At 32.7% G+C, this 144,179-nt stretch overlaps 4 protein-coding genes across 9 annotated transcripts; 3 read left to right on the top strand and 1 right to left on the bottom strand.

Moving 5' to 3' along the window:
* Positions 1-11,151: 11,151 nt before the first annotated feature.
* LOC143067544 (salivary alpha-glucosidase-like) lies at positions 11,152-20,853 on the top strand. The gene is made up of 10 exons (XM_076240887.1): positions 11,152-11,684; positions 12,136-12,321; positions 15,329-15,471; positions 16,028-16,153; positions 16,773-16,892; positions 17,917-18,029; positions 18,491-18,680; positions 19,141-19,323; positions 19,719-19,844; positions 20,264-20,853. Exons 1-10 carry the CDS (start codon positions 11,240-11,242, stop codon positions 20,609-20,611), a joined length of 1,980 nt encoding a protein of 659 aa, XP_076097002.1. The 5' UTR covers positions 11,152-11,239; the 3' UTR covers positions 20,612-20,853.
* A 24,472-nt stretch (positions 20,854-45,325) lies between these two features.
* Positions 45,326-69,418, bottom strand: LOC143067543 (stress-induced-phosphoprotein 1-like). The gene is made up of 13 exons (XM_076240886.1): positions 69,263-69,418; positions 66,811-67,020; positions 66,156-66,297; positions 63,797-63,947; positions 60,163-60,358; positions 58,962-59,088; positions 56,669-56,771; positions 56,147-56,267; positions 52,785-52,881; positions 50,388-50,549; positions 49,561-49,664; positions 46,711-46,874; positions 45,326-46,031 (listed from the first exon to the last, which is right to left on the bottom strand). Exons 1-13 carry the CDS (start codon positions 69,284-69,286, stop codon positions 45,959-45,961), a joined length of 1,674 nt encoding a protein of 557 aa, XP_076097001.1. The 5' UTR covers positions 69,287-69,418; the 3' UTR covers positions 45,326-45,958.
* A 15,439-nt stretch (positions 69,419-84,857) lies between these two features.
* Positions 84,858-122,205, top strand: LOC143067536 (forkhead box protein N3-like). 6 transcript variants are annotated; one of them, XM_076240874.1, is made up of 9 exons: positions 84,858-84,913; positions 86,649-86,729; positions 109,174-109,798; positions 112,571-112,719; positions 113,847-113,902; positions 114,298-114,360; positions 116,543-116,602; positions 116,801-116,876; positions 117,579-122,205. In XM_076240874.1, the coding sequence occupies exons 2-9, from the start codon at positions 86,713-86,715 to the stop codon at positions 118,000-118,002; spliced, it is 1,470 nt and encodes a 489-aa protein (XP_076096989.1). In that variant the 5' UTR covers positions 84,858-84,913; positions 86,649-86,712; the 3' UTR covers positions 118,003-122,205. The 6 variants fall into 6 exon arrangements, with proteins under 6 accessions (XP_076096989.1, XP_076096991.1, XP_076096990.1 ...); XM_076240876.1 differs by lacking the exons at positions 84,858-84,913; positions 86,649-86,729 and adding an exon at positions 104,393-104,576; XM_076240875.1 differs by lacking the exons at positions 84,858-84,913; positions 86,649-86,729 and adding an exon at positions 105,094-105,231.
* Positions 122,206-134,415: 12,210 nt separating this feature from the next.
* Positions 134,416-139,795, top strand: LOC143067535 (NF-kappa-B inhibitor cactus-like). The gene is made up of 5 exons (XM_076240870.1): positions 134,416-134,926; positions 136,021-136,373; positions 138,483-138,571; positions 138,806-139,045; positions 139,511-139,795. The coding sequence occupies exons 1-5, from the start codon at positions 134,550-134,552 to the stop codon at positions 139,517-139,519; spliced, it is 1,068 nt and encodes a 355-aa protein (XP_076096985.1). The 5' UTR covers positions 134,416-134,549; the 3' UTR covers positions 139,520-139,795.
* Positions 139,796-144,179: the final 4,384 nt, after the last annotated feature.

Here is a 144,179-nt window from a genome sequence, read left to right as displayed (position 1 = left end):
TGAATGTGGCCCACATTCTCTTTAAGTAACAGATGATCATATAGATATAGTTGTCCCAGATTCTCTTCAACCAATAAAATGATCATAGATGTATTTTTTTCCAGATTCTGTAGAACCAATAGAGGACCATAGAATTTCACGTTGCTTAGATCATGACTTATTTCTTTCCGAAATTAAAGTCCATGAATTCTAAAAGTAGTACATAAGTATGCCACATATATATATCATACAGTGCAAATAAAACAATAGACGATAAGCACCGATGTAATAGTATATCCACGGTTACTGAAAATAATTTAGCGCGAAGCGAGTAACAGCTAGCTAACAAGGAATTGTATTATTTTAAATACACAATTCCTTGTAGCTAATAAATACAGATCATGTACTCTCAAACTAAAGTATGAATCAGTGATTCTAATATATGACGTGCTTTTTTCGCTTTGGGAACCTGCGTATATTGACTTCTTCAGAATAATAAATAAATTTTGTGTTGTTACTGTCTTCTGATTGGTTAAAATTATTAGTTTTATTTTCAATGTTGTCAATTTTGATGGCGATACGCCCACTTTGACGTTGTTTATTCATACGCCAACATGTGTGTACTTTGTTATTGTTAATATAAATAATATAAAAAGTTCTTTGAGCCTTAGTTTTGATAGAAATTTATTTATAATGAATGGCAATAATTTATTTTGATTTTATTGAACCATAAAACTAATTTTTGACTCTTCACATTTTACATAATCCGCTTCGCGGATTATTCAATGTGAAGAGTCAAAAATTAGTTTTATGGTTCAATAAATTCAAAATAGATAATAGCCATTCATTAAATGAATCTTATCAAATTATCATGCACTCTATATATTTCCTAAACTTTAAGTTTAAAATACTTTCAAACTCTTAAATTGTGCACTTGATGTTACTAACTCATTCAGTGTGACTGTAATGTTTTGCATTCCGAAATTGACATATTTGACCTAGATACGACAACCGTTCATGCTGGCTGTTCAAACTCCTCCCTCTGAAAAATCACAGTGCCAGTCGTTTATTTTTTTACAAACAAAAAAGGGAGGTGGTATATTGGTATCACGTTGTCGTCGTCGTCAGCGTCGTCCGAAGACAGATGGTTTCCTGATAATAACTTTAGTATCAGTAAAAAGAAATCGATAAAATTTAATCACACACAAACAGGGGCCAAAAACAAGCATTTTTCTAGTTTCAGGACAATAACTTGTGTGTTACTGTATGGATCTCTTAAACATTGTACCACAAGGTTCCATAAAACAATGGGAAGGCTTGGATTGAGTTTGGAATTAATTTCACTGAACATGTAGGAATAAAGGGTCAAAAAGAAGCATTTGTCTTGTTTACATACAATAACTTGTGTTGCAGTGTATGGATCTCTCTGAAATTATACTTAAAGGTTTTTTTACTACAAAGGAAAGGCTAGAATTGGCTAGAATTGAGTTTTTGGGTTCTTGCTCCAAAGGGGGGGGGGGGGGGGCGGCAATAACTTGGTGGCCAAAAAAAAAAGGGCCCAAATAAGCATTTTTGTAGCTTGTGTTAAAGTGTATAAATATCTCTGATATTATACCACAAGTTCCATTATACAAAGGGATGGTTATGGGGGTTATGGCTCAAATCAAATAGGGACAAAAAAAGGGGGAAAACAAGGCTTTTTTGGTCGAGTCTGCAACTTTTGTTGTGGAAAGCTCGACATAAGGAAATTTGATCCGGCGGCGGCGTCAGCTAACTTCTTAAAATCTTTAAATTTAAGAAGGTGGAAGACCTGGATGTTTCATACTTTGTATATGGATGCCTCATGTTTCTGTCAGTCACATGTCCAATGCCGTTGATCTAATTTTCATGGTTCAGTGACTACTTGAAAAAAAAGGTAAGTTTTTTTGTAATGTTAAATTCTCTCTCTTATAATAAGTAATAAGATAACTATATTTGGTATGTGCGTACCTTGCAAGGTCCTTATGCCTGTCAGACAGTTTTCACTTGACCTCGACCTCATTTCATGGATCAGTGAACAAGGTTAAGTTTTGGTGATCATGTCCATATCTCAGATACTATAAGCAATAGGTCTAGTATATTCGGTGTATGGAAGGGCTGTAAGGTGTACATGTCCAACTGGCAGGTGTCATCTGACCTTGACCTCATTTTTATAGTTCAGTGGTTATAGTCAAGTTTTTGTGTTTTGGTCTGGTTTTTTTTGTCGAGCCTGCAACTTTTGTTGCAGAAAGCTCGACATAGGGATAGTGATCCGGCGGCGGCGGCGGCTACGGCGGCGGCGTTAGCTAACTTCTTAAAAGGTTTATATTTTAGAAGGTGAAAGACCTGGATGCTTCATACTTTGTATATAGATGCCTCATGTTACGAAGTTTCCGTCAGTCACATGTCCAATGTCCTTGACCTCATTTTCATGGTTCAGTGACCACTTGAAAAAAAAGTTCAGAATTTTTGTAATGTTGAATTCTGTCTTATTATAAGTAATAGGATAACTATATTTGGTATGTGCGTACCTTGCAAGGTCCTCATGCCCGTCAGACAGTTTTCACTTGACCTCGACCTCATTTCATGGATCAGTGAACAAGGTTAAGTTTTGGTGGTCAAGTCCATATCTCAGATACTATAAGCAATAGGGCTAGTATATTTGGTGTATGGAAGGACTGGAAGGTGTACATGTCCAACTGGCAGGTGTCATCTGACCTTGACCTCATTTTCATGGTTCAGTGGTTATAGTTAAGTTTTTGTGTTTTGGTCTGTTTTTCTCATACTTTATGCAATAGGTCTACTATATTTGTTGTATGGAATGATTGTAAGGTGTGCATGTCTAGTGGGCAGATGTCATGTGACCTTGACCTCATTTTCATGGTTCAGTGGTCAAAGTTAAGTTTTTAAGTTTTGGTCTTTTTATCTAATATTATATGCCAAAGGTCAGCTATATTTGGTGTATGGAAATATATTATGATCTATATGTCAGTCCCGCAGGTTTATTTGACCATGACCTCAATTGCACGGTTCATTGCACAGTGTTAAGTTTTTGTGTTTTGGTCTATTTTTCTTAAACTATAAGTAATAGGTCAACTATATTTGTTGTATGGAAGCTTTGTTAGCTGTACATGTCTGTCTGGCATGGTTCATCTGACCTTGACCTCATTTTCATGGTTCATTGGTCTTTGTTTAGCTATCTTGGTTAATGTTAAGTTTATGTGACAGTTGTAATAAAGCTTTATACTTAGGACTTTCAACATAATATCAATGATTAGTAAAGAAGGCGAGACATTTCAGTGTGTGCACTCTTGTTATACTGTATGCAATAGGTCTACTATATTTGGTGTATGGAATGATTGAAAGGTGTACATGTCTAGCTGGCAGGTGTCATCTGACCTTGACTTCATTTTCATGGTTCAGTGGTCAAAGTTAAGTTTTTGAGTTTTGGTCTTTTTTTCTAATACTAATTGCAATAGGTAAACTATATTTGGTATATGGAAATATTTTATGATCTATGTGTCAGTCGCACAGGTTTTATTTGACCTTGACCTCATTTTCACTGTTCATTGCTTAGTGTTAAGTGTTTGTGTTTTGGTCGGTTTTTCTTAAACTATAAGCAATAGATCAACTAAATGTGTTGTACGGAAGAATTGTTAGCTGTACATGCCTGCCTGACATGGTTCATCTGACCTTGACCTCATTTTCATGGTTCATTGTTTTCTTGTTTAAGTTTATGTGACAGTTGTAATAAAGCTTTATATTTAGAATTATCAACATAATATCAATGATTAGTAAAGAAGGCGAGCCATTTCAGCGTGTGCACTCTTGCCTGGTTACAGAACAATTTAGGCAATTTAAAAGCACTGTAAGGGAGGTAATCCAATTCAATTTAAAAAATACTGTTAAATATAATGTTTGATTACCTCCCTTACACTGCTTGAAAATTATGTATTAAGAAATGATGATTGTCTTGAGATGATTAGCTGTAAAAAAAAATTAGAAATTACTATTGATTAATGTTAATTTTAACCATGACTGTATTACATTTTATATTTTAATATTATATAAGGTATTTAAAAAAGGAATTAGGGCCCAAAAGGGGTCCAAAACAAGCATTTTTCTACTTTCAGGATATTAATTTGTGTATAAGTATTTCAATTGCTCTGAAATTGTACCACAATGTTTAATACCACAAGTAGAAAGTTGGGATTCATTTTGGGGGTTATAGTGCCAACTGCTTAGAAATTAAAGGCCAAAAGGGGGCCAAAAACAAGCATTTTTGTAGTTTATGTACAATAACTTATATGTGAGTCTGTGGATCTCTCTGATATTGTACCACAAAGTTCCATATCACAAAAAGGTTATGATTGGGTTTGGGGGTTATTGTACCATTCATGCAGGAATAAGGGGCCATTAATTAAAAGGACTAAAAACAAACATTTTTCTAGTTTCCAGACAATAACTTGTTGTAGTTTGCAGTCAATGACTTGTGCTTAAGTGTATAAATCTCTCTGAAATTATACTAAAAGCTTCCATACAACAAAGGAATGGTTTTGAGGTGTTATGGCTTAAATCATTTAGCAATTATGGGCAAAAAAGGTGGAGACAAGTTTCTCTGGTTAAAGGAAAATTTAGACCATTTAAAACCATTGTAAGGGAGGTAATCCAATTTATATTTAAAGAATACTGTTATTAATATATGTTTGATTACCTCCTTTACCCTTTACACTGCTTGAAAATTATGTATTAAGAAATAATGATTGTCTAAATTTTTTTCTAGAAGTTACTATTCATTAATATTAATTTTAAACATGACTGTATGTCATTTTATATTTTAATATTACATGATGTATTTAAATGAGATGTTAAAAACTACATTAGAAATTTGAATTGAGATTTTTTTTGGAATAAGGGAAAGGTGGAGGTAAAAAAAAAAAAGGGGGGGGGTAATAAGAATTTGTTGGGGGTACAATTTTCTCATTTCAGATTTCAGAAATCAAAATAAAGATTTCTTCAAATATTCTTTTTTAGGGGATTAATATTCAACAGCAGTATATTGCTTAAAAGCAAATATTCTTTTTAAGTTCATTAGACCACATTCATTCTGTGTCAGAAACCTATGCTGTGCCAACTATTTAATCACCATCCAAATTCAGAGCTGTATCAAGCTTGTATGTTGTGTCCATACTTGCCCCAACTGTGCAGGGTTCAACATCTGCGGCCGTATTAAGGAGCATCTGGGTGGAACATGGGAAAGCGGGAGGTGAAAAAAATGGGGGGGGGGGGGGGGTAATCAGAATTTGTGGGGGTGCAAATTTTCTAATTTCAAATTTCTTCAAATTTTTTTTTTTTAGGGGAACAATATTCAACAGCATAGTTAATTGCTCAAAAGCAAAAACAAATTTTTAAGTTCATTAGACCACATTCATTCTGTGTCAGAAACCTATGCTGTGCCAACTATTTAATCACAATCCAAATTCAGAGTTGCGGTGTCCATACTTGCCCCAACTGTTCATGGTTCTACCTCTGCAGTCGTATAAAGCTGCGCCCTGCGGAGCATCTGGTTAGCTAAGCGGTGATTTATTTTTGTTTTAAGATTAATAAGTTCTTCATAAATGACCAACGTCTCCATTTCGAAAATCCATCGTCAAGATTAAAGATCCGAATAAGTGCCTCCTTCAAGCGAACGATTTGTTAAAGCAGTGGCACAGTACTTAGTACATAGTGTTTTTCTATGATTTATAATTAAGAAATGTTGCTTGAAGTCCATTGATTTATTAATGAGTTTGGGTATTATTTTGTCGTGGGTGTATTAACTTATATATGGATAAAAGGCGTACTGTCCGAGATCATCCTCTCAAAATGAAATCTTGGAATTTTGAGTTATATATTACCGGTCTCGGAATGGGGCACTTGCTATGTACTGATTGGTTAAGTAGGGATGAGTGACAGTGGCCAGGCTTGGATAACAACAGAAACTAAACAAATGATAAGAAAGAAACAGAGACTTTACAACACAGCCAAAAAATCAAAAACGGGAAAGATTTTAAACTTTATAGAAAAAAAAGTAAAAGAGCAACTTCTTAACAACCATGACCAATATGTCAAAGACATTCTGACCCCAGAAGAACCAACAAAAGCTCATACAGACAGTTGCAGAGAACAAATATATGCTACAACCATGAAATTTTGATCGTATATAAAAGGTAGGAAGAAGGATAGTAGTAACATCAGCATGCATAATAAGAATGGTAAGGACACAAGGGTATTGACAAGTACACAGTAAATCGGATAGATAACTGGCTTCAAAATAGAAAACAGACTACTCCTGGATGGCTGTAAATCACAACCTGCAACCGTACGATCCGGAGTTCCACAAGACACCGTATACTTGGTCCGCTTCTATTTCTCCTATACATCAATGACATTGGGGATAATTTAACAACTGGTACCAGCATAAAAGACTCTTTGCAGATGATTGCTTATTATATAGAGTAATGATACAGAAATATTACAGAAAGACTTAACTGAATAAGAAAAGTGGTCTATTGATTGGAAAATGACATTTAATCCAAAGAAATGCTACGTTCTACAGACAACACATAAAATCCGTAATAGAATTATAAGACCATACTTCTTACATTCTACAAAGCTGGAACTAAAAGAAGATAACCCATACCTAGTGGTGGAGCTGGACAGCAAGCTCAATTGGAACCATCACATTACCTCAAAAATTAACAAAGCTTCACAACAAATGAACTTTGTCAGAAGAAATTTATATAGATGCCCTCAAGATGTTAAACAACATGCTTATATTGCTCTGGTAAGACCACATCTGGAATACGGTAGCTCAGTATGGCACCCACATTGGAAGAAGGATATCAAACGGATAGAAATGGTACAACACAGGGCGGCAAGATATGTAACCAAGAACTACAACCACCAACCCGGCTCTATGACCGCAATTATACGATCTTTGAATTGACCGACTCTTGAAACGAGAAGAACAGCAAATTGCTTGATATTATTTCAGAAAATACTGTACCATGAAGTAGCCACAGAAATTCCGATTTACTACCCAGAGGCGGATTTAGAGGGGGACCAGGGGGCCTGCCTCCCCCCTTTTCTGGGAAAAATTTTGTTGCAAATATAGGGAATCACTGAAGCATGACCAGAGTGGCCCCCTCTTAGGCAATCAATGGGCCCCCACTTATGAAAATTTCTGGATCCGCCAGTGCTACCTCGTCAACAATCGGAAAACACGTCATAGCCACAGAGTCCGCATCATGCAACCACAATGCAACACATCCGAGTACGAGCTTCTACCCGAGAACAATCCGAGACTGGAATCACATTGCAACTGACACTGACTCGGACCGTTGGTTTTCCCGTTTGAATGGTTTTACACTAGTATTTTTGGGGCCCTTTATAGCTTGCTGTTCGGTGTGAACCAAGGCTCCGTGTTGAAGGCCATGCCTTGACCTATTGGTTTATTTAAATTTTTACTTTGATGGAGAGTCGTCTTCCTATTTTTCAGTATAGACAATATGTAATTACCATGTCAAATATAATTCATTACATTAACCAATGAATTGTATCCAATGAATTGTATACTTACTCACTTACTTACTTACTTACTTACTTACTTACTTACTTACTTACTTACTTACTTACTTACTTACTTACTTACTTACTTACTTACTTACTTACTTACTTACTTACTTACTTACTTACTTACTTACTTACTTACTTACTTACTTACTTACTTACTTACTTACTTACTTACTTACTTACTTACTTACTTACTTACTTACTTACTTACTTACTTACTTACTTACTTACTACTTACTTACTTACTTACTTATAGTTGATTTCCAGTACAGGATCCCTCAAGGTTCCTCTTCACAAGACTCATAATTTAATGTTTTTCTTATACTGTTTTGTCCGTGACTTCCGGGTATTTCTGCTCTGTAGTCATTATAGTATATCTCTTCGTGTGACCAATATTTGTCTAGTCGGTTTTTGAAGGAGTTTATGGATGGTGACTTTGTTATTTTATCTGGTAGTTTGATCAAGGTTTCATAGCTATTCTAACAGAGAAAGAGTGTTTACGGATATTGGATTGGAATATTTGATGAACGACTTTATTACTGTTGGTCCTGCTACTATATCTTTGTTGAGAATCATCTGCCTTTCTTAAAAATGAGCTCACTTCTTTGTCGTAGTATCCGTTCATTGTTTGGAAGGTATCAATCATGTCTCCTTTTATTCTCCTATAGGATAATGTTGGTAGGCCTAGTTTTTTAAGTCTTTCTGGGTAGCTCATGTCTTTGAGACCTGGTAATTGTTTTGTAACCCTTCTTTGGACACTTTCTATTTTGTCGATATCTTTCTTTTTGTATGGGGACCAGACTGAGCTGACATAGTCTAGGTGGGTTCTAACCATGGTTTTATATGTAATGGCATGAATGTCTCTATTCCAAAGTATTTAAATGTTCTTCTAAGAACTGCGAATATGGAGTTTGCTTTGTTCACTTTTTCACTAATGTGGTTTTCGAAGGTGAGTTCTGAATCGATAAGGACTCCAATATCTTTTTCCTCTTTAACTTGTGCTATAGGAGGATTTAGTAGGTTATAGATTGGTGGATGGTCAGTGCTATTAGATTTCTTACTTATTTTCATATATTTACATTTTTCAGGGTGAAATTTTAGTAGCCATTTGTCACTCCAGGATTCCATCTTTTTAAGATCTTCTTGTAAAATTTGTCTGTCATTCTGGGTTTTAATTATTCTGAAGATCTTAGTACATCTGAAAATAGGTATGCATCAGAATCTACTTGGTCTGTGAGATCGTTTATATATAGAAGAAATAGTAGTGGTTCAAGTACTGATTCTTGGGGTATCCCAGATGTAACGTTAGCCTAGTCTGATTCTTCACCATTCACTATGACCTTTTGTTTCCTATCTTCTAAGAAGCTCGTTATCCACCCTACTATATCTTCATGGACACCTAGATTTTGGATTTTGGCTATTAATCTTTTATGCGGTACCTTATCAAAGGCCTTCATAAAGTCGGTATATATGCAGTCTATGTCTAATCCTTGATCTAGTGCCTCTGTCCATTTATCAATCACGTCTAATAGTTGGAGACCAGTTGACCTTCCTGCAATAAATCCGTATTGCTTTTTAGAGAATAGGTTGTTCTTTTTCATATGGTCTATAATAAATTCACGCAATATTTTCTCCATTATTTTACATACTACTGATGTCAAACTGACTGGTCTATAGTTTTTGGCTAGTGACTTATTACCCTTTTTAAATATTGCACTGATCATAGCATTTTTCCAATCGTTAGGTACGGTCTTACTTTCAAGTGATTGATTATATACTATACAATCACTATGATAAAGGTTTTGTCAATGATTCAGCGATCTCTTTTAACAATCTGGGGTGTAGTTTGTCCATCCCTGGAGATTTATCTATTTTTAATGCATTTAAGTGTTTCAGCCGACTACTTCCTCCTTAATTTTTTGATTTGGCATTTCATTAGTTACTAATACCGGTGTTGGAGATGGCACCTCTCCATCAGGTTCCTTGGTGAATACACTGGAAAGTATTCTACTAGTAATTTGGCTTTTTTGCTGTTATCTTCCGTTTTATCTGATTTTGTGTCTTCTGGATCCCGAGATGTAAGTCCCCAAATTCCTTCTTTGGTTTTCGTTTTTTACTTGATATAACTCCAGATAGCTTTAGGGTTTTCTTTAGCTTTTTCAGATAGATTATTTCTCATATTCCCTCTCAGTCAAGTTACAACTTATTTACTCTACTTTTTACTTGATTCCTTATCTTATTGTATTCCTATCTCACCTCTGGGTCGTTATTATGGGTTATCTTTTTTGACAGGATGTTTTTCCTTTTAATTTTATCTATGGTGTTTTTATCCATTGGAAAGTTATTTTTCCCTCTACCGATTTGTTTGCTTTCGTTTGTTGGTATATATATACTTTTTGTCCATATCTTGAATTATACTTAAAACTGATCTCCAGTTTTCGTTTATGTCATTTTCTTTCTGTAGCAATTCTGACCATTTAATTTTATCTTAATTCTTCTTTTATGTTTATGTAGTTTCCTCTACTGAATAATTTAGTGTATTATTCTTTGCATTTACTAGCTAAGAGAATTAGGAAAGTTATGCCGGTCACATCTTAGAAAGTTTAAAGTTTATAGGACTAGGACATTACTGTGTCATAGTATTCCCAGTTTCTTGTACATTTCACAACTAGATCTGTAAACTTATAGTGTTGTGATCTTAAAAGGTGGTCGCTGAACACGGGGGGTCTCTTCCTATATAAAGGTATATACATATGTGCCGCTGGAATGGGTCCCTTTTTTGATCCGTCAAATATATCAATGGGGTGCAATTTTACCGAGGAAATATATCAATAGGTAGTAATTGACCGATTGTGATATATCAATGGGTCATAAATATATGAATGGGTTATGATTTCGCTGTGAAATATATGTATAGGTAGGGATTTCACAATTATTCAATATATGAATGGGGGGTGTTTTTAAAATCCCAGCTGCACACCTGTACCCAAAATCCCATGTTGAGACCCCCCCGTGTCGCTGAATAAGGTCGCCCATATCAGAGACAATAATGAGTGGGTCAATAATCATAATGTCTTTGCCCATATATTATCATGTAAAAAAATGAATATAAAGAAAAACTTGACAGTTTTAAATAGTCACTTGGTTTTCTTTTACAGTTGAATGCTACAATACAACAGGATATTAGAGACTTTATATAGGTGTCTTATCTTATCTAGTAAAATTGTTTTTGTAAACCTTCATACTTCCCGGTATTTTTACTTTGTTCTAGTTTATAACAGGTGCTATGGTATTTCTTCCGTATTTGTTCTCGGGGGCGATCGGGTTTCTTCTTTTATTTCTTGGGGTAGTTTCAAGCGAATATTGTTTTTCCAATGTATTCGTGTTTGGAATGATAATAGATTAACTATAACATTCTGTATGACAATCATTTGTGTGAACTATTTTGAGAGATAAAACAAACATTCGATTTTTATTACAATCCCCCCTTTTGAAATGGACTCGGCGTAACCGGAGTAAACCAGTATAGACTTAACGTTGCATCATCCTTGAAGGTCAAATAAGGAGAATTTTAACAAGGAGTGTTGCAAAGAAACAGACGTGATTACAAACTAACAAAGCACAAGTTATGGCGGATGAAAGTACAGTAGACGAAAAAGCCCAGTTAAAAGCTGAATTAGCTGAACCAGCAGTCGACGATGATCCCAAATTTAACGACAACGTAGAAAATGCCAAATTTTTAACAAATGGAGGAGACGTAAAGGTAGAAGTCGAGACTTCAAGCTCAGGTGGGGCATCGTTCACTGGATTGGGAAAAGAAGAGCTTCTTCAGTACGCTAATGATCCATTCTGGAAGAAAGTACGGGTGATTTTGTTCATCCTTTTCTGGGTAGGATGGATTGCCATGCTGGCAGCTGCTATTGTCATCATTGTGCTAGCTCCACGTTGTCCACACAGACCAGATCTCAAGTGGTATGACAAACAAGCTTCATACCAAGTTTACCCAAAATCCTTCAAAGACACCAATAAACCAGGAAAAGCTGAACAGGGAGAAGGAGTAGGAGATTTACAAGGTAAAGACTAAAGTTAAAATATGTATCACTAAATGATGCAATTCCATTTTTTTTAAAGTATTTATATATTCTAATCTACACAATGTAAAATGTACCTATTAACATCTGTATACTCTTGTAGTCTTTTTGTGTTCTAATAATATCATCAGATGTGATATGATTGCCAAAGAGACACTATCAACCAAACATTCAAATGAAGTGGATGTAAGTATTTTATGCAACAAGGCGTACAGACTTCAACAATGAGAAAACAAAACATACTGTATGGTCAGTTATAAGAGACCCCTACATTAAAAATATGAACGGATCAATTGAGAAAACTGCCAGTCTAATTTATAAGTGACATGTTGCTTATTTTTATTCCGCCACTTTTTACAGGTATTTTTATAATCAAATTAATATACTTGAACATGTAACAACATATTTTAAATATATATATATTTTAAAACAGGAATAATATCAGAACTGGAAGATGGACATTTCCAAGATCTTGGAGTGGAAACACTGTACATCAACTCCTTTTATAAGAGTGGAGGTGTTGACAATGGAATGGATGTTGTGGATTACAAAGATGTTGAACCAAGTCTGGGAACCCTAGCACACATCAGAAAACTCAGAAAAGAGACTAAAGACAAAAGTATGTAATCAAATGAATGATATATCAGTATGTCTATCAGTGGGGGTTTATTGTCCTAGTTCTTGTTCTCACATCTGGTATGAATTATATCAATTTGTCTCTCAGTGGGGGGGGGGGGTTACATGTTCTAGTTTGTGTTCTCACATCTGGTATTTAAATCATAAGTGTAGTCAAGTTATAAAGGATGATGCAATAATATATATTTATCCTGCTGAGAGGGTTATGTACTGAATATCATGATGCCACTGGTGTCAAGTGAAAGTGGTTGTAATTTCACCCATTAACTGATTGAAGAAGACTATTCAGTTTACAATATTAGTTATTTAAACTTGTGGGTCTATTTACATTTATTTTGATCTTTGAAGAGTTCGACAAAAGTTCAGTTAAATTTGTTTTAATAATTTTATTGGTGAACCTTAGTTGTGATTCTAATCTACTGTTTCATATTACAAGGATCTGACAAGTCTCAACACTATTTTGCTACTTGTAACATCAGCCAATGAAATTACAGCCGTCAGAAAAAAATTGAAGGCTTCCAGAAGAATAAAAATAAAGTGTTGTCAAATCCTTGTGTAGGAAACAGGCTCTGTATTTTATGTTCAGTAGGCACCTTTACAATAAAATTATAAACTGTTAACACATGCATGTTTCCTGGTTTCTACCTATACCAAATAGTTCTTTTAACATGTTTAAGCACATGTTTTTATTTGCCTTCATTTTTATACGACCGCAAAATTTGAAAAATTTTTCGTCGTATATTGCTATCACGTTGGCGTCTGCGTCGTCGTCGTCGTCGTCGTCGTCCGTCGTCCGAATACTTTTAGTTTTCGCACTCTAACTTTAGTAAAAGTGAATGGAAATCTATGAAATTTTAACACAAGGTTTATGACCACAAAAGGAAGGTTGGTATTGATTTTGGGAGTTTTGGTCCCAACATTTTAGGAATTAGGGGCCAAAAAGGGCCCAAATAAGCATTTTCTTGGTTTTCGCACTATAACTTTAGTTTAAGTTAATAGAAATCTATGAAATTTTGACACAAGGTTTATGACCACAAAAGAACGGTTGGGATTGATTTTGGGAGTTTAGGTTTCAACAGTTTAGGAATTAGGGGCCAAAAAAGGGCCCAAATAAGCATTATTCTTGGTTTTCGCACAATAACTTTAGTTTAAGTAAATAGAAATCAATGAAATTTAAACACAATGTTAATAACTACAAAAGGAAGGTTGGTATTGATTTTGGGAGTTAAGGTCCCAACAGTTTAGGAATTAGGGGCCAAAAAGGGACCCAAATAAGCATTTTTCTTGGTTTTCGCACCATAACGTTAGTATAAGTAAATAGAAATCTATGAAATTTAAACACAAGGTTTATGACCATAAAAGGAAGGTTGGTATTGATTTTGGGAGTTTTGGTCCCAACAGAATAAGGGGCCCAAAGGGTCCAAAATTAAACTTTGTTTGATTTCATCAAAATTGAATAATTGGGGTTCTTTGATATGCCGTATCTAACTGTCATGACTGTGTATGTAGATTCTTAACTTTTGGTCCCGTTTTCAAATTGGTCTACATTAAGGTCCAAAGGGTCCAAAATTAAACTTAGTTTGATTTTGACAAAAAATGAATCAGTTAGGTTCTTTGATATGCTGAATCTAAAAATGTACTTAGATTCTTGATTATTGGCCCAGTTTTCAAGTTGGTCCAAATCAGGGTCCAAAATTAAACTTTGTTTGATTTCATCAAAAATTTAATAAATGGGGTTCTTTGTTATACCAAATCTAACTGTGTATGTAGATTCTTCATTTTTGGTCCTGTTTTCAAATTGGTCTACACTAAAGTCCAAAGGGTCCAAAATTAAACTTAGTCTGATTTCAACAAAAATTGAAATCTTGGGGTTCTTTGATATGCTGAATCCAAAAATGTACTTAGATTTTTTTATTATGGGCCCAGTTTTCAAGTTGGTCCAAATCAGGATCTAAAATTATTATATTAAGTATTGTGCAATAGCAAGTCTTTTCAATTGCACAGTATTGCGCAATGGCAAGAAATATCTAATTGCACAATATTGTGAAATAGCAAATTTTTTTTAATTAGAGTTATCTTTCTTTGTCCAGAATAGTAAGCAAGAAATATCTTATTGCAAAATATTGTGCAATAGCAAGATTTTTTTTTAATTGGAGTTATCTTTCTTTGTCCAGAATCAACTTAAATCTTTGTTATATACAATATACAATGTATATTCACTTTTTACTACCAACTGATAAATTAAAATAATCTTTACCATTCAGTGATAACAAGCAGTTTTTTTACATCTTAATATTTTATGATGTATTTAAATGAGTAGTTATTGTTGCAAACTCCATTAGAAATTTTAATTGAGATTAGTTTTGGAATAAGGGAAAGGGGGATGTGATTAAAAAAATTGGGATCAATTTTTCTCATTTGAAATTTCATAAATAAAAAAGAAAATTTCTTCAAACATTTTTTTGAGAGGATTAATATTCAACAGCATAGTGAATTGCTCTAAGAGAAAACAAAAATTTTAAGTTCATTAGAACACATTCATTCTGTGTCAGAAACCTATGCTGTGTCAACTATTTAATCACAATCCAAATTTAGAGCTGAATCCAGCTTGAATGTTGTGTCCATACTTGCCCCAACCGTTCAGGGTTCAACCTCTGCGGTCGTATAAAGCTACGCCCTGCGGAGCATCTGGTTCTAATCTTATTTACTGCGATTTATAACCCTGACCTGGTCTTTCAAAGAAATTAAAAGTCAAGACAACTACCATTGGTGCATTCTTATCAGTGGCGGATCCAGCCATTTGAAAAAAGGGGGGGGGGGGTTCCAATTATATGTCCCCATTCAAATTGATCGCCACTGCTTATGGTTACTGTATGTGTGTATGGCTTTTTCTTATACATACATTATTGTCAGATGTACATATTAAGTTTAAATCAGGAGATGAAAGTAGTAAACATGGTTAAAGTAATGAATTGATTTTATCATTGCAGTGAGACTAGTGGTTGATTTCATTCCAAATCACACCAGTAGAAATCACACCTGGTTTGTGTCCAGTCAGAACAAACAAGATCCTTATACAGATTATTATGTTTGGAGACCATGTACAAAGGGTGGAGCAATGCCAAACAATTGGGTATGTATTGTCTGATTTTTGTTAATTAAATTATGTGGTGTTTTGAAATGATTATGTATTGATATATACTGAAGTAATGATATTCAGTTCATTATTGAACATTTATAATTAAGAACTTTTTTATTGAAAAAAACTTTGAAGTATACATATGTATATCAGCACAACAATGTTAGATTTAATAGTAGTTCCTTCACTGGTGATCCAATGGATGGATCTGTTGTAGAGTTGTTGTTTGTTTAGACATACATTTACTTTACATGTATATATACATGTATATAACTTTATATACATATAGATTTAGGAAGATGTGGTGTGAGTGCCAATGAGACAACTCCATCCAAATAACATTTTATAAAAGTAAACCATTATAGGTCTATATATATTGTCACATTATACATGTTTAAAGGCAATTCAGAAAATCAGAGAAAAGTAGATCTTTTAGGTCAACAATATTTTTTTGTCTTAGAAACAAGACAAAGATTCAATGTTGGCATTTCAGCCCTAAAAAATATCCCAAATTAATTGATCGATTAATTCATTAATGTACTTTTTTCAGTTGAGTGTTTATGGGGGAAGTGCATGGGAATATGATGACCTTCGTGGTGAGTGCTATCTTCATACATTCCTCAAAGAACAACCAGATCTCAACTTGATGAATGAAGATGTCAGAAAAGAAATGAAGGTATGTTTACAATTTTCCTTTCTGAAAAGGACATTTTTGGAAATGCTTCCATTTTAATTCTACTCTGTTTTATACATACCAGTAGTTTTCATACCATGGATGCAAAGAACAGTGTGTTCTTAACTTCCAGTCTTCCCAATAAACTTTTAGAATCTACAGTCTCGAATGAAATTTGACCAAAATTTCGATTCCATTGCCTTGTAAAGATGATGTTAGTATTGGCAGTTTTTATGAGATGATAGTACATGAATTATCAAAGAATATTATTTTTGGAAGAAATAAATATGTCGGAAGCAATAATGGGACAGAACAGACTTGGTTGGTGCGGGCTGTTTTCATGAGAATTCAAAAAAAGATATAATTGAGAATGATAATGGGAAATATGTCATAGAGACAATAACCCGACCAAAGAGCAGATAACAGCTGAAGGCCACAAATGAGTCTTCAGCGCAGCGAGAAAATCCTGCACCCGATGTGGTCCTCAGCTACATGTAGCTTTTATGCGTCTTCTTGCATCTCAGAGCTACAAGCTCTTTGATTATCAAGTATCTTTTTTTTAAGACTTGCAGCTGCAGTAGAATATTTCAGCCCACATAATTACTAAATTTAATTTATTTAGGATGTGTTGAGTTTCTGGTTGAAAGAAGGAATTGACGGTTTCCATGTAAGAAATGCAGAATATCTAGTGGAGAATATGACACTTGGTAATGAATTAGCCAGTGGAAGTGGATCTGTTATGGTAGGTACAATGTGTTAACAGAGTGTAAGATTAGTATTTGATGAAGAACATGACACTTGGTAATGAATTAGTCAGTGGAAGTGGATCTGTTATGGTAGGTACAATGTGTTAACAGAGTGTAAGATTAGTATTTGATGAAGAACATGACACTTGGTAATGAATTAGTCAGTGGAAGTGGATCTGTTATTGTAGGTACAATGTGTTAACAGAGTGTAAGATTAGTATTTAATGGAGAACATGACACTTGGTAGTGAATTAGTCAGTGGAAGTGGATCTGTTATGGTAGGTACAATGTGTTAACAGAGTGTAAGATTAGTATTTAATGGAGAACATGACACTTGGTAATGAATTAGCCAGTGGAAGTGATTCTGTTATGGTAGGTACAATGTGTTAACAGAGTGTAAGATTAGTATTTGATGAAGAACATGACACTTGGTAATGAATTAGTCAGTGGAAGTGGATCTGTTATGGTAGGTACAATGTGTTAACAGAGTGTAAGATTAGTATTTGATGGAGAACATGACACTTGGTAATGAATTAGCCAGTGGAAGTGATTCTGTTATGGTAGGTACAATGTGTTAACAGAGTTTAAGAATCTGATGGAAAACTTTACATTTAATCAACCAATGGAAGTGAATTTGTAATGGTATGTATTACCAGAGTGTCTATATTATCTGGTGGTCAGTTGTTGAGAACCTAACACTTCATGATGAACCTCTTAGTACTAATGAGTTCATAAGAATACATTCTGTCTTAGCACACAATTGCTGATGAACTGTTTGTTAGTAGATGATTGGATCATAGTTAGTAAACTAATTAGTTGTAGACCAATACAATATTGTCAATTGTAAATATGAGATCAGCAAGTTTTGTAATGTTTTTTCAAATATTTCAAGACGTTCATATTTTTATTTAGATACATATATGTCATTTATGTACTAAGAGGTTTCTCCCTACTCTAATAAACAAAATAATTTGGTAGTATGACTTTAAAGTACAAAAAACTACATGTTTATTTTTTCAGACGTATGAAAGTCTGATACATGACCATACAACACATCAGCCTGAATCATTTGAGTTACTACAGGAGTGGAGAGCTGTATTGGACACTGCTGCCAATAAACCAGGAAGAGAAAAGTACGTTAATTAACACTCCTTTTCTTTCTTTTTTGCTATAAAGCAGGATAAAGAGGCTAAGTCTGATTGCCAATTTAACTGAAATGCAATGGTGTGAATTTAGGATTTATTGTATGGAAAAGGGAAGAAGTTGCTCACTCGCAGCACTTCCATTTTTCTTTCTTCGATATTGATTAAACAATGAATTCAGTACACTTGGGAAGTTTTTTGAAAATCTTTTTTTAGTAAAAAGTGTGCATATAATGGTTAATGTAACTTACTATGTTACTTGTTAGGCATTTTTTAAAAGTTCAGTTCATCATTATTATGAAAACATCTGAAAGTGAAAATGTACAATGGAAAAGTTAAAAAAAATGACAAGTTAACAACTACTGATGCAAAATTGATAGACACCTTTGTTGATTCAATTAAAGAATGTTTAATTTTAATGATTTGAGTTAACTTATCAATAATAATTACAGGGCATTGATTGTAACTGTTGATACAGATATGAACACAACTATGAAATACTATGAAACAAATGGCAAGAGTGGTGCTACCTATGTCAGAATGTCACCAATTACAAATTACGATAAGAATGGGCTAGCCACTCATCTCAAAGACAGGATACAAGAAGTGGCCGTTGATGACGTTCACAGGAAGATCTGGATGGTTAGTTTTATTTAACATCAATTAAGGTACAATGTATAGGGGTTCTATCGAAAATTTAAAAAAAAACTAAAGCTCCACTATTACTTTGGATGACAATGTTATAAATGTTAGTTTAAACGTGCGTGGTCGTAAGTTTTGATGGGGAAAACTCCCACTCCAGATAACAGCTTTATAGGTCATTTGGATAAGAAAGTTACGAAATCAAGCTAACATTGTGTAAGTTATCACCCACAGTTCATATAACAAGCACCAAAAACAAAATGTAAATTAAAAGAAAACATTATTTTCTATTTTAACTGAGTGAATTGATATTGAAGATCTTTTGATCAGTAGTAAGGTATAATGGGTGAATGGAACTAACAAGAATGATATAAAGCTACATATAATGAATACAGCACCCAAGAGACAAGCTTTTACATAACATAACATTACAAAATTTAAGAGATCATTTCTATTGCAGTTGGACAATGAAAACTTGGACAGAATTGCCAGTCTGATTGGTGATGAGTATATGAAAGCTTTGTTAGCAGTACAGATTTTACTTCCTGGAGTCTCATCATCTTACTATGGGGATGAAATTGCTATGAAGAATGGAGTTCCAGCAACACCAAGCAAGGATCCAGTTTCTAAATTACCTGGACAGGTAGGGGAAATTCTCTTTGATAGTGTGTGAAATATTGTAGGTGAATTTTTAAGGAACATTTGACCAAATAGGACAAATTTCAATATAATGTTAAATGTAATGTATCTGTAAACAAAAATGCAGTTTTATTTTTATAATTGTTATTATAATTGTTACTGTTGTTATTTTCAAAACTCAAACTTGAAGGTATTTTGGACCTAGTATTTTGATAGGGCAAGTTTAATCAAATTTGTTTTGTACAATAAAATATGTTTAAACTAACTTATCAAATTTGTCATATGGCCTTGAAAGACATGGAATTATGTGGTTTAAATTTTGCAGTTTTATAATTTCCTTTGTTTTGAATATTTTTTCCTATTATTCTGTACTGATTTATAACTTTTGTATAATTATAGAAAAACCGAGATGCATTCCGTACACCTATGCAGTGGAGTAGTGAACAACCAAATGCTGGATTCACTGATCCAACATTCATGCCTTGGATTCCTTTGGGAACAAACTACAAAACTAACAATGTACAAGTAAGTTATCTGATAAAGTTATGTACATTGTCTCAGGCAATCTTACCACATTTTTCGTATTTATTTATACTGATATTTTTTCTGATGATGTCATTTTCAGTTAATAAATTTAACATGGTAATTATTCATTGTACTTGTGTTTTTAACTAAGAGATGTATTACTTGATATTCAGACAATGAAAACAATAAACAAATAAGCACTTGTGTTATTGGCTATCATGCCAAAATCTTATTTTTTAAACAAGTAGTCTTTGTAAAATGATATTTTGTGCTCCAGTAAATACAATTTATGAGACGTGTTAATGTCCATATTAAATCTTATATTAAATTGATACCTTGAACCTGGTGTATATGTAAACTTAAGTAGATATATCATGAAATGTTCTCAAGTTGTTGCATATTTGATTTTCATTTTTCAGCATGCCAAAGCATACCACAGCAAACACAGTATAATGAACACTTTCAAACAATTAGTTTTACTGGCCAGTAATGAATCCATACAGTTTGGCAAGACAGTTGTATCAGTCTTAAAGGACAACAACGATGTTTTCTGGATGACAAGAAAAGCTGAAGGATTCTCTGGGTACCTAGTAATCATCAACCTGGGAGATTCACCATTTGCTAGTAACTTCAAAGAGGCTAAAATTTCTAACACACTGATGCATGTCTTCCATTCAGATGGCGACCTTATAGAAGGAGATATGGACCTCAGCAAGAGGGCAGTCAGTATTGCCCCAAAACACGTTCATGTCTACAAATTTGACTAGAAACTCTTTTAATTAATACCATTTATTCCTTCAATTTGGACTTTTTATCAAAATTTTCTGAAGTAAAATGAATTTTCTTAATGAGATATTAAAATATATTAATCTTTTAAAAGTAACTTTTTGGATTTTGTTCTTGTGAAATGATAGTTTAAATCTAACAATTGTTATACAGTGAACTTTAATGGTCATGTATGATAGCTTTGTGCTTGATGAAGTGGTCAAATAATAAATAAGAAAACTTTTTTTGTAGTTGTCTTATTATATGAAGAAAAGGCTTGTGCTATATTGTTCCAATCTTCTTGTGACTATATGAAAAAAAAAAAACACTGCAAAACCTGCTTCAGGTTCTTACTATGTCCTTACTACTATAGTCCATCTGTCAAATGTCAGGTGTTATGTTTCTTATAATGCCCTTACTACTATAGTCCATCTGTCAAATGTCAGGTGTTATGTTTCTTATAATGCCCTTACTACTATAGTTCATCTGTCAAATGTCAGGTGTTATGTTTCTTATAATGTCCTTACTACTATAGTCCATCTGTCAAATGTCAGGTGTTATGTTTCTTATAATGCCCTTACTACTATAGTCCATCTGTCAAATGTCAGGTGTTATGTTTCTTGGTTCAGATAGTTTACCATGCAGTTGTTGCCTCTTAATTCCAAATTTAGTACACATCTTCCTTCATGATATGAACTTTTAAAATTATGCGGCAAATTATGGATTTGATGGTGAAACCAGTACAGTCACATGTTAACACTTTTGGTTTAGGTAGTTTACCATGAAGTTGTGGTCACATCAAATAGCAACTTAGTTACATTATGATGTGAAGATTTTAGATTACTGGTATATATAAAAATAAAAAGATGTGGTATGATTACCAGTGAGACAACTCTCCACAAGAGACCAATTGACACAGAAATTAACAGAACAAGTAAAGTTTTTACCACTTGTGCATGTTAATCAAGATGTTCTGTGAAGAACCTTTCTAAAGTACTTGCCATCATTCTATAAAACTATATGATGATCTTTAGAAATATTGCGACAAGGTTACTTACCGTTGATAGATCTGTATATAAATTTATACCTGGTGCACTTGAGTTGATTATACAATATGTTGTTGTTAGTTTGATGTGTGTGTGTGTCTCTCAACTAGAAACTAGGCATTATGTCAAGTTGTAGATTCCTAGTATTTATCTTTAACCACAGATTCTTGGTACTTAACTTTTGCCACAGATTCCCAGTATTTATCTTTTACCATAATTGCATTGTTTCCTTAACATGGAATTGTTATAGTGTGTGGTGCCCCTTCTTCTACCGGGGAATGGCAAAATGTACAGAAATTTATAAAAGTCGAACAGAAAACTAAACAGGCAAATTGATCAGCAATTCAAGATCTACAAAAGTGTCAAAATAACTAAAACCACCAATCAACATTTTACTATGCTTATAATTTGGTTTGCAAGAAGTGTTTTGTTTTCATGAGACCTGTCAGTGGCACCTGAATCAAAACACGTGGAAAGGCAAAATCAAATACAAAGTTGAAAACAAAAAAAATCTGAAAAGTTGCCAAACACGACTATTATAGGTAACCTATGCCTTGGCTTAGAAAAACCTTAGTGTTTCAAATAATGCAACATTTCATTTACAGAAAATGAATATCAAAAGTTATATTCATGTCTACACAAAAATGATGACTTTGGGTTTGCTGACACCCTTGTGGTAATAACATCCAAAAGCAGTGGTCCAATGGGTAAAAAACTCTTCAAAGATACCAAGTTTATGATTTGGTTTGCCCATGTTTATAGATAAAAGATGTGGTATGAGTGCCAATCTGAATGAGACAACTCTCTATCTAAGTCACAATTTATAAAAGTAAACCATTTTCTATTTTTATACGACTGCACAAAATTTTTCGGTCATATATTGGTATCATGTCAGTGTCGTCCAAAGACATTTGGTTTCCGAACAATAACTTAAGTATAAGCAATAACTTGTGGAATGGTGTATGGATCTCTCTGAAGTTAAACCACAATTTTCCATACCAAAAAGGGATGGTTAGGATTGCCTTTAGGGGTTATGGCTCTAACCCTTTAGGAATAAGGGTGAAAAACAACGGTTTCCTGGTCAATGGACAAATACTTAAGACAATTTAAAAGCAGTGTAAGGGAGGTAATTCAAACACAACATTGTACTGTACTTTTAAGTACAATTTTATGTTTGAATTGCCTCCTTTACACTGCTTTTCAAATGTCTAAATGTATGTATGAAGCAATGTTGAAATGTCTTGAAATGAATAGCTGTCAATTAAGAATTGAATGCTTCTTTTTGTAACTTCATTGGGGTGTAAAAGCGTTGGCCGAAGTACATTTTGTATGAAGCGCTTCATACTAAAAATGTGTGCATGGTCAACGCTTTTACAACCATATGAAGTTACAAAAAGAAGCATTCAATACTTATAATTACATTTTTTTTAGCAATGATCATGAAAACACGAATTTTAGTATTGTTTTATTTAATTCACCTGTGCACTTTATTGTGGGACCACGTGTTATCACGAATGAAAAGTTTTATTGAGCAATGCAATTGCGTACGGAATAACACGTGATGTGCAGTTAGCCAATCAGAATAAAGTATCATAATGAAACATACATCTAATGTAATTATTTTCTTTTAAAAGTAACTTTTTAATGCTGATTAAGGAAGATTAATTTTAGCCATGATTATGTATGTCATTTTCTATTTTAAGACTTTTATGATGTATTTGAATGGGTAATTATGGTTTCAAATTCCATTGAATTGAGATTATGACCATTTCTTGAGGGAAAGATTTTTTTTGGAAAAAGAAGTAGGGGCAATTTTTTATTATTTCAGATTTCAGAAATTAAAAGTAAATTTCAATACGCAGAGCATAGTGTATTGCACAAAAGCAAACGCAAAAAAATTAATATAAATTCAAATCATAACCAATTCCAAGGTCTTTGACTACAGTTATTAATTATCAGAAACCTATTATTTGTTACTAAATGTATTCACTCTGAAATAAAGTTCCTTATGGTTCGCATGTATATGCACATAATACACATATAAACTGAAAAAAAACTGGGTATATTATTGGAGCAGTTCATTCAAGAATGTATGTCATTAAGGTGTGTTGATGTGCAGGCTTTTTAAAAAAACATTTTGATTAGGTAACTGGGTATTGATCAGAGGCGGATTTAGGGGGGGGGGGGGCCGCCCCCCCCCCCTTTTTGGGAAAAAATTTGGTTGCTTATATAGGGAATCACTGAAGCGTGACTGGAGCGGGCCCCCACTTATGAAAATTTCTGGATCCGCCACTGTTGATTCAACTAGTATGATTGACAACTGTCATTATCACTAAACAATCAGAGACAAGGTGGAAGTTTAATTACAATGCCCCACTTCCTAAACTGCTAATCAAATTGACCACATCACCTATCAACCTCAGTCTTACATAATTATACAGACCACTCAATATGCATATAATTCTTAATATACAAGTATTTGACCTTATAATTGAATACACAAATGTGTATATTAGATGTTTGATATTTATAAGGATGATAGATGTATTTATTGCCAATTACTTTTGATCTGCATAACATAAAGTGATTCTGTAAATTATATCTGAAAATTAAATGATTAATGGATACACAGGATCTTAAAAAAATGAAATATGAATATAAATATGAATAAATAAAAGGTATTCAAGTAAGGCCTATTATTTACTTGATAAATTTCCAATAATCGTCTGTAATTAATCAATTAAATTAGTACACTTTTTTTTTTATCAGTCATTGGCTTGAAACAGTTTAAAAAATTTTAAACTTTCAATTATAACAAACCATTGTTTATTAGTTTATTTCCCATCAGTCATTATGTCTATTTTAGTCATTTGAATTTTTATTAAAAGTGAATATATATTTTTGCAATCAAGAAAGAATCCACATTTCAATAAGATAAGTTTTTTAATTGGTTTGCGTTGAAAAAGTACATTTTCAATGCCCTGTGTTGAAAAATACTTTAAAAATTGATCCAAAGGCACTCTAAAACTTTTAATCTTCAATGTCATATAACCTGTGTTTCAACTTACAAAATGCCCCAAAACAACATTTTTCAATTTATTTTGTTGACACTTCAAAGTTTTAAGCTGTTGGTCCAGATGTATGTCTTACAAGGATAGTTGGTAACATTTACTAAAAGAATTTTTGCATTTTTTTGTTTTTTTTTAAACATGTTCAGAACTGGCAACATAATTTCGATAAGATAAAAACTGCAGTTTAAATAAAATTGTGCAAATTAAGAGACCCACATTATTTAATTTGAGCTCATTTTATCCTCATACTGGAAAAGCAAGTTTCCTTTTAAAAACCTGCTGTACATGCAATTTTCAGCAAACGTGCTTTATAAATGTTCATTTTTCCCCACCATATCTTAATATGAAATAATTCAAACTATTCTTCTAATCTTTTAATTTTTTCTGAATTGGGACAGGCGCACAAATGTGTCGGGGTTAAACATGTTTGTTTGTATTACAACCCTACCCTTTACCTCTAGCCAATGTAGAATAAACAAACACACAGCAATACGCACTTTAAAAGAAATCCAAGTCCTATGTCAGAATAGGAAACAAAAGAAACGAATCAAAATGACAATAATAATAAAATAACAAAGGACTACTTTATATAAAGCTAGCAGTTACTGACATATGCCAGCTCCAGACCTCAGTTAAACTAATTGAAAGATTACGTTTTCATCATATGAATAACAAGCACAATCCCTCCCTGTTGTATTTATTGCTAATTTGTTCCTGAACAGTCATGAAATATTTGTCACTGGCCGGACCAAAAACCGATAATTTAGAATAGGTTGTTTACATACAAATCACAAAGAAACTTAGGATTCAACTCCCTCGGGCAAAGTAGCCCTTATAGATGGATTTTGATGTGTTTAACTTCTCTTTGGCTAAACACCTCTTCAATTGTTTCGGTTCTTATATTTACTTGAGTTTTAAATATCCAGTTTTCAGCGTTCCATAGGTGAATGCTTTACTTAAAATCCCGCGTTTTACATTGTACAGGTTTCTCGAGAGCAACATTGGTGTGTGGCCAAAAACGGAAAAAAAACATCATGCAGCTGACAGCGTGGCACTCTTTTTGCACGCCCCATTCTGACTCGACGTACCTGTGTTCTTTACAATTTAACATCAAAAATTAGGATATGGTTGTCATGTCGAAGTGGAGGGAAAAAAAAAGAATTTCGCGCTGAGCGCTAACAATTTTATTAAGTTTTTCATCGCTATTAATCAAATGATTTAATTCAAAATTTAACACTATAAGGCATGGGGAAAATCTGGATTCAGAATATTTTTTTTTGTCCTCTGCTTGCGCAGAATACTTTTTGTCTTCAAATTGGGACCAGAATATTTTTATGTACCATTATTGAAGCCCCTCGTGGAAGCATCCAAGTAAAAAAAATGTCACCTTAGTGACTTCATTTATTTATCAGATTCCCCAAAAGATTACCATTTATCGCTGATAAAAACTTTTGAAAATAATTTTCAAAATGCCGACACCTACAAATTGGTAGATGGGCGCTTAATGTACAGCGGCAACTATTACATAAGTCTTTTGTAGACGAAACGCGCGTCTGGCGCAAATACAAAATTGACATCCTGTTGTCTATCCATCTATGACTAGTTTATGTAGATACCTTATAACAGTATCCTGGCTCCAAGCTAAATATCGTTTTTAATTTATCGTTCTAAATATCGTTTTTAATCTGATAGTTTATAAATTTGATCAAACTTTGAAAATGCTAAACCTAACGTGCAATTTTGATTATTTCACTTTTTGAAAGTTTGATTTTTTAAAATTTTTGATTAAGATATCAAAAATAGAAAAGGGGCGAAAGAGGGGTACCTGTAATCTGCGAAACAAAATAAAAGCGGAACGAAACAAACAAAATAAAATGAAATGAAAACATACTGATACTTAAAAAATAATGTAAAATAAAACCACAGGCAGACAGTTGTAAGCGGTGAAAAATTGGATGACAAAATAAATATTTCTCAAAAGAAGAGAATTCATTTTAAAACAAGACGCACGGCTCTAATAATGATCATTTTACTTGCTGGTTTTCCAAGCACCAATATTTTAGGAGTAACAGTACAAACTGATCAACTGGCAGTAGGTCAAAAAGTATGGTTAGGTTGAATATTATTTTATATATTTTCTACTGAACTTTAAGCAATAAAATGGCTCAATACACGTTGTATTATATCATTTGATTTCATTTTTTTTTTTTTGTTTTGCTCTACGACTTCTTACTTTCTACAATCATGTCGGCAGATAAATATATCTTTCCATGTGTATTTTGAACGATATCATCTTTAACGTTTTTAATCAACTATTTCTGTTATTTATAAATTGTTTGCCCTAAATATTCAGCTTTGAGCGTTCGTGAAGGAGGTAGATCCAGAACAGCGCTTCGGTCGTAACTTTTAACGTTTTTTTCATTTTTTTATCGATTGCATGCCTTGTATCAATGATTTCAGTTCTAAGTATTGGTACGGTAGGAACACTGAATTCATGGTGTTGTAATGAACATTGTGCTAGTCTGGAATGTAGGAGGTTTTTATTATCTTTTTTTAGACTGAAATTAAGAGTAAGATCAAATTTTAGTAGCTTGGAGCCAGGATACTGTTATCTACACAAACTAATCGATAACAGGATGTCAATTTTATATTTGGACCAGACGCACATTTTGTATACAAACGACTCATCGGTGACGCTAGAAAAAAAAACTGTTAAAAAGGCCAAATAAAGTACGAAGTTGAAGAGCATTGAGGACCAAAAATTACTATAAGTTTTGCCAAATACAGCTAGAGTTATCTATTCCTGACGTTGAAAAAGTCTTAGTTTTTCAAAAATTCAAAGTTTTGTAAACAGTAAATTTACAATTATATATGACAATATCAATGATAATTCACGTCAACGCAGAAGTGCTGACAACTGGACTAGTGATACCCTCGGGGTACAGAACCTCCACCAACAGTGGCATCAACACAGTGGTTGGGCTTCTTTATTGAATTTTACTGTGCGAAAAGCTGTGTGTTTGTTTATTCTACATTGGCTAGATGTATATGGGGCGGGTTGAGATCCAATAAAATATGTTTAACCCCATGCATTTTGCGCCTATCCCAAGTCTTGTATGTTTTTTTTATTTTAATTTAAGTTCATTTAAATGTTTTGGAGTTTCTTTAGGGGACAGTTGAAGCCTGTTCCCAGATGCGGGATTTTCTCGCTTTGCTGAAGACCCATTGGTGGCCTTGGGCTGCTGTTTGGTCGGGTTAAGTCTCTTTGACACATTCCTCATTTCCATTCTCAATTTTATAAAGTTCCTATTAAAGAAATCAACGCTCAATCATTACAGTCTCCCAGGGACATATTCTTGGCTCATCAATGATCCTGGATGCTCCCCAGCTTCGTACTTTATTTGGCATAGTAACTTTTTTTAAGAGCGTCACTGATGACTTATGTAGACCGTCGAAAAACTTGCGTCTTGCGTACTAAGCCTAGTACATCTATGATGAATATATCTAGATCATGTTCTTTCCTTTGTTAAGGTTTCTTCGTCTACTTATGAAGTCTGTAGTCTTACATATTATAGTCAGGATGCCTTTAATTATAGACATAATTCCTCGTGCGCTGTTGCGTATGGACCCTTAAAGACCAAACAGCCTATTCATTTCTACCAGTGATTTTTCCTTAAAATTTTGTGTGAAAGTATTTCATGATTTGAGGAACAAAATATGATGAAAAAAATTGGGGGTCACCGACTTAGTTTTGTCGCTATAGCAACCTCAGTTTCGTGTTTTCCCGAATATTAACATAATATGTGCTTGTTATATAAACTCTCCAAAAAATACTTTATATCAAACCTACAAGCATAATTCTTGTTTCACGTTAAACAGTAGATTTGTATCTATCAAATACAGGTTCAAGAGTTTTAGACTCGTATTGTTTTGATCTTTAAAAATATGATTTATTTCATTCCCGCCAAAAATAAAACGTAAAAATGAAAAACGTTTCCAGTATTAAAAAATATCTACCAGTGATTTCTTCATAATAATTTTAAGAAGGAAAGTGCCATGTGTACTCTTCAAAATATATAATATATAAGCGTATGTCACCGACCTTTCAAAAAAGTTATAAGTAATTTTTATGTTTTTTTCTCGTTCATTTTGAAGAAAAGAGTTGTCTTTCTTCAGACCATTGCATCTGACGTCATAGTACAAACTTTCCTTGCAGGCGCACTATTTGAAAAAAAATCGCAAATTGGACGTTTGAAACCCACATTTAAATTTCCAAGAATGACAACTATATTCACCTACTTTATTATCCGGTAATACAAGAGATTAAATTCATGTGTCAGTATCAGATCTTACGATGTTGCCGCACAATATTAACCTTCAGAAACACCATCCGTCGAAATGGAAAATTGTTTAAAATAACTTTTCACGCCGCTTTTGTTAGGAAAGTCTGTCTTTGTCCTCTGTCCCACATAAGCAAAATGATTGAAAATAAAAAAAGAAATGAAAGATGGCACTGTTAACTTACAGAGTATTTGTCTATACCAGACTAGATGCGCTTGTTTCTTTTTCGCGTCAATTTCAGGCCTTGAAGGCATAAAACTTTGCTCAGTGCTCTGAGCACAAAAATCATGCTCGAAACATGAAATCCAGCAATTTGATTGGTTGATTTTCGAGTCTGAGTACAAAAATCATGCTCGAAAGTTTTATGACCGTAAATTTATGACTCATTCGGTACTGTTGAAAGACGGACATACAAAAGCATGGACGGAGTTCTTTATACCATTATTTTTGCCGACCTAGGACGAACGTTTAGAAATTATTGCATCGAGTTTGTGAATTCATTATTTTAGAATATTTAAGATATTAGGAAATTAAAATTATAGGTATAATATATGAATGAAAGTTTTGATTCTAAAACGTTATACATCTATCTTAAAATACAATCCTTTTATTACTACCTCATGTGTTTTCAATAAACGAGACAGTAAATATAATATACAAAAAGTTTTTGATTCAAAAATTAATTTAGAAATAATTTTCCGTTGAAAATTACAAAGTAAGATTTCTCCAACAGGATAAAATATAAGAAATCTAAAATGCTCATTTTGGAAATTAAAACAAAGAAAAGGTTGTTGCCGGCATTGAAAATCGAAACTTGTTTTCAATTTTTCCGGTCACAGTTGTAGCTAAATGAAAGGGAGCGATTTTATTTCAGATATTATTCTTGGAGCAATTGTTTTTGTCATAATTTAAACTTACAACAATTTAGTTTTAAACACCGAAAATTTTGATTTTAATTCACATTCACATTCGCTGAGTATTAGTTTTATTAATACTTTTTGCCTTACAGCTAATTTCCTAATGCATGTAGGGTGAAACTTTGGTTGGCTTCCTTAATCAATGTTTACTCAAGTTCTGTTATTAAGATTGACATCTTTATATATAGGTATGTAAACCTGTATACATGCTATTTAATTGAATTGGACGTTATCAAAATATAATTATACAAAATATACAAACAAAGCAAGCAGGCAAACCAAAGTGCTGATCTACATACATTAGAAAATTAGCTGTAAGCTTCAGTGAGATTAGACAATATGTTTGTCATTTCTCCTTTAGACAATTTGAAATGAAACAAATGACAAACAAAAATGACCCTTTGTTATCATTTTATTTTTACTATAAGATTTTGTCAAATAAGCAGTATAAATAAATTTTAACTTCATTGCAAGATCGGACATTATTTTACGAGAATCATCCAGACATCAGTTACATGCACATGTTGCCAGTATGTCAAAACTTTTAGGAATATTTGATTATGGGCCTAACCTTGTGAATACTCATTTTTTTTTTAATTTTTGAAAAATTGACACTAAAATTAGAAGGATCATTGCATAAGGAACATGTTTACTAAGTTTTAAGTTGATAGGACTTCAACTTCGTCAAAAACTACCTTGACCAAAAACTGTAGCCAAAAACTTTAACCTGAAGTGGGACAGACGGACGGACGAACGAACGGACGCACAGACCAGAAAACATAATGCCCATAAATCGGGCAAAAAAAAAACTTTCACCTTACCTGTGCACAATCGGCGCAAACGAAAGACAAAATCTACGCAAGTGAAGAAGAAAAAAAATGAAATGCAGATCGACGCAAATATAAGACAAAATCTACGCATGTGAAAGAATAAAACAAAGGAAATGCAGAACGGCGCAAATGCAAAAAGTTGAGATCAAAATTTATATTTTATTACTTTTATTAGAACGAAGGTTAAATATAGTGTAGTATCTTATGTGTCCATTTAGATTGTGTTAAATCTCCACAGGATATTAAAGTCGCGCGACGCATAATAGTTCCTCTTTTCTTGGGAGACGCAGCGTACCTACGTAGCGTACACCATGTTGGAATCCGTGGAAAACGCGAAATAGGACGTTATAATTTGACGTTTTTTCATTGCTAGAAACAACGTCATAGAGCTTTTATGTCACTACCAAGTTGCGTTAGCTGATGCGCATAAACAATAGGCTGTTTGGTCTTTAACCTGCAGTTGTGTTGCCTGACCTTCGTTTTGCCAACTCATTATCATTCGCCGACGTTATTGTCACACGGGATTTAAGGGGGGATACAAGTCATATTTCAGAACAGTATCCAGTTCATTATCATACATTGGCTGGAAAAGAGTTAAATAACAAAAATACCAAGCTCCGAGGATATTTCAAAACGGAAAGTCTAAAGTTCAAACACATCAAACAAATGGATATCAACTGTCATAATCCAAGCTTGGTACAGACATTTTTTGATGTAGAAATGGTGGAATAAACCTGGTTTTGTTGCCTAGCTCAACCTCTTACTTGTATGACAGTCGCATAAAATTCCACTATATGTTTACACCAAACAAACAGTGATTGTCATAGCCCAGCGTATTCTTTTTTCTTTGAGAAGTTTCAATGGTGTCTCGAATAGGATACTGATCTCCAGGCAGCCAACATCCCAGATAAAGTTGACTGTCCTGCTGAATGCTTATACCTAGTTTGGTGGCGACCAGCTCATCATGGTTCAAAAATCTACATACCATTGTATCAGCCACTTGAGGAACATCTGGCTGCTGTGGTGTTAACCACAACATTTTCATAATTATAAGAATCGTTGCGTTTTAAAATATTTATTTGATAGTTGTGTGAATAACGATTCATGTCTACATTTACATATCAATTCAATCATGGCAATGAGTTGATTCTGAATATTGAATATTAACTCATCCTAATTTTCCATTCTTAGACTTACTGTCTGAAAAAAATTGGTATAATACCCTGCTTTGTTCCATCCTGAACTGAACATAAACGCTGATAATATTTACCACAAATCTTTAGTCTGTTAGGTTCTTAATTTAGTTCTGAAGGGAAACAATCTGCTAAGATTTTACAGTAGTTAATTATATATAGTTTCTTCATAGTTCTTTATAAATCACAAGATATACACAGTACCATTACTTTTTGGTATTTGTGTGTGCAAAATCTATGAGGAAAATGATTAAAGTTCAAAGGCATGCACCAAGAGTTACTAAATAAAATTAACATTGAGGCGTCTTCTTTTTTCTTTATCATGTTTGTATTCGTTATTCTCTACATTAGCACCACATTATTATCTTTTCTTTATTTTTTGCTTAATTTTTCCAATCTCTATTTGTTTTGCATATTATTGTCTATTCCGTAAATACCACCAAGACACTTATTCATCAGACGATTTTGAACTGCTATAACAGCCAACAAACGTTAGAGCACATTCACAGTTTTAAAGAATAAAGATTGCATACTCAAGTACAAGCCTTGGCAAGGTATCATAAGGAAATCTGTCCAAACAATGATGATACATAACGAACTACAAAAAACACGAGACAATGTGTGTGGAGAGTAGCAGCGAAGTCCTTGTTCTGAAAGAATAATTGGGGAAGTGAAAGGAGTTCCAAAATAGTTCTAATATGTTACATTCAAAAAATGTTATGTCAGGAATATTGTGACGTCAATAATAAGAGACAATTGAAGCAATTAAAAATGTCATACATTTCAAAAGATAATTTACTACTTGTATAATATTGCTAATATAACAACATTTCTTTTGGATGTAAAATATTTAAGCTTCGTAACCTTATCATGACCTCAGTTTGGAACTCTTTCCTCCTCGTTTCAGAACAAGGACTCTACTACTAATATATACAAAATGAAATCTTCCCCTGCTCGCAAACCATATAGCTCTACTACCTACATGATGGTCTATGGTGCAATTATTGTTAGAAGAATAGTTTTAGCATATATATTCCATTGTAAAATTAAAAATCCATGATAACATCCCAGTCATAATCACAATTATTATTTTCTCCGTCATTAAAATATGCCACTTAAAAGTATTTAACTGTCCAATCATTGCTTCATTTCGTGTGCGGTAGTAGAGGCAGACTCGTTGACAACTTTCCAAGTTTTTGTTTTGAAGCAGCTCTTGTTACATTATCGTTGATGTTGGTGTGGGAGTTTCGAAAACTTGGAAAGGCTTTCCTTGAAGTTCTTGGTGTCTCCCTAGATGCGAACGATCTCCTTTCGTGCACTTGGGGTAATTTATTGGTTGTTGGTGTTATTACCTTCACTGTTTGATATTTCACAGGACGACTGCTCTGACTCGTAATAGGTCTTCCACCCGTTTCATTGTTATAGTACAAGTAGTCATCTGTTTGCAGTGAAACAGTTACACCTCTCATAGTTGTTTCTGAATCTTCAACAGAATCTGTAATTTTTGGCAAAGTGTCTCCATTGTCTTTCTTTGGTTCTGTTTCTATCATATCTTTTTTGAGATTGTTAGATTCATTTTCACCTATCTCTTCATTCTTATATGCCACACTCTCTAGGCTAACATTCAACTTTTTTTCTTTGAGGTCGGAATTCAATGGTTTGAAGAAAGTAATCGGAGTTGGGTTAGGTGCTTTTATATCCGGAAGTGTACGAGATTTTTCAACAATCCATTCACGTGGGGGCATTACATTTGGCCCAGATAAATCTTTACTGAAGTTCACTTTTTGTCCAGCGATTGAAAATTCCTCACTTTTCTGTTTCTTTCTATCATTTCTAATTAAAAAGTCTTCATAAAACGAATTACTTGTCCCAAGTCTTGATTTACATTCTACGACTTTGCCTTTTCTAAATCCATGAGCTGTTTGTGCCTTTTCAGTTAAATCATGGAAAGAAAATTCCTTGCATTTCATTGCCTGATTGTTGAAATCGTACTTAGACCATGCCTTTTGGTATCGCCCTATAGACTGACAAAGAGTCGTTTGAGATCGCATGCTGACAAATGCGAGTTGAACATTACTTGATTTACAAACCGGGGCATAATTAATTTCCACTTTCGGGACGTCAAAACACTTGGTCTTGGACGAGGATGAAGTGTCAACAGACATCATAAAAACAAAATATTTCCAAACGGCTCAAAATTTGACATCCATTTTCGAACCTTTTTCAAGTTTAACATTAACAAAAGTAATCCCTACAAGATTTCTTATGTTCTATAATCTGATTACTATATATTCATGTCATATTTAAAAATCTCTTGTTCGAGTATTATAGATTAAACTATATATGTCGTCGAACCAAATCTATATACATTGCAAACTGTTAAATTTGTTCATAAATCATAATCTTGTTTATATAATAAAGTAGAGTACATAGTTATAATTGAATATATACCATTAGTGTACCACAGGTTGGAATAAATCGCCTTCATATCTACTTTTAATTAAATATCTCTTTTAAACACCGCATGGGTATGTCCAAAAATTACAAGTTTAGTCGTACATTCTATAACCACCGACAAGGTTCCTTATTTTTTAGTACAGCTTTCTGGTGTTTTGATCCCTTAATCTTGCAACTTGCTTGAGAATAACCAAAGGGCATATAGAACCGTACAATAGAAATTTGTTGAAAAAATAAGAGGGTGGTAAAGGATTATTTTCGTGCAACGTTTTCGGCCTTTTTATTTCCCGTATTATCGTGATGTTTTATTTCTCGTTTTCTCGGGTTTGGCTCGATTTGAGTGTTCCGTGTTTCCCCTTATTTATTTTCCGTGTTTCGTGTCAGTGCTTTTAATTTATCGTGCATGTCCCGCATTTGATCAAAAAGTCAGTGTTTTATAATACCTTCTGTTTGTGTAATCTTATAGTAATTGATGTATGTTGTTACCAATCTACTTTTGCAATATGTTTGGTATCAATGAAGTCCATCACATTACTATGAATAATTTTTTTCTTCAAATAAGATGCAAGTAGCGGACGCTAAAAGTTGACTGCAAGGTCTCCATGTCCATTAATAAAGGCTGCATGATCTCCAAGAACGACTGAAAAAAAACTCAGTCTGGTACTATTTTTATTTTATTTCTCATGCTTCGTTTTTCTTGATTTTTATACATATATTTCGTGCAACGTTTTTACGATATTTATTTCACGTGTTTCGTGTTCAGTACCCCCCTCTACCACCCTCAAATAATGCTGGATTATGATACCAGAATTAGACAGGTACAAGTCAAACAATTCTCATTAGATTTATACATTGCATGTTCCATATCACCACTAGTATCAGACTGAAAATACCATATAGGATCGAGGGAACAGGTCAGGATATATGGTATAGCATTCCCCCTCTCTTGATAATTTTTTAAATAAGATCCAAAGCAGTACGGAAAAATGTTATAGAATGAGATATCATTTTTTGTTTGACATGAGTTGTTTAACTACAATAAATTTCTTCGCCGAGCGCAGCTGGATACGACCACAGAGATCCAACCCTAAACAGTTGGGGCAAAAATGGACACAATATTCGCACTTGATACAGGTCTGAATTTGGATTGTAATTAAATATGTGACATATAATAGGTTTCTGACACAGAATAACTGTAGTTAAAGAACTTGAATTGGTTATGCAGTGATTTGAATTTTATATTAATTTCTTTGCTTTTGTGCAATACAATATGCTGTTGCGAATTGATCCCTTCCCCTGATTCCCCCCCCCCCCCCAAACCCCCTCCATTTTTTAATGGCAAAAAATTTCCTTTTAATTCCCTCATGTGTCGTGGGCCTCAATCCTTTTTGTTGTCTTGGGGGACTACAAGATTGAATTCACGCTTTCGATATCTAAATTTTATTTTACAGCCATTCAACAAGCACATGTATGACAGACGACACTAACTGTACGCCACCGACAAGTATAAAAGAAAGTATAGAGTCCCGTAAAATAGCATAAACAGGTTAAATTATGTCCTACATTTCCGGTAACCAGAAATACCAAATATATAGAGGTATATAACACAAGATATGGTCAATATCTCAATTCAATTTCAAATGGAGTTTGCAACAATAATAACCCATTTAAATATTTCATAAAAGTCTTTAAATAGAAAATGACCTACACAATCAAAGCTCAAATTAAATTACCTTCATCAGCATTTTTACAATAGTAACTTCTAAATTGACAGCTTATCACCTCAAGACAATACAATATTTCTTTATACAAAATTTAAGAGCAGTGTAAGGGAGCTAATTCAAACAAATTCAAATTATTTTTGTGTTTGAATGACCTCCCTTACACTGCTTTGAAATTATGTTTTGTACTTAAGTAATTGACCATTAACCAGGACAGTCACTCCCTTGTTTCCCCCCTTTTTTGCCCCTAATTCCTAAACGGTTTGAGTCATTACCCCTAAAAGCTAATTCTTACCATCCCTTTGTGGTATGGAAACTTGTGGTCTAATTTCAGAGAGATCCATACACCTTTCCAAAAGTTATTGTCTGTAAAACTAGAAAAGGTGCTTAGGACCATTACCCCAAAAACAATCCCACCCTTTCTTTTGTGGCCACAAACTTTGTGTTGACATTTTGTAGATTTCTATTTACTTATACTAGTAATTGTCTGGAAAAAAATGTCTTTGGACTCCGACAATGACAACGCGATACCAATATACGACCGCAAATTTTTTGCAGTCATATAAAAAGTAAGTCATAGAGACAGAGATATGAGGTCCTTGGTCAAGAAAGGGGAAATTAAGGTCATTGTCAAAGGTCAAGGTCATGCCCTAATTTTGAATTATGTTTATACAACTCCTCATTAAAAGTAAAAGTTTAAGGTCATTGTCAAAGGTCAAGGTCATGCCCTAATTTTGAACTATGTTTATACAACTTCTCATTAAAAGTAAAAGTTTAAGGTCATTGTCAAAGGTCAAGGTCATGCCCTAATTTTGAACTATGTTTATACAACTTCTCATTAAAAGTAAAAGTTTAAGGTCATTGTCAAAGGTCAAGGTCATGCCCTAATTTTGAACTATGTTTATACAACTCCTCATTAAAAGTAAAAGTTATCAATACACAAACTGTATGTTGTGATATGTCTAAGTTGAAGTCCTAGTGCTTTCAAGAATAATATATAAAACTGTTTGGTAGGATAACTGCTTTACCATGCATAAATATCATGGATGAGTGATCTTTAGATGAGATCAATGACATTTGACCTTTAAATTAAGGTATAGGTCAAAGTTAAACCTAAAGCTCTAGATTTTGACGTTTCTGTTAAATTATACTGGAACATGATTAATCTATAAAGCCTTTTGACTTATGACCTCGAAGGAAGTATAAAAGTACCTAGAAACCATATATCAGAATCAGTGTGATTGACAACCTTTCATGTGAACCAGAATTTACTTTTTATAAAATAGAAGTTACTAATTATCACCCTTATTTCAAGCAAAAGAACATAGAACCCATACATTTTTTGATGCGTACAGACAGACATTCACAAGGGTATATCATAATACGTTATGTAAACGGGTGTATAAAAAAACAGACGCAAGGATAAAAACTGCCCTCCTTATCCATGTCTTTAAATGAAGATATTTCAAACATTTTTAAAAGTACCTATTGAGCTAGTATAGTTTATTATAATAATCCATACTAGCTCAAATCACATACTTACTGGTTAATTCAATTTATATCAACTAATGTTACCATTTAGTATTGCTTCTGTCCTATTTTTTATTCAGATTTTTATCTAATAACTGCCACCCTTTTCTGCATTTTTCCTGCAAAATTTGATGTAGACTGGCCTTATAGTTACAAAGAGGAAGCAGTAATTGCCTCGTGTGTCAATCCTTGTCATTTAATGAAATGAGAATTTTAAGCACATTTTGGACATTTTTTTCCTTCCTAACTTTTCTTCAGACTGGAAGTTTTTTTTAAGACAAATGTGAATTTACATAGGGTTCATTATCATTGACATGAATACCATACAGTTCATGCTGCAGTTGCATACCAAGTTGTAATATCAAACAAAAAAATAATTAATGTATGAGGCATTAACATAAGGTAAATGAATAACTCTAAAAGATATTTTATTTGTTATTTAATTCTTTACATGTACATTAATTTTCCTATTAATCAGAATTCAAATATTTCAATATTAGATAATTATGCTATCTGTAATGGTAATTTTTTCCCCTGTATGAATCTGTATTGAATACAGATTTATGAAATAAAACTACAAAATGTACTAGTAAACAAAAACGATTAATGTTGAATATTCTGACAGTGTTATAGTCCCAGGACAGGAAAACAAAATTCCTGCATTGAACTGTTCCAGTTAAAGATATACTACATGTATATTATACCATACAACCAGATGCTCTGCAGGGCACAGCTATATACGACTGCAGAGGTTGAGGTCTGAACGGTTGGGGCAAGTATTGACACATCATTCAAGCTGGATGCAGCTCTGAATTTGAATTGTGATTAAATGGTTGACACAGCATTGGTTTCTGAAACAGAATGAATGTGGTCTAATGAACTTAAATTTTTTTTTTGGCTTTTGAGCAATTTACTATGCTGTTGAATATTAATTCTCTCAAAAGAAAAAATATTTGAAAAAAAAATCTTTTTAAATTCTGAAATCTGAAATGAGAAAAAAAATTGACCCCCACCCCAATTTTTTTTCCACTTCCCCCTTTACCTTATTCAAACAAGAGTGCACACGCTGAAATGTCTCGCCTTCTTTACTAATCATTGATATTATGTTGATAGACCTAAATATAAAGCTTTATTACAACTGTCACATAAACTCAACATTAACCAAAGAAAACGAAACATTGATCAATGAACCATAAAATGAGGTCAAGGTCAGATGAACCATGCCAGGCAGACATGTACAGCTAACAATTCTTCAATACAACAAATATAGTTGACTTATTGCTTATAAATTAAGAAAAACAGACCAAAACACAAACACTTAACACTTAGCAATGGACTGTGAAAATGAGGTCAAGGTCAAATAAAACCTGCGTAACAGACATATAAATCATAAAATATTTCCATACACCAAATATAGTTGACTAATGCATAAAGTATTAGAAAAATAGACCAAAACTCAAAAACTTAACTTTGACCACTGAACCATGAAAATGAGGTCAAGGTCAGATGACATCTGTCAGCTAGACATGTACACCTTACAATCATTCCATACACCAAATATAGTAGACCTATTGCATATAGTATAAGAAAAACAGACCAAAACACAAAAACTTAACTATAACCACTGAACCATGAAAATGAGGTCAAGGTCAGATGACACCTGCCAGTTGGACATGTACACCTTACAGTCCTTCCATACACCCAATATACTAAACCTATTGCTTATAGTATCTGAGATATGGACTTGACCACTAAAACTTAACCTTGTTCACTGATCCATGAAATGAGGTCGAGGTCAAGTGAAAACTGTCTGACGGGCATGAGGACTTTGCAAGGTACGCACATACGAAATATAGTTATCCAATTACTTATAATAAGAGAGAATTTAACATTACAAAAAATCTTAACTTTTTTTCAAGTAGTCACTGAACCATGAAAATGAGGTCAAGGACATTGGACATGTGACTGACGGAAAGTTCGTAACATGAGGCATCTATATACAAAGTATGAAGCATCCAGGTCTTCTACCTTCTAAAATATAAAGCTTTTAAGAAGTTAGCTAACGCCGCCGCCGCCGTAGCCGCCGGATCACTATCCCTATGTCGAGCTTTCTGCAACAAAAGTTGCAGGCTCGACAAAAATGATCTCACTTCAAATTTCTAATGGAGTTTGCAACAATAACTACTCATTTAAATACATCATAAAATATTAAAATATAAAATGCCATACAGTCATGGTTAAACTTTGTATTAATTAATAATAACTTCTAAAAAAAAAATGGGGAATGTGTCCAAAAGGACACAGATGATGCCCCCACTAGCATTTAACATTATAAAGGGACATAACTCAAGAACTGCAAATTGAAGCTGCCAAAAATTGAATAAGCATTATATACACATTTCATTAAATTTAGTTGAGACAAACAGAAACTAACCAGATGCTCTGCAGGGCACAGCTTTATACGACCGCAGAGGTTGAACCCTGAACGGTTGGGGCAAGTATGGACACAACATTCAAGCTGGATTCAGCTCTAAATTTGAATTGTGATTAAATAGTTGACAGAGCATAGGTTTCTGACACAGAATGAATGTGGTCTAATGAACTTAAAATATTTTTTTTTGCCTTTGAGCAATTCACTATGCTGTTGAATATTAATCCTCTCAAAAAAATGTTTGAAGAAATTTTCTTCTTATTTATGAAATCTGAAATGAGAAAAATTTACCCCCCCCACCCCATTTTTTTTCACATCCCCCTTTCCCCAAAACTGATCTCAATTCAAATTTCTAATGGAGTTTGCAACAATAACTACTCATTTAAATACATCATGAAATATTAAAATGTAAAATAAAGTGCTTGTTATCACTGAATGGTAATTGTTTTAATTTATCAGTTGGTAGTAAAAGTGAATATACATTGTATATTGTACAAAACAATGATTTAAGTTGATTCAACTACTATTCTGGACAAAGAAAGATAACTCCAATTGAAAATTTCTTGCCATTGCACAATATTGTGCAATTAGATATTTCTTGCTATTGCACAATACTGTGCAATTGAAAATTTTTTCTATTGCACAATACTGTGCAATTATATATTTCTTGCTATTGCTGAATACTGTGCAATTGAAAATTTCTTGCTATTGCACAATACTTAATATAATAATTTTGGATCCTGATTTGAACCAACTTGAAAACTGGGCCCATAATCAAAAATGTAAGTACATGTTTAGATTCTGACAGCATATCAAAAAAGCCCAAGAATTAATTTTTTGTTAAAATCAAACTTAGTTTAATTTTGGACCCTTTGGACTTTAATGTAGACCAATTTGAAAACGGGACCAAAAATTAAGAATCTACATACACAGTTAGATTTGACATATCAAAGAACCCCAATTATTCAATTTTTAATGAAATCAAACAAAGTTTAATTTTGGACCCCGATTTGGACCAACTTGAAAACTGGGCCAATAATAAAAAATCTTAAGTACATTTTTAGATTCAGCATATCAAAGAACCTCAAGGATTCATTTTCTGTTAAAATCAAACTAAGTTTAATTTTGGACCCTTTGGACTTTAATGTAGACCAATTTGAAAACAGGACCAAAAATTAAGAATCTACATACACAGTTAGATTCGGCATATTAAAGAACCCCAATTATTCAATTTTTGATGAAATCAAACAAAGTTCAATTTTGGACCCTTTGGGCCGCTTATTCCTAAACTGTTGGGACCTAAACTCCCAAAATCAAACCCAACCTTCCTTTTATGGTCATAAACCTTGTGTTTAAATTTCATAGATTTCCATTTACTTGTACTAAAGTTATATTGCGAAAACCAAGAAAATGCTTATTTGGGCCCTTTTTGGCCCCTAATTCCTAAACTGTTGGGACCCCAACTCCCAAAATCAATCTCAACCTTCCTTTTGTGGTCATAAACCTTGTGTTTAAATTTCATTGATTTCTATTTACTAATACTAAAGTTATTGTGCGAAAACCAAGAATAATGCTTATTTGGGCCCTTTTTTGGCCCCTAATTCCTAAACTGTTGGGAACAAAACTCCCAAAATCAATCCCAACCTTCCTTTTGTGGTCATAAACCTTGTGTTAAAATTTCATAGATTTCTATTCACTTTTACTAAAGTTAGAGTGCAAAAACTAAAAGTATTCGGACGACGACGCAGACGACGCCAACGTGATACCAATATACGACCAAAAAATTTTCAATTTTTGCGGTCGTATAAAAAATTCTTCAATTTTTCCACTTGTAAAGGGACATAACCCTAGAATGGTAATCAAAGTGCTTGTAATCACTGAATGGTAAAGATTGCTTTAATTGATCAGTTGGTAGTAAAGTGAATATTGCATTGTATATTGTATATAGCATTGATTTAAGTTGATTCAACTTCTATTCTGGACAAAGAAAGATAACTCTAATTTTCAAAGAAGATTATATAAAAGCATTGGTTTTAGGTGATTTAACAACCATTCTGGACAAAGAAAGATAACTCCAATTTATTGACTTGAAACTACAACCAGATGCTCTGCAGGGCGCAGCTTTATACGACAGCAGAGCTTGAACACTCAACAGTTCGGGCAAGTATGGACACAACATTCAAGCTGGATTCAGCTCTAAATTTGGATTGTGATTAAATAGTTGACACAGCATAGGTTTCTGACACAGAATGAATGTGGTCTAATAAACTTAAAATTTTTTTTTTCCCTTTGATCAATTCACTATGCTGTTGAATATTAATCCTCTCAAAAAAATGTTTGAAGAAATTTTCTTTTTATTTATGAAATCTGAAATGAGAAAAATTGACCCCCCCCCCCCCCCAATTAATGGAGTTTGCAACAATAACTACTCAATTAAATACATCATATAATATTAAAATGTCAAAAAAGTTTTTAATTTATCAGTTGGTATTAAAAGTGAATATACATTGTATATTGTATAAAACAATGATTTGAGTTGATTCAATTACTATTCTGGACAAAGAAAGATAACTCCAATTGAAGTTTCTTGCTTTTGCACAATATTGTGCAATTATATATTTCTTGCTATTGTGCAATACTGTGCAACTGAAAATTTCTTGCTATTGCACAATACTGTGCAATTGAAGATTTCTTGTTATTGCTGAATGCTGTGCAATTAAAAATTTCTTGTTATTACACAATACTTAATTAATAATTTGGGATCCTGATTTGGTCCAACTTGAAAACTGGGCCCATAATAAAAAATCTAAGTACATGTTTAGATTCAGCATATCAAAGAAGCCCAAGAATTCAATTTTTGTTAAAATCAAACTTAGTTTAATTTTGGACCCTTTGGACTTTAATGTAGACCAATTTGAAAACGGGACCAAAAATTAAGAATCTACATACACGGTTAGATATGGCATATCAAAGAACCCCAATTATTCAATTTTTGATGAAATCAAACAAAGTTTAATTTTGGACTCTTTGGGCCCCTTATTCCTAAAGTGTTGGGACCAAAACTCCCAAAATCAATCCCAACCTTCCTTTTGTGGTCATAAACCTTGTGTTAAAATTTCATAGATTTCTATTCACTTATACTAAAGTTATAGTGCGAAAACCAAATGTCTTCGGACGACGCAGACGACGAAGCCAACATGATACCAATATACGACCAAAATATTTTCAATTTTTGCGGTCCTATAAAAATGCTTGTTTTGGCCCCTTTTTGGCCCTTTATTCCTAGACTGTTTGCCCTATAACCCTTAAAATATATCTCAACCTTCTACTTATGGTATTAAACATTGTGGTACAATTTCAGAACAATTGAAATACACATACACAACTTATTGTTCTGACACTAGATAAATGCTATTTTTGGGCCCTTTTTTGCCCCTAATTCCTAAACTGTTGGGACCAAAACTTCCAAAATCAATCCCAACCTTCCTTTTGTGGTCATAAACCTTGTGTTTAAATTTCATAGATTTCTATTTACTTAAACTAAAGTTATAGTGCGAAAAACAAAGAAAATGCTAATATGGGCCCTTTTTGGCCCCTAATTCCTAAACTGTTGGGACCAAAACTCCCAAAATCAATCCCAACCTTCCTTTTGTGGTCATAAACCTTGTGTTAAAATTTCATAGATTTCTATTCACTTATACTAAAGTTATAGTGCGAAAACCAATTTCTTCAGACAACGACGACGCCAACGTGATATTTGCAGTCCTATAAAAATGCTTGTTTTTGGCCCTTTATTCCTAGACTGTTTGCCCCATAACCCTTGAAATATATCTCAACCTTCTATTAATGGTATTAAACATTGTGGTACAATTTCAGAACAATTGAAATACTCATACACAACTTATTGTTGACACTAGATAAATGCTGTTTTTGGGCCCTTTGGGCCCCTAATTTCTAAACCTTAGGGACCATAACCCCCAAAATCAATCCAAAGCTTCCTTTTGTGGTTATAAACATTGTGTTAAAATTTTATTGATTTCTGTTTACTTATACAAAAGTTATTATCCGGAAACCATCCATCTTCCGACGACGCTGACGCCGCCGACGTGATACCAATATACGACCGCAAAATTCGTATAAAAAGATAGATGTACAGCTCCTATTGACAAAATATTAAACAAATAACAACTGATGTCCATAAAAATTCTGCAATTTGCATATGACAAACAAAATACCTTGTAATATAAAAATTTCATCAGAAGTTAGTAGAGGACATTTTCAAAATGCATAATATTACCTTTTGGTTATAACAATTCTAGAAGTAGCAATGTATTTGTGTAGATCTAGTTCCTAGTAATGTAAGTTTATTGTGATCATTGTAGTATAAAAATAACAAGACAAATTCATTGTAACCATTGTAATGAAAGAATTACAAAACAAGTTCATAGTAATCATTGTAATGAAAGAATTACAAGAAAAGTTCATTGTAATTTAAGAATTACAAGACAAAGTTTATTGTTATCATTTGACTGTCAATATGCATACAATGTATGGAAAGATCAATCTCATTAAAGTTGGATGTTCTGATACCCTACACTTCACTAAGTATCAAAAAGAATTGCAAGAGAAAATCAGATTTTTGAAAATTTTCTAATTAGTTTTAATGGAATTTATCTTTATGTTGAAAATGAATAATTCTTATCAAATACATTTTGTGGGAGTTTCTTGATGTACTAACTAGTAAAGTTCATTTATAGTGCTATAAACTGGATTCAGTTTGTTAGTAGATCAGTAGATACTGGATAAATTTCTGTATTATTTACTTAGCAGTAATTGTGCATGTTATAAGACCAATTGCAATCATGCTTCATCAGCCATCCATGACAATATTGATATCAGTAACAGTTGCAAAAACTTTATCATCCATAGTCTATAGAACTTTTTGTCATCAATATCAGTCAGGGTTGCAAAGGTTTTATCAAATCCCTAATCTATATTACATCAAATCATGTAAAAACATCTCCTTAAGTTATATAATAAAAAAATATTTATTCTTTACATATTAAAATTAGCTTGGTTTTTAAATTTCCCTTAATTTTGAACAGCTTTATAAATTCTTTTTTATATGCATCCAAGCAAAATAATAGTACAGATATTCAAACGACAACATAACACAAAACAGAAAAAGCATTTTTATTATAAACTCCTCATTATATTCTAGGCAATATAGTTAATTCAATCATAATATTAATCATTATTAAACATGAACTAATCATACCAAAACAATTGAATTTTACATTTACAAAAGCTGTCACATTCACTTCTTTTTTTTTTATAACTCAACCAATAACAATTCATTTGAAGATTCCTGCACACATATTAAAATTAAACATGGATGTGCTGTCTTTAAAAAAAAGTATTATATTTGGAGCAGTGGTCTGACTGAATTCACATTTCACATCTTCTAATGAAATTTTATTTTCTTAGACCAGTAAAATTATATTTTGACTCATCTCAGTCATTGTAATGAAAATAAGCAAAATCTATTCCTGAGACAATATATACATATGTATGATGACAATATAATGACAAACAACTCTTTTTAATTGCACAACAGACATACAATATATGATCAGAGAAAATTCTTGAACTTATAATTTAGAAATGATAATAGAGGATCATACAGTAACAAACAATTGAATGTAGTAAAATGATTGTTCCCGATAAGAAATACTTTATAGCACTGATGTGATTGTTTATGCAAGTGTTTATAATGGAAACATGTTTGATTTCACTGAAATAACTACATAGGTCAACGAAGAGCAATAATTCCACATTCCATTAACTTTTCTATTTTAGCTGCAACTTCTGGGTTTTGTAAATGTCTGAAATACATAATATTGCATTAAAAATAACTTTGTCAGGAAAGCATAAGGCATGAAGCATACTGAGTCACTCATTAGGCAAGCCAGTAGAATTTTATGACATTTTTTAATTTTTTTTGGATGAATTGTCTGTTTTACCAGTTTTTATTTCAATATCAGGACAGGTCGTTCCTTCAGAATACAATCCGATTTTGTTATATAATACTGTGTATTAAGTTACCATATTTTTATCACAATTTTTTCAACTTTTGACCATTTTAAAATTGTTTATATATGCAAAACATGGTACAAATGTATATCCTGAACTTTAATTTTAAATGCTACAGGAAAGATAACTCTCTTGACGTATATGACTGGTATTCAACAGGCAAAGATTTGACATACACTTTTTCAGATAATTGTTCTTAAAGTAAAAGTTATTATAAGAGTATTTTGCATTTAATTTTTTAAAAGCTTTCTTTTATACTATTTGGAAATGGAATTATATTCAAAACCTTAAAATAAAGCAGAGCTGAAATTTCAATATTGTTATAATTTATTGGAGATCTCAACTGTATTGAATACCTGACACAAAATAATTTAGGCTGTGTAAATAGTCAATCAAGTTCTTTCGTTAAACTTACAAATATATTTCCAAAAGAAAATATTAAATTAGCTTTTTTAGTCTGTTTAAACTTACTCTCTGACGGCCTTTGGATCTTTTTCCATTTGCTGAAGAATTAACTGCATGGCTGGGTCTTTAAGGATTTGTGTGACTTCTGGGTCTGCCATGGCTCTCTTACGTACAGCCTCAGGGTCATTTCCTTCTGCCATCCTAGAATCTCTGTATCCTTGATTTGCTTCCTGACAGTTAAAATGTAGTCATGAAAATATGATTTAAGCACTGGGGGCCTCTTAAGGAAAAGTTTAATTTCAGAGGAAAGTCTGTGACTGAACTTCAAGAACTTTAAGAGCATCTACAAATGTATCCAAGTGGCTGAATTGCTCATCTGATAAAATATGCCAAGAGGCTCTCAAGAGCCTGAATCGCTCACCTTAATTCTTTTGGTTAAATCTCTCATCAATGATTATTTTGGCTTTTCAATTTATTTAAATGTTTTTTGGATCGTCCTATTTTCTTCAAAAGCCAAAAAAAATAATCATTTTCTCCTATGTTCTATTCTAGCCATAGGAGCTAGGTTTCTTGACATACAAGGAAATAAAATATAAAATTTATACTAGATACTCTGAAACTCATTTAGCCTAAGTTTGGCTGAAATTGATACAGCAGTTTCAAAGGAGAAGATTTTTTAAAGTAAGTCAACATGATGAACAAATTGTGAAAAAAGTCTTTAAAGGGCAATAACTCCTTAAGGGGTCAATTGACAATTTTGGTCAAATTGACTTAATTGAAGATCTTACTTTGCTGAACATTATTGCTGTTTACAGTTTATTTCTATCTATAATTATATTCAAGATAATAAACAAAAACAGCAAAATTTCCTTAAAATTATCAATTCAGGGGCAGCAACCCAACAACAGGTTGTCTGATTCATCTAAAAATTTCAGGGCAGATAGATCTTGACCTGATAAACAATATTACCCAACGTCAGATTTGCTCTAAATGCTTTGGTTTTTGAGTTATAAGCCAAAAACTGCATTTGACCCCTATGTTCTATTTTTAGCAATGGCGACCATGTTTGTTGATAGATCATAACTTCGGATACAATTTACAAACTAGATACCCTAAGGAACATTCAGTTAAAGTTTGGAAGTATTTGGCCCAGTAGTTTAAGAGGAGAAGGTTTTTGTAAAAGATTACTAAGATTTACGAAAAATGGTTAAAAATTGACTATAAAGGGCAATAACTCCTAAAGGGGTCAACTGACCATTTCCGTCATGTTGACTTATTTGTAAATCTTACTTTGCTGAACATTATTCCTGTTAACAGTTTATCTCTATCTATAATAATATTCAAGATAATAACCAAAAACAGCAAAATTTCTTTAAAATTACCAATTCAGGGGCAGTAACCCAACAACAGGTTGTCTGATTCATCTGAAAATTTCAGGGCAGATAGATCTTGACCTGATAAACAATATTATCCCATGTCAGATTTGCTCTAAATGCTTTGGTTTTTGAGTTATAAGCCAAAAACTGCATTTGACCCCTATGTTCTATTTTTACTAATGGCGACCATGTTTGTTGATAGATCACAACTTTGGATACAATTTACAAACTAGATACCCTAAGGAACATTCATTTAAAGTTTGGAAGTATTTGGCCCAGTAGTTTCAGAGGAGAAGATTTTTGTAAAAGATTACTAAGATTTACGAAAAATGGTTAAAAATTGACTATAAAGGGCAATAACTCCTAAAGGGTTCAACTGACCATTTCCGTCATGTTGACTTATTTGTAAATCTTACTTTGCTGAACATTATTCCTGTTTACAGTTTATCTCTATCTATAATAATATTCAAGATAATAACCAAAAACAGCAAAATTTCCTTAAAATTACCAATTCAGGGGCAGCAACCCAACAACAGGTTGTCTGATTCATCCGAAAATTTCAGGGCAGATAGATCTTGACCTGATAAACAATATTACCCCATGTCAGATTTGCTCTAAATGCTTTGGTTTTTGAGTTATAAGCCAAAAACTGCATTTGACCCCTTTGTTCTATTTTTAGCAATGGCGACCATGTTTGTTGATAGATCATAACTTCGGATACAATTTACAAACTAGATACCCTAAGGAACATTCAATTAAAGTTTGGAAGTATTTGGCCCAGTAGTTTAAGAGGAGAAGATTTTTGTAAAAGATTACTAAGATTTATGAAAAATGGTTAAAAATTGACTATAAAGGGCAATAACTCCTAAAGGGGTCAACTGACCATTTCCGTCATGTTGACTTATTTGTAAATCTTACTTTGCTGAACATTATTCCTGTTTACAGTTTATCTCTATCTATAATAATATTCAAGATAATAACCAAAAACAGCAAAATTTCCTTAAAATTACCAATTCAGGGGCAGCAACCCAACAACGGGTTGTCTGATTCATCTGAAAATTTCAGGGCAGATAGATCTTTACCTGATAAACAATATTACCCCATGTCAGATTTGCTCTAAATGCTTTGGTTTTTGAGTTATAAGCCAAAAACTGCATTTGACCCCTATGTTCTATTTTTAGCAATGGCGACCATGTTTGTTGATAGATCAAAACTTCGGATACAATTTATAAATTATATACCCTAAGGAACATTCAGTTAAAGTTTGAAAGTATTTGGCCCAGTAGTTTTAGAGGAGAAGATTCTTGAAATAGTTTACGACGACAGACGACGGACAACAGACGACGGACGACGACGGACGACGACGGACGCCAAGTGATGGCATAAGCTCACTTGTCCCTTCGGGACAGGTGAGCTAAAAAAGAAGAATTTAATTTCAATGCAAATTTTTCCTATATTTTCCCCAGCTGTCAGAAAGAAGTTTTCGATCTGACATTTTGCAATTATGACCACCAGATGTTGAATAGCTAATTATATTTACCTCACAGTTTGGATCAAGGTCTAATGCTTTAAGGTATGACTGAGCAGCCTTTGAGGGTTCTTTCATGGCATAAAATATACTTCCTTTCCTCAAATAACCTTTAACTGAAATAAATAATTGGCTGATTAGATAATTGTTCATACATTTATAAGTTTTTAATCAAGCTTATTTCTAACAACTAAAAATCAAAGCAGAAGTGAAAAGACTATTGTATTAACTAATATTTGGCCATTGTTGTCTTTGAATCTTTTTTTGTTTTCAATGCCATTTGCTTCTTAGGACACCTGTTTTTTTCATCAATTAAATTTTATTTGTCATTTAATTATGCCCAACCAAAAATGTTCATAAAAAATTAAACACCAGTTAAGAGAGATGTCATCTAAAAAAACAAACATGTTGAAGAATTAAATATTATGAAAAGTTAAAGTAGTAACTGTGACTTGTTTCTTCTGACCTTACCCTACAATCAATTGGCTTTCTTCCTTTCTTTCTAAAGGATGACTGTAATTTCATTTGTTTTAGTGGGAACCAATTTTTAAAATTGAAAAAAAAGGTATTTTTTGTTGAAATATGATTTTTAAATACATATCAACTCTACATGAAAGTAAATATAAAATTTTATTTTGTGATCATTGAGGTAAGCCTCTAACAAAAAATTCATTCATACGAGTAAAAAACATAAAATCATTTTTTTTTTAAAGTTGTCTAAGTCATGATTTATCATATTTTATGACTTGCATTGTCTGCCTTGTGTTGTCCAAGTCTTGTTCAAGGTTCAATGTGTTTCTTAACATCAATTATTATTACCCACCAATATCTATACTTACTAAATTTGGGATCTAATTCTATACATTTATCTGCATCTTTGAGAGCCAGATTAAATTCCAATAATTTTGTATAGCATGCTGCTCTGTTGCTGTAGAGTTTAGCATCATCTGGGTTTCTCTTTATTGCTTCATCATAATGCTTTTTAGCATTTGGATAATCACCTGAAACATACAATTTATGTGATACATAGACAATAATAGTGCATTGACTTGACATATCAAAGATATAAGGATGAGGCTTAGAAACGGGGAAATGCGAGGCTGTGCCGAGCATTTTCCCTGTTTCGGGCCGAATCCTTATATCGTTGATATGTCAAGTCAATGCACTATTATTGTCTTTATACTGCAATCTAAAAAAAAACATTTTCAATTGTTGTTTATTGTGTTAATGTTATTTTTTTTATTTAAATATTGGGAAAAATCCCCCTTTAAAAAGGCCTCATATCACACAGACGGAGAAATATAAAACACGATGAAATGTACATCATTACCGCAATCAATGGTGAACGAATTCATTGCAGACTAAAATATCAACAATAAACATAAAACATAATGATTTATAGGTTGCAAACCAAAAAATATTAAAAAGTGAAATATTTTTTCCCGAAAATTGCAAAAGAAACAAGTTTGAGTCGTTAAACGCATCGTTGTTTACATTGAAAACAAGAACAGGTTGAAGAGGTCGTATGAATAATTAAACATAATTTCGACAATTTCTATTTAAATATTCATGAGGAAAAGTGATATCAGGTCAGTGACTGTATATGACATAGAAATATACGGTCAACGCATTTTGACTGCTCAAATAGAACGAGTGCAGTATAAAAAAGAATACTTGATCTCAATAAGGAATATTCTAACATGACGTCCTTCAAACGCTTTGAGTACACACCCGTGGTAAAATATGAATATATTGCCAGTGCTGTTCCGATTGTACTCCCACGTCATATGCTTTTTTATGAATGAGATACAATGACGTTAGAATGTAAGCATTTTACGGGAAAATACACGTTTGTGAATCCGAAAATCATCACAAGGAAACATACACAAATGATGCTAAAATGTGGCAAAAGCCCTTTATTGTACATCATATAAGACATATAAATAAATTATCATTCAAATTCATCCAAAACTGTCTAAATACATTATTTTAAATAGTTTAAACATGTCACTAATGCAGTTTGCTCCGTTCTTTTACGCCAGTTTATTAGTGCGTTTATTTATGGGAACGGCAAATATTTGCCTACACCTAGAGCGCTTCGATCCAAAAGAATTGCCGTATGTGTCCTATCAGAATCGAAATAATTCACGGGGGCTTGAATATATCTAGATTTTACCACGGGTTGTCCCTTTATGCCGATATTTTACCCCTCGCTATCGCTCAGGGGTAAAATATTTGTCATAAAGGGCCAACCCGTGGTAAAATCACGATATATTCAAGCCCCCATGAATTATTTCTTAACTAACCAATTTTATCCCATATATTTAATATTACACTAGAACACTCCCGTGATATCGCGGGTCCGTGACTGAATTAAAGTATATAACTATGCGTATGCCTTATTTTAGTATTGGTATTGTCATATGATAAAGTCATGCCGATTATAAGATGCACAGTTTTCTCTGCTTTCAAAATCATTCTGTTTGAACCCGTCGACCTGGAACCTATCAATTATTGGTAATATTAATAATTTGGAAAACAAAAGGGCCTGGAATGGAGTATTTTTTACTCAACAGTATACAGCAACATTCCAAATACACCGTTTGGTGGTGCGCATGTCAGATGCGGAACGTATACAGATAAGGTAATAGGTAACAGGTGAATATACTATTGGTATCGGTGTCGGACTCGATCCGGAACTTCTTAATTATTGGCAATATTAATTACGTGGAAAACAAAGGGGCCTGGAGTGGTGTAATTTTTAATCAACACCATTGTACTATATTAGTTATATATAAAGTTGAATTCTTTGATTCATCGTTTTTACGTGATGACGGCTGACAAATTGGACCTCGTAATTTTAGTATTATAGATAGTACCAACGTATACTTGGTTTCCCTGTTTGAATTGTTTACACTATTCATTTTTTTTGCCCTTTATAGCTTGCTGTTCTTTGTGAGTCAAGGCTTTGTGTTGAAGGCTATACTTTGATCTATAATGGTTTACTTTTACAAATAGTGACTTGGATGGATAGTTATCTCAATGGCACTCATAACACATCTTCTTATAATTAAGGATATAGGTACATAAACAGATTAATCACAGATTTTTGTGTTTGTAAGATGTGCTGTATTAATTATTTGTAATGTGTAATGGGTCAATGACGGAGTCCAAAGTATAGGATAAATATTATCAATTGTCAAATTTCATAATTATTAATTTCAATAATATCTTACCTTTCTTGAAATAGTCATTTCCTAGAGTTTTTGCTTCTAAGGATTTTTCAGGATCTATATATTTCAGTCTTTCATCTTCTTTTATCTTTTTATCCAGCTGTCAAAAAAGCAATACATTTTCATTGAAGTCCATATATATAAATGAAAAGATATGACTTTGTAGAACTTCAATGAGATATGAACTCCACAAATCTTTTACATAAAATCCAGTTTCAATCAAAGATGCAGCTTTATTAAATGTATCTGTGTTTTAATAGTTAAGAAATATTCTTATCTCTAATGTATGACAGTGTTCTCCCCAGGCCCTTAAAGGACCACGGGCCCGCGATGTATAATTTTCTACCGTGGTGGTATCGTTCTTGCCGCGATGTATAATTTTTCACCGTGGTGCTAAAATTTTCGGTAAAAAAATCATATAACGGTAAACCTTTCCGTGGGTATAAAATTTCAAATGAAAATTGACCAGTTCAAACCAGTTCAATCCAGTTCTGACAACGAAGATTGTTTACACCACGTGATCGATTTACCTTTTGAGGTTAACCTTGATGATTGGATTTAATCGATGTACATGATTCTTGTGTTTTAATTAATTAAGAGATCATAACTTAAAGATCACAGACTTATGAGACTTTTGAGGGACAAGCAGAAATTTGTTAATAAACTCTATTACTCCAGCCTTTGGTCATAAATGATTTGCGTATTTTTAAAACGTGAGTTGCTTCCCCTGATTTAGCTTATTACAAAAATGTGCTCCTAAAATATTATCAATCATTTAAAATAGAAATAAAGTACAAATTGAATGCAAAATTATATAAGGATGTTACCTCAAAGATAAAAACTTTCTTTGAATATACCAACAAAAATATATTGCAAATTATTTTTGACAATCATACTTTTATTAAAGCACAGACATATTATATTAAATAGGTAGTATATCCTTTATAACATCTACTGACTGAGCTAAGGCTATGTTTATACAAGGTTGTTGAAAACATCCATTTGATATATAGCTGAATGGTATTTATAAAACGTTTAATGATTTAAAAATTTTGCAAAATAAATATGCAATTATTGGAACTCAGCTAGACAAGACAACCTTTCAGGAGTGTCCACATAGATAATTAGGTATACTTTTCATGTCTATCATGAAATAACACAATAATGATTTTAATAATAATTTTATTAATGTCTAAAAGAATCATGTCTAAAGCTATGGAAAATAGTATTTAATTTACAAAAGGTTCTACATTAAAACTTAATCCTGTTTAAAGTTAATTGTTATGGTGTAATCTAACAAAAATGGGGAATGTGTAGTGTAACTATACAAGTATCAGGACAAAATTGGCTTGATCAAAGTATAAAAAGTGACTAGTTTAAAGACTAGAAGTGCTTTCTGTTATTTATTCTTAAAAGATATTTAAAAAGTATACAAACTGTTTGATTTACTTTTTTTTTACAAGTATTTTTTTTTACCCACAGTCTACATAACACAGTAAACAAAACAAAAGACAAAAAGGTAATGGCACAAAAACTAACAAGAAGAAAAAATAAGCAATGCAACGCGATACGACATATTGTACAAATCATTTCGACACGCGTTACCCTGGTGCTATCCCAAAATCCTGGGGAGAACACTGTGTATGAATAAAAGAAGTCATGGGATATACTTAAAGTGGTATGGGCGTCTTCCTCCATCTTGGATTGTAAATAACAGAGAACCAAAGGTCCAGATTTTCTATCAAGTTAGCAAAATTTTATGCAGGAATGCAGATATTTAATGTGAATTTTCATTTAAAAGAACCAATTGATAAGAATATAACTTAATATATATATATAAATATCAATATTAATATTTTTGCAAATGTTGATTATTTTTGGTTGTTTTAAAAAAAAATTAAATTGCCATTTTAAGGGGAGGTAACTCTAAAACAGTGTATTTTCTGAAGGATTCTACATGGAATTTTCCTATTTTGTATTTTAGCCAAAAAAAACGTACGGTGACCCTACCTTTTCTTTTGATTTTCTCAAAGCATTGTCTGAAAGCTATCTTTTCCTTAAGTATTTAACAATTCTATCATTATGTTTAGTTTCTAATTACAAAATGGTGTTTTTTCCTGTATAATCCATACAAAATTTGTCATTTTGTCACACCCTGTAGCTTGAGAAAATGCACGGTGACCTATCATTTTTATTATATTTTTCAACATATATCAATAGATACTACATTTTGGCAAAGTATGAACAAATTCTATCATTTTTATTTTAGACTCCCATACCACCTTGAAAGAATCAATGAATCAATAAAAGTGCTCGTAAGCACTGGAGGGTAAAGATTGCTTTAATTTTAAAGATTACTTTAACAATGACATCATTGGCATTTTAAGAACAGATATTAGATTCCTGCACCTTGCACAAGTGGTAATTTTCTTGATATGAATAACACCATTTTGTAACTGGAAAATCTGAGCATTCTATTTTTTTGTAACTTTGACCTTGAACTTAATGTGGTGACCTCAAATTTAATTTGGAGCATATTCACTTTTCCACCTGTCAATTTTAAAAAAAAAAACTTTTTTAAAAATTATTAAAATGATGAATGAATGCATGGACAAAGGCAAATCAGTATATTTTGTGGGATACCAATGTTCATGGTTTCATGGGAACAGATGTCAGAACCATAATATAAAAAAGAAGTGGTATGATTGCCAATGAGACAACTATCCACAAAGACCAAAATGACACAGACATTAACAACTATAGGTCATCGTATGGCCTTCAACAATGAGCAAAGCCCATACCGCATAGTCAGCTATAAAAGGGCCTGATAAGACAATGTAAAACAATTCAAACGAGAAAACTAACGGCCTTATTTATGTAAAAAAAAATGAACGAAAAACAAATATGTAACACATAAACAAACGACAACCACTGAATTACAGGCTCCTGACTTGGGACAGGCACATACATAAATAATGTGGCAGGTTAAACATGTTAGCGGGATCCCAACCCTCCCCCTAACCTGGGACAGTGGTATAACAGTACAACATAAGAACGAACTATAAAAATCAGTTGAAAAAGGCTTAACTCATCAGATGGACAAAAATACAAGTGGATTAACATTTTGAACGAAAGTACACATTTAAAGGTTTTCTATAGGCTTAAATGCAGACATTGGCAAAACAAAATCAAATATGTAAAAAAAATTGTAATAAATATATCTACAGTTCTCCCTCCTTTTAATCTGGGATATAACTATGTCTCATAAAGTGGGTCAACATCTCCCTCCTTTTAATCTTGGATATAACTATGTCTCATATAGTAGGTCAATATTTCCTCTTTTTAAATCTGATTGTTAAACTAACCTCTTGAACTATTTTTTGTATTTCTGGGTTTCGATGTTCTGATAGCGATTTGTTTAGATATCTCAAAGCACTATCATTGTCTCCTTTTTTCATAAAAGCCTTCCCTGCTCTAGCAAGTGCCCTAAAACAGAACAATACATTATTACTGAAGGTTTGCATTCATGCTAAATAAGACTAATCAATTGGTAAGACAAATCATAGAATGCATAGCACATAATCCTGATATGTTTCTTAATATGTATAAAAAAATGGTGACAACTATATAACAATGATACAATAAAACTGAACTTTTTCAATTTCGCGGTTATTTTTCTAAACTACAATTTAAACAAGTTACTTTTCACTTTTTGGAAGACATTTTAAAAAGGTTTAATTACCCTATTTAATGGTCAAAAGTTCTTATACCATTCATTTTTCATGGTTAGATAATTAAGCAGCAACTATATGCACCAAGATTCAGTTAGCATATTAAATTACAATTGTATTCTAATTGTGCCACATTGTACTAAATAAACTACTTACTTGGCAATTAATTTATAATCTGCTCGGTTTTCTCTTCCTATATTAATAGCTTCCTCTGATGTTTCAATACATTTATCATATTCCTTCATTTCAAAATATACAGCTGCAATGAAAATTACATATTTATATACAATAATATGCATAGAAACTATCATCTTAGTGGCCAATTATCACCAAATACAGAGAATTTTATACATTTTAACGGGCAGCTCACTTGGAATCTATACATTATAAGCATCATATTTACTTAATCTGTGTACAAGTTTGACAAGTTGAATACACTTATAATCTTGTCCCCACAAGCCAATTAAATATTGTCATGATTGTGAGAGAATTCCTCTCCACAAATACTTTAAGCAGATTGTTGTTTTCATTTAAATAAAGGCAACAGTAGTATACTGCTATTCGAAATTCATAAATTGATTAAGAAAAAAAAATCAGGATTACAAACTAAAACTTAGGGAAACACATCAAATATAAGAGGAGAACTACCACACAACAGAAACACAACACTAATATGTAACACACACAGAAACAAACTATAACCCATTCTCCAACTATACCATCTGTGATTGCAACAGTCATTCTTTTATAGCACTTTTGACCTACATAATTTTTAGAACTGCCCCAGCTAAACTTTGTTGACAGCTAGGAGTTCACCCTGGCAATTCATCTAATAGAAACTCTTTCAAGAAAAGATGACAGCCTTTGTGCCCTTCTTAAGAGTTATAAATCAGAAATATGTGAAAAGTAGCCAAAATCAGAGAAAATTTGAAGTTTAGATATATACTATTCTTTTTTATTCTGAATCAATTTTATGTGAATTTCTTTTTTTATAAGACGGAATCTTGTTACTGACGATTATGAAAAAAAGTTTTATATATAATAGATAAATTAAATTCCATGAGGTGAACCAACGCCTGTGTGAATCATTTCGATAGAGTCCCTGAAGTGGATACCTTGGTATGCAGGGTTGTCAAATTATGCAAATGAATGCAACAATAAAATAATACTCCAAACTGACAACACTTCAAATGGTCTGCAATTTTATTTGCTATGGTCTACATGTTTCATGAAAAGTGAAAGTAGCAATACAGAGTTATAAATAGATAAGATAAATATAGAAAATTAAAGTCTGTTTACAATGTAACTTGAGTTCATTTTACTATTATATGATACATGAAATTGTTCTTTAGGCTTGGTATCTAATTGGACGAACTTCCCATGGTTCCTACCACTTCGCAAGGCTTCTCTTCCAACCTGGCCATGGTTGGAGGTTACTACTTCCTTGCGCGTCGGCAACAATAGGAAGATTATGGTCGCCGCTATGGATAATAAAATTGTCAAAAAATGTTCCCATGTTAATTATTTGGTGACTCTATAATTTTTTGGATCGTCTGCAGTAGTTGGTCTGTTTAATGGCATGGTTGTGAATTCCTAGTTCATTTATAAAGATCGGCACCCGTGGTACGTTTCTTCTGCTATCATTTATAGATGTTAATTAAGGTGGTATCGGACATCGTGGTCATCTTGTTCAGTTGTTATTACGTCGCAAGTATGGAATATTCCTTGGTCCATGTATATGCTGGTGGCCTGTAGATCGGCGCGTGTAGCAAGGCGGTTCCTTTCGAATGCAGGGGTTCACGAATAAATAATATTAAATCAAATTCCATGAGGTGAACCTTGCATTCGATAGAGTCCCTGAAGTGGATACCTTGGTATGCAGGGTTGTCAAATTATGCAAATGAATGCAACAATAAAATAATACTACACACGCCAATCTACTGTGAATTCATTTATTTTCGTGGGTACCAATTTTCGTGGGTTAAGGAAAACTTACAAGTTCGTGGATATCTAATTTCGTGGTTTTGCTGAAATATGCATACAAACCTATAGAAAATTCGCTCTTCGTTGAACATTTAATTTCGTGGTTAACCTGTTCCCACGAAATCAAAGAAAATTGATAGCCAACGAAAAATATTTAATCCACAGTACGTCAAATTCGCACCACTTTGAGTACTTCAGGGATTAATTTCTGTATAAAAATTGTCCTGATGAAGCCTGCCGTGCAGGCGAAACATGTAGACCATAGCAAATAAAATTGCAGACCATTTGAAGTGTTGTTGTCAATTTGGAGTATTATAATAGATAAATGTTTACACTTTCATTCTTTCTCTTCCTGGGTGAAATTGATTAAAAATTTAGACCATAACCTCATACAGGTTATAAGGCTTGCATGAGATAAATACTAATGTTGGAAAATGTGGTTTTCTAATAGTTGAATACGACATACCTGCTTTGTTATTTCTAAAAGTAATATCTGTGGGATCTAATTCTATAGCTTTATCATAATGTACAATCGCTGTTTCAAAGTCTTTCTTTTTGTATGCTTCATTTCCTTTCAGTTTTTCTTCTTGAGCCTACAAAAATATTTAACTTGTTAAAAATACAACATCATAATTAAAATATCAAAATTAATTAAATTCTAGACACATGATATATTTGATTCTCTTATGGTTGGGGCCTGTTATCTAACTCCCACGTGAATAGATATTTTTCGTATCACACCGTACGGAGTGTGATATGAAAAAGTGATATCAAAATTACGTTAATTTGATTGGCTTTTCTCGTAAATTTCCAATAATTTCATTGGCCATTGATCAGGTCATTATTCACTAGAAAAAGTCATGCCGGGACTACTTTTTTTCTTGACAACTGATTGTTTACTTCCGGTTTTCGCGATTTTCGTCTGCATTATCTAATATAAATCTTATCATGGACGAAGAAATAAAGAAAGGATCCCGTGCACTCGTTATGAAACCTATAAAAATATAAAAAAAAAGATATATCTGGGAGTCAATGGAACAGTATTCTGTTCACACAAGAACATACAACACAATAAAATAAAACCATATTAGTTCAAAAAGTATACAGATCAGTACGCGTTGCAAAGAAAAACGGCCGTAGCAACACAATTCGCAACAAATAGGCCACGCACATACAACTTTTTGCCATAAGAGAAATAGGTTTAACAACTTGTGAGAATTAGATATCGCTTGATATCAACTCTCGTTATTTAATTTCAATAATAATAAACTCGCCATAGGCTCGTTTATTATTATTGAAATTAAATAACTCGAGTTGATATCAAGCGATATCTAATTCTCACTCGTTATGAAACCTATAAATAAAAGTATTGAATTTTCTTAGAATTTATAAGCAATATTTTTTTTTTAAAATACAACTCCCAACTGATTAATTAAAATAGGTTTACAGCCTTTTTCTTCAAAGCTACGCAAAAAAGGATATACACATAAAATAATAATATATTATTCTATGTTCAAATATATCTCAAACCCTCATCCTAACATTATACAGAATAAAAACAAATAACAGTTACCACAAAAGTACCATGCTAAAAACATATTTTTTTATTCATATCTGCTTTCTTTAATTTCAGTTTTATAAAATGACTTTCATGACTTTAGGTCTACCTGTGAATTAGGTTGGTTTTCAGGTACAGAATTAGAATGATTTTGGGAGTTTGAATTTGATCTTTGAGAAGGCATAGAAGTTTGTTCTGGCATTGCTTCTGAATCTTTGTCTTCACTTGCATCAGCTTGCTTTTGTTCTAAATCAAAGCCGAGTAAAACACCTAATGTCTGAATAATTCTAGGATCTTGAAAGCTTCTGAAAAGAAATAAAATACAGACATATAATTAACATTAATAATCTGTGAGAGCAATTCTTTTATGTCGTTTTAAATTTTATGCTGTAATTTTAAAATAAGTCATAATAAGAACATAACTATCTATCACTATCCTATGGCAATGATTTATTTTGTATCCAACACATTAAGATTTTGCAATAAGGTCCTTCAGTCTTTATACTTTATAACTTTATAAGTTCCTTAACTGTTAAATACTGATTGTCTCTATCCATAGTTACAAATAATCAAAGTGCTGGATAGCACCTGTGGAAAATAAAAGTGCTTCTCCAGTATGAAGATAAAATGAGTTCAAATTAAATAATATCAGTCTCTTAATTTGCACAATTTTATTTAAACTGCAGTTTATACCTTATCCAAATAATGTTGCCTGTTTTGAACATGTTTAAAAAAAAAAATGCAAATCAAAATTTTTTCTAGTAAATGTTTCCAATTCCTTGTAAGACATAAGTTCTAGACCAACAGCTAAGAACTTTAAAGTGTCTTTAAACAAATAAAATCTAAAAATGTTGTTTCGGGGCATTTTGTTAGTTGAAACATAGGTTATATGACATTGAAGTTTAAAAAGTGTAGAGTGCCTTTTGATCAATTTATAAAGTATTTATTCAGCACAGGGCATCGAAAATGTACTTTTTCAATGAAACAAATTAAAAAACTTATTTTATTGAAATGCAAATTTTTCTTGATAGCAATTTTTTTTAGGGGGTGCCTGAAACATTGTGAAACGGGAGAAGTTTATTTCAGCATTACTTTGGGAGAGGTCAATGTATTTATAATAATAAAAAAAAAAAAAATATAACAGAAATGCGTTTTTTTTTTATTAGCTAGTCTAGTAAGTAACAAAACAAGTTTCAATATTAAAGTTAATCTCTGTTGGTCAACCAAAACTTTCCAATTCTTCTGTGACCTGTACTATCGAAAAGCTTCAACACACGTTCTTTGTCAACTGTATCATTCCTATGCACATGGAGCATGGCAAGCCCACAAAGCCTGTCACCACCCATTGTACCCCGTTAACAGGTTTTCGAACAAATAGGTACAGAGAAGACTAGACCAACATTGTTACCCAACCGGATTTTTGACGTGCTAATGTCACAAGTGATCTCAAGTTACCTGTAAACATTCCACTGGAAGACATGTCAACCTACCTGGACACATTATTCTACCAATTTTCAAGTCTTTGGTTTGACCTACCGGGGTTCGAACCCACGACCTACCGCACTAGAATCAATGGAACACGCTAGCATACAACCAGACAATGCTGATCATAATCAGAAAAAGAAACATGAAAAAAATATTTTCAAACAATACCAAAACTATATTTCATACTTTTATTAAAGATAAATAAAAATCTTGAATTGCCTTTTACATTCAAGACTTCCATAGAAAAGTCCCTTCATGATTTTGTTTAAATTAATTATAAATAATTATTATATTTTTGGTCAATGAATTATTTTATCGTTTACGTTTGTTGTTCAGTGAGTTGATAGTGTAAACATTGGTAACTTTAGCGTTATCGATTCAACAAGTGAAACTGCGAGCTACTGCTCACTGATGATACCCCCGCCGCAAGTGGATAATATTAATAGTGTAAAAATATGCAGTGTTCGGTTAACAGGAAGTTGTCAAGTGATGAATCTGAAAACGCATCACACGGTATAGCTGACTTATATAAATCCTGAAACCAAATTTCAGAAATCCTTGTATTGTAGTTCCTGAGAAAAATGTGACGAAAATTTTCAACTTGGCTATCATGTGTAAAATCATACAAGTGTTCGGTAAACAGGAAGTTGTCGAGTGATGAATCTGAAAACGCATCACACAGTATAGCTGACTTATATAAATCCTGAAACCAAATTTCAGAAATCCTTGTATTGTAGTTGCTGAGAAAAATGTGACGAAAATTTTCAACTTGGCTATCATGTGTAAAATCATACAAGTGTTTGGTAAACAGGAAGTTGTCAAGTGATGAATCTAAAAACGCATCACACGGTATGGCTAACATATATAAATGTTGATACCAAATTACAGAAAGGGTGGATGTGTAGTTCCTGAGAAAAATGTGACGAAAATTTTCAACTTGGCTATCATGTGTAAAATCATACAAGTGTTCGGTAAACAGGAAGTTGTCAAGTGATGAATCTGAAAACGCATCACACGGTATGGCTAACATATATAAATGTTGATACCAAATTAAAGAAAGGGTGGATGTGTAGTTCCTGAGAAAAATGTGACAAAAGTTTCATGGGACGGACTGACTGACGGACGGACTGATGGACGGACTGACGATCGGACTGACAGACAGAGGTAAAACAGTATACCCCCCCTTTTTTAAAGCGGGGGTATAATAAAAATAAACCAAGGAAAGTAATAAGCCAGCATACTTATAGGGGGTGTTTATACTCATGAGTTACCTTTTTCATCTTTTTTTCTCTATAAAGAACCCGTCTTCAACCAGTTTTGTAACAACATTAAGATTTGTTTCAATTTTTTATGCCCCACCTACGATAGTAGAGGGGCATTATGTTTTCTGGTCTGTGCGTCCGTTCGTCTGTTCGTCCGTCCGTCCGTTTGTCCGTCCGTTCGTCCGTCCGTTCGTCTGTCCCGCTTTAGGTTAAAGTTTTTGGTCAAGGTAGTTTTTGATGAAGTTCAATCGACTTCAAACTTACATGTTCCCTATGATATGATCTTTTTAATTTTAATGCCAAATTAGAGGGTTTACCCCAATTTCACGGTCCACTGAACATAGAAAATGATAGTGCGAGTGGGGCATTCGTGTACTGGGGACACATTCTTGTTTATTTTGATTTGTATTCGGAACACTTACTTTTTTACTGTCGCCGCTATGGTAAAAGCTGCAATCGCTGCTGCAGATTGGACACACTGTATGTAGTGTGCCTGTATAGATAATTTGAAACTCGATACTCGCATATTGATAATGTAAAATACATAATTGAAAAAAAATATGACACTTCTAAAGTTTGGTCATCGTTTCACAAGTGAGGCATTTGCCTCCATTACGCTACGGCCCTGGCAGCAATAGTAGCTTACCTGTCATGTTGTTAGGGAGGCCAGTGCCTAAGGAAAGATTTAGAACAAGTTCCATTCTTTCCAAAAACTGCTTCAGTATTTCTAATTATAAATGTCAGTCCATAAAATAAGAAACAAGAGTGCACATAAGTTTAACTTTATCTATCATAACTTTTGGCTAGTGAAGACAATTTTTTTTACAGAAACCAGATTTTATACTATGGAAAATTGGTCAATAAACCTTCAATTATTGTCTTATGGTTATGATAGGGTTGCAAGGCATCTTCTTAAAATGTAGTGTATTAAAATTGTATGGAATTGAGGTGATGAGAAAAAGGAGGCTTCCAACTCATGGATAAAAAAGCCCTTACTGTAAACTATTGGGATTCTGTTGAAGTAATTGTATCATCATTCTGTAATCTGGCTGTTTTAAATATTCTCTTGTCTTTGGATTGGCTTCTAATCGTTGCATTATATCTGGAGCGGCAAATGGATTGCCAAGAGGCTGACTACCTGATGGTCCTGTCAAATAAAATAAGTCATAATAAACAATGGTCATTTTATTTCTGACATAAAATAAGATCACATACATGAAGCTACCCATATTATGGTGCATTTTTTTAAAATACAACATAAGCATCTAGCATAATTATTGACGCTTATAATATTGTTAATGGTATTATAAATATATATGTACATAATATGTAAGACTCAGATCGATGTTTGGTCTCTAATGGACGTCCAAATATATGTCACAATAAAATAACATTCTAAATCGAGGGCCAATTTTATTTTCCTCTAATTGATGTCTTTTTTTGACATTTTTAAATCGACTTCATTTTTGGCCTCTGTAATTGACTTCGGTTTTACAAAATTGTCGCAGAAAAGTAACATCTTTATTAACGGTTAAGTTGAATCTAAACTCAAAAAGGTGTGGAAAAATGTACAACCAAATCTTAATACTTTTAACAATTGGGCGTAAATTTTATTCTTTCTATTGTTTGAGTCTGTATACTGCCCACTAGATTGTCTTGCAATTATCTTTGTCTTGGGTTTGTTGTCTTATTGTCGTACAATGTTTACCCACATGTATTTGTTTAAAGAATGGAAATCAACAACGTTGATAGATAAAATGAACCTCTTTCACTAAGCTATTACTATGTTACGTATGTACATGTAATATTAATATGATGTTAGTGATTGTCTTAGTGACATTTTCTGATGTTTGTCCTTATATTTTGATATCAAAATAAGAAAACAGTTAAAGTTTCTGCAAGCTACAAAAGACAAAACGATTATCATACAGATAATATAAACAAAGATCAAATTAAAAATTAATTATTCAATGAAATTTAGAGCCATTGCTATGAGAGGAGACTTTTTTTCTTCAAATAATTCAGATGTCATTTGTGTGATTCATAATGTCACATTGGACGATGATTAGAGGATTTAGAAAATATTTGACACTGATTTCAAAATGCAAAGTCAGATTAAAGACGTTGATTTGAGGAACGGACGTCGAATTTAGGCCGGACATCGATCTGAGTCTAACATATAAATTACATATGGTGTAGCATTCTTCTTTTTTCATTGGTATATTTACATTGATTGTCAATATTATAAATCTTAAAAAATACAATGTCAAATACATGTCCACTGATGTGTAATGGTCTATTTGAAGAGTTCCTTGTTTACCGTAATATCATAATAAAATAAATGGGGCAGATGATTCCCCCGCTAGCATATAATGTTATATAGGGACATAATTCAAAAACTGTAGTAGTGACTATACCAAAATATGAACTTAAACAGAGTTTTGCTGTAACGAGCATTATAAATACATTTCATAACTTTAAGTTGAGTCAAACTTTAGAGAACAGAAACGAAAATATTCAGCAACTTTTCCATTTTGTAAAGGGGCATAACTCTTGAACTGTAAAAGTGATGTCACCAAAATTCAAACTCAATCTGTGTTTTGTGCTAATGAGCATTATGTATAAATTAATAAATTTTGGTTGAAGCAAACTAATGTTAGAGAACAGAAACAAAAAATTAAAAAAAAAAAATCCATTTGTAAAGGGGCTTAACTCCTAAGAATGGTAAAAGTGACTCCACCAATATTCAAATTCGATCTGTGTTTTGTGGTACTGAGCAATGTGTATAAGTTTCATAATATTTGGTTGAGGCAAACTAAAGAGAATGGAAACCAACTTTGGGACGTACAGACGGAGACATACGTACAGACAAGGGCAAAACTTCATGCAGCCTGGGCTACGACAGGGGCATAAATAGTCAGTCTATGCCCTGTGGACTAATGTGTATTAAGAGAATACAACGCTCCATCAAACATAAAGTGCCTTTTGTAGATTTTTAAAAACAAATCCACTTTACCCCTCTCCACCAATCACTCCCTTTTTTTTCCAATGGTATTAAAGGTATACAAGCCCTTTATCGACATGAAAAGCATTGAAAAGATAGTTTAAGTAGTCCATCACACTTCGGCGTTACAACTGACACACTTTGTCATAGCTATCAACAAGATAGCGTCACAATGCCACCATCTCACTTCAGTGGGATAAAACAAACACACTTCAGCATCAAGCAATCTTACAATACTGTTCGGAGTACCATTGCAGTTCAGATATAATATAATGAATTTAAATTGAAGGAAAACCCCATCAAAAGGTTGATTCAAAAAATGATTGTATCTTAGGCAAAATGCAAAATTACCTGATAATTTACTCTGTGCATCCTCTAAACCATTTTTTAATTGTGCATTTTCGGGGTCAATCTTTAATCCTTCCATAAATACTGAAGCTGCTTCTTCATATCTATTCAAATAACATAGGGCTGTGCCTTTCCTTGAGAAACCCTATATAAAAATTACTCTGTTCTAAATAATCTTGTTGAAGCACCTTATAATTAACAATGTGTGTCTAAAATTACAAGAGCTACATCATATACATAGGGGTATACATTTTTGTAAATCTTAATAAAAGAACATGTACAAAATTCAGGATAACTTCTATGTACACACCAAGTTACTCTTATCAATAATTATCTATTGTGACAGTTCTGAGTGGCAATACTATTTCTATACATTTCTCATACAAAAATTAAACAGAATTGAGACATCTCTCCAAAAGAGACCAAATAACATAGAAGTTAGCAACTTTAAAAAGTCAAATCAGCAGGCTGAAAATTCAAAATTGGTAGTTAATTGAGTCACTGGACCATGACCTAGGAGGCAGGGTCTTAAACTATTTATCAATCTGATATTTACTGATATACAATGTAATGCAACTTTATAGAAAATATCATTGATCTTTCACACTGAGTTCCTATCAAACTGATTTATGCGAAAAACTTAACATCTATTCCTTACCTTTGCCCAATCTGGTTTTATTTCTATTGTTTTGTCAGCATCTCCAAGTGCTTCCAGGTATCGTGCAGCTTTAGTGAGCGCTGCAGATCTGTTACTATATAATACATGGTTTTCAGGATCTAATGCTATGGCCTCTGTATACTTCTTTATTGCCTCCTCAAAGTCAGAAGTTTCCAATGCCTTATTTCCCTCAGATTTAAGATCATTCACCTAAAATGTGTAGCGTGTTGTATCCTTTTCATTTATAAACCATTTGACTTTTCCTTTTAGATTATCATTTATTAAAATAGGCTGAATCTGCACCATGTCAAACCATTAGAATATATATAATTTGAGTAAAAATTAACATTCATAACATGTTTTAAAAACTTATTACTTTCTACACTACCGATCACACAATATTTTGTTATGCAAAAAGTAATATATACAAAATTGGCTGAAATTAAAATTTGTTCTACTAAACAGACCAATAAAATGTCTAGTTAAGGCTTCCTGTCAATAAAAAATAATGGCAGTAGGTCAAATTTTTACTTTTTCTTATACATATCATCCAGAAAAATTTTACATTTTCCCAAAATACACACCTAGTAATTCCCCAATATACGTGAAAAACTTTTATAATTTCAATGTTGTGATGTATCACTCAATTTTGAGAAATTTTACTTAAAAAGTCAGCAGGAATAGGCTTTTCAATCTCTTACTGGTAAACATTGCTACTTGATGGATGTCACCCTCATACTTTCTCTTACTGGTAAACATTGCTACTTGATGGATGTCACCCTCATACTTTCTTATTTCAGTGTTTATTTCTGCTATTTGTGAGCTTCATATATATTTCTTTTTCTATATACTAATACAATGTATATGTTCATAGATAGGATGTATAAAATGTTATGATCAATACACTATATTTTGTGTATTAAAAAGGTAGTGATAAGCCTTGGAAGATTTAGATATCAAGTTGGTCCCATAAGGTTTTGATTGCATGAATGCAATCTTTACCCTAATAAAAATATTCCCCTTGATACTATCTTTTGATAAGAAGCTTCTGTCCAAGTTTGGTCAAAATCCAGGATACTATATAATTATGAATCTAATAAATGTTTTAAAAACTTTAACTGCAGACTGTATGTAATATGAACTAGAAGAAAAACTAAGTTCATTTATCATGTTTATAAGTAAAATACAGAAAACAGGAAAAACAGGTAAAAAATTTTAACAAAGTTTCTTCTAGATACTAGCTTTTGATCATAAACAAGCTTCTGTTTAAGTTTGGTAGTAATATAGGATAGTTTAAGAAAGTTAATTATTAAAATTCAAAAACTTTAACCACAGAGTGAATATTTGTGGACCCTGCCCAGGGGTGTGGAATTATTTCTTGTGAGCACTTGTCCCTGGGCAAGTAAAACAGTAAATTTCACTTGTCCGGAAAAAAAGTTACTTGCCCTGATGGTCCCAATAAATATTGAAGTATTTAATTGTTAGCTAATATCATGAATATATGATTCTTAGCACTTTTTTGCATCACAAACAAATGAAATCCATTTGTTTATATTGTGTAAACCTTTAGGAAAGTAGGAAATGGGTTAACATCAATGGGACAGAAACCTAACAGCAAACCAACCAATGAGATAACATAATGCAGAGGACAATTTTACAGCAGTTTTTTGTTTAAAAATTGTAGCCAGTAGGTACATATACTAAATTAAGAGGACAGTTAGTGAACATGGTGAAGTTTTGGTGTTTCTCTCTAGTGACACACGTTTTGTTTCTTTTGTAATTGTCTCAAGGGGCAATTCAATCATCTTTTCTATTTACCACTTTGACAACAAATGATGCTGAAAAAAATCGTGATCAAGTGTATAACTATGTACTGGTAGAATCCTCCGTTTTCAGAATCCATGTAAACTCCCTATCACTTTCAGCATTAATTGATATGTGTCACAACAATATTTACAAGGACAACCCCCACTCCAATACAACTTTTAGGGAGTGCTAGGACATTGGGAAGTCTGTTATTATGGTAGAGGAAGCCGAGAACTAGGAGAGAACCACTGCGACACTCAGCGGAAACAGAAAAATTTCTTTGCAAGTTGAGGGAGGTAATAAACAGATTTGTATCATTCACCAAAATGAGTTATAAGGTTAATAACAATCTGATCGACTTTAGGCTGGAACAACTTGAAATATATATATTATAAACCTATTTGGGTTACTCTGATACTGATAGCTTTACATGAAGTGCGACTCCATGGTATCATTTTAAATCATGGTGGCATTTCCACGTGAGCTTGCAGTTAAAAGTTTGTATTTACTTTTTTTTTCATTGATATGTGTGCTAGGTGCCGGTTTTCCAGTTAGTGTAAAACACGTGCAGACAAATCCAACAGAATTCGTTGTGGTTAACCATACTCATGGCATAAAACTGGTTGTCTCTTCAACCTATTCTTACCTTTTTCTGATTTTCGGATGACATATTCCTACAGGCTACAGCGTTTTCCTATGTTTTCTCAATTATTGATACCGAATTTTCTAGAGTCCTTCGTACTTATCGGAACTCACTTAGCATTATCCATTGGCTTTTGTCGACTGATTCCCTGAAAAGGAAAATTTCTTCGTTCCGACAAGAAGGAACAGTGACCAGTATATTTACCTCCCTTTGATAATTCGGAACGCCTTGGTAGTTTTCGTCAATAAAAACGACTTACAGCTTTAAAATATTTAAAATAGATCATTTGAATGCGCAAATTACATACAGTACACCTCTTGAACTAATGAAATCAAAGAACAATCACTTTAAAATTGTACAATACAATACAACCATACAATACCAATACAATACCAATATCAATAATAGCAATACAATACCAATACCATTACTGTACCAATATCAATATCAATACAATACCAATACAATTAATACAATATAATACTGACAAATACAAATACAAATACAATACCATACAAAACCAGTATCAATAAAACACCAATGTCAATGTCAACGCAATGTCAATTGGGATTGGGATCATTGGAATAGGAATTGGAATAGGAATAGGAGGAATAGGAGTAGGAATAGGAATAGGAATAGGAATAGGAATAGGAATTAGGAATAGGAATTAGGAATTAGGAAATAGGAATAGGAAAAGAAATTAGAAATTAGAAATTAGGAATAGGAATAGGAATAGGAAGAGGAATTAGGAATAGGAATAGGAATAGGAATAGGACTAGGAATAGGAATTAGGAATAGGAATATGAGAAGCAACATGAATATAAATTGAAATAGGAATAGGAATAGGAATAGGAATAGGAATAGGAATAGGAATAGGAATAGGAATTAGGAATAGGAATAGAAATTAGAAATTAGGAATAGGAATAGGAAAAGGAAGAGGAATTATGAATAGGGATAGGAATAGGACTAGGACTAGGAATAGGAATTAGGAATAGGAATATGAGAAGCAACATGAATATAAATTGAAATTGGAATAGGAATTGGAATTGGAATAGCAAAAGGAAAAGGAATAGCAATAGCAATAGCAATAGGAATAGCAATAGCAATAGCAATAGCAATAGCAATGGGAATGGGAATTTGAATAGGTATAGGAATTAGAATAGGAAACGAAATAGAACTAGATGTCAACTGATTCCAATTTTCGAAGTCAATGTCAATGCCAATTACAATGCAAATGACAATGTCAATACCAATAGGAATAGGAATAGGAATTAAAATATGACTATGATTAGGATTAGGAATATGCATATGAAAAGTAACAGGAGTATAAATTGAAATTTGAATAGGAATAGGAATTAGGAATGGGTATGGGAATGGGAATAGGAATAGGAATAGTAATTAGGAATAGGAATAGGAATTAGAAATTAGGAATGGGAATAGAAATAGGAAGAGGAAAAGGAATTATGAATAGGAATAGGAATAGAAATTAGGAATAGGAAAATGAGAAGCAACAGGAATATAAATTGAAATTGGAATAGGAATTGGAATTGGAATAGGAAAAGGGATAGGAATAGGAATAGGAATTGGTATAGGAATAGCAATAGCAATAGGAATTGGAATAAAATTGGAATAGCAATAGGAATAAAATTGGAATAGCAATAGGAATAAATTCGAATTGGAATAGGAATACCGTATAGCGGGTTATTTTCGCTTATTTTCGCGGAAAGAACCAAAATAAATTCCGCCAATTTAAAAGCACACAGACTAAGATATTGATAAAAAAAATTAAGTCTTCTAAAATAGTAACCGTCAAAATATTTCGTATTCATTATTCAATAAAAATCGCGAATTTTTACACCCGCGAAAATAACCCGCTATACGGTATGATTAGGAATTGGAAAAGGATAAGTAATAGGTAAATGAATTCGAATAGGAATAGAAACAGGAATAGAATAGGAAATTGAATTGGAATATGAATTAAAATAGGAATAGGAATAGAATATGAATAAGAATAGGGATGGGAATGGGAATAGGAAAAGGAATAGGAATATTAGGAATATTAGGAATATTAGGAATATAAGGAATATTTGGAATAGGAATAGGAATGGGAATAGGAATTAGGAATAGAAATAGGAATAGGAATTAGGAATAGGAATATGAGAAGTAACAGAAATATAAATCGGAATTGGAATTGGAATAGGAATAGTAATGGGAATGGGAATAGGAATAGAAATAGCAATTATGAATAGGAATAGGAATTAGGAATTAGGAATAGAAATAGAAATATTAGGAATAGGAATAGGTTTTAGGAATTAGGAATAGGAATAAGAATAAATAGGAATAACAATAGCAATAGCAATGGGAATTGGAATAGGTATAGGTATAGGAATTAGAATAGGAAACGAAATAGAACTAAGATGTCAACTGATTACAATTTTCGAAGTCAATGTCAATGCCAATTACAATGCAAATGACAATGTCAATACCAATAGGAATAGGAATAAAATAGGAATAGGAATTAAAATATGGTTATGATTAGGATTAGGAATATGCATATGAAAAGTAACAGGAGTATAAATTGAAATTTGAATAGGAATAGGAATAGGAATTAGGAATGGGTATGGGAATGGGAATACGAATAGGAATAGTAATTAGGAATAGGAATAGGAATTAGAAATTAGGAATGGGAATAGAAATAGGAAGAGGAAGAGGAATTATGAATAGGAATAGGAATAGGAATAGGAATAGGAATAGGAATAGGAATAGAGATTAGGAATAGGAAAATGAGAAGCAACAGGAATATAGATTGAAATTGGAATAGGAATTGGAATTGGAATAGGAAAAGGGATAGGAATAGGAATTGGTATAGGAATAGCAATAGCAATAGGAATTGGAATAAAATTGGAATAGCAATAGGAATAAAATTGGAATAGCAATAGGAATAAATTCGAATTGGAATAGGAATACCGTATAGCGGGTTATTTTCGCTTATTTTCGCGGAAAGAACCAAAATAAATTCCGCCAATTTAAAAGCGCACAGACTAAGATATTGATAAAAAAAATTAAGTCTTCTAAAATAGTAACCGTGAAAATATTTCGTATTCATTATTCAATAAAAATCGCGAATTTTTACACCCGCGAAAATAACCCGCTATACGGTATGATTAGGAATTGGAAAAGGATAAGTAATAGGTAAATGAATTCGAATAGGAATAGAAACAGGAATAGAATAGGAAATTGAATTGGAATATGAATTAAAATAGGAATAGGAATAGAATATGAATAAGAATAGGGATGGGAATGGGAATAGGAAAAGGAATAGGAATATTAGGAATATTAGGAATATTAGGAATATAAGGAATATTTGGAATAGGAATAGGAATGGGAATAGGAATTAGGAATATAAATAGGAATAGGAATTAGGAATAGGAATATGAGAAGTAACAGAAATATAAATCGGAATTGGAATTGGAATAGGAATAGTAATGGGAATGGGAATAGGAATAGAAATAGCAATTATGAATAGGAATAGGAATTAGGAATAGAAATAGAAATATTAGGAATAGGAATAGGTTTTAGGAATTAGGAATAGGAATAAGAATAAATAGGAATAACAATAGCAATGGCAATGGGAATTGGAATAGGTATAGGTATAGGAATTAGAATAGGAAACGAAATAGAACTAAGATGTCAACTGATTACAATTTTCGAAGTCAATGTCAATGCCAATTACAATGCAAATGACAATGTCAATACCAATAGGAATAGGAATAAAATAGGAATAGGAATTAAAATATGGTTATGATTAGGATTAGGAATATGCATATGAAAAGTAACAGGAGTATAAATTGAAATTTGAATAGGAATAGGAATTAGGAATGGGTATGGGAATGGGAATGGAAATGGGAATAGGAATAGGAATAGTAATTAGGAATAGAAATAGGAATAGAAATAGGAATAGAAATTAGAAATTAGGAATAGGAATAGGAAGAGGAATTATGAATAGGAATAGGAATAGGAATAGGAATAGGAATAGGAATAGGACTAGGACTAGGAATAGGAATTAGGAATAGGAATATGAGAAGCAACATGAATATAAATTGAAATTGGAATAGGAAAAGGAAAAGGAATAGGAATTGGAATAGGAATAGAAATAGCAATAGCAATAGGAATTGGAATAAAATTGGAATAGCAATAGCAATAGGAATTGGAATAAAATTGGAAAAGCAATAGCAATAGGAATATGAATTCGAATTGGAATAGCAATAGCAATAGGAATATGAATTCGAATTGGAATAGCAATAGCAATAGGAATATGAATTCGAATTGGAATAGGAATACCGTATAGCGGGTTATTTTCGCGGGGTGTAAATTTTCGCTTATTTTCGCGGAAAGAACCAAAATAAATTCCGCCAATTTAAAAGTGCACAGGCTAAGATATTGATAAAAAAAAAAAGATGAGTCTGCTAAAATAGTAACCGTCAAAATATTTCGTATTCATTATTCAATAAAAATCGCGAATAGTCACACCCGCGAAAATAACCGGTCCAAAATAACCCGCTATACGGTATGATTAGGAATTGGAAAAGGATAAGTAATAGGTAAATGAATTCGAATAAGAATAGAAACAGGAATAGAATAGGAAATTGAATTGGAATAGGAATAGGAATAGGAATAGGAATAGGAATAGGAATTGGAATAGAATAGGAATAGGAATATGGATAGGAATAGGAATAGGAATAGGAATAGGAATAGGAATAGGAATGGGAATAGGAATAGCAATAGGAATAGCAATAGCAATAAAATTGGAATAGCAATAGCAATAGGAATAGCAATAGGAATTCAAATTGGAATTGGAATACCGTATAGCTGGTTATTTTCGCGGGGTGTAAATTTTCGCTTATTTTCGCGGAAAGAACCAAAATCGCCAAAATAAATTCCGCCAATTTAAAAGTGCAAAGGCTTCGATATTGATTAAAAAAAAATTGAGTCCGCTAAAATAGTAACCGTCAAAATATTTCGTATACATTATTCAATAAAAATCATGAATTTTTATACCCGCGAAAATAACCCGCTATACGGTATGATTAGGAATTGGAAAAGGATAAGTAATAGGTAAATGAATTCGAATAGGAATAGAAACAAGATTGGAATAGGAAATTGAATTGGAATATGAATTGGAATTGGAATTGGAATTGGAATAGGAATAGGAATAGGAATAGGAATAGAATAGGAATAAGAATAGGAATAGAAACAGGAATAGAATAGGAAATTGAATTGGAATATGAATTGGAATTGGAATAGGAATAGGAATAGAATAGGAATAAGAATAGGGATAGGAATAGTAATAGGAATTAGAATTAGGAATGGGAATAGGAATAGGAATAGAACAGGAATAAGAATAGGGATAGGAATAGGAATTAGAATTGGGAATAGGAATGGGAATAGGAATAGGAACAGGAACAGGAATAGAATAGGAATAAATAAGAATAGGAATAGCAATAGCAATAGGAATGAGGCCCCTCATGGGGGGGGGGTCCTAGTAATCACATAATCACCTTTTTTTTGCCAATATAATCACATAATCATTAAATATTTGCTTATCTTTAGTAATCAAATAATCATAAACTAAAAATACAGTCCTAGGTAATCAAATAATCATGAAATATTTGGCTTAATAATCAAATAATCATTAAAAAAACGGCCAAGTAATCACATAATCAAAAACCCCATGAGGGCCCTCAGGAATAGGAATGATTACTAATATGATTAGATTAGGATCAGGAATAGGAATAGGAATAGGAATAGGAATATGATTGGTAATAGGAAAATGAATTCGAATAGTAATAGGATCAGGAAAAGGAATAAGAATAGGAATAGGATTAGGAATATGAACAGCATTAGGAATATGAATAGGATTAAGAATTTGAACATGAATTTAAATATGAATTGGAGTTGGAATAGGAATTGGAATAAGAAGAGGAATAAGATTAGGAATAGGATTAGGATTAGGATCAGGATCAGGATCATGAATAGGAATAGGAATAGGATTATTAATAGGAAAATGAATTCGAATAGGAATATGGTCAGGTATAGGAAAGGGAATAGGGATAAGACAGGAATTGATAATGGAATTGAATTTGGAATTGAAATACTCTAACGCGAGAAAAGACCGAGGAAGTCATGTTTTTTTCAGATTTTTTTTTTCTTCTGTTCAACAATTGACAACCCCTGATTTACAGGCTCCTTACCTCGGACAGGCACCTACAAACAAAATGTGGATGTTTTAAACTTGTTACCGGAATCCTAATCCTCCCCTAACCTGGAACAGTGGTGTAACAGTCAGGCGCGTAGCTACGTTAACGTCAAAACGCCCGGGCGTACACTTGAATTTTGATATAAAAAAAAAAGAAAGAAAAAAATATAATCTAAAGAAAAGAAAAAGAACTTTACATTTTTTACACAACAATTTCTTTGTCAAAAATTCATCTAATTAATGAAACTAAGGCAGAATCCAAGAATTTTGTACAAATTTTGTCTGAAGCAAAGTTTTGAAAGTAAATTTGTTTATTCCTTTTTCAGTATTAAAATGAGACTATATGGCTTTTTTTAAATTATAAATGCATAAAACTTCACAGACTGTCATGAAACTTGGACCAAAACTAATATTCCAGATCAAGAAAAGTCTCTAAAGAAAATGTTTGATTTTTTAAAATCCTGTAAGGGAGCTACCATTTGATTTTTATGGGGGGGGAGGGGGGCGGGGGCTAGGATGAAATTTGAAAAAAATAGGCAGGACAGGAGTTTTTAGTAAAAAAAAAAGGCAGGATGAGACACTTTGCAAAAAAAAAGGCAGGATGACAATTTAGGTAAAAAAAGTCAGGATGAACTAATAAAAAAAAAGACAGGACCGAATAGAGTGAAAAATAAAAAGGCAGGACAGAGATTACAACTAAAAAAAAATGCAGGACAAAATTTTTCATCCTAGCCCCCACATAAAAATCAAATGGTAGCTCCCTAATGGACTGATAAATGGATTCACTTTTCCGAGGAATATACCATTTAGATTCTAAAGTATGGTGCTACTGATGCGTTTTAATGACAGGAATGGTATCAATTCTCGATAACTCTTTAGATTCCGGGGCTTCGCTCCCTAGCTCTAACCCACTACAGCACTTGTTTGACATGGACCCGTTTTGGGATCCTTGGATTCCTCGCCAAGGTTCGGGCGTACACTTCAAAATGACCTAGCTACGCCACTGACAGTATAAAACAAAAGCGAATAATAAAAATCAGTTGAAAAAGGCTTAAATCATTAGAAGGATACAAGTGTAGATACATCTTTCAAAACACAGAGTGGAAGTGGTCGGGTACCAAGACTCTTTCATCTTGCAATATAATCAGTGCATTTGTCTTTTCTACACTTTACACAAGTATTCCCCATTTCAAACTAAAAGACCAACGTAAATACCAGTATTTTGTCTTAATAGGGAGGGATAAATCATACTTTGTAAAAAAAAAAAACACTTTGATTCAAACAAACAATTGTCTGAAACTGATATCTAGATGCTTCATTTGATTGACAATATATTCTTTACGTTTGTATGACATGTTTTTTTAAACAAACAATCTGCATTTGCATGGGAACTTGCCGACTTGTTCCTTTATTCGTGTGAGACTGACTTAATACAGGAACTTCAGTTCTTATGAAGAACGAAAAGAAGTTAGCGGTACTTTCTGCTATAGCCTATATAGATGATGTTCTATCACTAAATAGTATGAAAAACACATTCAATTCCGTGCAATCTCCGCATCTAGTAAATATCTATCAATACTTCTAACTACCTCCCTTACTACTATCAAAGAACTTGTTATTAACTTTTGTACATAGTCCCCTTATCAGTTAAAAAATCATTGTAAATTGTAATGGAATGGAATTCTAACTTGATCTATAACTTGTCATCGACGTGGTGTAAACTACATAAAATAACAAACAAACCTACCACTAAGTTCTCCTAACAATTTACTAAAGAAAAGGGAAAAAAATCCAAAATGTAATTTATCTTAATACAATGTCTTTTACAAATCTTTTTAAAAATGAGGTTTTTCCCTTTGAACAGAAATCTAGTAATTAATAAGTATCAAAAATTTTAATCGTGAAAATCGAACTTGACCTGTAACTTGTCATGATAAAACAATACACCAAATATAGAATCAATAAATTGAAGCATGAAGGAAAAAATAGTCTGGAAAACTGATTTGCCAGAATGACGGGTGGACAGACGGACAGACAGACGGTAGGGGACTAACAATGGTATCAATAATTTTGGAGTGTAAACAAATCTTTATAGGTTTTAGATGAAATACATGCTCTTGGTGATCCTTTTAATACTGTTGACAGTTATAATTTTTCTACTCTCTACACTACACTTCCACACAATCTTATCAAGAAAAAGTTTTCATATTTAATTAAATGGTCTTTTGAAAAATCTCATTGCCAATTTATCTGCTGTTACTCGTTAAAAGCCTTTTTCTGTAACGGAAAATATATGTGTACGTTTCGGCGATAAAGTGTATCGACAAGTAGTAGGTATTCCTATGAGCATTTACTGCGCCCCTTTAATAGCAAATGTATTCCTGTAATGCTTTGAATCTTTAGTTTATGATCAAACTCCGTAAATACATGTCATTATTACATTTGGTTGATACATTCAACAACACATACTGCTATCTTTTCGTTAAATATCCCAGAGTTCTCTAAAATATACTACCGAAATTTAACCAAAGGAACTTACTTTAACTAAATCTAACATAAACAGCAGTAGTTGTCCTTTTCTAGATTTAGGCATTTCAGTTTCTCATTGCAATCACAACCAGGTGCTCCGCAGGGCGCAGCTTTATACGACCGCAGAAGTCGAACCCTGAACAGTTGGGGCAAGTATGGACACAACATTCAAGCTTGATACAGCTCAGGATTTGGATTGCGATCAAATTTTTGACATGATATGAAATTCTGACACAAAGCAAATGTCAAGATCTTACAAATCTATTGCGCAATATTGTGCAATTAAAGATTTCTTCTTTTAACGTTTCAAAATTTTGGAATTTGAGAAATTTGAAGAAAAAAAAAATTGAAAACAATTACCACCACCATTTTTTTGCAATTAGTCCAAAACCTGACATTTTTTTTATACATAATATACAAGTAGTGTAAGGGAGGTACTTAGTAGATCCGAACATACCCAACATTGTATGTTAAATGTTTTAGAATTACCTCCCTTACACTGCTTTAAAATTGTCTAAATTGTCCAATAACCAGAAATTACAAGTTTTTCCCCTTTTTTGCCCCTAATTCCGAAACATTTTGAGCTATAACCAAAAGCACTATAGTCAATACTAACCATCCCTTCATGGTATGGAAACTTGTGGTTTAATTTCAGAGAGATTCATACACTTTAACATAAGTTATTGTTTGAAAACTACAAAAATGATTATTTTGGGCCCCCTTTTTGGCCCCTTATTCCTAAACTATTGGGACCATAACCCACAAAATCAATCCCAACCTTCCTTTGGTGATATTAAACCCTTTTTTGACCCCTTTTCCCTACATATTCGGGAAAATTAACCCAAAACTCAATCCCAGCTTTCTCTGTGTAATATGGAAACTTGTGGTACAATGTCAGAGAGATCCATACAATTACACACAAGTTATTGTCTTGAAACAAGAAAAATGCTTGTTTTTGGCCCCTTTTTTGGCCCTTATTTCCTAGACTGTTTGCCATATAACCACTTAAAATAAATCCCAACCTTCTACTTATGGTATTAAACATTGTGGTACAATTTCAGAACAATTGAAATACTAATACACAACTTTTTGTCCTGAAACTAGATAAATGCTGTTTTGGGCCCCTTTTGGCCCCTAATTCCTAAACGTTGGGACCATAACCCCCAAAATCAATCCCAAGCTTCCTTTTGTGGTTATAAACATTGTGTTAAAATTTTATTGATTTCTTTTTACATATTCAAAAGTTATTATCCGGAAACAATCCGTCTTCGGACGACGCTGACGACGACGACGTGATACCAATATACGACCAATTTTTTTTTTTAAATTTGCGGTCATATAAAAACAGACAGACTAATTCAACCGCTCAGACACGGTTCCGGAACATGCAAACACTCTCATACCAAATTCCCTCCTGAAACACAAATAAGGCAACAATCATTTTTTTCCACGCACAATTGAAACCTGGAACAGCCTTCCCCGGAGTATTGTGATTAGCGATTCTATAGAGTCGTTCAAAGCATCCGTCTCAACCACACCTATAGTCGGTAAATTCATCATGTGTAAATAGTTTTATCTTACTATTAAAAAAAACAAATGAAAAATATGCACTACCACTATGTAATTTTTTTGGTTTAATATCAAATTTGTTATATTTCACTGTATATATGTCTTCACAAAGCAATGCGCAGTACAAGTGACGTAAACTTCAACGTGTTGAAGGCGGTCATTATATATAGAAAAAGTAAAGGGAAACTCCATCCTAAAATTTACGACAAAAGCGACGATTTTTCATTCCCTATGGTAAATTTTCCTTTTTCAGACAGCGATGTTCCTTCGACTCAATTATGCGGTGTTTGTCATATCCCAACCCCAACTCGTTCGTTATGCCCGTGTGAGTAGTGATGTCATATATCGTAACGAACGCAATCAATGCATCACTGTTTAATTATTAAGTCAGGGATTTCGTTACAATAAATTACTTACAACTTTTACTAAATTCTTTCATAGGTTCAAAGAAATTTGGCTGTAACTGTAGAAAACTTCTTAAAATGGTACTTCAAGTCCTAAATTTTACCGTTATACTGTACTTAAAGCGCGGAAATCACTGAATTTTTGTGATCCGCGTAAACTCATCGAACCTTTGAACAAACTTATAAGTAAAGGTTATCTTACCAATATTGTAATTAGATCTTTGAATATAGTTTACATTGGCACAAATATCGATTTTGTCATCAGCAAATTAAAACATAACTAAATTTGTATTTTTTTCAAACGGGATGTATAAATACGGTACATATCGACGTTCATTTTTTCGATAAAGAGATTAACTTCTAACTGTCTTAATGCCTTTCGACACTTTTATTTTTGGCATTGCACAAGTCATGTATTTTTTGACTGTCCATGGCGTTCAAATACTAAATCCCTGAGATGTGATTTTTAAGTCTCTTGTGCATGATTTTTTTATTATTGGCTTTAAGCTAGCTGTCAGCAATTGCGAGTACTCACAAACCGTACTTTCTTGTTAATTTGACCTGTTGATACTCATGCTTTATAATGTAACATTTGTTTACATATTCAGGATTTTATCTCGTCTCTCTATTTTTGGCATATACCAGATTTGATAAGTGTTTGGTATGACTATTAATTTTCACTTTTTCGTACTAATTAGTCTATGAACAAAAAAATATTCCGTTCTCCATTTGAACGGTATGGTATACCTTACAAAAAAATTATTTGTCTTTACCTGTGTACTGTACAATAAAATTATTCTATTTGGCGGCTTTTTTTGTTGTTTTTCTGAAATAGTCGGGAATCTGATGTTCAGTTGTCGTTTGTTGATGTGGTTCATAAGTGTTTCTCATTTTTCGTTCTTATAAAGATTAAACCGTTAGTTTTCCCGTTTGAATGGTTTAACACTAGTCATTTTGGGGCCCTTTATAGCTTGTTGTTCGGTGTGAGTCAAGGCTCCATGTTAAAGACCTTACTTTGACCTATAATGGTTTACCTTTACAAATTGTGACTTGGATGGTGAGTTGTCTCATTGGCACTCATACCACATTTTCTTATATCTATTAATGTTAATGCTAGAAATGTAAATGAGAGTAATAAATACAGAAATGTATTCAAAGTTTATCATTTGAACATGGTCAGGCTCGTAGCTACGTTTACGTCAAAACGCCCGGGCGTACACTTGAATTTTGATAAAAAAAAAAAATTAATATAAAGAAAAAAAAAAGGAACTTGTTTAAATTAAAAGCACACCAGCTTTATAGTACTTCCTTCATGTATTTAGCTTGATATTGCGGATCAATTTGACGAAATTTACTTTTCAGCCAAATTGTATCATATATTATATTTGTTTATTTTCTGTCAAGTCTGTAATTTTTCCGTGTTTTACGGACAAAATTAACAGGTACGAATATTTAGTCTGGGGTTAACATTTTTTTACACAACAATTTCTTTGTCAAAACTTCATCTGATTAAATGAAACTTTAACAGAATCCAAGATTTGTTTTACAAATTTTGTCTGAAGCAAAGCTTTGAAAGTAAATTTTTTTGTTCATGTTTCAGTATTATACTGACAGACGGTATGGCTTTTTTTTTTTAATTTTACATGCATAAACCTTCATAGACTGTCATGAAACTTGGCCGAAACTTATATTCCAGATCTGAGACTACTATGATATGTGTTATAGTAGTCTCAGTCCAGATCAAGAAAAAATATGATTATCTAAAGAAAATGTTTAATTTTTTAAAATCCTGTAATTGAAAGATAAATGGATTCACTTTTAGCGAGGATAAATTCCAGACGAGAACCATGGTTCCACAGAACCCTTTACGATATCTAATATTGCACCTGAATATCTCTGGAGATTAAGACATACGATATGTGTGTTTGTTTGTTGAGTGCTTTACCCCCGCGATATTTTAAAACATATTCTAAAAGTTACTGGTTGTGACATTTTCTCTAAATCCAATGACCATTAAATTTCAAATTAACAAAATGAATATTTTTTTATTAACATAACATATAAACCATTTAAATTCAAAAGTATGCTGCTACTGATGAGTTAAGATGACATTGATGGTATCCATTCTCGATCACTCTTTAGATTCCGGGGGCTTCGCTTCCTAGCTCTAACCCAATAGACAATACAGCAATTGTTTGACATTGACACGTTTTAGGGTCCTTAGATTCCTCGCCGAGGTTCAGGCGTACACGTAAACATGACCTAGCTACGCCACTGGAACTTTAAATACATTTGATACATAATAAAATAATAGGAACTGAAGTTTGAATGTCAAATACCTGAACTAAAATCATTAGTATAAATTGATACAAACCTCATAGAATAAACCTCTGAACTTGTTGGATAGTTGTCTCCCTGACAACCATACCACTTCTCTTTAGTTTGATATTGATAGAAAATTTTATTGATTTTTTTTTAACAATTGATGCTAAGATGTGGCATAGACGATTGCAAAGTTTTAAAGTTTTTAGCATTTTCTAGCGGTTTTAAAGCCTAGAATAGTGATTAAATGAGTTCTAGCTTGTCTGGTGGTATTGCTTGGTTCTCATGTACACTCCTTTATTGATTCGGCGAGAAAACTGTCCTAATTTGTAACGCTTTCCTGCAGAAACAAGTCGTTATAATTGTGTGTCTGTTGTTGTTAGAAAGAGGTGTTCTGGTATTGTAAACTAAAAAAAAAGTAGGAATGTTGGATATATATATGGGGATAACAAAAAAAGTGGGGATACGGGATTAAGAGAAAATCACACGAGAACTAAGGAAAACGTAAACAAGTGAAAAGTGGGTAAAAATTGCAAACACGCGGGATTGATGAAATGAGTAGACCGTGCTCCCAACCCCACAATGCTTGATGTATGACTGTTTCCTCCTCAGAACTTTGTGATCTTAATGATCTGCAAGCTTTGGTGTCGATTTCGCACAAACGTTCACAACAACACGGTGTTGGCAGTTTAATTTCCATTCCACATGGTGTAGATTTGTGTCGCAGTGTATTCCAGTTGAGTTTCATAGTGCAATGTCATTCATATTGTAAGGATACTCAATGAGTTACCTCCCTTTAAAATGCCTATTTAAAAACATTAAAATTCAAGCGAAAATAATCTACACTTGAAAAAGTATTAATATAATATAAGCAATAATCTCATAAATTTGTTCTTTTGAATGAAAATTCACATTAGTCATCTATCTCAAATTTTGCTAACTTGATTGAAAATCTGGACCTTATAGTTTCCCTGTTCTTTACAATCCAAGATGGCGAAAGACACCCATACCACCTTCGAACAAAATGAATGAGTAATTTTTGAATAGTGAGGTGGCAAGTTAAGGCCAAGGCCATTTCGCGTTTTCTCTCTTCATAACGCCAAATATGTTTTCATTCCAATTTCGCGTTTTCTCCTTTTCACATTTGCTGATATTCATAGATGCAATTTTTCGATGAAAAGGTTCTAGGTATTTTTATTGATGCATCTCTATCTTGGTCTTCTCATATCGATCATATCGACACAGTCCGGAGGAATTTTCTGTTTTCTAAACTTTTTGAGCAAGGTATTAGTGGCAATATTTTCCATTTAATTAAAGATATGTACACATGTGTTAAATATTCAGTTAAACTAGATTCCGGACTGACTGATTCCATACTCTCAAATGTTGGTGTTAAATAACAAGGGTGTATACTGAGTCCCCTTCTTTTCAATTTATTTATGAATGACTTTCCAGGATATCTTGATAAGAAGTGTGATCCAGTAGATATAGGGAATACAAGCTTAAATTGTTTAATGTATGCAGATGACATAATTTTAATGTCTGAGACTCTCAAACCAAAGAAGGGCTACACTGAAATTGTTTATCCTCTTTGGAACTTTATTGTCAAAAATATAGAAAAAAACTCAAATAATAGTATTTAACAAATCAGGTAAATTATTGAAAGACTGTAATTTTTATTTTGAGCAAAATCTGATCAAAAGTGTTCAAGAGTATAAATACCTAGGTATTGTAATGAGAGCATCTGGTTCTTTCAGTACTGCAGTTGAAGATCTTAGTAAGAAAGCACTTAAAGTAATTTTCATGATTAAACGTAAATTTCATTGTACACATAATAATACACCTTTGCTTTTAAAACTTTTTGACTCCTGTGTTAAACCAGTCCTTCTCTATGGAAGTGAATTGTGGGGTTCGTACATTCTTAACCTGGACAAAAGATTAACACCATGTTCAAATGATGATTTAGAAAAAACTTTTTTAAATTTTGCACCTGAAAAGGTTCACATTCGATATTGTAAATATGTACTTGGTGCCACGAAATATGCTTCTAATATTGCCAGTATGGCAGAACTTGGTCGTTATCCAATCTCTATATTTGTTATTTCAGTGCAGTCTCTGGCTATATTTGTATAAAGACCCTCTTTTGAATTTTTCAAAATTAGCATATAAGTCAAATAAAAATAGTGATATATTAAGGAAGGGGGGAGTCAATAAATTTTGTATGTTTGCTTTCAAAATTACCAGCACTAGCAAAAAAATGATGAGTCCCTAGAGTCATAATTTAGACGGCGAACAGCCATATATGAGAGACTTTTAATTTTATTTTTTTAATGTCTCTGTACAGTACGGGTTAAAGTTTTCCCTGTGTGTTTTTTTTTAACAAATTCAAGAGTATTGAAATACAGTTTATTATTATTATTATTATCATATTGATGTATTGTAATATATAGTAAATCTAAAAAATATATATATATAGCATGTCTCTGGTCTGTAACCACCACGTGCTCCAGTTGGCGTTATCACGTGGTATATTACTTCCGCTGACGAAATGTCCATGATAAAGACCACGCGAAGGTATATTTTTTTACTTTTTCTCATATTTAGAAATATTATGGCAGTATATATAACTGACAGCTTTTTATCCACTTATTTATATAAAATTAATGGTCTCCTGGCACTTTCTTTCACTACAAAAAAGAAATATTGGATGTATCGAGAGGGACCACGATGTGTTGTTTACATAGTCTTCCCGCGAAATTTCCATGCACTTTTTGTCTCGAGTAAATGAAACTTGAATACTCACATATTGAGCTACATACGGTTATGTTTTGTATTTAATTGTTGATTAGATAAGTGTCCCTATAAATTTAACACTCACTGACTAGGAACGAGTGGTTCTAGACTGATACGCACAAGAATGAGTCATATTAGTGATGAAAAACTTTGGCACTGTACCAAATTTTATTGTACATAGAAAACTTAAAAACCTATTCAGGCTATTGTATATTTTGGATATTACAGAAATTGTGTTGTAAATTATTTACTTCCTTGAAAGTTGATTTTTCACCTTGCACTATATTTTTTTTGTAGAATATAACTAAAAGTAAATTATATTAAAAACAAAAGGGAAATGATACACCTTATCGCTATTTGGAATTCTGTAGCTGTTGACTTCTGAGTCTGCACTAATGACCTCTTACATCAAACACTTTTCCATTGGGGTTTCAGATATTTGTATTATGACATTAAAAAATTCGGAACCTTTGTTTTGTGATGTTCAGAAATGGCAGACAAATAGCAATAAGGTTTACAGGCTTGTCAAATTTCCCTCTGGCCTGTAAAAATCAAGTCTATATATATACAGGCCAACAGAATCTTAACTAAAAAATTTCAAATTTGAGTTTGGAGCCTGAAGATTTTATAAATGTTCATTGTGAAGACAGAGGACTGTCTCTCTCCTCCACAATACATGAAATTATATTGTTAAAGGCTTTCAAATTCACTGCTACTGATTCTGCTTCAAGGCACGTGAGACATATCTCTAAATATTTTTTCTTTTGAGATCCTTTACCTTGCATTATCAACATTTTACCATTTAAGTGAATTATTAAAGTTTTCTTGGATATTTAAATTAAAAAGAGATTCTTATGTCAAAACAACCACCAAGTATACAAATTAAACCAGGTGAGACATCATAGTTCTAATGTAGGATTGATTTATATTTAGGAACTACTACTTCAACTTCTGTATATTCATAAATTATTGTGTGCATTTATTATTGGGATTTTCAAAGAATTGACAATAATGCAATAATAATTATCGCAATTACAGATAAAATATGAGAACGCAAGATCTTAATATTGCGATTTTCTCATAGTCGCATTATTCCCAGTTATGAAAACCTCGCAATAATTTCTGAATAAACTGTAACTGGCCTTGGCGGGCATGTATATAAAAATGGTGAAATGTGATATTAATGCCAATGAGAAATCTATCCTTCAAAGTACAGTGGTAGTAATTAGTTAAAGGCCTCAGTTCATATACAAGTATGACCATTTGCAGTGGTACATGTAGTAATTAGTTAAAGGCCTCTGACAGTGCATATACAAGTATGCCCATTTGCAGTGTTTGAGGTAGTTGTACAAACTTTGTATGATTCAATGTACGTATTTTCATAAACTAAAAGCTTAGTTACTGAGGCAATAATTATTTACATGAAAAGTGTGTGTGTGAAAGAAAGATATTACCAGGATACAACTTGGATAAATTGACATTATTTCTAAAACTCTTATACCTATTTTCATTAAAGGTGAAATTTAACAGAAAATGAAAGAAATATAAAATTACACTACATTAAGAAGAAATCAGTCAAAATGAGGGAAAACGATTGGTGAGTAATTGAGTTTATGAAATTGATTGGTTAGTCTGTCTCAACAGAACTATTGGATTGCATTGACATCATTGCCCTCTGTAATTACTTGAGTATACACTTCAGCAGGTAGTTCCTCTTGTACTGATAGAGTGGAGCGTGGGCATCATCTGTTCCCATGGACACATTCCCCATTTATTTGTCAATGAAATAATATAGAAGGCCAACCATAAAAATATGTTTGTTTGCTTCCGCGCTTCATACACAATGTACTTCAGTCAACACTTTTACACCCCAATGAAGTTTCAAAAAGAAACATTCAATTCTTAAATGAAATACTGGAACCCTTATAAACAAGGCATGACCAGAATTATTTTAAAGAAACATTTTCACTGACATATATGCATATTTACTAGAATGTTTTCACGAGTCAAGTATTTGCATCAGAAAATGTAGATATTAAAGATTCAAAAGACAAGTCATGCAGGTAGAAGTGTGTTAAAAAAAATTAACCATTGAAACTTCCTCAATTGAAATAAAAGACAACTTAAAAAAAGTATATTAGACATCTGACTGGTTATATTTTGGAAGAGATGCCAGGCTTTAATTAAAAAAAGAAAAATCTTAAGACTTTGTATAAGGCCTAAATTAATATATTGTTTGTTTCCCCAATCCCGACCCTGCCAAGCCAGGTGTGGGTAGATAGGTAGGGAAATAGTTTTATTTTTCAAAAAAGCTTGAACAATATCGTACAATCCAGCAAGCCAGAAAATTGGAAATGAATAAAATAATATTTGACTTAGTTTTGACAATAACATTTTACGAGTAGGTTGAGAATTGGGGAAACAAACAATATTTTATTTTAGGCCTAAGGTGAAATCCATAGCACCCCATTAAAAGTGAATTATCGTACTGAAATGTTTCAATTCAATTCACACAGGCCATACAGTTTGGGAATATTTAATTTCTCAAGAGACAGAATAATTGCAATGAATGGGGCAGCCCCCTTATCCTAAAGGAGCATACTCATTGCAATCGAAGATAGATTTGATACAGGGATAATATTTTTGTTTCTCAAGCCAACCATTCATTTTTCTCTTCATCTATGTGCATTGGAAGACCCCCTATCAAAGTATATTTACATAAATATACATTTATAGGGGGTCTTCCAATGGATAGAAACAAGTGCCTGTGATTTCAATAAGAGAATTAATACAAAAATCGGACTTTCGAGAGCTCCTTATCAGCACAATAATAAATTGATTCTATTTTGTAATTCAACAAGCATCTCTGTATACTTCATGTTGAGAGTATGTAATAATATCAATATTAAAGTTAGTCAAAACGGATTTCAATTTAAGAAAAAATGATAGAAAAATCAGACTTTCGAGTGCTCCGTAATGGGCAGCACTTTACAATAGAAGAACAATTGCAATATTTGATAGAAACCTTTTTTCTTCTCGATTTTTCATAAAGGTAAAGAATTAAATTATTTTTTTACTTTTGATGGTCATTATATATATTCTTGAAAAAAGATGTAATAGATTGGCAAGTCTTTGATATTTTCTTCTTGTCATTTCCGATTTGGTCAATTTTTCTTTTTTTTCGTCGGCATTTTGCTTGTTGACAATTTACAATTATACTATTGGAATGATTCTTTTCTAATGAACGTTATTTTATAAATAACAAATACAATAGAAATGAACACTGTTCACATTTATTTTATAAATTCTATTTTGCATCATCAGGTGGTAAAAAATCAACTCATTTAACTTGGATGTTTGGTGCTTCAGGGCAAAGGGATTAGACAGGGTCGTAAATTTCACCTGATTAAGTAATTGACTCTAATCAAATAGGTGATTATATACAGGTAACAAGTGTCAACAATTTTAAACTGTTGTCTTAATGAAGTGTGTGTATGAAGAACTCAACAAAATGGCGACGATATGAGGAAAAAAGATCATTTTTTAAACTTTTTTTCAAAAGGGCACAGGGGTGCAAAATTTCATGGGCGGGGCGCGACGCCCCTCCATTTCATGCTAGCTGGAACACTGATTACAGTATTCACTTTCCTTTTCCTTTTTGTTTGTGTATTAAAAATTCTCACCTGTGGCTGTGTGCTAGTCAACCATTTTATGTCTCACTGCAACAAAATCCAAGCTAGAAAAAGGTGTGCCATTTTTTTGTCTGTATCAACGATATATTATTTTGTGAATAGGTCAGTCTAGGGTGAACTATTAGTGGAAGGTCAATGATATTTGGTATGTTTGCCATACCAAATATCTTTATAAAAGATTTCTGAAACATTACATAGAAGAAGTTATCATCAATACATGATATGAAAATAGTTAAAAGAATGATATTGTTAGAAAACTTGTGGGACACCTGTGGGAGAAGCCAAGTGAGCTTCTCTCATCTCATTGTCTGTCATAACGTCATTTGTTAACTTTAATAGATACTGTAAATTTAGAAATTATTTTATTTTATTACCAGCGGGGGCATTAAGTTTTACCCATGTCCGTACCTATGTCGAAGTTGGTTTCAGTTGGCTCAACCAAATGTGTTTTTTTCTATCGATTTATGAGTTTTGAACATCGGTATACTACTGTTGTTTTTATCTATCATTTGTTTCAGCACATTTCGTGTTTCGTCTAAATAATTACTTGAACTGCTGGCGTTTCATACACAATGCTTATTATTACAAAACTCAGATCAAGTACTAATTAGGGTAGTGTCACTTTTAAAGGTTTTGATTTATGTCCCTTTATAATGTTTTATGCTAGTGGGGGCAATATTTTCCCATTTATTTCTAATACTTAATGCAATAAATCAATATTTTGTTTATTTTACCATGTACATGTCAGTCTAGCAGGTTTTATTTGACCTTGACCTCATTTTCATGGGTCATTGCTCAGTGTTAAGGATTTATACAACATTTTGTATTTGGTATGATGTTGTCGGCTTCTTTGGAAGACACATTTGGTTTCCAAACAATAACCTTAGTGAATGGATCTCTATGGAACTTTACCAGAAAGTTGGGATTGATCTTGGGGGGTTATGGTACCAACAGTTTAGAAATTAAGGGCCAAAAAAGGGACCAAAACATGCATTTTTATACGACCGCAAAAATTTTAATTTTTTGGTCGTATATTGCTATCACGTTGGCGTCGTCGTCTGCGTCGTCGTCGTCTGAATACTTTTAGTTTTCGCACTCTAACTTTAGTAAAAGTGAATAGAAATCAATGAAATTTTAACACAAGGTTTATGACCACAAAAGGAAGGTTGGGATTGATTTTGGGAGTTTTGGTCCCAACATTTTAGGAATTAGGGGCCAAAAAGGGCCCAAATAAGCATTTTCTTGGTTTTCGCACTATAACTTTAGTTTAAGTGAATAGAAATCTATGAAATTTTGACACAAGGTTTATGACCACAAAAGGAAGGTTGGGATTGATTTTGGGAGTTTTGGTTCCAACAGTTTAGGAATTAAGGGCCAAAAAAGGGCCCAAATAAGCATTATTCTTGGTTTTCGCACAATAACTTTAGTATAAGTAAATAGAAATGAATGAAATTTTAACACAAGGTTTATGACCACAAAAGGAAGGTTGGGATTGATTTTTGGAGTTGAGGTCACAACAGTTTATGAATTAGGGGCCAAAAAGGGGCCCAAATAAGCATTATTTTTGGTTTTTGCACCATAACTTTAGTATAAGTAAATAGAAATCTATGAAATTTAAACACAAGGTTTATGACCATAAAAGGAAGGTTGGGTTTGATTTTGGGAGTTTTGGTCCTAACAGTTTAGGAATAAGGGGCCCAAAGGGTCCAAAATTGAACTTTGTGTGATTTCATCAAAAATTGAATAATTGGGGTTCTTTGATATGCCGAATCTAACTATGTATGTAGATTCTTAATTTTTGGTCCCGTTTTCAAATTGGTCTACATTAAGGTCCAAAGGGTCCAAAATTAAACTTAGTTTTTCTTTGATATGCCGAATCTAACTATGTATGTAGATTCTTAATTTTTGGTCCCGTTTTCAAATTGGTCTACATTAAGGTCCAAAGGGTCCAAAATTAAACTTGGTTTGATTTTAACAAAAATTGAATCCTTGGGGTTCTTTGATATGCTGAATTTAAAAATGTACTTAGATTTTTAATTATTGGCCTAGTTTTCAAGTTGGTCCAAATGGGGGTCCAAAATTAAACTTTGTTTGATTTCATCAAAAATTGAATAAATGCGTTCTTTGATATGCCAAATCTAACTGTGTATGTAGATTCTTAATTTTTGGTCCAGTTTTCAAATTGGTCTACATTAAGGTCCTAAGGGTCCAAAATTAAACTAAGTTTGATTTTAACAAAAATTAAATTCTTGGGCTTATTTGATATGCTTTATCTAAATATGTACTTTGATTTTTGATTATGGGCCCAGTTTTCAAGTTGGTCCAAATCAGGATTCCATATCAAGTATTGTGCAATAGCAAGAAATTTTCAATTGCACAGTATTGCACAATAGCAAGAAATATCTAATTGCACAATATTGTGCAATAGCAATTAATTTTCAATTGGAGTTATCTTTCTTTGTATAGAATAGTAGTTGATAATATATGTTGGAAATTTGCCAGACATGACTATGATGTCATTTTCTATTTTTATTTGCCAATAACTTTATATAAATAACTTCATTGGAAATTTGCCAATATAAAATGTTGCTGATGAAGCTTTTTTTTCCTTATCTTATCTAAAATGTTTTTAGATAATGTATGTTGGACATTTGCCAGACATGACTATGATGTCATTTTCTATTTTTATTTGCCAATAACTTTATGTAAATAACTTCATTGGAAATTTGCCAATATAAAATGTTGCTGATGAAGTTTTTTTTATTGTTTTATACAATAAACAATGTATATTCACTTTTACTACCAACCAATCTTCACCATTCAGTGATAACAAGCACTTTATTTTACTTTTTAATATTTTATGATGTATTTAAAAGAGTAGTTATTGTTGCAAACTCCATTAGAAATTTGAATTGATATCAGTTTTGGAAAAAGGGAAACGGGATGTGAAAAAAAGGGGGGGGGGTTTAAATTTTTCTCATTTCAGATTTCATAAATAAAAAGAAAATTTCTTCAAACATTTTTTTGAGAGGATTAATATTCAACCGCATAGTGAATTGCTCAAAGGCAAAAAAAACCTTTTAAGTTCATTAGACCACATTCATCCTGTTTTAGAAACCTATGCTGTGTCAACTATTTAATTTTAGATTTAAAAAGTTTGAAGAAGAAATCTTTAATTGATTTGTAAAATCTTGACATTTGTTTTGTGTAAAAAAAACCCATGTAATGTCAAAAATTTGATCTCAATCCAAATTCAGAGCTGTATCACGCTTGAATGTTTTGTCCATACTTGCCCCAACTGTTCAGGGTTCGACCTCTGCGGTCGTATAAAGCTGCGCCCTGCGGAGCACCTGGTTCTAGTTTCAAGATAACTTGTGTTTGAGTGTATGGATCTCTCTGAAATTGTAATGCAAGGTAACATACCTCAAAGGGAAGGCTAGGATTGTGTATTGGGGTAGTTGCCCCAAATGTTCAGAAATAAGGGGCCAAAAAGAAGCAATTATATAGTTTTCAGACAAAACTTGTGTTTAAGTGTTATGGATCTCTCTGAAATTGTAAAATGTCCCATTTCAGGTTAAAGTTTTGGTCAAGGTAGTTTTTGATAAAGTTGAAGTCCAATCAACTAGAAACTTAGTACACATTTTTCCTTTGATATGATCTTCAAATTTTAATGCCAAACTAGAGTTTTTACCCCAATTTCACACTCTACTGAACAGAGAAAATGATAAAGTGGGGCATCCATGTACTATGGACACATTCTTGTTTTTATACGACCACAAAAATTGAAAATTTTTTTGGTTGTATATAGTGTTGTTCCGATGATCGGAATAAGTCGGAAATCAGTTGGTTGAGCCTAGCGATGTCGATAATCGATTGGGATTTTGTTCAATCGATTGTCGTTTAAGTTTCCGGACCTTTAGCTTATCAACTTCCGGTCCGTTTGCGGTTTGCATTTTAGGTGCGCAGTCAAACAAATAATAACAAAAAATATCAATCGATGACAATAACAATCTCAAACATCCTATAATTAAAAGACATAACCAATTTCCTTCTTTATAAATGTGACAAAAGCATTGACTATAAATATATACAGATTGATGGAATGTTATTTAAAATTAATGACTTTGTATGAAATACTTTCTTTCAATACTTGAGAGCGTACATAAAATCCTTCTGATTTTAGACAAAATAATTTCTTTGCTTCATTAGAACGTGTTGCAAATTGCCTTTTATTAATGTTTCATCCATTTGTAGCATCAAAAACATCATATTCCTTTTCAAATTGCTTGTCAGACATCGTTTATTTTTGTAAATTTTCTGAAATTTGTCCGCCGTTGAAAAATATAAAAATCACAAATCGGATACGGTTCAACTATGTAATGATTCCGCATTCTTGCAATTATAAGTTCAGACTCACGAATGACACAATTTACAGAAAAATAATGATCACAAAAGTGAATAACAACATTCTACGCGAATTTACAGACATTGGCTTAATCCCCTTTGTTTACTGTATATATTTCAATGCAAATGCATTGTTTTATTTTTTTCTGTTAATTTTAAATTTCTTAAAGTTTAAAACTTTATATATCTTTTCTTAATTAGAAGCATTCAAATGTTTATACAGCTATTTTATTGAAATTGTAATGTGAGTTACACCATTGAAATTTAGAAATGTTAAGTGTCACTGTTGGTAGTTAATGTTGTAATTATGGGATAAAATATGTTCAATCTGAATCTTGATTCTTATTAATTCATTGTTTTAATTGCTAAATGAAATATGAAAAGGAAACAAAAGATCAAATATGAATATATAAACTCTGCAATGATATGGAATATACACATTAGACATGTACAATGAGACTAAATGCATGATTTTATTTTAAAAAATTGCAAGGTATTATGATGCGATTATTACCGATAGTCGGTTGGTTGCTGTCAACCGATTGTAATAGATAATCGGTTGGTGATTTCAACCGATTATCCAACACTAGTTGTATATTGGTATCACGTATGGGTCGTCGTCGTCCGAATACTTTTAGTTTTCGCACTCTAACTTTAGTAAAAGTGAATATAAATCTATGAAATTTTAACACAAGGTTAATGACCACAAAAGGAAGGTTGGGATTGATTTTGGGAGTTTTGGTCCCAACAGTTAAGGAATAAGGGGCCAAAAAGGGCCCAAAATAAGCATTTTCTTGGTTTTTGCACTATAACTTTAGTTTAAGTAAATAGAAATCAATGAAATTTAAACACAAGGTCTATTACCACAAAAGGAAGATTGGGATTGATTTTGGGAGTTGAGGTCCAAACAGTTTAGGAATTAGGGGCCAAAAAGGGCCCAAATAAGCATTTTTCTTGGTTTTTGCACCATAACTTTAGTATAAGTAAATAGAAATCAACAAAATTTTAACACAAGGTTTATAACCATAAAAGGAAGGTTGGGATTGATTTTGGGAGTTTTGTTCCCAACAATTTAGGAATAAGGGGCCCAAAGGGTCCAAAAACAAACTTTGTTTGATTTCATCAATAATTGAATACTTGGGGTTCTTTGATATGCCGAATCTAACTGTGTATGTAGATTCTTAATTTTTGGTCCCGTTTTCAAATTGGTCTACATTAAGGTCCAAAGGGTCCAAAATTAAACTGTTTGATTTTAACAAAAATTGAATCCTTGGGGTTCTTTGATATGCTGAATCTAAAAATGTACTTAGATTTTTGATTATTGGCCCAGTTTTCAAGTTGGTCCAAATCAGGGTCCAAAATTAAACTTTGTTTGATTTCATCAAAAATTGAATAATTGGGGTTCTTTGATATGCCAAATCTAAATGTGTATGTAGATTCTTAATTTTTGGTCCTGTTTTCAAATTGGTCTACATTAAAGTCCAAAGGGTCCAAAATTAAACCAATAAAATTGAGAATGGAAATGGGGAATGTGCCAGAGACAACAACCCGACCATAGAAAAAAACAAAAAAACAACAGCAGAAGGTCACCAACAGGTCTTCAATGTAGAGATCTCAACCCTCCCCCTATAAAAGTAAACACATAACAATACGCAAATTAAAATTTAGTTAAAGAAAAGTCCTAGTCTGATGTCAGAAGATGTAACCAAAGAAAATAAACAAAATGACAATAATACATAAATAACAACAGACTACTAGCAGTTAACTGACATGCCAGCTCCAGACTTCAATTAAACTGACTGAAAGATTATGATTTCATCATATGAACATCAGGCACAATCCTTCCCGTTAGGGGTTTAGTATCATACCATCATAACATATATGAGAAGAACATAACCCGTGTCAGGCCAACAACTGGTTTTTAAATAAATGTGTTTAGTTCCGATGCAAAGACCCTATAAGTGAATCAATATTAACGCCAAAATATGCAATCAAACTAAGTTTGATTTTAACAAAAATTGAATTCTTGGGCTTCTTTGATATGTTGAATCTAAACATGTACTTAGATTTTTGATTATGGGCCCAGTTTTCAAGTTGGTCCAAATCAGGATCCAAAATTATTATATTAAGTATTGTGCAATAGCAAGAAATTTTCAATTGCACAATATTCAGCTATAGCAAGAAATCTTCAATTTCACAGTATTGTGCAATAGCAAGAAATTTTCCATTGCACAGTATTGTGCAATAGCAAGAAATCTTCAATTGCACAGTATTGCATCCATTCGGCGTCCAGGACATTTAGCTTCCGGACAATAACTTTAGTACAAGTCAATAAAAATGTATGAAATTGAAACACTAGGTTTATTACCACAAAAGGAAGGTTGGAATGGTTTATTGGGGTTATGGTCCAAACAGTTTAGGCCAAAAAAAGGTTCCAAATAAGCATTTTTCTAGTTTCCAGACTATAACTTAATTCAAACACAACAATAATTTAAATTTATTAGATTACCTCCCTTACACTGCCCTTAAATTATGCATGAAGGAATGTTGTATTGTCTTGAGGTGACTAGCTGTGAACTTATTTTTAGAAGTTACTATTTTAAAAATGCTGATGAAGGTAATTTGAAGACAATTTATTTTAGCCATGATTATGTATATCATTTTCTATTTGAAGACTTAAAGTCACACGAGTGACCGGTGAAAACTAATGTTAATCCAATTCTTGAACCAATACATACATATATCTTACACTGGTTGTCAATCAGAGATATTCATTGAAGAATTTGAAAAATTATGTACGATTCCTTACACATGTATAAATATATTTGAAGAACACCTCACAAGCAGGTTTCATATAAAACAAAATTTAAAAAATAAAATCCTCCCAACAGCCCAATTTTTTTTCAAAAATCTGGATGAAAATCTTCTTAATTTTAGTTGGCCTAACAGGTACATTAAGATATAGTTTATGTTGATAACAGAGCAATGTTTCTTTTTGGTTTCCGTTCACACTTGTGTATTGTGATCTCTTGATTTTTAAGAGAAAGGTCATGCTGCATACGGAAAACATGTTGGCGAATTGTTTGCTGGAAGTGAGCAAATAAAAAAAGTAAACTTCATCTAAATTTAGACAAATTATAAATTTTCTTAAGAAAATAGCATATAATAAAAACTAGCCATTTGCACTGTGTATCATCGGTACAGGGGATATAGGTACTAACAAAGAGGTCGTGATCGATTTTTCCTCTGACAAGGTATGAAAATCTTCGTTTTGTTTACATAATATCAATGTTTTCATCAATCTAAACATAATTGTTGTTTTGAGAAATGATTTGGTCGTCGGCGTTAACTTTTTACATTTTGAACTTCTTCTAGAGAACCACTGAATGGAATGAAACAAAACATGGCATGAATGTTCCTTATGATGTGTTGACCAAGTGTTGTTACTTTGTTGCCGATCCATCATCCAAGATGGCCACCAGTGGGGGACTTAGTTTAACATAGGACCCTATGGGAAATACATACAAATGACTTCTTCTAGAGAACCAATGAATGGAATAAAACCAAACATGGCATGAATGTTCCTTATGAAGTGTTGACTAAGTGTTGTTATTTTGTAGCTTAACCATCATCGAAGATGGCTGCCAGCGGGTGTCTAAGTTTAACATAGGACCCTATGGGAAAAACATGCAAATTTCATCTTTTAGAGGACCACTGTTTTGAATGAAACCAAACATAGCATAAATGTTCCTTTCCTAATGAGGTGCTTGCCAAGTGTTGTTACTTTGTAGCCAATCCATCATCCAAGATGGCCGCCAGCGGGGGACTTAGTTTAACATAGGACCCAATGAGAAATACATACAAATGTCTTCTTTTAGAGAACCACTGAATGAAATGAAGTCAAACATAGCATGAATGTTCCTTATCAGATGCTGATCAAGTGTTGTTACTTTGTCACCAATCCAACATCCAAGATGGCCACCAGCAGGGAACTTGGTTTAACATAGGACCCTATGGGAAATGCATACAAATGACTTCTTTTAGAGAACCACTGAATGGAATGAAACCAAGCATAGCATAAATGTTTTAATGAAGTGTTGACAAAGTTTTGTAACTTTGTAGCCGATCCATAATCCAAGATGGCTGCCAGCGGCGGGGACTTAGTTTAACATAGGACCCTATGGAAGATGCATACAAATGACTTCTTTTAGAGAACCACTGAATGAAATGAAACCAAACCTAGTATGAATGTGCCTTATGAGATGCTGACCAAGTGTTGTTACTTTGTAGCTGAACCATCATCCAAGATGGCTGCCAGCGGGGGGCTAAGTTTAACATAGGACGCTATGGGAAAAACATACAAATTTCATCTTTTAGAGAGTCACTGAATTGAATGAAACCAAACATAGCAGAAATGTTCCTTTCCTAATGAGGTTCTGGCCAAGTGTTGTTACTTTGTAGCCAAATTTTATCTTTTTTTATATGATTTCAAAAAACCAGGTAGAGTCAGGTGAGCGATACAGCTCTTGAGAGCCTCTAGTTTAATTTGAAATTTCATATGACTTAAATGATGTATTTAGATAGGTTATTATGGTTGCAAACTCCATTGGAAATTCGAATTGAGATTATGACCATATCTTGGGAAAGATTTTTTTGTCGAGCCTGCTACTTTTGTTGCAGAAAGCTCAACATAGGGATAGTGATCTGGCAGCAGTGTTAGCTAACTTCTTAAAAGCTTTATATTTTCGAAGGTGGGAGACCTGGATGATTCATACTTTGTACATAGATGCCTCATGTTACGAAGTTTCGTTCAGTCACATGTCCAATGTCCTTGACCTCATTTTCATGGTTCAGTGACCATTTGAAAAAAAAGTTCAGATTTTTTGTAATGTTAAATTCTCTCTTATTATAAGTAATAGGATAACTATATTTGGTATGTATGTACCTTGCAAGGTCCTCATGCTCGTCACACAGTTTTCACTTGACCTCGACCTCATTTAATGGATCAGTGAAAAAGGTTAAGGTTTGGTGGTCAAGTCCATATCTCAGATACTATAAGCAATAGGTCTAGTATATTCGGTGTATGGAAGGACTGTAAGGTGTTCATGTCCAACTTGCAGGTGTCATCTGACCTTGACCTCATTTTCATGGTTCAGTGGTTAAAGTTAAGTTCTTGTGTTTTGGTCTGTTTTTCTCATACTTTATGCAATAGGTCTACTATATTTGTTATATGGAATGATTGTAAAGTGTACATGTCTAGCGGGCAGATGTCATCTGACCTTGACCTCATTTTCATGGTTCAGTGATCAAAGTTAAGTTTTTGAGTTTTTGGTCTTTATTTGATACTATATGCCATAGGTCAACTATATTTGGTGTATGGAAATATTTTATGATCTGTATGTCAATCACGCAGGTTTTTTGTCGAGCCTGCAACTTTTGTTGCAGAAAGCTCGACATAGGGATAGTGATCCGGCGGCGGCGGCGGTGTTAGCTAACTTCTTAAAAGCTTTATATTTTAGAAGGTGGAAGACCTGGATGCTTCATACTTTGTATATAGATACCTCATGTTACGAAGTTTCCGTCAGTCGCATGTCCAATGTCCTTGACCTCATTTTCATGGTTCAGTGACCACTTGAAAAAAAAGTTCAAATTTTTTGTAATGTTGAATTCTCTCTTATTATAAGTAATAGGATAACTATATTTGATATGTGCGTACCTTGAAAGGTCCTCATGTCTGTCAGACAGTTTTCACTTGACCTCGACCTCATTTCATGGATCAGTGAACAAGGTTAAGTTTTGGTGGTCAAGTCCATATCTCAGATACTACAAGCAATAGGGCTAGTATATTCGGTGTATGGAAGGACTGTAAGGTGTACATGTCCAACTGGCAGGTGTCATCTGACTTTGACCTCATTTTCATGGTTCAGTGGTTATAGTTAAATTTTTGTGTTTTGGTCTGTTTTTCTCATACTATATGCAATAGGTCTACTATATTTGTTGTATGGAATGATTGTAAGGTGTACCTATCTAGCGGGCAGATGTCATGTGACCTTGACCTCATTTTCATGGTTCAGTGGTCAAAGTTAAGTTTTTGAGTTTTGGTCTTTTTATCTAATACTATATGCCGTAGGTCATCTATATTTGGTGTATGGAAATATTTTATGATCTTTATGTCAGTCGCGCAGGTTTTATTTGACCGTGACCTCATTTTCACGGTTCATTGCACAGTGTTAAGTTTCTGTGTTTTGGTCTATTTTTCTTAAACTATAAGTAATAGGTCAACTATATTTGTTGTATAGAAGCATTGTTAGCTGTACATGTCTGCCTGGCATGGTTAATCTGACCTTGACCTCATTTTCAAGGTTCATTGGTCTTTGTTTAGTTATCTTGGTTAATGTTAAGTTTATGTGACAGTTGTATTAAAGCTTAGCTTTATACTTAGGACTATCAACATAATATCAATGATTAGTATAGAAGGCGAGACATTTCAGCGTGTGCACTCTTGTTTTTAACTTGACCTCATTTTCACGATTCATTGCTCAGTGTTAAGTTTTTATACGATCGCAAAATATTTTGCGGTAGTATATTGGTATCATGTCGTCGTCGTCCGAAGACAGATGGTTTCCGGATAATTACTTTAGTATAAGTAAATAAAAATCAATAAAATTTTAACACAATGTTTATAACCACAAAAGGAAGCTTGGGATTGATTTTGAAGGTTATGGTCCCTTAGGTTTAGGAATTATGGACCCAAAGGGCCCAAAAATAGCATTTATCTAGTGTCAGAACAATAAGTTGTGTAAAAGTATTTCAATTGTTCTGAAATTGTACCAAAATATTTAATACCATAAGTAGAAGGTTGAGATATATTTTAAGGGTTATGGGGCAAATAGTCTAGGAATAAAGGGCCAAAAAAGGGGCCAAACATAAGCATTTTTGTACTTTCAAGTCAATAAATTGGAGTTATCTTTCTTTGTCCAGAATTGTTTTTGAATCACCTAAAACCAATGCTTTATATAATCTTCTTCGAAAATTGGAGTTATCGTTCTTTGTCAAGAATAGAAGTTGAATTTACTTAAATCAATGCTACATACAATATAAAATGCAATATTCACTTTACTACCAACTGATAAATTAAAGCAATCTTTCCCATTCAGTGATTACAAGCACTTTGATTACCATTCTAGGGTTATGCCCCTTTACAAGTGGAAAAATTGAAGAATTGTTTAGTTTCTGACTCTTAACTTAAGTTTGTCTCACCTAAATTTAATGAAATGTGTATATAATGCACATTACCTCTAAACTCAGTTGAAGTTCAATTTTTGGCAGCTTCACTTTTACAGTTCTTGAGTTATGTCCCTTTATAACTTTATATGCTAGCGGGGGCATCATCTGTGTCCTTTTGGACACATTACCCATTTATTTTTTTAGAAGTTACTAATAATTAATATTAATTTTAACCGTGACTATGACATTTTATATTTTAATATGTTATGATGTATTTAAGTGAGTAGTTATTGTTTCAAACTCCATTAGAAATTTGAATTGAGATCATTTTTGGAATAAGGGAAAGGGGGAAGTGAAAAAAAATTGGTGTGGGTCAATTTTTTTTTCTTATTTCAGATTTCAAAATTTAAAAAGAAAATTTCTTCAAATATTTTTTCTTTGAGAGGATTAATATTCAACAGCATAGTAAATTGCTCAAAAGCAAAAAAAAAAAAAATTAAGTTCATTAGGCCACATTCATTCTGTGTCAGAAACCTATGCTGTGTCAACTATTTAATCACAATCCAAATTCAGAGCTGTATCCAGCTTGAATGTTGTGTCCATACTTGCCCCAACCGTTCAGGGTTCGACCTCTGCGGTCATATAAAGCTGTGCCCTGCGGAGCATCTGGTTGTGTTTTGGTCTGTTTTTCTATAAGCAATAGGTCAACTATATTTGTTGTATGGAAGAATTGTTAGCTGTACATGTCTGCTTGGCATGTTTCATCTGACCTTGACCTCATTTTCATGGTTAATTGGTCAATGTTTAGTTGTCTTGGTTAATGTTAAGTTTATGTGACAGTTGTGATAAAGCTTTATATTTAGGACTATCAACATAATATCAATGATTAATAAAGAGGGCGAGACATTTCAGCATGTGCACTCTTGTTTGTTTATTAACAATCTAAATTCAGACGTGTATCAAGTGGGGATATTGTGTCCATTTTTGCCCAAACTCTTCAGGGTTGGACCTCTGCGATAGTATCCAGCTGTGCTTGGTGAAGCAATTTATTTATTCATTCTTTTTTTTTTCTTTTTTTTTTCTTAAAATTTTCCATTTTTACAGTAATTCTTTCTGATTTATATATAAAAGTAAAAAATACTGATATGGCAGGAGATACACACCAAACTTGATGTGTAAATTATGTGAAGTATTGTTCAATAGCAGGAAATCTTCAATTGTATAGTAAATTTTATGAGCTGTAGCACAGTATTGAAATCTTCAATTGCACAGTATTATTCAAAAGCACAATAGCAAGAAATCTTCAATTGCACAGTATTGAGCAATAGCACAGTATTGCGCAATAGCAAGAAATAATCAATTGCACAGTTTTGTGCAATAGCACAATAGTGCACAATAGCAAGAAATCTTCAATGTAAAATGAATGCAAATATTTCAGCCCATTTCAAATTTTTGAGATCTGTTACCACATTTTTTTTTTGTAAGAAGCGTATATTATTATGTCATATTGATCCCAATTCAAATTCAGACAAAATTGTGTCCAAACTTGCACCATCTATTCTGGATTTGACCTCTGCAGTCGTATCAGCTACACTCTACGAACCATTTTATTTTATTAGCTATAGTTCAACTTTGATTGGTGTATAGAATGATTGTTAGGTGATTATGTCTGGCAAGTGTCATCTGACCTTGATCTCATTTTCATGGTACATTGGGCAATGTTAAGTTTTCCTGGTTAAGTTTGTTTCTAAGAACCTATAGTAAAAGCTTTAGTTCAACTTTGATTGGTGTATGGAATGGTTGTTAGGTAATTATGTCTGGCAAGTAGCATCTGACCTTGATCTCATTTTCAGGGTACATTGTTAAGTTTTCCTTGTTAACCTCGTTTCTAAGATTATAAGCTATTAAATGGGACAACTTTAATTGGTATATGAAAAGATTGTAAGGTGTACATTTATTCAGGTTTGGTGTATCTGACCTTGACCTAATTTTCATTGATCATGTACATGTTAAGTTTATGTGATTACATGTAAAGTTTGTATTTAGGACTATCAACATAAAAACAATGGTCAGTAAAGCAATTAAGACATTCCAGCGAGTTTACTCTTGTTACTAATATCTTGAATTATAATGCAAGGTCATCTATAGACAAGATTCATGAACAAAAATAATGCCACTGTCTGGTTTCTTCTGAGTTGAAGAAGTTAAAAAAGCAAGACACAAGCATGCTGATTCAAGAGGAGTGTCAACAAAGTATTAGTTTGTAACTAGGTCAGTTTATGGTGAACTCCACTGGTGGATGGGGAATGATATCTAGAATTAATTATGATGAGTATTTGGTTTGAAGTTTTATGAGCATTGGCATTTCTCATTTTCACAGATTTTTTGGCACTGCACCTTCAGTCATGCATGGTTCATTGACTTTGAATGATGAGCATAGTTTATGGTTAAATATTGCCATTTTAGTTTCAACATTTGCATAATACCATAAATATATATCTTTGTCATCAGTTTATCTAATATATATTACTGGCACATACCATCTTGTCAGACTTTTGTCTCACCTGAATCAAAAGTTGATGAATGCAAAAACCACTAAATGATAACTTGGGGAGGTGGCTGCATAAACTATTTGTTTAAATCTTCATGTTCAGAATGTTGATGACTTTGGATTATTTGTATTTATATATCACTTTTGTTACAAAGTTTCTACCTGTTATATAGGTCCCTAGTCTTTGACCTTATTATCATGGTTCAGCAGCTGCTTTAAAAAAAAACTGGTTTTGCATGGAATGAGAGTTAGTAATACATTTCTGTCTGGCATGTATCATCTGACCTTGACCTCAGCTTATTAGTCAATTGTTTTTCTTGCTTTTTTTTCTTGGATACTGAAAGCAAATAGTCAGCTTTATTTTATTTATAGAATCATTGTATTTAAAACATGTCTGTTTGGCTAGGGTGGATATATACATGGATCATGATTTTGATAAAGTTTATGTGATACTTGTAGTAAAACCTTGATTCAAAAGACTTTCAACATGAAGTCTGTCATAATTAGAACAGCAGGCAAGACTTTTAGTGTGTTCACTCTTGTTATGAAATTGATATAGAATGTTTGTATCAGCAATGTCTTGGATGATTCAAAAGTAAAGTACTGATCAACTAATGTCATGTCATGTGGAAATTGATAGAGCATATCAGGTTCAAGTTTTTGTTTGAGTTAGTTGACACCATTAAATTTATACTTAAAAAACACATCTTCTCTTTAACATATATACATATATATATGCCAAATTAGAGTTTTTCAAAGATTTTTAGTTTATTGACCATGACATGTTATAGTGCAAGCAGGGCAAGATGTCCCAGTGACACATATTCTTGTTAGCTATTTTCTGGAAAAGTATAGTAGACAAATAGAAATGTTAATGTAAAGATGACTAGCAATTCAAGATATTGATAAAGATCAAACAATCAAAAGCTACTCTTTCTTGCATTTTAACAAATACAATGTTGTCTCTGACTGTCCAAGATGAGGTATTCAGGCTTCTTTGAGCCTCTAGTAAAACAAAAACAATTAGAAATATATACTAGGATAAGGTCATTGCCATTGGCTTGAAAATCTGAATAGGATGTTCTTTTATGTGTTTACATTTCTGAGTAATTGTTAAATCTTTCTTGTCCTATTAATTAAGTACTACAAATGTTGTTTTTTTTAATATTTCTTAGAAAGTTTAGGAAAAAATATTGAATCAATAAAAATATAATTCCCTAAACATGCTAAACATGTAACACAATCTATAAATATTTTATTATGTAAATAAGGAAAAGAAAAAAAATAGTGTACATGTCATAATTGTATATTATCAGTGACATAGATAAATAGATTAAGTTTATATTTGTGTGTGTATTGTCATCTCCAGGTCATTATCTTATGTGTATTCTGGTCACAATCAACAAGTGGTCCTGTTATAATCAATTGCAGCCAGTTGTAGGTGTAGCTTTGAAACATACATCTACATCCAAGGACATGTGGAATTTTCTACAGCTGTTGTCTAATCAATACTCTCATTTAAATGTCCCTGAAATGCCTCAGTGATTCTGGTTAAGATAAATTTGTGAATGTAAGTTTAAACTTTTCTCTTATTTCTTTAAAAAATCTGTCTTGATTTTTGTTTAAATGCTACTTTTGTGAAAATAGTGATTTTAAGAATTTTATAGTGATTTTTATACACAGTAAAATTAATCCTTTGTATAAACTTCCTGTGGTGTTTATTACATCCCCCTAATGTAAATGAAGTATTTGTGACTATAATGATATGATGATTATAAATGTTTAGATATGTTGTATAATTGCTTGTATCTATCTTTAATCTAGATAACAGGCCCAATGGGCAAATATCAAATGTTCTTCCTATACATTTTGACATGTCCAATTGTAATTTGTGCATAGCTGGCAGGGATGTAATTAAAGCCCTCCATGTCACTATTTTAAATAACAAGTACATGTTGCCAAGGAAACTGTGTGTGGTATCCATGGATATGATGCACAGCTGTGTGAACTATCACATGGTAGCCGGGATGATCTGGTCAGCTAACCAATGAAATCCTCTCTCTATCTCCCAGCATTCTTTTTAGTGATGAGTTGGTAGAGACGCCATCTTACCCCTTAGCATCTATGTAAACTTTCTTTTAGTTGTGAGATTTTGTGTCTGGAATATGAAACAGAAAGTTAATACATTGACAATCACATTGGAGTAATCTTTATAAAGTTAAAAGGTAGGAGTATGAAATAGGATAGGTTATCTGTAAAATCTGCTAAATACTACTGTCAAATATGTCACATGAAAAGTTTTACAAGTAAAAATGTCCTATATATTCATTTATCACTTCAAATAGTCACATTGTTATTTCTATTGAAGCATGAATACAATTGTGTATCTTTACTATTATATTTCATCATGTGAAATATTTAAATATGTCTTACAAAAATGATACAATTTGTAGTAAGAAGGAAAGCATGGTTCTCAGATCAAGAGACATTTAAATGCCCCAGAGTGGATTTAAATGCCATCAAGTCATTGATTAGCTATTAAATCACAGTTTGATCACTGTATTTTAATGGAGGCGGTATTTTTGAATGAATTTAAGGCTGTTACACAAGTTTCTTTAGTCTATTTTTTTGTAAGATCTTATTATTTACACAATGGGGTCAACTTCCTGTTTTGTGTATAAACATACATGTAGTAGTTAACTACGACAAACTTCTACATTTAAACAGGGGTATGTCAATTTTATTTTATTTTTCGTGAGGAAGAGTAGTGGATGTCGTAGAAAGTTTTCTAAATAAAGAGGGACAAATAAATGATCAGATAAAAAAAGGGGGGGGGGAGTGGTAAACAGTGTCTATCTTAACCTGGTATGAAAATGATGTGTAATGTTAGTACATAATAATACATAACAACAATTCATGCATGGGAATTTGTCCATATTCTAATCTTGGTATAGGTAGGTCTTTATAAGACCACTGTCGCCACTATTAAAGGTTGGGAGGAGATGGTATTGGATAATTTACAAAAATTAATAAAAGGGGATAAGGAATGAAGTGCGTATCTCGATTGAGAAGGTGACCTAAGCATGTAAAAAAAATTGTTTAAATTTCGGAATTTTTAAGGTGTGTTTTTTTTTTTGGGGGGGGGGGGGGGTCTACATGTATTATGTCAGATCTAACACATTAAGTCTTTGTAAAAAAAACTTAGGATAAAGTCTCAAAATGTCATGGACAATACAATTTATACTACTGTATATGTTATGTAACAGAAACACACTTGTTGGGATAATTTTTTGTTACCCACAGTGTAACTGTTGATATAAAAGAGAAGATGTGGTATGATTGCCAATGAGACAGCTATCCACATAAGACCAAAATGACACAGACATTAAAAACTATAGGTCACCATACGGCCTTCAACAATGAGATGGTTTTCAGAGAGTGGCAAGTCAAATGCATTAAAAATTAGTTAAAGTATCATTCATGTTACTTATTAAAATTGTCTTACACCTGATTTCATATTTTGTCTTAGTTCTGTGGCACAATCTTAAATTTGGCTAGACAAAAAAAAGCCTTGATATCTTCACCTTGACAAGACTTGAACATGTGGTGAAATATGAATTGCTATGCACTAGTAATTGACCTCCAAAGTTTAATTTTATACTTATATCACTGCTGCTTTTGCATAAATTTATTACCTCTGGAATAGCATTACAGATATACATTTGTAACTGTTCATCAACATACCTTAACCAAAAAAAAAGTCAACATGAAATATGGAACTATATAATATGTGCTGGAATTACTTTTTTTCTTCAAAATTTCGCTTTATTTTATTTTAATGCTTCTTGTTGTAAAGTTACTAAAAAAGTTGTTGAAAGGCAAAGAATTTTTTAATTTCAGTCAAATCCCAATGGATTATATGTAGCGTAAGAAGGCCTCATTAGATATTGCTTTTACATAATTGATTGATTGTTCTTTGTTTTATTTTTCAAAGGCCAGTCATTTATGTATTTACTTAAGAATAATTAGGTAAAGAACATTACTTTATATTTATATCATTTTTTGAGCAAAAACATTTAAATTTGAAAAATAGATTTTAATAGTTCTATTTTGTCATTCTTCACCCTTCTGATGTTGTTGACCATTATGCATTTTTTTCTGTTTCTATTTTGATACTATTCGAATAAGAGAAATAAAATGAAATTCTCCTTTATTCTATGTTTGGTTAGTATTATTGCTATATTTGTATTTACCCAGAATCCTTAGCTTTTCAATTGATTCTGTTAAAGACAGTTCCAGAACTAATCAATAATTAAGGCCATATTGGAAATCTAATGAATATTAGCAAAGATTGTATTTGACTGTAACTTATGAATTAAGGAAATCTAAAATTCAGTCAAATTTGCATGATGTTAGTCCCTGTCATGACTGTGTATTTGATATATATCAGTTGTAAAATGAATTTTATGAGTGTTTTGTTTTTTGCTATCTGTTAATTGTCAAACTCACCTGTACTCCTTGAGAAATTTCTTTCTCTTTAATCTGTATTAATATCCATGAAAAAAATGTAAATTTCATTTGGAAAACATGTTTCTGATTATCCGCAACAATTTTTCTCCCATTTTCCCTGATTCTTAAGCATTTTTGATGAGGAGACTTGATAGATGAGTTTGTCTCACCTGTAATTCCACCTGTCTGTTTACCTGTTCAGGTAGAATTGATGTTGCTTTATGGATGCTGAACCAATAGATTTCCAGCTTACATATCTGTCAAGCATGCTATTGATTGGTATACATTTATATCATGATTAATAATTCTTTTTATTTTTTTTATTTGTAATTGATCCATTTTGGAACTCATTTGATTAACATAATCTCAGAACATGGAATTTTCGTAAGAAAAATAAAAATGTGAAATTTGATATTTTTGTGTGTTAAATCTGACTGCATGGCTTCCATTTGTTACCATAGTAACTCATAAAACAACTTTATTGATCTCACTAGCTTAGGAATGGAGATAAATTTTATGGAATTTATATGTAATGACAATTTCTGCATCTGTCAGAATGAAAAGGTAACTTTTTTATATTTTTTTGTTCGTGACTAAAGAATGAGGGAAAAAAAGAACCTTTTAAGGGATATAAAAGACTAACAAATTAAGGAACATTTTACTTAAGACTTCTATAAGTGTCAAAGACAAAGAAAAGATTAAAAATATATAGTGTAAAAATACCACCACAAAACAATTGTAGAAACTGAAAACTTAGACAAACAGCTGTTATACAGTAAATTGTTAGACTTTTTGTTTAAGTTTGTACTAACTGCAATTATCAAAAAAATAAATCATATGTTTTCACAAGTAAAATCGTTGACAGTGATAATTCTTATACATTTGCAGTTGAACAAACATTCCTTTGTCAGGAGTTAATAATTAAATGAAGTTTGGATTATTTAATTAACCTGGAGATTTTATGTAATTAACCTGTACAAAGACATCAAAGGATTAACCTAAGGTTAATAATAGGTATGGCCTCTTGGTGTGAGGCTTGTCTATTAGTGGTCTTGAGTAGTTAAAAATTGTCATTACTAAAGATAGTGTGATATAAGATAGAAGTACTTTAGATAGTTAGTTAGTACATTGTGATTTAACGTGGAAGTACAGATGGTTATTTTATCTTCACATACAAGGTAAAAATATACTTAAATACCTGTATTTGGAAATTATTATGGTGATTTTTAGTTTTTTATTTCCTTAATTTATTTACAAGGAAATGTTTGAATTGTTATTTTTGAAGAAGATACTGATTAAGAAAAAAATCACTGTGCTTTGCCTTCATTATTTTTTTAAAATCTTTGAAAATAAGTTCCTGCTCAATAACTCACAAATTTTACACTTGCAAGTTTAGTGTATTTAAACTTTGATGTATTCTATAATTATTTGATTCAATGTATCAATTGGGAAAGAATGTAAATAAACCTAACTCTTGGGAAGATAAATCATGCTAGCATATAGACAAAAAAGGTAGAAGGTTACAAGAAGGATCACATGGGTACAAAACTTATGTAAAGTGGTCTGACACTAATTGTGTATAAAAAATATGTATTGTACAATGAGATAATGCAGGTTTTTTTGGTCAAATACAATATCGTTTTGTTTATCTTTTGCAGCTTGCAGTTGATGCATTTGGTTGCCATGGCACCAACTCGTAATTCAGATGAAAGTGATGCCTCAATGAGAGAACGTCTTGTAAACAGTCTTAGTCAGAGTTTCCCAGGAAGTGCACTGTCGAAGGCTTTAAGTTGTATGTCAGCTGAGGACTCTGAATGCGATGACGACATGAAGGACCCTTTAAGTAGTAGCTGCTTTGCTGAATTAAGACTGGATAAAGTTGATATAGAAGATGATGATGAGCTAACAAGTTTATCTTGGCTACAAGACAATGACTTATTGAAGAATATTAAACCTAGTGATGTTGATGATGATGACGACTCACAAAAGGAGAATGACAACAATCACAGAGACGGCAACCATTTCAACCCAACTCATCCACCACATGTTCCTTACAATCCACAGAAACATATACATAGTAAACCGCCATACTCTTTCAGTTGTTTGATTTTCATGGCAGTTGAGGATTCACCACACAAGAAGTTACCAGTCAAAGATATTTACTCATGGATCTTAAACCACTTCCCGTACTTTCAGAATGCACCGACTGGTTGGAAGAATTCTGTTAGACATAATCTTTCGCTCAATAAGTGCTTCAAGAAAGTTGACAAAGATCGTGGCCAGGTTAGTAATTTTTTTATTGAAATTCTTCAGTTTAGGTTTAAAATCTTTTTTAATTTGAAAATTTTTCTGGTTCATTAATAATCTTGAGACCCTCCTTGGCATTTCCCAAAAATAGAGAATTAAAAATAGGTTATTTCTGTCAACTTGAATATCAAATGTAAAATTGTTTAAAATTTAAAGGAAATGATTAAAAAGTGTGCATTTTACAGTGTAAAGGAATGAGAATCTGAAACTTGAAAAGGTTCATTCACTAAATGTTTTCATAAGCAGTGAATTGACATTTTTCATAAGCAACTAAAATGTGAACACATTTTCTGACATATTAGTGTGAGAAGATTTTTCTTAAATTTGTAACATTCATGAAACAATATAACAATACAACAATTTATATTTGCACATCTTTTTTTTAAATTTATATTGTATTTGTATTGTGTTAGAATTGCAATGAACTATTTACTTTAAATCTTTATACATGTATTTATATTTCGTGGAAATCCTTTAGAAAATTTTGCTCAATCAGTAATACATTTAAAATGTGAATTTTTGTTTTGAAGGATAAGATGAGGTATAATTTCTAGCTTCTGATTACACAATTACACCTTCTCTATCACCCACAATCAATAATTGATAGGAAATGTTAACATGATCATTTTCCCTGTTATAACAATGAGTTGAGTAGTTGAACTAACATTCTCCTGTGTGTGATTGTAATGGGAAGGGTTCGTCTGTTGCTTCTTTAAATCTTCACACATTATGTGTCTCTTCATTTAGATAAATAAAAGAACAAACAAACAATGAAATGAAACTTGAAAAGAGGAATTTGAAGCATGACTTAATTTGCTTTTTATCTACAATCAGACATTTTTATTTTCATATTTGAATTATTTTAATATGATACTTATTATCTATGATTTGGCATTTATAAATTCACTACTGACAGATGCAGCATGTCTAGTTATAAAGTCATGTGACCAAACTATCAAGTTGTCATGGTTTCTTTACACACAGTAAATTGGCTTTGGCAAACAGCTTTGGTTCATCTATAGAACTGTACACTATGATACTGATTCAGTGATTAACAAACAAAGGAAATATTTTATCAACCAATAATAATGGAACATCTATACCAGTGAGTCTGGTTGTATCAGAACCCACAATATCTACTTGTCTTCACTGAAAAGTTATCTGCTGATATTTGCTCTAAACTCTTTCTTTTGTAGAAATTCCAATAGGGAACATATATATTAATTGATCATGTTGATTTTACATCATTGTAGTTTTTAAACAATCTTTTTTAGAGTTCGTCCTCTGGTCATCTTCAGATTCTCTTAACACCCCCTAACCTTTCTGAGAAGAAGAGAAACTTCATAAACCCAGTGATTAAAATTTGTCATCCATATTGATTTTTAAAAACACCTTTCTCTGTCATTGTTTGGAACTTTTTTTATATCTTATTTGTGCACTTGACTAATATTTGCAAATTTTATTTTTTATTGTTAAACTGTTGAGTAAGGCAAAATCAGGAAAAAAAACATGTTTTTTGAATAGTTGCAAACATGTCTGTTTAAGTTGGGAATTAAAAACAAAAGAAAACCTGCTATAACTTGATTATTAGGGAACCAGCAGGTGTAGAAGTAAAGGGTCCGTCTCAAGCAGGTGTTATCACGAGAGCACACACTTATCTCCTTGTAGGCTTTTCATCATCTTATCTCAAACAATGTGTCGAAAATAATGCAACTATCAATTATCTTTGTTAAAATATTTAATATTTATTAATCTGGTGATAAGGTAAATTTAGTACAAATTATTGTATGACTTGTAGATAACAGGAGAGCTATCACTTTAGTTCAGAGTAGAGTCCATCTCTTGATTGTCGGTTATCTTTATTGGTAAAATATATTATGGTACAATGGTCAGGTGTCTATTCAATGGTCAAGATACACTATTGAAATACCACAAGATTGGAAAAGGAAAAAAATGCACTGATCTTGTCGATACATGCACTCATTATGTGTGGTCATTATCTGTAGGGGAGCATTTAGTTAATTTCAAATGCCAGATCATTAGTGATGAAAAATTCAGGGTCGGTGACAAAAGCAGAATGGACAGTTCTGTCTATTATATCTTAAATTGGTCTCACTCTCAATAATAATGGATAAAAAATAAGTGTTGTAACTAGTAGTAAAGGGTTATTTTACGATAATGATCATGCAACTATGTCTTAATATAACACCTGTAAGGGATATCCTTAGCTTCCTCCTGCTTCTGATTGTATTCCATTAAACGATTATAAAAAGATAATTCCATTATAAATAGTTAGACCGACCATTCCTATCGAAATCAGGGATGATACTAATTAGACTTGTTCCTGAAGAAATTGCCTCCTATATTCATTTGTATTTTCTATCCCAGTGATAGTTTAGTTATGTTTCCATAGATACCATTTCTGGTTATAGGATTTCAATTTCACAACTTGCTAGAATAGAGTTAAGTAGCAACAACAGTCATGCTATAAGAGATCACTATTGTAGTGTGCAAACTTTCCCTTAAGAGCTTTCTCATCTAATTTCTAAGCTTAGAAAACGATGTTGTTTTTTTTTTGTTTTTTTAAGTCTTGATTTTTGAAGAGGGGGTCAGAATACTTTTGTTAAATACTTTTCAATTGACATGTCAATCCTCATGATTTCTTGAAAGTGAAATCATTACGTCTTAAATGTGCAAATTTTGAGGAAACGGAATGTATATTTCTTATGATTTATTCTGCTATTGTAGAGTATTGGTAAGGGATCACTATGGTGTATAGATCCCGACTACAGACCGAACCTACTCCAAGCTCTCAGGAAGACCCCATATCATCCATATCATCAACTACAAATGTTGGCCAATCCACAACCTACTCAGCAATACCATTATGTTCCAAAGTATGTATATACACATTTAATATTTCAAATTACAGGATGTTATTTCAAATGTGATTATGATTATATAACTTGCAGAGGTTAAAAGATATTATTCTTTAAACATGATACTTAAATAAAAACATTGACCAAAATCAAGCACAAGGCATTATAATATATCTACAAAAATGTACATGGATATTTGATATAAGTTCATTTTCACTTTTTAAAGACAACTGCTGCTGATATCAAATGACAGGTTATAAAATCCTATTTGTCATATCAGAAAATAAGAATATTTATGTGAAACAGCTAGTCTTTTAAGTTTTAGAGTTATATAATTTTAGTTCATTGACTTGTCACATTTCATTGAATAAACATGATAAAGGCAGATGATACTTGTATTATATATGTTTCATAAAATGATGGATAATTATAGACATGTCTTACATGCTTAGGGCCTTTCTTACCTGTGGAAAAATACATGTTATACCTGTGGTGATCAGGGGGGGGAATTTGTTGTGTAGTTTAGAATATAGTTATAATTAGATCGTATTTGGTGACTCTTTTTTATTACTAAAAAAAGGTTAATGATCCAGGCCCATCTTACATTGTCTAAGGATTTTCCACAATATTTGACTTTTAAATAGTGTTTAAAATAAAAATATTGTTATGAGAGTGTTTTATAGGAGAGCTAATTTATTACTATTTTATCTTCCATTAAAAGGATATTTTTTTTCCCAATATTTATGATGAGTATAATAATGAAGGTGAAGTGGCTTTTACTGCAGTTATAATTCATCTATATATAGAATTTACTTTCACAACCTTTTCATGTAGTTCTATTGCAATCTGAGGACACTTTCATTTCAATTAAGGAGGATTCGAAACTTTCATAAGAAGTATTTATGTAGATGCATAAAACCATCCATGAATTGAAAGATTAAACAAAATAAAACACTAAGTTAACATTTAGTTTGAATTAAAATATTTTACTATTTTGTTTTATCAATTGCAGGTAAAGTGAAAAAGGCTTCAAGCAAATAAGATTGTATATGAATAATACTTGCATTTACAATGTAAAATATATTTTTTTAAGGCACAGTATATGTTTTTTAACATTTTACAACGATTTCTCATCTTTTTTTCAGTGGCATGAGGCCTATGCCATTAACACCAAGATTCGGACCAAATACCATCTCTCCTCGTAAGTATTATATTTCCTAAATATCACTTTAGATGTGGCTTCACTAACTTTGCTGTGTAATTTTTTCACTAGATCATACTTTTATATTTATACTGCTATATAACTTTTCACATTTTAATATGTAGTTTTTTAGTTTTCTTTTTACATGAGTGTAGAACATATAATTAGCACAGGATGTGCCAATCCATCTTAAACCAGAGAACAGAAATATACAAAAACCAAACCCCTTACTTTGGATTTTATTTAAAATGAAAAGTTGATAAATTTACATATACATGTAGCATGTTCAACCCATGTCAGTTGTTATGCATTGAGTGAAATAAATTTGGAAATTGAACGTGGAAAAAAATGTGGATAACAGAAGTATAAGGATTTTCCGTTTTCTTTATTTGCAGATCTGTTTCCATTTTTAAGTAAAAGATTGGCACAATCAAATAGTAGTGATAACAATGATATTGGTAAGTGTATATTCCCAACCACCATGTGGGATTCTAAATCTCTATCAGGCAAAGGTGTATGGTTATTGGTCACACCACTTAAGGAGAATCAGGTCACATGATATCAATACAAATGTTTAAATTCACAGTATTGACATTGTCCATAATACTTGACAGATTATTGAGATGGTGTTGGCATTAATCTGATGGGCACACTTCCTTAACACCTATCATACAATAACAAATGTTTCTCCATTGGTGTCAATGTTGTATGTTAAAATCAGTTGGAAGTGCAAAAAGTGTAAAATAGTTAATTGGCCCCTAACTGATAACAATAAATGAATCCTTTTTGAGTGTTGACATTTTCCTAATAAATACATGTGGATTAAAATCCCCCCTAATAAATACATGTGGATTAAAATCCCCCCTAATAAATACATGTGGATTAAAATCCCCCCTAATAAATACATGTGGATTAATATCCCCCCTAATAAATACATGTGGATTAATATTACACAGGAAGGATCAAGATAGTAGGGATTAGTACATTTGACCATAGATTAATGTCCTTATTATGAAAACACTAATATCATCATGTTAATGTGTTTAAGAATTTAAATAATATATTCCTCAATTGCATAGAAAAGAACTAGTCATTAAATGTCTAATACTTCTTTCTTTGGAAAAGACAAAACCAGCTAAAATAGTGAATAATACATTGTGATGCTATTTCTGTGTGTTTGTTTTTATTAAATCATATTATCATCAGTTTAATAATTCCCTTTGACTTTAAATGACCTTGTCCTGTTAGAACGATAAATTATTTATTGGTTACAAATAAAAATTGGAATAATTGAAAGATCCGATATGATATTGAGAATAATATTTCAGGCAAGTTGGAAAAAGTGCATAAAACCATTATTAGAAATATCAAATGGAGGATGGAGCAATACAATTTTGTTTCAAGAAAATCTATGCTTTAAATATTGGGCTCCCATTTGCAGCCATGATAATCTTGTTAAATTTTGAATTCAAATTAAGATAATTGATCTTGTGACTTAGTGGTGATATCATCCTATTCCTTCTCTTAGTTCAAACAATAGTTTACACACTAGGGAGCATTTGTTTGAAACATCTGTGTACATGTTTCTATGGTAACATTACATGGTAACAGATGTCAGCAAGTTTATAATACTTGATGTTAGGTCTCGTTTGTTCTATTTGGATGATATTAAATGTCGATCTGTCTGACAAAACAGATAATTTTGTTTCTGTTTTGTAAGACAAAAAGTTCAATTTTTATAGGAAAGTACACAAAGCTGTATTACAGCACAGAATGTGAACTTGACATTTGAAACATTGATTTAAGCAGATGATTTCTTACGATTTGAATTGCATAAATATCAGCAAGGCATTGATTGTTTAGAAGAACTTATTTCTTCAAACATGATGTATAATTTGGTATATTTGAAATAATAGAAAAATCAAATCATAATTTTGTTCTGATATTAAATGAAAAAACAAGTTAACATTTTTTCGTGTTTATTTTGTTAAAAGCGTTAAAACAGTTTGATATTAATTTGCTCTGTCTGTGGCAAGGAACAACCTTTCCAAAATCAAAATAGAATTAAATGAAATGATATAATATAATTTTACCAGGTACACCAAAATACAGTGATTGTTTATTAAAACAATTCTTTAATGTGTCAAAATAAGTTTAATTCTGATATCATCATGTTATTACAACAATAACTCCAATGAATAAATTTCATCATAATTTAAAGGAGAGGATCAAAAACAAAAACATGAGACCAGATACATCCTCTTGTAATGAATGTAGGAAACTAAATATTAGACCAAACCCGTCTGTCTTGATAATGAATGTAGTACATTGTATTTCAAAAGTTGTATTGAAAAAATATTGATTTTGAAAGAGAGTTTTATTTTGTTTGAATTTAAAAATTTGATTAATCAGTGGTTTTACAAAAATCCCCTTTGTTTAAAATTACTTTTTAAGATTGAAAGTGGTTTGACAAATAAGTGCAAACTGTATTATTTATGATAAAAGTACCAATTTAATTTAATAATAATTTTAAAATGAACCACAATACAATGTTTTAGCTGTTAATATGTTTAATATGTTATTAATTCATAGCAATTTGTTTTATATGTGTAATTAATCCTATATATTTCTTGATTACAGACAGAGACATACAAGATGTTGCTCATACATTGGTTTCTCTTAAAGGATTGGGCAATCGAGGTAAGACATATAAGTTGGAGTTGTTTCCCTTTTTATGAGAAAATATAGAAAATATATAGATTTTTTGTTTAGAAAAAAGTCTTTTATAATTTATTACAATTTTGTACAACAGTAGCAGTTATCTAAGATTTCTCAGCAAACAACATATTTCTTCAATTTTAATATAAATTAAGTCCCTTAACTTGTTTGTATTTTCAGGTTCACCAACAAGGTCATCTGATGGTGAAGATTATGCTTCAAATAGTTACAGAATGAGATTGAAAAGAAAGCAAATGTAAGTTGTTGTCTACTAGAAGGGGGTTATGATTCTGGTCTGTCTGTCTGTCTTCATTTTGGCTATGTGTATTTTTTCTTTGAAATTTTCACAAAGTCACAATGTCTTTGCAAGCTGATAATAGAGAAATTTAATTCTGTTGTTCTGTATCACAAGATCACATCCTTGATTTGAACAAGTAAATAAGATATAATACTAAACTAAATGAGGGGTGCCATATGTGGAGCAGGATCTTCCTATCCTTTCAGAGCACCTGAGATCACCCCAATTTATTATTTCCTGTGTTTTGTGTACTGTTGTATGTTTTTGGTCCTTTTCTCTTTGTTTATTTTGCCAAGGCGTTCTTAGTTTATTTTCAACCTGTAATTTTGAATGTCCCTTGATTTCTTACTAAAAAAAAAGTGCCTATTACAACAAGACTTGGTTTTTCAGGATCAAAGGAAATAAAGTTATATTAATTCATTTACTTTAAAACTAATATCACTCTTTCCACTCGTCTGATTTCATTCAAAGAGGCTGTCTCAATGGAAGTTTAGCTTATTTTCTATTTGTATCATGCCTGTTATTTTTTCGTTTGAATTTTTCATAAGTTGAATGGATTTATTTGTTACCCTCACTGCAATCTGTAAGAGATCAAATGTGTCCATGTTCAAGAATAATAGTATATGAACTTTCCAAAATGTTGTATATATTTATTTACAGGCAACTCAAGACAGACTTTGTTAAGCGACGCCATACAGAGCCGATTGTAGTTACAGAAGTACCAAGTGATGATCATACATACAGTTTAACAAACTTTGGTAACATTGGTTCACCAGCTTCGTCTATTGATGAGGAATATGACTTTGGAGAAGAAGATGATAATTTCAGTGAGGAGTGTAGCGACATGTCTGACTGGGATAGTGATATGGACGAGGTGGACGGAGATATTCCAAATAAACATACAAAAGTTACCCCTCATAAAAACATTCACAATAGTAATATGGCAAAAATTACTTCTAGGAAACGAAAAGAAATGGAGGAGGAAGAACAGAAAAAAATCGTAGAAGGTGCTGATGCATTATTGAACTTAGCTGGAATAATGACAAATTCTAGTTCACTCAAATCTAACAGATCGCATTCATGATTGTCACTTATATAGCCATGACGACAGAAATAGTGCAGGGAAAACATAATGCCATAGAGGGAGAAATGATGTCTTCCTTTTTGCTGCTTTGTATATATAATACTTCCGTTCATTTATCATGTTTATTTTTCTTTTTTATGCGACAGTTATTGCTGTCATTATGAAATTTGTTTGTTATTATATATCTATAAACACTATATGTTTTTGGTTTATTTTTTTTAAATAACTTTAGGTATAGTTGACCAATCCTATGTAAATTTTAACAAAATATTACTTGGCAAACAAAGTCTGGTTATGATTTTTTAAAGTGACTTCATCTGTGTGAAAAAGCTACTAAATATTTGTTCAGCTTTTATTATTTTTTTCATCAGATTGCTACAGCAATTTTTGTTTTTGTTTGTTTTAGGGTTTTATTTTGATAAAAAATCCTATCTGGTCTATATGAACAGATTTTAAGAAAGCCAAAATTGGCCAAAATGTCTTTTAGATTGGGATTAATTTTTTGGCTTAATTTCTTGTCCATACTCCTGCCAGCATTTTAAAAAGATTTTTTTGTGCAATTATGCCCAAGAGAGAGGTACAACATTGCTTACATTTTTTAATGAACACTGTCAAAAAATATAAAAAAAAGTCTAGGTACAACAGATAAATTTGATTGTATGTATTATATTCTTCTATTGTGATTTTTCTTTTCTTCTTTAAGCTGATATTATATAACACTTACTTATTTTTTTCATTCTTGTTTTACTTCTCTGAAATCATAATTTGTTCAAATTCAACATTGATTGTGCAGATAGATATCAAAATTTTGAGGGGGAAAACCTCTTATCTGTCTTCCTGAGGACATTATTTTAGTGAGTAGAATGTAGAGATAACATATCTTAACAGCACACTTTGACTCTTTAGATATTTGCACACAGATTATACTCTTTTTTTCATTTGAGTCTTCAGATATTATGTTGTTTTTAGTTAACATTGAGGATTTTAATTAATTGTGCCAACTAAGTGAAGGCCAAGGTGCTGTTGTTTCATACTTAAGGTGCTAAGCAATTTAATGTATGTCCTTTTTACTTAAAAAAGACTGCAGTAAATTTTGACTGAGCTTTAAGAAATTGAAGAAAGGCAATTTTCACAAGAGCCTTTTTTTTTAATGAAGTTTAATTTTACTTCATTTATCATTATGTATCACTTTAGAAATGAATTATTGAAAGTCACAGAATTTTGTTCAAGTTGGTTATATAAATGTGCAATTTTGAATTGTATCCGTATGTGTTCAAGTTTATATTTTTTCAAGACAGGGCCATTTATGGTTTAGTTGTGCGCAATTATGTGGGGATTAGCTCACTATTTCAATTATAGTAGCTATAGCAGAAAGTTAAGAAAACGTAAATTTGCTAGCTTTTTGTTATCAAATGATTGATGTTACAGTTTTATGATTATTTCAAATAGCTTACATTTGTATTTCAACATATAAACAATATTGAGGTTTTCTTGAGATGTCAAGTTTTAATTTTTATGAATGTTGCTTCTTGTCATTTTTTTTTTTTAATTTTACAAATGCCATGAATGTTACAAATTTGCCAGTTTAATGCCAATACATTCCTTTTAACAAAGTTTTGACCCTAGCCAACCTTCAATCAGACTATCAAGAAAACATGTGATGGGCAAGCTTTCTCACTTACAATGATTAAAATTGTCTGATCTACACAAATTATTAAGAGATACCTCACCTCAGATTAACAACCTTTTTTGTTTGAAATGAGGACATGATATTTTTAAAATTTGGTAGACATCGATCAAGGTTAATGTTTCAGGAAGTAGAACTTAACACCAAACACTAGACAGTCGTATGTTTGAGAAATTAAATCATATAGGTACATTATATCATTTATTGATAAATATCAAAGACAGTTACAAAAAGTTATTAGAATTATTATATACTATTGAGATAAAATGCTGTGTTCATAAACTGTTTTAATTGTCCATGTGACAGTTGGCACCCAGTGCTAAAGCTTGGGTATTGTTTGTTATATAAGTTGTTGATTTTTGTTGTTAAACATTTTTTGAACCTGTTGTACATTTTAAGACGTGTATATAAATATCATTGAATACTCAGTTAATATTTAGTGCTTAGATATAATGTATAGGCATTATTCACTTATAAATTTCATTAATGCATTTATACAAACTCAACATCATATTCTTATGTAGATGGAATGAATTCAAAAGATAACATACCATTCCAGAATGTTTGGCATTATATACAAGGCTTCCTCCTTATTGGCAATAGAAAGGCAGGGTTTGTCTCTTTTAAAACAAACTTCTCTGTTGTTCAAATTTAGAATTAATAGATGATTTTTTATTACAAAAAATATTTAAAAAGTAGGTAAGTGTAAAGGCAAGTCTGCATTTGTATCAACTTTTATTCTATTTTATAAAGTCAAAAGAATCCTAAAGAAGCATTGAAGATCACTCTTTAATTATAAAACAACAATCTTCAGGGAAAAAAATAACATACTGATTCAATTGTTGGTATTTTAGTTTTAATGCTGGATATGAAGTCTAGTTAAAGCCAATTAATGTTGAAATTTTAAAAACTAAAAACTGAATTAACTGAGATGATTGCAAATTACAATTATGTTTTAAACTTAAATGAATTAGGTAAACAATATATTTACAAGTTGTTATTTAATATATATCTTCAAATGTTATGGAAATAATTTACCATCTGTTACTAGACTTATGTAATTTATAAACATGGATGTTCACTTCTAACATGTATTTTTTCTACATTTTTTTTTTTATAAGATAGATATGTATATGCCAAATGTTTTCGTTAACTATGATTGTCTTTTAATATGTAAATGGGGTAGTGGTGATGTTATTTTTTTAAGGTGACTTTTTTTTGTATAATTTGTCCGGAAAATTACTGCAGCAAATAATTTTAGATGAAAAATGTTTTCTAATATTGTAGTAAACATTTTCAATTAATTCACTAGTAAAGTTTGAACACTAAATTCATGAAATATTGCAAAGATTGGCAAAAATATGATCCTAGACAAAAAAAGCTTGGATAAAGATGTTCTGGAATAGTTAAAGATGTTCTACAATTTGGTTGAGAAAAATTTTCTTGAGAACAAATCATGATTGAGAAATTTAAATCTACTTTCTTTAAAAACTTTGCTGTGCAATAAGCTGGTGTCGGTTTCTTTTCAAATCTTTATTTTTTTAATAAAAAATAAATTTCAAAAGTTTAATCATGTAAAAACTTTTAGAATCATTCAGAGATTTTTTTATTTCCATTCAAGTTAATGACAGATTCATGTAACGGTAAAATGAAGCTTTAATCATGAAATAGTATCATTGTTTTCATCAGTTTCTGTTTGTTAGGTGTAGAATTCCTTTTCCATGAATTTCATTGTTTTATTTGTTGATTGGACCCAGGTATTCCACCATTTATTTTTATTTAAAACACTTAGAAGCATCATAATTTTATTGGTTCAAGAAATTGTGTTCAGAACTACCTAGTCAATGTTATTTTTTAATTGTTTCACAATCTCAATATGTCATTTCAATTTTTTAACATGCAGTTTGTTAAGCTTTGTTTTGTTTTTGAAAAGCCATTTAAAATTTTAAATATTAAGAAATTTGACATTAATTGTTAACAATGTAAATCAAAGAATTTTTTAATTATGAAATTGTATTTTACACAAATGGGAAAACAGGAATCAGGTGAACATTATTTTGAAGAAAATGTGAGAAAAAATGAAAAAAATATTTTTTAATTCATTTAAGCATTAGATATAATAAACTACAACAATATAATAATGCAATGTTTTGTCTGCCAAAATTTAAGACAATCTAAAACAACTTTATACACATTAAACGTATAAAAGAAAAGAGAGAGCTTGCAGCATTGTAACTTGTTAATAAAGTTTAAGGAATATTTGAGAGAAAAACAGTTGCCCAAAGGGTCAATAGTTTTTGTATAGTGCTCTGTTAATTTTGTCTTACATGCTTAATTTCAGTTTATCATTTAAGAATGGGAAAAAATCAGGGATTTCTATGCAATGTCATTATTTGAATCAAAATGTCATTTTCAATAATTTGTGCAATATACTTTGAAGATAGAATCCCATTGTTATATAAATAAGTTGAACAGGTGTACAAAGGAACATCAATAAATAAAAATATAAAATAAAAGTTTGTTTTGTTATCTTAATTTGATTGTCAATACTGTTTAAAGAATGAAAGAATTGAGGGAATTTCTTACCTCCCTTTGTTGGGATCTTCATCATCAGAGAGTTCCCGCATTCCCTGTTGTGATCAATATTCGTAAATTTCCTTCATCACTTTGACATTCTCCATCAGAGAATTCACTACTCCCTGTGCTCTTCATTATTAGTCTCCTACCAACAAAGTCGAAGGGGACTTAAAGATTTACTCTCAGTTCGGAAAATCAGTGTTCCACATTTTTTTTCATCATGCTTGAAGATATTGATTTTATAGAGTCCCCTACCGATGAAGTCGAAGGACACTTAAGGTTTGCACTCAGTTCGGCAAATTAGTTTTCCACACTTTTTTAACTGGATTTTTGTGACAAAAATGTCGGTTATTGATTTGGGGATGTACGGCAGGCGGCCGGGCTGTCAGGCGGGCGGCCGGCAATTAAATGTTGTCCGTGCATTAACTCATGAACCGTTCAAACAAAGCTTTTAAAATTTTAATGTTGTTACTGACAACTAAATGAAGGTCAAGTTCAAAAATGGCGATTATGACTTTTACCGTTCAGGAGTAATGGTTTTCGAAAGATTGAAAAATAGCGTTTCCGCAGTCGTGTTCGTGCATCTACTCGTGAACCGTTCAACCAAAAGCTTTTTGAATTTTGATATAGTGTTACTGACAACAAAACGGAGGTCAAGTTTAATAATGACGATTTTGACTTTTACCGTTCAGGAGTTATGGTTCTTGAAAGATTGAAAAATGGAGTTTCCAGTCGTGTCCGTGCATTTACGCATGAACTGTTCTACCAAAGCTTCCCAAATTTTAATATGTTGTTACTGATGACAAAATGGAGGTCAAGTTCAATAATGACGATTATGACTTTTACAGTTCAGGAGTTATGGTTCTTGAAAGATTGAAAAATGGAGTTTCCAGTCGTGTCCATGCATTTACGCATGAACTGTTATACCAAAGCTTCCCAAATTTTAATATATTGTTACTGATGACAAAATGGAGGTCAAGTTCAATAAAGACGATTTTGACTTTTACCGTTCAGGAGTTATGGTTCTTGAAAGATTGAAAAATGGTGTTTCCCGTCGTGTCCGTGCATTTTCTCATGAACCATTCAACCAAAGCTTTTGAAATTTTAATATGTTGTTACTGATGACAAAATGGAGGTCGAGTTCAATAATGACGATTTTGACCTTTACCGTTCAGGAGTTATGGTTCTTGAAAGATCGTAAAACGTCGTTTCCATTCACATTGTTGCATATACTCATGAACCATTCAATCTAAGCTTTTCAAATTTTAATATGTTGATACTGCCTACAAAATGGAGGTCAAATTTGATATTGATGATTTTCACTTTCAGCATTCATCAGTAATGGTTCTTGTGATATTGCCAGGACACAAATAAATGTTAATAAATCCGGTTTGCTGTCGTTGTGACAGCCTCATGTTTCATCATGCTTGAAGATATTGATTTTATAATTAGTCCCCTACCAATGAAGTCGAATGGGACTTAAGGTTTGCACTCTGTCTGTCTGTCTGTCTGTCCAGCAAATCGGTTTCCATACTTTTTTTTCTTCATTCTTGAAGAAATTCATTTGATATTTGGTGTATTGTTTTATCATGACTAGTTACAGATCAAGCTCGAAATTTGCTCTAGTCAGATAATTTTGTGCAGAGTTATGGTCTTTTGACTTAAAAAATTCACTCAAATAATCAGTTAAACACATTTTTTGGTCATGCTCAAAGATTTTGATTTGAAAATTTGTGTATAGTTTTACTGTCGAGCCTTTGACTATTGTCACAGAAAGCTAAAGCTCGAAATAGGAACAGTGATCAAGCAGCAGTGCTAGCTTACCTCTTTAAAGCTTTATGTTTTAAAAGATGGAGGAACTGGTTGCATCATACTTTGTCTATAGATGCCTTATGTTCAGAGTTTCCATCTGTCATATGTCCATTGTCCTTGACCTCATTTTCATAGTTCAGTGACTATTTTTATTTAAATAAATTTTTGTAATGTTAATTTCTGTCTTATGAGTAATATGATAACTATTTGGAACAAACAGAAAAGATAGAAATGCAATGATCCTTTAAAACCTCTCAATCCTTTTTATACGACCGCAAAAAATTAAAAAAAATTGGTAGTATATTGGTATCACGTTGTCGACTTCCGAAGACATATGGTTTCCTATGGTTTCCGGATAATTACTTTAGTATCAGTGAATAGAAATCAATAAAATTTTAACACTATCTTTATAACCACAAAAGGAAGGTTGGGATTGATTTGAAGGGTAATGGTCCTAATGGTTTAGGAATTAGGGTCCAAAGGGGCCCAAAACAAGCATTTATCTAGTTTTAGGACAATAAGTTGTGTATCAATATTTCAATTGCTCTGAAAATGTACCACAATGATCAATAACATTAAGAAGAAGGACTTCGGTTGGGATTTATTTTAAGGGTTATGGGGCTCACAGTCTAGGAATTAAGGGGCAAAAAATAAGCATTTTTGTAGTTTCCGGACAATAACTTATGTATAACTGTATGGATCTCCCTTGATATTGTACCACAAGGTTCCATATAACGAATGGAAGACTTGGATTCAGTTCAATATCTCTGAACATTAAGAAATCTAGTTTACAGACAATATCTTGTGTTTAAGTGTATGGATCTCTCTGAAATTATACTTCAAGGTTTCTTACTAGAAAGGAAAGGTTGGAATTGAGCTTAGGGGTTCTTGCTCCCAGGGGGGTTTCAATATGTGAGGGCCCAAATAAGCATTTTTGTAGTTTTCAGTCAATAACTTGTGTTGAAGTGTATACATCTCTCTAAAACTAGACCACAAGTTTCCATACCACAAAGGGATGGGAGGGGGCGGGCGTTTATGGCTCAAATTAGGGGCAAAAAAGGGGGAAAACAGGTATTTTTGGTTGAAGGACAATTTAGACAATTTAAATGCAGTGAAGGGGAGGTAATCCAACTAAAATTTAAATAACACTGTTATACATATGTTTGATTACTTGATTACCTCCTTTACACTGCTTGAAAGTATGTATTAAGAAATGATGATTTTCTTGAGATGTGTAGCTGTAAATTTATTTTAGAAGTTACTGTTAATTAATATTAATTTTAACCATGACTGTATGTCATTTTATATTTTAATATTTTATCATTTATTTAAATGAGTAGTTATTGTTGCAAACTCCATTAGAAATTTGAATTGAGATTATTTTTGGAATAAGGAAACAGGGGAGGTGTCAGAAACCTTTGCTGTGTCAACTATTTAATCACAATCCAAATTCAGGGCTGTATCAAGCTTGAATGTTGTGTCCATACTTGCCCCAACTGTTCAGGGTCGACCTCTGCTGTCGTATAAAGCTGTGCCCTTTGGAGCATCTTGTTCTTCGGCTGTAAGCACGCTGCTGCAGCCTACGTTTTCTAATGCATAATAGAGACATCTTTAGTATCTTTAAACTACTGCAAATCGTCAAAATGGATTTCATAAAGGAGCAATCACTTAACTTCAAAAGTTGAAGTGGATGTTTTTTTTCTGAGTCAGATTTTATTTTCGCGCCAACGTTTTTATTTAGTTTTTTTGGGATGCTAGCAATCAACTATTGTTTTTTTCTTCAATATTTAACACTATAATGTATGGGGACAAGCTTCGTTATCTTTACTGCCAAAATGAATGGAAAATGTGAACAAAGTGGCATGAGAATTGTATATCAAACGATAGAAAGAATTACTAGTGAAAACAGGTAAAATTAAGCACAAAAATGTATGAGATGTTTCTTCAAATAAAATTTGATATTCTGGGGGGGGGGGGGGGGGGGGGGGGTCAGGAGGATTTTGAAAATAAATAACTCAGCCTTGATAATCACAAAAATAGATGGTTTGTTCTGTGGTAGTTTGAAAATAAATTACCTGACTTGCAATGTATTGAAAATAAATAACTCGAATCAGCAGGTCTAATCGAAAGTATGAGATGGCACCAGATTCTTCATATATTCATCTTTTTTCCCAAAAAAAAAATCGGAAAACACTTCCCAATTTTTTTAATAATAAAAGTATAAATATTATTTAAATATACTTGAAACGTCTGAAAATTGGTTTCATTTAACTTCAGGTATATTGTCTCAGGAAACCTTACCTCACTTTTATTTTAACAGGGCCGTAACTACATTTGCCTCATGTAGGAAATTTCAAAACCAAACACTTGTCTCTATATCAAATTGTGTTCACGGCGAGTGCCTTGCTAGAAGCAAGTTCTGTTTTCCCTCAGACGTAGCCCTGATTTTTCGGGATCAATGTCTTATTTATTTGCCTTTTTGTTCATTGATTGCCCTTCTGTATTCTGTTAGTGTTGCATTCCCTTTGTAATCTAGTAATTTTGTTATGAACTTGATAATGAGTTTTAAAGAAAACCCAGCAGCCACAGACTTAACTATGTCAATTCCAATTTTGCTTTATCATGCACATTGGTCTTTTGATGTTGTCCCTAGAAACTTAAGTCTTGCACTGAGTTTATACATTTTGCTTTGAGACCAAAATATTGTTAAAAAATTATTAAATCAAAATTTGCATTTTCAGATTATGAAAGGGTCTTTGGAACACCCAGAAAGCATGATTTTGCATTATTTGTTCTATAGCTTCTTGGGCCTTCAGTGGCTCCAAAACCTTTCATAAAAATTTTATATATGTTTCTACTTCTAATTCTACTAAAACGCGGCAACCATCAATAAGTTGATTAGTTTGTCAATACTTTTAAAAGAGGCTAGTTACAACCAAACTTTAATACTATGTATGTATGCAATACATATATTATGCAGTTGGGAATATAAAAGCCTGATTCATTTCTGCAGAGGATAATGATTAATTCTGATTAAATGGTACATAATGACTTGACTATACATGTATTATTTATAATAAACAAATCATTTAAAAATCGTATGTTTTCGAATATCATAAATATAGTTGTGAAAATGAATAATCAGTCCCTTGCTTTAATGAAAATGAAAAATCTTGCTACAATAGTGCAGAAAATGAATAATCTGGCCACATAGTTTACAAAAATAAATAACCGATGAAAAACAAATCCCCCTGCCCCCCCCCCCCCCCCCGGAATATCAAATGGTCGTCCCCTTATGACATCAGACCTGTACAAATACCTGCTATCCGATAGAGAATGTTTATACGTATATATTAAAGTTGATATTTGATGTGGAGTTATTGTAAGTAGCATTATCATCTTTGAATTTGATAAAAACTAAAGTTAAACTTGTTTTGTACACAAGTCAAAGGTTAGTAGTTATAATTATCAGTGTTTAAAGTGGTGTCAACTTTCACATGCACTTGAAACCATCAATGCAATAACAAAATTCAGTGGCGGATCCAGGGGGGGGGGGGGTTTCCGGGGGTGCGCACCCCCCCTTTATTTTTGCCGATCAATGCATTTGTATCGGGACACATGTTTTGCACCCCCTTTGCCCTGGGTGCCCTGGGTTAGCACCCCCCCTTTCGAAAATTCCTGCATCCGCCCCTGGAATTACTGGACTTCTTTTCCAAATGCTAATAGCATTTTCTCATGAGGTAACAAACTAGGAAGGCAGTTTTTGAACAATACGATTCAAATTGTAATCATGGTGACCTTTCAATGTAAACATATCTGTGTGTGAATATTTCTATTTAAAAATGTCGGTTCGGGTACATGTGATAGGAATTATATAAAGAAAAAGAAGAATCATTTGCGCAAGTAAACCTTTGTTGTCGCACAGCAGAAAGCTTTGTTAATAATGGTCACTAAAATTAATAGACAATTAAACGCAGTCTTCAGTTCACCAAGACATGTATTTTTAGATTTATTTTAGATTTTTGTCGAGCCTGGGACTTTTTCGCAGAAAGCTCGACATAGGGATAGTGATCCGGCAGCGGCGTTAGCTAACTTCTTAAAAGCTTTATATTTTAGAAGGTGGAGGACCTGGATGTTTCATACTTTGTTTATAGATGCCTCATGTTACGAAGTTTCCGTCAGTCACATGTCCAATGTCCTTGACCTCATATTCATGGTTCAGTGACTACTTGAAAAAAAGTTAAGTTTTTTTGTAATGTTAAATTCTCTCTTATAAGTAATAGGATAACTATATTTTGTATGTGCGTACTTTGTAAGGTCTTCAAGCCGGTCAGACAGTTTTCACTTAACCTCGACCTCATTTCACGTATGAGTGAACAAGGTTAAGTTTTGGTGGTCAAGTCCATATCTCAGATACTATAAGCAATAGGTCTAGTATATTCGGTGTATGGAAGGACTGTAAGGTGTATATGTCCAACTGGCAGTTGTCATCTGACCTTCACCTCATTTTCATGGTTCAGTGGTTAAAGTTAAGTGTTTGTGGTTTGATCTGTTGTTCTTATACTGTATGCAATAGGTCAACTTTGTTTGGTGTATGGAAATATTTTATGATCTATATGTCATTCGTGCAGGTTTTATTTGACATTGACCTCATTTTCACGATTCATTGCTCAGTGTTAAGATTTTGTGTTTTTGGTCTGTTTTCCTTTAACTATAAGCAATAGGTCAACTATATTTGTATTGAAGAATTGTTAGCTGTACATGTCTGCCTGACATGGTTCATCTGACCTTGACCTCATTTTCATGGTTCATTGGTCAATGTTTAGTTTTCTTGGTTAATGTTAAGTTTATTAGACAGTTTTGATAAAGCTTTATATTTAGGACTATCAACATAATATCAATGATCAGTAAAGAAGGCGAGACATTTCAGCGTGTGTACTATTTTAAAGAGGAGGCATGCTGTCAAAAATATTATTATAATTAATACTATAATAATTATTATTTTTCAATGCTACATGTTTGTATTGTTTCATGTCTATCGTTTTGTCATTAATATGCTTGTCTGTCTGTCTGTCTGTCTGTCTGTTTGTTTTGTTTTGATTTTGTATTGGTTTGTTTTAGTAACAATCCTATTGATTGGATTTTAGACTAATAAAATTCTTATTTTTATTCTTATTCTTATGTTGGTGTGTAATAGGGTATTTCGTGGTGGCCAGTATTTATTGGTGGAGGAAGCTGGAGAAAACCATCGACCTTCGATAGGAAAACTGGCAATCCTAGTTAATTAAGATTGGAGTATTTTTAGGAAAGTTATTTTAAATGCTTTCAAATTGAAAGACATAAATCAAAAATCTTTTTAAATTTGTTTATGACAAAGCAAAATTAAGATTTTAATATAATTTAATTTATTGCTATTTTAAGAAATTTTCCTTTGATCTTGCGGACTGACAATTTCCTTTCTCAGTGGATTCGAGTGATATAAAAATTACCACTAGAAACTAAGGGACATGTGGCGTTGATAATGAAATTGGCATGAGATTCGATAATCTATAATTATATCTGAATAAAAATTCCTAAGTTGGGGAAAGGAAAATGAAATTTATCAAAAAGAGTTATCTTTCTTTGAACTGACTACCTCCCCATCATTAATAAATTGCTTGTTTGGAGAAGGCATATTAGTTACAACCGCTACATTACCACACCAGTGCCACAATTAATTTAAAATAAAATGCCAGACACAATGATTTTATAACAAATTCTTGTTTAATAATCAATTAAGCCCAAATTTAAAACTTTAAAGCATAATCCTATTAATCTAGTTTTCAACCACCTGCAAACGGAATCATATATTTATTTCTACAAGTGATAGTTGTTATCTCGCTTGCGACGGAAGTCTGGGAATACGAGACATATGTATTGCTTTTCTGGTGGTGGAGTAGAATACGTCAACAGTTGTTTAGGTTTCCGCTATTAAAGTCAGTTTGATGGGAACTACTTGTGATAGATCATTAATATTTTATATACAGTTGTATTCTAGTAACTATCAGTACTTTCGAAGCCTTGTCCCCTAGGTCGCGGTCCATTGACTTTGAAATAATAAGCATTTTTTAAATATGGAGTGTTTTGCTTCAGTCAGTTTGATAGGAACCAGTTGTGATAGAGCAATGATATTTTCAATAAAGTTGCATTATATCATATCAGTACAAACCAGTTTGATGACTATTTCACGACCCTGCAATTTTAACCAAGGTCATAGTCAAGCGACTTTGAATTGTTGCAATGTTGCTGTCCATCAGATTGTCTTTTTTCGAATTTTCTGCGGAAAGACGGGACATATGTCTCTGTCAACAGTTTATTGTTTCAAATTTTTACTATTTCTGTACCTTTTGTATATATAGTAGGATATCCCGTGAACGAAAACAAAAGAAAATTCACTATTAAAATAGTTTAAACATTTATTTATAGTGGATTGGAAAACAAGTAAATTATATTAAATCCCTGTCTCTTTCCACTTTGCGGGTGCGAGTGCTGCCTTATAGCGGCATTAGCATTCTCTTTTAAGGTGTCTTTTAAGTGCAAGATATATGGCTCTCTCTTACCACAGATCAGCACTTTATCGTCCCCTTCCGACGGATTATCATCGTTTCTCAAGAGTATACACGCAAATGGTGTTAGGGAAAGCCGAAAATTCAGTTCCTCACTGAATCTACATCTCTGCAATGGCCGGGATCGAACCAGGAACTTTTGTGTAAATAGCTCTTCTTATGTATATCATAGTCGATGACTGCTGTGAATAGTAATTTTAAAACTTTTGAAAAAATAGAATAGCAAATACAGTTGAAGGCTATTTCATGTATATTCATGTTCATTTAATGCAGAAAAACTCGGAAATAATTCGAATTAAATGAAAACAAAAAGTGACGGACTTGGGAACAAGAGGCTGTCAGAGAGACAGCTAGCAAACCGGATTTTCCTGCGGAAATCAAACCCTGAACAGATGAGCCAGTATAGATACAACATAATCATTTAAGCTTAAAACAGCCCAGGGCCGTAAATTGCCTGGCCCGTAAGTGGAGGCAGTGTATTATCGCCGAGCGGAGCGAGGCAAAATTTTTTTGGACCCATTCCATGCAGAAAAGGATATTTTTTCAGGTCTTTTCCTTGTATGCAATGTACCTCCCAAGAATACACGACTTGTTAATTTTTTGTTACAGTTCAATAAATATGCGCCTGGAATATATTAAAAATAGTTATAAACCAGAGTTAGATTACGTGTCCCGGTAGAGTAAGATTTTTTTTTCTCTTTATCCTGCTTTATGACTCTTTACAAGCTATTTTTACTTAAGTTTAGGGAAAATTTTGCAAAGACTTAAAATGAAAGCCCCCTGAAGTTGGTCATTTTTTGTGGTTTATCCGGCTTATTTGGCTGTCCAAAATCGAACAAATTTTGACTTCGTTTCAAAGACACAATTTTCAAACCTTAAAATGAAAATGCATACTCAATAACTCATAATTTTATCGATCAAGTTCAAATTATTAAAACGTAACAAGGCTTTGTCAAATGCTAAGGTGATTTTTTTTGACTGGATGAATCCCATCTTTTTAGCACTTCTATATGCATTCAATATTGCCAACATTGTCACTTCTATGTATGCAGATGCAATAGTATTTGGTGGGAAAATTTTATGTGTGCAAAGGAGTTGAGTTGGGTACCGACCGTTCAGATCCAAATATTGAACACACCTGCATGCCATTTATGATTAACCACCTTGTTATTTTAACTTACAACCAGTGCTATAAAAATAATGCATGATTTTAACCAATTTTTTTCTTTTCAGTGTTTTTTTTTTTCAATTTTTTTTTTTGTCAGCCCGCAATAGGAGGCAACTGCCTAGATGCCTCTATGTAATTTACGGCCCTGACAGCTATCAGTTTGAATTGTGATTGCTGAATATTCGATACAGCATGGGTTTGTCCGTCCGGCCATCCGTCGTCAACATGTCGGACATTAACTCAAAAATGCATACAACTTGTACATGGTGAATTGTTTATATCTATTGACGTGAGCTCCCTTTTGTTTTGTTTTTTTTTTATAAATTTTAGAATTACGTTTCCGAGTTGTGATTTGTGGTACACAATTTTTCAATCTTTCAAGAACCGTAACTATTTTTTTTTATTTTTCAAGAACCATTACTCCTGATTGGTAAAAGTGAAATCTTGAATATCGAACTTGACCTCCATTTTATTATCAGTTACAACATTATTTTTTTTTTGGTATTGCAATGGTTAAACGGTTCATGAGTAAATGCACAGACACAACTGGAAATGCCCGGCTTTTTTAAAAATATTTTAAAAACCGTAACTCCTGAACAGTAAAAGTAAAACTCGTCTTTATCATACTTGACCTCCATTTTGTCATCAGTAACAACATATTCAAACTTGAAAAGTTTTCGTTAAACGGTTCATGAGTAAATGCATGGCACGACTGGAAACTCCATTTTTCAATCTTTGAAAAGAACCATATATAACTCCTGAACGGTAAAAGTCAAAATCATCATTAAAGAACTCGACCTCCATTTTGTTGTCAGTAGGCCTAAAGCACCATATTAAAATTTTAGAAGCTTTGGTTGAACGGTTCATAAGTAAATGCACGGACACGACTGGAAATGCCATTTTTAATCTCCCAAGAACCATAACTCCTTAACGGTAAAAGTCAAAATCGTCATTATTAAACTTGACCTCCGTTTTGTTGTCAGTAACACTATATCAAAATTCAAAAAGCTTTTGGTTGAACGGTTCACGAGTAGATGCACGAACACGACTGCGGAAACGCTATTTTTCAATCTTTCGAAAACCATTACTCCTGAACGGTAAAAGTCAATATCGTCATTAATATTGAACTCGACCACCATTTTATTGTCAAAACTGAACAACATATTAAAATTTTAAAAGCTTTGGTTGGACGGTTCATGAGTAAATGCACGGACAACATTTGGCTGCCGCCCTTCGCACATATATACCCAAAGCTCTTACCTACATTTTCGCCGAAAATCCGATTAAAAAAGGGGAGGGTAAAAAGTAAATGCCCTTTTAATAAGTATACATATAATATATGCCTTTTCATACATATTTGTCGAAGAAAAACTCGTTTTATACATATTCTTTATATATAAACTTGTCTGAACCAGAGACGACTCGATCTACAACAAATTTTATCCATCGGATCACCAGCATTGATGGTGATACAAGGTTGAAAAGACATCCAATAGATATATATAATTCGTCTAAACATCAGCCTTAAAATGTTAGATCTGTAATAGCCACGGTGCTTTCACAAATTGTTTATTCCTACTTTAATATATATATATAAAAAGTGTCTAAAAAAAATCAACCTAACGATGTTAGAGTAGATTTGATTCGTAACTTCCTCCCCGGCGCCGGGGATGGAACCTGTACTTTTTTTCTAACTTTTACGACAACACCGTCTAGCATTGCGCATGTAAAAGGCATAATGCCATTTTCTTTCATAAAAAAGTGTCTGTGATGTGTCATCACTGAGTAAAACTTGCATAAAAATCATTTTTTTTTGGTATAGAATTTTTCTTTTTTATATAAAATCGCAATGAGACAAATCTACTAAAGACATACATTCACTATGAACATTTGGTTCATGCATGCCGTATCTCCCTATTCATTTGTAAATGGTTTAAACAAATTCTACATTAGTTTAGACATAATTGAAATTGTTTAAGTCTTTGAGAACCCAGTTTAATTAGAGAAACATTTGCTTTATTCGTTGTGTGAAGTGTAGTGCACTATGACCCCCCCCCCCCCATCCCACCCCACTATGAGCACAAATTTTGCGGATTATCTTTTGACAAACGATTGAGCGTATAGAAACCTCAAATGTAGCCCCTATTGAAGGTATATCGACATACTAGTAGTTAGTTTCAAAGAACTTCCGTGTAGCACATATATATACGAACAACGCTCACCGAGAACTCCAAATTTTCATGATTTTTTTCTAAGAAAAAGACGTATATTTAACTCTTTCAGTAATTTCTAAATAAGTTTGAACTGCGATAACTTGCAATTTCCTTTATTGAAAAATAATCAATGAGTTGAATTTTCAGTCAGTCATTTAGCATGAGTAGACTCGGTAAAAAGTTCAAGTTTCCTCATGAGTATTTTGGTAATTCTTATTAATATTTTTCAGCAAATTTTCTGTATATATAGAATGAAGAGAAATTTACCAAATCCGAAACGCATATATTTCCTCAATTACCAGTTTGCGCATAGTTGGGAATTCCCCGTGTTCTATTTTTACTCCACCTTTGAACCAGCTGACAGTGAGAATTGGGAATTTCCAAAAGTAAACCCCAGCGAAAATTTCTGTCCTTTCCTTATTGTTAGCTGTGTTTTCAAGTTGGTGTTAACTTGCAAATATCAATCAACGAATAAGTTTGGTAAAATGGATAATAAGTTTAAAGAAGATTTAGAGTTAGATTCTGACGATGTGGAAGTCGATTGTGCTATGATTGAATCTGTACATCCGATACCCCCTACGAATTTATCAAAAGAACTACCAACAAAGGACATTCGGTATACCAGCATAGAAAGTGGATATGGTTCAGTAACATCTTATAATTCTGCATGTGATTCTGGACTTATTGATGGGTTTGAAAAATTAAAATTAGCACAAATCAACGAGACTGGACCATGTGATTTATATGACAAACCCACTATAGTCGAACCTAAAGTAGGGCCAGTTCTACCAGTACCAGTACCAGACAATGAACATGAAGATCTTTTATTGGAAATATTCAAACCGGATAAGGATGGCGACTCGTAAGTATTTTATAACAAACATCCGTGCTGATAACCTTGTCCGACATATGTAATTTAAGTCAATTAAATGCAAAGTTCAAATATTTCAATCTTGACGAAATTGTAAAAAAAGATTATGCAAGAAATGTAAAATTCCCAACTGTATTAGTGCTTTGTTATCTCGTATGTCATATTGAAAATTCCCAATTATCGATTTTTTTATTTGTTTGACCTAGTTGCGTGGCAATGATCATGCGCAGTATAGATAGCATTCATGGGTTCGATGATGGAATTTTATATTAGTCATTTTTAATACAAAATTTGGCGGGAGTGTTATGAAAACGCAGAAAGTCACAAACTAGCATGAGGTGTAGTTTTATACCGGGTGACCTATGAATCTTTAATAATGATAAATTAATAAAAGATAAATGAAAACTAGACATGCTAGATGACAACCTTAATTACAGTATATTATGTAGATATAGAAATAATTAAAAAATATATTATTGGTCCCAACTTTTCATGATAAAATTTCCAGGGGCGGATTTATGGGAGAGACAGAGTTTCCCCTCTCCCTTTGTTGAAAAAATGATTGATTATGATTGAGATTCACTGCCTGGGGCAGTGGTTTTGAATGGTAAACATCGTTGGAATTAACCCCCCTTTATCCTGGGTTGGAAACCCCCTTTAAGAAATGGCTGGATCCGCCAATTTATTCTGAATATTTTGTTAATTCCATGGATAAATCGACGATTCAGTCCTATATTAATTTGAATGAACACATTTTTTTAATTGATAATCTTAATAAAATATTCATACACAAAAGAGGGGGGATAGGAGGGGTCCTGGTCCCGAAATCCCGGGCTTAAAAACACGAAATCCCGAAATCCTGGGCTTAAAAATACGAAATCCCGAGGTCCCGAAATCCGAAAAACAGAATTCCCGGATCCCGAAAGGGTCAATCCTGAAATCCCGAGCTTAAAAACACCCGATCCCGGAGTCCCGATAAAGTACGTCCTGTCCCCCCTCACCAAAGGTATAATTAATATACCTTCGAGTATACCTTACAATATGTTAAGTCTATAAATATATATTCTGCAATATTTTTTTTCCAGGCAGCTACACATGGCAATCATCCAGTTGTTAGCACCTATAGCTCTCTACTTCATAAATCTAGTTCCAAGTCATCACTGGCTAAACCTTCCAAACAATCTTTTGCAAGTTCCTCTCCATTTAGCAACAATAACTCGACAGACTGTGATCGTCAGGAAATTAATGACAGCGGGAGCTGAGATCGTTGCCCGTGACTACAAAGGAGACACACCCTTACACATCGCCTGTCGAGAGGGGTTTGACGATGTTGCAAAAAATCTTTTGACGCCAATACAATATAATGAAACTGAAGAAGTACGATACAAAATGGAACAACAAAAAGTACCTCAGGACACACAGCTTATGAATTATAATGGTAAGACTGCAATGTTTAAAGTTTTGTTTTATTTTTAAATCAAATAAATTTTCTTTTTTTTGTAATAGTTTATTACAATCTGACAATAGTTATCAAAGGTACCAGGATTATAATTTAGTACGCCAGACGCGCGTTTCGTCTACATCAGACTCATCAGTGACGTTCATATATACAAACACGTATATATATCAGTCTAAAGATTTGCACAACGGTACTGATATAAGATGTTATAATACGAAAATGTTGTTATTAAATCGATATTAAACACGATTTAATAACAACATTTTCGTATTATAACATCTTATATCAGTACCGTTGTGCAAATCTTTAGACTGATATAATGTTTTCCTTATCTGCATAGTATCGCCTATTTTAGACAATCCGGTACATAGTAAATTTGCTGGTTGGACTTTTTTTATAGACTTATATATAACTAAAAATTTGCGAAAGCAAATTTACAGATCTAACATTCAGGTTGGGTTGATGTTTAGACGAGTTGTATATATATATATATATAGATATATTATCAGATTATTACATGGCATTTTTCATATCGTATGTATTATCAGCCCTAGGTTCAATATCAGCCCAAGAGCCGCATGGCTCGAGGGCTGATAATACATGCGATATTAAAAATGACATGTTATGATCTTTTTATCATATGCTTCAACAGTAGAGAAAAATAACAGATTCATATATTGATCCTTTTACGTGGTTCCCGAAGTTTAAAGAGTAAAAAAGTTCACGGCCGTCGGGCCAAAAATTTGATACATTCAATATGAAAATCTTTCTATCATATGCCTCAACAGAGAGAGAAAAAAAATATTTTAATATGGACGAATCGACAAAAAAATAACTCAACAATATACATAATGATCATTGTTTGGAAAAGTCAACTTTTTAAAGAAACTTTCTAAATTAAATTTCAGAAAAACTTAAAAAATGCATTTATTAAATATTGTTTGTTTTTTTGTTTTTTTGTTTTTATTTTTTTATTATTTTAAACAATATACTTTCCAGTATCCAAATAATTGTTTTGTACACTGCTTTGTAATGTTTTTCACTGAAAACGTAGCATTGAGGTGTATTTTCCGGAATTAGCCGAGTATTACCGGAATGCCATGTGATAACGTTACGGAAAGGCATGTGATAACAATCGAAGCATGTGATAAACTTTTCATATCAGCCCGCTAAGCACCAATTCGAAAAATATGGAATTTACGTCAATTTGATGCTATTATCATACGGTAAAATTAATATGTTATTTAGTCTAAGTATATGATAAATATATATATATATACGTCTGAGTCAGTGACAACTCTACAACAGATGTATCCATCGGATCGCCATCAATGATGGTGATACATGGCTGTGTACATAATCACTCTTTAATCACTCTGTAATGTTTATGTCATGTTGTAATTAATGTTATGCTCTTAATGGGCCCTTTAATTTGGAAAATAAAAATATTGTATTGTATTGTATTGTATTGTATAATGTATATACAACTCGTCTAAACATCAACCCAACAATGTTAGATCTGTAAATTTGCTTTCGCAAATTTTTGGTTCTTTCCTCGCCGGGATTCGAACCCATGCTACTGTGATATCGTGACACCAAATCGCCTGCACTGCAGCCGTCCCGCTAGACCACACGACCACCTGGCTCTCAAAAAAGAGCTTTCGCTGGCCTTGTGTTATATATATATATATATATATATATATATATATATGGTGCTGTTCCAGTTCCAGTATATATATAGGTGCTGTCATGTATGTACATTTCTCCCTTCTACATAATACGTACATGTACTGGTAGGCATATCGCTTGAGTTAATATATAAAAGAAATTAATAAAATCTATCAAACGGATTGGGAGCCTAGGGTGGGTACTTTATTGACCTTTCCCCACCAATCATCAGCCAATTTCAATGTGGTATTACATCTATAGATGCAAGTTGATAGATGGTTTGAACGTTAAAGTAGTTTCTTTAAAAGTTTATAAAGATGACAAGTATTTAATATAAAAGTATGTATTTTGAAGTGACTTTTTTAAAAACATTTTTTCATAATATTTATTAAATTTTAATGTAATTTTCATCTTTTACAGGTCAGTCTTGTTTACATTTGGCGGCAGAAAGATGTCATTTGCCGATTCTACGATTGTTATTACAGAATAATGCTGATATAAATATCAAGGTGTGTATTTTTTTCTCGAGATTTTTTTTAAAGAACAAATCTTTTACTTCCTTGAGTGAGAAGTTAAATCAGCCTTAGAATATGTAGGGTTTTCTTTTTAAACGTCTCAGTATCAGTTACCTTATCAGGAAGTTTAATATTTATTATAGGGGAATTATCATTCAATACATGTATTTAAAGAAACTACAATTTTTTTATGATGTAGATTAAATTTATATTTTGCCATTTTTTCAGGATGGTAAATGTGGGAAAACTATTTTACACTATGCAGCAGAGACCAGGAACAGTGTTCTTTTAGAGTTCCTTTTACAGCATCGAAATATAATTGATTTAAATGCTACAACTTATGGAGGATTGACAGCCGTTCAATTGGCCGATGGGCGTGACTTTAGTGATATTGTTTCGACACTAAGGAGGAATGGAGCCATTTATACGCCCTTACCTGTGGAGGAAAATGATAGTGACGAAGAGATGGTTAGTATTAATTGCTTCCGTTAGTATTAAATTACAGATGATTTTTTCAGTCAATAATAATTTGTTAAAAAGTTTTCAAATAGCTGTAAAAAATCCTGGAAAAATATTTCTTGAAAGACGGTAACTGATTGTCATTGAAGAGGAAATAAAGCTGAGTTTTTTCTATGAAGATCTATGAAACAAGGAGATGTAAAGTATACGCCAATAACTAATCAACTTATCAACAACAGCAAAAAAATGTTTGTACAATAAAATAATCTCAATTCTAGAATTTTTTTTTTAAAAATTAGAAAACACTCTCAAAATTACGGGCACAAGATTTTTGCCAACGTAAGTACTGTACATACATGAAATACTTGTGTTGAAAGAAGTAAGAACACTATTTTTGTCAAGTGCCTGTACCTTCAAGATGCTGGTGTCGATCAGTATATTATTTCTAACCAATTGAAATGTTTTCTTTTTCAGAACGAGTAAGTCCTACATAGCAAAGCAGATATGTGGCCTACAAGAATGTGCAACCTGAAGCACCAGTACCCAGCTAGAACGGTACCACCTTTCATTCAAGTGTTAGGATGCTGAGTCTGAATTCAGTGTTTCAGAAATGTTAATAATTTCCAGAAATAAATCAGATGCTTGAAACTATATCATCTTGGATATAAAGAAGGAAAAAAGGAGTCCAGAACTGTATCAAAAAAGACATTTAATTCGTTTGGTTGTAAAGGCAGCAAATAAATAAAATATATGTGATTACATATTTGTTATGAAATGACCAAGAGTGGTTGTATATGCAGGGGATGTCTGTGTTCCTTTTAATTTTGTAAACACTTATCATTTCAGCGATGTAAGCAGTCTTATTTAACTTGACATGACTTATGGAATATATCAAGACATGTATTCTATTCTAGTAACAAATAAACATAAAGCATCAGTCATTTTTCTAAGATATAAATATTAAGGTCACAAAGGCCAACACATTAAAGTGTTTTAAAGACAGTTTATTGATCATTTATTTTTTGTGTCTACCTTTGCAAATTGAGATATATTTTTCTTATACTAGACCAAGTAGGTTGCAATTGCCATTTTTATGTGAATAAAATACATTAAAACTTCATAGATTTGTTTGAAATTGGTATTCAAAATTTAAGGTGGAATAAAACCAACAGATCTTATTTTGGGTTCATTTTCACTCAAAGATATACATATAGTTAGCTCATTTAGGAAAATTGTTACTTATACTATTAATATATTCCTCAATCCGAAATTTACGAACTAAAATAACTGGAAATTCCCTGAATTGATTATTTAACCCATTTTCATTGTTTCTAAACATGTTTTAAGAAATGCGATCTTCTGTGAATTTTCGAGTTATCGAGTTTCAGTTTTATGAGATTTCCAAATTCACTCAGTCGGTTGTTCATTTGTGTGTTTAATTTTATAAAAGATTACGAAATACATGTCAATGTTCATAAGTTCAAAATAGAGACAGTTGCATGGAATATAAAAAAATATAACAGAAACTTAATAAACACGTATAATTTCAAGCATACGCGAATGAGACAGCATTGCTACCCATTTATAAGAACAGGTTTCCCACCTTCACCCCAATCAACAAAATAAAAACCGCTGAAAAGAGCCATTTATTTTCTTTTTGATGTATCTTTACAGTAAGATTTCGAAATTAAGTTTTTAATTAACCTTGAAAACTTATAAAAAAGGGACAGTCATACTAATAGATCGAAAATAAACTGACAACGCCATGGCTAAAAAAGAAAAAGGCAGGCAAATAATAGTACACAAGACGCAACATAGAAAACTAAAAACTAAGCAACACGAACCCCACCAACAACTAGGGGTGATCTCAGGTGCTCCGGAAGGGTAAGAAGAACTTAAGTGTTTTATGTCAATTGTGAAGAGGAAGTGTGATTAATTTCTCAATAAAATCACAAGCCATGGAATTCTAATACTTTAACGTGTAAATAGTATGGTAAACCATATTCCAAACTTTACATATTTAAAAAAACCATCAAAATCTTAGGAAAAGTTTAACCCTTCGCGAACTTACAAGTATCTGATTCCAAATAAATTGCTTCGATTTATGTCAAATATTGGTTAGGCTATGGATTAATTGATTCTATTTTTTTTATAAATATTAAACAATTATCTTGCTCACAAATACTTTACAATTCTGATAGAACAAATAACGTGGTGCTGTGAATTTGAATGAAATTTGAAAAACTGAAAATGATTAATTGTATAAATTAAATCGGGGACTGGTGTTGCTTTGTATACATACTGCTAACATGCCATCGATGATACTGTATTTTGGTCTTATCTGTCACGGCTGCTTTCACTGTTCCCCTTGTTCTCCACTTCCCTCATGTCCTGATCTTCTCTTTGGCTCCTCGAATTTAAGAATACTTGCTGCCCATCTACATCATAACCTGCCTTGTTGTTTTTGTGACTTTAAACTATTTCTTGTACGCCTGAGTTATTGCAGATAATTCATAATAAACAAGCACACATTGCTGAAACTCATTGTTACATCAAGCCATTTTCTGAGACAGACACCGATCTTCTGTTCAAAACCTTAATGTTTGATATACAGGAAACCCAATATATCCTAGCCGTATATCTTCTTGGATAGCCACTTTTGTCTATCTTTGCCAGCCGGCCGTATATCTTCTTGGAGAGCCACTTTTGTCTATCTTTGCCAGCCGGCCGAATATCTTCTTGGGGAGCCACTTTTGTCTATATTTGCCAGTCGGCCGTATATCTTCTTGGGGAGCCACTTTTGTCTATCTTTGCCAGTCGGCCGTATATCTTCTTGGGGAGCCACTTTGGTCTTTCTTTGCCAGTCGGCCGTATATCTTTTTGGGGAGCCACTTTTGTCTATATTTGCTAGTTGGCCGTATATCTTCTTGGGGAGCCACTTTTGTCTATCTTTGCCAGTCGGCCGTATATCTTCTTGGGGAGCCACTTTTGTCTATCATTGCCAGTCGGACGAATATCTTCTTGGGGAGCCACTTTTGTCTATCTTTGCCAGTCGGCCGTATATTTCTTGGGGAGCCACTTTTGTCTATCTTTGCCAGTCGGCCGTATATTTCTTGGGGAGCCACTTTTGTCTATCTTTGCCAGTCGGCCGTATATCTTCTTGGGGAGCCACTTTTGTCTATCTTTGCCAGTCGGCCGTATATTTCTTGGGGAGCCACTTTTGTCTATCTTTGCCAGTCGGCCGTATATCTTCTTGGGGAGCCACTTTTGTCTATCTTTGCCAGTCGGCCGAATATCTTCTTGGGGAGCCACTTTCGTCTATCTTTGCCAGTCGGCCGTATATCTTCTTGGGGAGCCACCTTTGTTTATCTTTGCCAGTCGGCCGTATATCTTCTTGGGGAGCCACTTTTTTCTATCTTTGCCAGTCGGCCGTATATCTTCTTGGGGAGCCACTTTTGTCTTTCTTTGCCAGTCGGCCGTATATCTTCTTGGGGAGCCACTTTTGTCTATCTTTGCCAGTCGGCCGTATATTTCTTGGGGAGCCACTTTTGTCTATCTTTGCCAGTCGGCCGAATATCTTCTTGGGGAGCCACTTTTGTCTATCTTTGCCAGTCGGTCTTATATCTTCTTGGGGAGCCACTTTTGTCTATCTTTGCCAGTCGGCCGTATATCTTCTTGGGGAGCCACTTTTGTCTATATTTGCCAGTCGGCCGAATATCTTCTTGGGGAGCCACTTTTGTCTATGTTTGCCAGTCGGTCGTATATCTTCTTGGGGAACCACTTTTGTCTATATTTGCCAGTCGGCCGAATATCTTCTTGGGGAGCCACCTTTGTCTATCTTTGCCAGTCGGCCGTATATCTTCTTGGGGAGCCACTTTTTTCTATCTTTGCCAGTCGGCCGTATATCTTCTGGGGGAGCCACTTTTGTCTATCTTTGCCAGTCGGCCGTATATCTTCTTGGGGAGCCACTTTTGTCTATCTTTGCCAGTCGGCCGTATATTTCTTGGGGAGCCACTTTTGTCTATCTTTGCCAGTCGGCCGTATATTTCTTGGGGAGCCACTTTTGTCTATCTTTGCCAGTCGGCCGTATATCTTCTTGGGGAGCCACTTTTGTCTATCTTTGCCAGTCGGCCGTATATTTCTTGGGGAGCCACTTTTGTCTATCTTTGCCAGTCGGCCGTATATCTTCTTGGGGAGCCACTTTTGTCTATCTTTGCCAGTCGGCCGAATATCTTCTTGGGGAGCCACTTTCGTCTATCTTTGCCAGTCGGCCGTATATCTTCTTGGGGAGCCACCTTTGTTTATCTTTGCCAGTCGGCCGTATATCTTCTTGGGGAGCCACTTTTTTCTATCTTTGCCAGTCGGCCGTATATCTTCTTGGGGAGCCACTTTTGTCTTTCTTTGCCAGTCGGCCGTATATCTTCTTGGGGAGCCACTTTTGTCTATCTTTGCCAGTCGGCCGTATATTTCTTGGGGAGCCACTTTTGTCTATCTTTGCCAGTCGGCCGAATATCTTCTTGGGGAGCCACTTTTGTCTATCTTTGCCAGTCGGTCTTATATCTTCTTGGGGAGCCACTTTTGTCTATCTTTGCCAGTCGGCCGTATATCTTCTTGGGGAGCCACTTTTGTCTATATTTGCCAGTCGGCCGAATATCTTCTTGGGGAGCCACTTTTGTCTATGTTTGCCAGTCGGTCGTATATCTTCTTGGGGAACCACTTTTGTCTATATTTGCCAGTCGGCCGAATATCTTCTTGGGGAGCCACCTTTGTCTATCTTTGCCAGTCGGCCGTATATCTTCTTGGGGAGCCACTTTTTTCTATCTTTGCCAGTCGGCCGTATATCTTCTGGGGGAGCCACTTTTGTCTATCTTTGCCAGTCGGCCGTATATCTTCTTGGGGAGCCACTTTTGTCTATCTTTGCCAGTCGGCCGTATATTTCTTGGGGAGCCACTTTTGTCTATCTTTGCCAGTCGGCCGAATATCTTCTTGGGGAGCCACTTTTGTCTATCTTTGCCAGTCGGTCTTATATCTTCCTGGGGAGCCACTTTTGTCTTTCTTTGCCAGTCGGCCGTATATCTTCTTGGGGAGCCACTTTTGTCTATATTTGCCAGTCGGCCGAATATCTTCTTGGGGAGCCACTTTT

This window comes from Mytilus galloprovincialis, chromosome 3 (assembly GCF_965363235.1).
Source record: "Mytilus galloprovincialis chromosome 3, xbMytGall1.hap1.1, whole genome shotgun sequence".
Lineage (NCBI taxonomy): Eukaryota > Metazoa > Mollusca > Bivalvia > Mytilida > Mytilidae > Mytilus > Mytilus galloprovincialis.
The sequence above is the reverse complement of the archived record's forward strand: the minus strand, read 5'-3'. Positions and strand labels throughout refer to the sequence as shown.

What these genes read in the sequence shown, in the direction of transcription:
- LOC143067543 (XM_076240886.1), bottom strand. Translation starts at nt 69,286, where the DNA reads ATGTCATCCGAAAATCAGAAAAAG. An exon ending in TTTTAGAAATAACAAAGCAG is followed by an intron (nt 56,772 to 58,961) that starts GTATGTCGTATT and finishes TTTTCATTGCAG; the next exon opens with CTGTATATTTTGAAATGAAG. An exon ending in AAATGACTATTTCAAGAAAG is followed by an intron (nt 50,550 to 52,784) that starts GTAAGATATTAT and finishes TGTATGTTTCAG; the next exon opens with GTGATTATCCAAATGCTAAA.
- LOC143067535 (XM_076240870.1), top strand. Translation starts at nt 134,550, where the DNA reads ATGGATAATAAGTTTAAAGAAGATTTAGAGTTAGATTCTGACGATGTG. An exon ending in ACAGCTTATGAATTATAATG is followed by an intron (nt 136,374 to 138,482) that starts GTAAGACTGCAA and finishes CATCTTTTACAG; the next exon opens with GTCAGTCTTGTTTACATTTG. An exon ending in ATGCTGATATAAATATCAAG is followed by an intron (nt 138,572 to 138,805) that starts GTGTGTATTTTT and finishes CCATTTTTTCAG; the next exon opens with GATGGTAAATGTGGGAAAAC.
- LOC143067544 (XM_076240887.1), top strand. Translation starts at nt 11,240, where the DNA reads ATGGCGGATGAAAGTACAGTAGACGAAAAAGCCCAGTTAAAAGCTGAA. An exon ending in AGGAGTAGGAGATTTACAAG is followed by an intron (nt 11,685 to 12,135) that starts GTAAAGACTAAA and finishes ATTTTAAAACAG; the next exon opens with GAATAATATCAGAACTGGAA. An exon ending in AATAAACCAGGAAGAGAAAA is followed by an intron (nt 18,030 to 18,490) that starts GTACGTTAATTA and finishes TAATAATTACAG; the next exon opens with GGCATTGATTGTAACTGTTG.
- LOC143067536 (XM_076240873.1), top strand. Translation starts at nt 108,668, where the DNA reads ATGGTTATTTTATCTTCACATACAAG. An exon ending in ATTTTATCTTCACATACAAG is followed by an intron (nt 108,694 to 109,173) that starts GTAAAAATATAC and finishes TATCTTTTGCAG; the next exon opens with CTTGCAGTTGATGCATTTGG. An exon ending in CAATACCATTATGTTCCAAA is followed by an intron (nt 112,720 to 113,846) that starts GTATGTATATAC and finishes TCTTTTTTTCAG; the next exon opens with TGGCATGAGGCCTATGCCAT.